The 144,179-nt window shown below is 44.3% G+C and overlaps 3 protein-coding genes across 6 annotated transcripts; 1 reads left to right on the forward strand and 2 right to left on the reverse strand.

Moving 5' to 3' along the window:
* Positions 1-2,589: 2,589 nt before the first annotated feature.
* Positions 2,590-19,734, reverse strand: SLBP (stem-loop binding protein). 2 transcript variants are annotated; one of them, XM_054031041.1, is made up of 8 exons: positions 19,510-19,734; positions 18,503-18,637; positions 13,954-14,058; positions 13,006-13,065; positions 12,587-12,718; positions 12,139-12,288; positions 4,320-4,404; positions 2,590-3,624 (listed from the first exon to the last, which is right to left on the reverse strand). In XM_054031041.1, the coding sequence occupies exons 1-8, from the start codon at positions 19,560-19,562 to the stop codon at positions 3,508-3,510; spliced, it is 837 nt and encodes a 278-aa protein (XP_053887016.1). In that variant the 5' UTR covers positions 19,563-19,734; the 3' UTR covers positions 2,590-3,507. The 2 variants fall into 2 exon arrangements, with proteins under 2 accessions (XP_053887016.1, XP_053887015.1); XM_054031040.1 differs by having other exon boundaries at positions 18,503-18,640.
* A 4,443-nt stretch (positions 19,735-24,177) lies between these two features.
* TMEM129 (transmembrane protein 129, E3 ubiquitin ligase) lies at positions 24,178-43,944 on the reverse strand. Its single transcript, XM_054029435.1, has 4 exons — positions 42,253-43,944; positions 38,624-39,098; positions 31,433-31,592; positions 24,178-29,873 (listed from the first exon to the last, which is right to left on the reverse strand). Exons 1-4 carry the CDS (start codon positions 42,455-42,457, stop codon positions 29,625-29,627), a joined length of 1,089 nt encoding a protein of 362 aa, XP_053885410.1. The 5' UTR covers positions 42,458-43,944; the 3' UTR covers positions 24,178-29,624.
* TACC3 (transforming acidic coiled-coil containing protein 3) lies at positions 42,337-68,164 on the forward strand. 3 transcript variants are annotated; one of them, XM_054029431.1, is made up of 17 exons: positions 42,359-42,421; positions 44,614-44,778; positions 47,702-47,864; positions 47,985-48,130; positions 51,777-52,856; positions 54,224-54,314; positions 54,870-55,065; positions 56,517-56,569; positions 56,921-57,057; positions 57,138-57,252; positions 58,222-58,377; positions 60,623-60,699; positions 60,779-60,822; positions 64,077-64,237; positions 65,892-65,998; positions 66,238-66,358; positions 67,983-68,164. In XM_054029431.1, the coding sequence occupies exons 3-17, from the start codon at positions 47,703-47,705 to the stop codon at positions 68,046-68,048; spliced, it is 2,712 nt and encodes a 903-aa protein (XP_053885406.1). In that variant the 5' UTR covers positions 42,359-42,421; positions 44,614-44,778; position 47,702; the 3' UTR covers positions 68,049-68,164. The 3 variants fall into 3 exon arrangements, with proteins under 3 accessions (XP_053885407.1, XP_053885406.1, XP_053885408.1); XM_054029433.1 differs by having other exon boundaries at positions 54,227-54,314; XM_054029432.1 differs by lacking the exon at positions 44,614-44,778 and having other exon boundaries at positions 42,337-42,421.
* The last annotated feature ends 76,015 nt before the right edge of the window (positions 68,165-144,179 follow it).

Here is a 144,179-nt window from a genome sequence, read left to right on the forward strand (position 1 = left end):
GAAGAAGGAGAATCTGGGGAACTAGACTGGTCAGCCTCACCTCAGTCCCTGGAAAAATCATGGCGCAAGTCCTCAAGGAATCCATTTTGAAACACCTGGAGGAGAGGAAAGTGATCAGGAACAGTCAACATGGATTCACCAAGGGCAAGTCATGCCTGACCAACCTGATTGCCTTCTATGATGAGATAACTGGCTCTGTGGATATGGGGAAAGCGGTGGAAGTGATATACCTTGACTTTAGCAAAGCTTTTGATACGGTCTCCCACAGTATTCTTGCCAGCAAGTTAAAAACGTATGGATTGGATGAATGGACTATAAGGAAAGCTGGCTAGATCATCGCGTAATGATCAACGGCTCAATGTCTAATTGGTAGCCGGTATCAAGCAGAGTGCCTCAGGGGGTCAGTCCTGGGGCTGGTTTTGTTCAACATCTTTAGTAATGATCTGGATGATGGGATGGATTGCACCCTCAGCAAGTTCACGGATGACACTAATCTGGGGAGAGAGGTAGATATGCTGGAGGGTAGGGATAGGGTCCAGAGTGACCTAGACAAATTGGAGGATTGGGCCAAAAGAAATCTGATGAGGTTCAACAAGAACAAGTGCAGAGTCCTGCACTTAGGATGGAAGAATCCCATGCACAGCTACAGGCTGGGGACCGACTGGCTAAGTGGCAGTTCTGCAGAAAAGGACCTGGGGATTACAATGGATGAGAAGCTGGATGGAGAGTCAACAGTGTGCCCTTGTTGCCAAGAAGACTAACGGCATATTGGGCTGCATTAGTAGGAGCATTGCCAGCAGATTGAGGGAAGTGATTATTCCCCTCTATTCCGCACTGGTGAGGCCACATCTGGAGAGAGCAACAAAAATGATTAGGGGGCTGGGGCACATAACTTATGAAGAGATGCAAAGGGAACTGGGCTTATTTAGTCTGCAGAGAAGAGTGAGGGGGGGGATTTGATAGCAGCCTTCAACTACCTGAAGAGGGATTCCAAAGAGGATGGAGCTCAGCTGTTCTCAGTGGTGGTAGATGACTGACCAAGGAGCAATGGTCTCAAGTTGCAGTGCAGGAGGTATAGGTTGGATATTAGGAAACACTATTTCACTAGCAGGGTGGTGAAGCACTGGAATGGGTTACCTAGGGAGGTGGTGGAATCTCCATCCTTCAATGCTTTTAAGGCCCGTTTGACAAAGCCCTGGCTGGGATCATTTGGTTGGGGTTAGTCCTGCTTTGAGCAGGGGGTTGGACTAGATGATCTTCTGAGGTCTCTTCCGACCGTAGTCTTTGATGATAAGTCCCAATGTCCAGCAGGTGCGAAAGGCAGCTGACAGTAAGCCTGGCCTGGACCCCTTTAGCTAGAACAAAACACTTGCTATTCCTTGTTCTAGTCTGTGACAAGGAGCTCTAGGTTTAGGAATCCCCACTTGTGAAAAGGACAGGAGTACTTGTGGCACCTTAGAGACTAACAAATTCATTAGAGCATAAGCTTTCGTGGGCTACAGCCCACTTCTTTGGCTGCCTATAGAATGGAACATATATTGAGGAGATATATATACACACACCTACAGAGAGCATGAACAGGTGGGAGTTGTCTTACCAACTCTGAGAGGCCAATTAAGTAAGAGAAAAAAAACTTCTATATGCATAGGACCGTTTACTGAGGTGAGCTGCTCTCTCAACACCTGGGAGATACAGGGCCAGTGGCGCGATCTGTGATGAATATACCAAGTCCAGAGGAAAATGTCCTGCCAGCCTGACCTGCAGACATAATGCACAGCTATGGCATTGTCTGTCAGTACTTGGATTGTGTATCCCTGGAGTAGAGGCAGTAATGCTTTGCATTCTAGGCAGATTGCTCTGAGTACCAAGGCATTTATATGCAGATGACCTTCTTGAGGGGAATATAGGCCATATTTTTGAAGGTGACCTAGATGAGCTCCCCCCAACCCTGAATCTATCACCAGTGTCTTATTCGGTAGAGTTGTAGAGAGAGGTACTCTATTGCACAACTGAAGTGGGTTTTTTCCACCAGTTTAATGAGGACTTCTCACAGGACCTTGACTTATGTCCATGAAGTGCCTCTCAGACCTGTTGGTCCATAGTAATCCCAGTAAGTGTTCCTGGGGAAAAAAAAAAAAAAAAAAGAGTTGGTTGCTAAAAGTGGGGGGTGGGGACAGGACACTGGTAGAAACTATCTGCCACGCTGTGGCATGAAACCTGCTACTGAGAGGAAGACATTGAGTGCACCATATCTGAGGAGACAGTGGGTTGCCTGCTTTTTCTTCAAAGACTCCAGTGACCTCTGTTGTTTACAACAGTATAGAGCAGAGACATTATCTGAAGGAGGGTCTTGTGGCACTTTTGCCACCTTTGTGGCACCAATATCATATACAACAGAGGGCAGAGATAGGGAAGAAACTCATGTCACATGCTCCGCTCTCTAGACCATCTCCTTTCCTAGCATATCTAGCGGTCATGCTATTCCTAGGCATAGTATGCGTCCAAGACTTCATTAGATTGTTACTTTGAAGAAAGCTCAATCTCATTCTTATTACTTCCATAAGGAAAACATTTTTCTTGTAAAATGACTTGTAAATATTTCATATTTAATGTATTTTTATTTTTAGCAACACTGTCCCATACAAAAGCAATAGAAACATTAACTGCTTTCAGTAGAATGTCTGTACAGAGTTATCATTTACAACAGTTTTACATTAAAAACAGTGAATACAAATCAAGCACTTTCCCTAGATATATTGTTTATTTTTCTCTAAGTGTTAGATAAGTTATGTCTATCCATGACTATTTACAGGTACCAAATTTAGGCTACAGCTTCTTAATGCATCACTGCCACACTTCAGTTTTATTTTGTTTTGTTTAATACTGAAACCCCATTTAACTTATATTATGTCCTTTCCCACCATTACAAAATAAGCTTTTGCAAATGAAAGGAATTTACTTTAAATGAATCAGACAAAAGGAAAACCTTGTAATGTGGTAAAAGCACTTACACAAATATCTTCGCCAATTAAGGGAAATCAAAAGGAAAGTTAGAGGTTGGGTGATTCTGGAAACAAGGACAGAGCCCTCCTTCTAGATCAGTAGTTCAAGTATCTAGTCCAGATCAATAATGAGCTAAAGAATGAATGACAGCCTGAAGTTTTACAGAACTAAGTTTGCTGGAGGGTAGCTGTGTTGCCTTTGGCTGTTTTTTCTATGACTAGTTCCATCTTCTGAATAATTATAAAAAGCAGTCTTGTAAAACCATCTGATATACATAAATTAGAAGTCAAACAGGAAGTCACACAACGTAAGTTCTATTCTTTACACAAATTTGGTCCAGAAAATACGTAGACAGACCACAAATTAGGGAACAGCCCTTTAACTTGCTTAAGCTTCTGCACTATTGACAGGCAGGGAACAACATCCAGTTTGAGAATATCAGGCTAACATGCCACGATTTTTTAAAAGAATGTTTCCCTTAAAACAGCCTGCACAGAGCACCATTTAGCTCACGGTACTGAAGTCTTTAAGTGGCTCATTCAAACATGCCTCCAAGTCAAATTCGCCTTCCACCTGATAGTCAACATGTCTAACCTTGGTGGGAGTGCCAGAAAAGGTATCCTAGAACAGAAAATTACATTAGTGATTAAGAAATTAAGGTCAGCGTGCACCTCATCTATTTAATATTTCATCTTCATATTCCAATATTTCTGTATTTCATTTAAACCGTCCTATTTTCACTAAAGTATCATATGTTATGTGTTAAAGGCAGATCCAAACCAAATTTCAATAACTTAGTATTAGTAAATGCTTGAACATACACCACCTTTTAAAAGATTGCCTTTGGGATGTTGCACCTATGTATATGGATCCATCTCAAGGGTCTACTAAAGCTCTATACAAACAATACTATATCAGACGAAGCAGAGACTTGGAAGCAAGACTGTACAGAACGCTAGACCTTCTTCTACTGCTGGTTTTTTGCTCAAGAGGTCACAACATTTTAGACTACTTAGGGGAACTGAAAAATACTATTTCTTTTACCTTTATTATAGTGAAAATATTTGTCATAAAAATATAAAGTGAGCACTGTACACTTTGTATTTTGTATTGTAATTGAAATCAATATTTGAAAATATAGAAAAACATCCAAAATATTTATAATACATTTCTATTGGTGTTCTATTACTGTTTAACAGGGTGATTAAAACGGATTAATCACGACTTTTTAATCTTGTGATTTAAATCATTTGACAGCCCTAATTATTAATTTGAACTATAGTTTAGTTGAATAATTATGGCAAAATATTACTTACATAATTGTCTTGAGAGCTGGCTTGAGATTCTGTAGAATTACTTCCTATGGATTCTGTCTCCATCTCACCAAGATCAACAGGAGTGCTATAAAATTAAAACAATTTAGAGATTTAGAGCACGTTAAAATCTTCCAATGATGCAGTCTACTAAACTATGGTATAGTTTAAGGAAGTGGTGCGATTCCAACAGCTGTGTCACTTAGGGAACTCCCTGCATGCAACACTCAGATGCAATAAAAAAATCCTGCATTGCTTGCAATGAACTTGGTGAATCACTTTAGGAATTCATAACCTTGTGTTCTCTTTTCAATTCAGATGTCAATTTTTTGTAAGTTTATCTATTTGAAATGACAACATGAATCTTACTAAAGAATGTCTCACTCACAAAAGTCACATTAAAGATAAGCAAAGCTCTTTTAATCTAAAAATCCACTTGCTGATGCTAGAAACAACCAGTGTGCTCACTTGGAGCAAGAGATCAAAGCAAGATTCTACCAATTAACATGGTGAGTTGCTGCTGTTCTTCTAGGAACCTGTATAACCTTGGCAGGGGTGTCAGGAAAGGTTTCACCCATTGGTGAGGGGATGACTATCAACTCTGAGGGTCTTCAATATGCAGGAATAGAAACTAGTGAGGAAGCTTGTAGCAAAAGAGGAGAGTTTTGCCAGCAGTTTGCAGCTGTCTCCCAATGAGCTGCAGCAAGCAAAACAAAACAAAAAAAAACCTGGTTCCCTCAGCACAGGGAGTTTGGTGAATGAAGAGATCTCTGCTCCCTTCCCTTCTAGTAGCAGTCCCCCCCCCCCCCCCCCCATTATCTTTAGACACTCCCCTATTTGTTCAGTAGGCAGCTTTTTAAATGTTCCCATTGTTGCGACAAACAGTAGGAAAGCTAGCTTTGACTTCCCACTGGCATTTTAACTAGTATCATCTAGTTCTGCTCAGAACTTGTTTAGATAGCATGGTAGTAAATTACTAGTCAGTGAACTTTTAGAGAAATGGATCTAGTGTAGACAAGGCCTTCAAAAGCAAAGCACAGGATGTTTTCCTCCCCCAACCCAGAAGCAGGTAACTTTGCCTCCGTGCCCCAGTTTCCCCTGGGGAATGAGGATAATGATACCAACCTCCTTTATAAAGGATTTTGAGATCAACTGGGGAAAAGTGTGATATAAGAGCTAGATATTACTAAAGCAGGGTGCCCCACCTGCCAGATTGGAGATGTTCTAATCTCCAAGCCACATTCTCTCGATATCTACCACACAATGAAGGCATGGGGTAGAAACTAATAATTTACTTAAAATCAAATTATGAATTTAAGTAAAAAGAGGCTTTGGGATTTTCTTGAAGCTCTGGTTCCCATTTCTGGAGAGACCATACTTTGGAAGTGTCAGATGTTTCCTGGGCTCAGATAAATCAGTTGCAGGGGTGGGTGTGGGGGCTAAAAATGATTATGCACTTAATCCTTAACTTCCTCCTGGGGTAGAAGAGATTCTCCCCCACACACATACACACCCCAGATGCATCCCCCTCAAACCTAGCACATGGTCCCAGCACCTGGTCCCAGCACCCCATTCTCCAGGGATTATATTAGCTGGTTGCAGAAGAAAATTATCAGTCTTACACTGTGTTCCTGTACCAAAGGCTCAGGATTCAAAGCCTACCAACTGTGCATGATAGGGTTGTTACAATCAAGCACTTTAGTCAGGAAATGCCATAATGTAAATTGCACAAGCATCCTTAATTCAGCCCCCTTGTGTATGCATTATACTATCTTTAATTACATGATCATATACTATTTCTTCCACAAGCTTCAGCCTCATACAGTGCACAGGATGGTGCTGAGGGAATGAATTAGGGTTGTGTAGTGAATGAGGCTGTCTGTAGGATCACTGCCTCATTCACTATAGAAGTAGGAACATATATAGAGGACAAGGCAGGGGACTGCAAGAAGGGACAAGGATGGCTTTGTGATTAAGGCAGGCAAATGGAATCACAGAACTGGAAGGGACCCTCAAGAGGTCATCTAGTCCAGTCCCCTGCACTCAAGGCAGGGCTAAGTATTATCTAGACCATCCCTGACAGATGTTTGTCCAACCTGCTCTTAAAAATCCCCAATGATGGAGATTCCTTAGGCAATTTATTACAGTGCTTAACTACTCTAATAGTTAGGAAGTTTTTCCTAATGTCCAACCTAAACTACCCTGGCTGCAATTTAAGCCCATTGCTTCTTGTCCTATCCTCAGAGGTTAAGAATAATATTTTTTCTCCGTCCTCCTTGTAACAACCTTTTATGTATTTGAAAACTTATGTTCCCTCTCAGTCTTCTCTTCTCCAGACTAAACAAGCCCAATTTTTTCCAATCCTCCCTCATAGGTCATGTTTTCTAGACCTTTAATAATTTTTGTTGCTCTTCTCTGGACTTTCTCCAATTTGTCCACATCTTTCCTGAAACGTGGCGACCAGAACTGACCAGAACACAATACTCCAGTTGAGGCCTAATCAGTGCAGAGTAGAGTGGAAGAATTACTTCTCATGTCTTGCTTACAATACACCTGCTAATACATCCAAGAATGTTTGCTTTTTTTTGCAACAACGTTACACTTGACTCATATTTAGCTTGTGGTCCGCTATGACCCCCAGATCCCTTGCCGCAGTACTCCTTCCTAGGCAGTCATTTCCCATTTTGTATGTGTGCAACTGATTGTTTCTTCCTAAGTGGAATACTTTGCATTTGTCCTTATTGAATTTCATCCTATTTACTTCAGACCATTTCTCCAGTTTGTGCAGATCATTTTGAATTTTAATCCTGTCCTCCAAAGCACTTGCAACCCCTTCCAGCTTGGGGAACAGAACCGGACCCAGAACCGATCCCTGCGGGACCCCACTCGTTATGCCCTTCCAGCATGACTGTGAACCGCTGATAACTACTTGCTGGGAACGATTTTCCAAACAGTTATGCACCCACCTTACAGTAGCGCCATCTAGGTTGTATTTCCCTAGTTTGTTTATGAGAAGGTCATGCGAGACAGTATCAAAAGCCATACTAGAGTAAAGATATACCACATCTACTGCTTCCCCCTATCCACAAGGCTTGCTACCCTGTCAAAGAAAGTTATCAGTTTGGTTTGACACAATTTGTTCTTGACAAATACATACTGACTGTTACTTAAGTATCACCTCATTATCTTTTAGGTGTTTGCAAATTGATTTCTTAATTATTTGCTCCATTATCTTTCTGGTTAAACAGAAGTTAAGCTGACTGGTCTGTAATTCCCCGGGTTGTCCTTATTTCCCTTTTTATAGATGGGCACTATATTTGCCCTTTTCCAGTTTTCTGGACTGTCTCCCATCTTCTATGACTTTTCAAAGATAATTGCTAATGGCTCATATCTCCTCAGTCAGCTCCTTGAGTATTCTAGGATGCATTTCATCAGGCCCTGGTGATTTGAAGACTTTTTGACTTGTTCTTTCCCTATTTTAGACTCTGATCCTACCTCATTTTCACTGGCATTCACTATGTTGGACGTCCTATCGCCACCAACCTTCTTGGTGAAAATCAAAACAAAGAAGTCAGTAATGACCTCTGCCATTTCCACATTTTCTGTTGTCGTCTTTCCTCCTTCATTGGGTAAGGGGCCTACACGGTCCTTGGTCTTCCTCTTGCTTCTAATGTATTTGTAGAATGTTTTCTTGTTACCTGTTATGTCCCGAGTTAGTTTGATCTCGTTTTGTGCCTGGGCTTTTCTAATTTTGTCCCTACGTACTTGTGTTATTTGTTTATATTCATCCTTTGTAATTTGACCGAGTTTCCACTTTTTGTAGTACTCTTTTTTGAGTTTTAGATCATTGAAGATCTCCTGGTTTAGCCAGGGTGGTCTCTTGCCATACTTCCTATTTTTCCTACGCAGTAGGATAGTTTGCTCTTGTGCCCTTAATAATGTCTCTTTGATGCTATGGGAGAGCTCAGTTCTATTCCCACCTCACCAAGTCTTCCTATGTGATGCCGAGCAAGTCACAAACCCAGATTTGGGGGAGTATTAATTGTTTTGGGACCCATAATTGAATTCCAGGGATTTTATTCATTTAAATTGTATTATCCCTCACACCGTACTTCAGGTTTTAACAGTCAACAATTATAATTTGAATTGTCAGAGTTGTTTGGATCAAAGACATCTTCCTGCATTCTTTGCTACTTCCACCAGCTTGAGCAAAGCAAGCAAACACTACTAATGATGGAAATAGCAAGTTCTAAAATATTTAGAAATATTGTTTAAGCCTCTAAAACAAAAGTTTATTAAACTGATATCCCATTAGTATAGTTTTGCACATTTGCAAAAGTCATTCACCTTTGTCCTAATCATTTTATGTACTGTGTCCAATCTCTACAACTCTTTATCTTACATACACTGATATTGTGGAGTTTAATTCCACAAAGTTATTAGATTGTAACGAGCCAGCTCAACACAGAAAAGCACAAATCTGTCCCAAATAGTGATTAACTTTAAGGTAACAACTTTGGAAGCTGCATTTCTACTTAAATTTATATCACATGGGGGCCATGTCCATTTTCTCTGTTTCAGAAAATTATCTTCTCACCAATGCCAATATCAGATAATTCCCCTTTCCGTTGTAAGGGGAAGTAGGCTGTTCCTGCCAAAAAGCTCTTAAGCAGCAAAACATGCAGAGCCAGGGAACATCATCACTGTTTCCACAACCCTGCAGTCACAGGATTTGGTACATCCTGGAGACTGAAAGGCAAAAACGTTGTATTAAGAGCTCGCTAATTTGGAAACATAACCTTTTTTTGGGGGGAGGTGGGGGGCAATGCCATGGCAAAACAGGGCAATAATGCCTAAATTGCTTCGTGTTATTCATACCAGTGATACTGACTTCAGTGGTTCAGGACCCAAATTAGGGATCAACATTACCCAATACAGCCAGTAGGGTGAATTCATTATTTATATTCTCTCTCTCTTTCTATACACACGCACACAGACACAGACACACACACACTCATATTTAAATGGAATGACGGGGAATATTTAGTTTTATTTATTTATTTTATTCTCACAGAAAAATGACTGACCAAGTATTATTTTATCAACTACTAGGGCTGTCAAAACGATCAAAAAAATGTGTTAATTGCAATTAAAAAGATCAATTAATTGCAGTTTTAATTCTAATTTAATTTAATTCTAATTTAATTCTAAAACAATAGAATACCAATTGAAATTTATTATAAATATTTTTGGATGTTTTCCTACATTTTCAAATATATTGATTTCAATCACAACACAGAATACAAAGTGTACAGTGCTCACTTTTTTATTACAAATATTTGCACTGTAAATAGTATTTTTCAATTCACCGCATACAAGTACTGTAGTACAATCTCTTTATCATGAAAGTGCAACTTACAAATGTAGATTTCTGTGTTGCATACCTGCACTTAAAAACAAAACAATGTAAAACTTTAGAGCCTACAAGTCCACTCAGTCCTATTTCTTGTTCAGCCAACCGCTAAGACAAACAAGTTTGTTTACATTTACGGGAGATAATGCTGCCCGCTTATTTACAATGTCACCTGAAAGTGAGAACAGGCATTGGCATGGCACTTTTGTAGCCAGCATTGCAAGGTATTTACGTGCCAGACGTGCTAAACATTCATATGCCCCTTCATGCTTCGGCCACCATTCCAGAGGACATGCTTCCATCCTGATGACACTCGTTAAAAAAATAAATGCATTAATTAAAATTTGTGACAACTCCTTGGGGGAGATTGTATGTCTCCTGCCCTGTGTTTTACCCACATTCTGCCATATATTTCATGTTATAGCAGTCTCAGATCATGACCCAGCACATGTTTGATTTAAGAACACTTTCACTGCAGATTTGACAAAACACAAAGAAAAGTACCAATGTGAGATTTCTAAAGATAGCTACAGCACTCAACCCACGGTTTAAGAATCTGAAGTGCCTTCCAAAATCTGAGAGGGATAAGATGTGGAACATGCTGTCAGAAGTCTTAAGAGAGCAACACTCAATGTGGAAACTGCAGAACCCGAACCAAGAGAAAGTCAACCTTCTGTTGGCGGCATCTAACACAAATGATGAAAATTAACGTGTGTCACGCTACACTGCTTTGGATCGTTATATAGCATAACTCGTCATCATCATGGATGTATGTCCTCTGGAATGCTGACCAAAGCATGAAGGGACATACGAATGTTTGCATATCTGGCACAAATACCTTGCAAAGCCATCTACCAAAGTGCCATGCCAATGCCTGTTCTCACTTTCAGGTGACATTGTAAATAAGAAGGGGACAGTATTATCTCCCGTAAATATAAGCAAACTTGTCTTAGCGATTGGCTGAATGGACTTGTACACTCTAAAGATTTACATTGCAGTCAAAAACAAAACATTTATGTAACAAAACAAAAAAATCTACATTCAGTACTTTGTATGTAGTGAATTAAAAAAACTCTTTTGCAGTGCAAATATTTGTAACAAAAAAGTGAGCACTGTACACTTTGTATTTTGTGTTGTAATAGAAATCAATATATTTAAAAATGTAAATTACCGTATATACTCATTCATAAGCCAAATATTTTTGGTAAAAAGGGACGCATCAAAGAGCGAGGGTCAGCTTATAAATGGATCTACCCCAAAATCTGATGATTTTAAACTCTATGGAATCATTGAATTGAATATCTAATACATAGTCGTTTTGTTTACCTGGAACGTTCACAGGCACGGAGCCCCTCAGCTCCCTGTGGCCGCGGTTCGACGTTCCCAGCCAGTGGGAGCAGCGGGAAGTGGCGCCACTTCCCGCAGCTCCCATTGGCTAGGAATGGCAAACTGTTGCCACTGGGAGCTGAGGGGCTCCGTGCCTGTGAACGTTCCAGGTAAACAAAACGTCCCAACTGGCCAGCAGCTTACCCTGATGGGCCGGGAGCCAAAGTTTTCCAACCCCTGAAATATAGGGTCGGCTTATGAAAGGGTCATGCAGTCTTTGCTATTTTTACCTATACATTTTGGGGGGTCGGCTTATAAACGAACGGGCTAATGAACGAGTATATATGGTACAATTAGTATGTATAACTGATTAAAACTGGTTAATTTTTTTTAGTTAATCATGTGAATTAACTGCGATTAACTGACTGGCCTATCAACTACAATTGGTTAATAACATAGTAAAAGCCTCCTGATTAATAATTAAAATCACATGTTTTAATACCATGTGCTGCAAAGAGCCACTCAAATGGAGGCTCCTGAGCTGCAAGTATCCCTGATTTATACCATTCTGAACATAAGATAGATCTAATAGCTTCTGCCAATTTTTGTTGTGCTAGAACAGTGCTTCAGATATGAAATAATGGTGACAGTGGGGCTTGTTTAATCTATTGACTAGAATGGGCTTTAGGTTCTGACAGGCAGAGCCTTCAAGCCCTTAGTAGTAGCTTCTTGGGTTTACGAAGATATAGCACTCAAATTTGGCAAAAGATGGACTTGGAACAGAAGTTTTCAGGCTATCCTTGGTGACAATACATGTGGAAGCCACAGGCTTGCCTAATATGGAGAGCCAGGTGAGCCTTACATATTCTGACTGAAGGTGGATTGAAGGTGAACTGAATTGGAACTTAGCTAAAACCAGAAAAGTGTTTATATGGTGTGAACATTTAATACTGCTTTAATCACTTTGAAAAGCTGTAGATGAATAAATTAAAATATTCAGTAGATGAGTCAGATGATAGCATAGTCATATTTTCTGAAGGAACTGTAATATATTAGAAGAAAAATTACTTGATCAATACATACATTGCTTGCAAGTCACTTCCTTCTTCAGTAGGAGGGTCCCAAGAATGCAAAGCAACCTTCCACAGTCTGATCTGCTGGTCCCAGGACCTACGGCTATACTTCTTAAATTTATTTGGAGTTCTAGGATGGACCCCTGGTACTCGATGACACCTATTTATTCAGAAAATTGTCATGAAAATTCCACTATAGCTTTTCAAATCATCTTTAAAGTGACTGAATTTGTCTAATACTGGAAGTCTATTAAATCCCATTCTCAGAATACTCTGAGTTGGTTTTAAACCCTGGCAGGTATTTAAGACAGTTAAGCTGCTTGATTATTGTGCTGCTCAGGTTTCTCCCTCCTCCACCCCAGGAAGTTTGGTTTATAAACAAATTTAATAAGTAATCAAATGTGAAGAACCAGACATGCACAATGGTTACATATTTATAATACACTAATGAAACCTACCTTGGAACTTCTTTAATGTATCTGTCATATGCAATTGTGTTTTTTCCATAATTTATCTGTTTTTGCCTTCTCATCAGAACCACTTCATCTGTCTCAAGTTCTACTGTTACAGTGGATTCTTTTGAATCAGAACTAAAGAAAAAATATAGAGATTTGAATTGCATTATATTCTTGTGAGCACCAGAACACACAAGCCCCCACAGCTACAGCAATCCTTAGACCTGCTGCACTAATTAGGTTTATTTCTGAAATGGCTGTTCAGGATTTTGTTGAATTAGCATGTTACAAGGTGAACTTGTTAAAACAAATTACTTCAAGTTGATTATTTAAAACAAGGAAATCCTGGACATACAAGGAGTTTAAAAGTAACTATTGCAGGATATTTTTCCATTGACCTCCAGAGATGAATTTACACTTACCTTCCAGAAGAGGACTTCCTTTCTCTTGCAAATTCATTTATCAAGAGCTTTCTTTTGTATCTAGAAAAGACAGTTTATTCAGTATAAATACTTGTTTAAAATATATAAAAAAATGTATGTTACTTTCATAAATTGTTTCCACTGCATAATTAATATAACGTCTATTAATATTCATCTTCACTGCAACATTGGCTGGCTGGCCTTGCCCACATGCTCAGGGTCTAACTGATCGCCATATTTGGGGTTGAGAAAGGAATTTTCACCAGGTCAGATGGGCAAAAAACCCGAGAGTCCCTGCCATTCTCTGCAGCATGGGGCACGGGTCATTTGCAGGTTTAAAGTAGTTTAAATGGTGGATCTCTGTAACTTGAAGTCTTTAAATCATAATTTGAGGATTTCAGTAACTCAACCAGAGGTTAGGGGTCTAATTCAGGAGTGGGTGGGTGAGGCTCTGTGGCCTTCAATGTGCAGGAGGTCAGACTAGAGGATGATGATGGGTTACTTCTGACCTTAATCATCTGTGAAGTTCAAAATCATAGGTGCACGGTAAGCATTTTTCCATCATGGAAATGGGTCCTTCATCTCTCTTTTGGAATCGGAAGATTCATCTTTCAAAACTCCACCTCAAGTCTTATCACAGTAATTACCATGCAAACAGATGAGTAGTGGATGGGATGACATTCAAAGAGAGTCAATCTCACAGCAAGACAATCCTGAATCTGCTAGACTGTTGGCAGTTCAGTGATGTTGGTCAACACCTTCCAAAGGACTACATCACATCACTTTTACAGTATTTTTAAGTCTAAGCTGGCCTGGGAACAGAAATCAGAACTTGTCCCTAAATATGACAGCCATAAGTGATATTTAGTTATTGTACTGCTAGAATATTGATGGTAAAAAAGCAGCTATGACTCTACAAGAACACCAATCATATATAACCTATGGTACCTTGCAATTTCTTTATTAACATTGGTCCTCATTTCATCTTCTTCAACTACAGATCCCCAGTCTGAACATCTTGAAAAGGGTCCAGGACCTTCTGGTGTTGTAAAACTGAAAAACAAAATCTGCATGAAAACTGGAATGTTATCCTAATTACCCCACCTAATTAATCTCTAATTTGATAGCTATTTAAAGTATTTTCAATAGAACTGCTTACTTAATGTATTCCTTATTGTATCCAATCGTATCTACATGCACTAATAAAGTTTACAAAGTTTCAGACTAGTTACCATTGTATAGTTTGTGACGCTGGTGACCAGGTTATGCTAGAGCATATTCAGGTCAATTCACTTGTGTACATCGAAGTAATGGTTGGATATATAAGCATGTATTCAGATTTTTAAACTTCATGAAAACTAGTGGAATGTTACTGGTACTGTTTTCATTTATCTATTCCTGTCATAATGTAGTAGCAAACATTTACATAGTAAATACCCTGACCACAAGATTTTCTTGATGGGTAATTTTAGTTAAATGCTAATGAAGGACTTAAGGACTTTAACAGAAAATGCTTATTTCAAAGTGAGTGGCCATTATGCATATGGTGGGAGGTCAAAAGTCTATGTGCATTCCTCACACATTGTCTAAAAGGGAAAAGCCCACATGGGTAGAAACAATCCGCTTGCTTTTGTGTAAAGGAGCTATAAATATGGATTCAAGAAATGATCCATCATCTCTGGACTGCCTGGATTCTAACAGGGCAGAATAATTGAACCAGAAGAGGGAGATCCCCAGAATTAATCTGTGTAGCCCTGAAAGGCTTTTGGGAAACTGGAAGTTTGTTACATCACTGTCACCATTGGAGTTACAAACTGTGATTTACCCATTATATTTTACCTGCTTTAACCTCTCAATAACTCTTTCTTCTTAGTTAATAAACCTATAGTTAGTTTACTATAGAACTGGCTGCCAGCATCGTCTTTGGTGTGAGAACTGGAGTATCAACAGATCTCGTGTAAGTGGGCTCTTGGGACTGGAAGAAACCTGATCTGGTGTGATTTTTGGTTTTAGTAACCTTTTAATCACAATGTTCAGTTTGTCCGGGTGGCAAGATAGACTGGAGAGGCTAAGACTGTGACTCCATGGTAAGACTGGTACAGTGATCCAGGTGTCCGCCCTGAGGAAGGCACTCGCTGTTGAGAGTCACTCCAGACAGTATAACACAGCTATGGGAGAATGATCTGTAGTCCGTTATGTTTTTTGCATCAACAAATTGCAAAGCTGGTAACAGGGCCATGCAAGCGTAATTTAAGGCAATGGGGATGCACAGGTGAGAGCATCTGTCCTGCCAACAGACAAGCCACAAACAAAGCTTGATTTTCAGCTGCTAAATTGAGTTTGCAGGATCACATGATAAGAAACGTCTTCCTCATAAACGGAGCACATTCTGAAGCCTTGAAACGGAAGTGGGACACAAACACTGAACTCAATGACAATTCACTTTTCAAAATACCACCACCATTTCAGTAGTATAGCTTCTCATTTATAATGCTGACCTCTGCAGTTAAACAAAAACTATAGATTGTAAGGTAGCAAAGGGAAAAAATAGCATGCTTTATAAATGCCATAACAACAGGGGTGGGCAGACTTTTTGACCCGAGGGCCACATCTGAGTATGAAAATTGTATGGTCGGCCATGAATGCTCATGAAATTGGGGGTTGGAGTGCAGGAGGGGGGTGCGGGCTTTGGCTGGGGATGCGGGTTCTGGGGATGAGGGTGCAGGAGGGAGCTCTGGGCTGGTACCAAGGGGTTCGGAGGGCAGGAGGGGGATCAGGGTTGGGGCGCAGGAGGGGGCCAGGCTCTGGGCAGTGCTTACCTCAAACAGTTCCCGGAAGCAGTGGCGTGTCCTCCCTCCGGCTCCTATGCAGAAGCATGGCCAGGTGGCTATCCACGCTGCCCTGTCTGCAGGCACTGCCCCTGCAGCTCCCAATGACCATGGTTGCTGGCCAATGGTAGCTGCAGGGACAGTGTGCAGAGTCCCCTAGCTGCCCCTACGTGTAGGAGGCGGCGTGGGGACATGCCACTGCTTCCTGGAGCTGCGTGAAGCGCTTGCATGCGCGGAGTGGAGCAAGCCCCTGACCCGGACCCCGCTCCCCTGCTGGACTGGGCAAAACCCCGGACCCCACTCCCCAGATGGAGCTCGAGGGCTGAATTAAAATGTCTGAAGGGTTGGATGCAGCCCCCGGGCCATAGTTTCCCCACCTCTGCACTACAAGCAGCAGATCTGACATTTTGCCTAACCTCTGTTAAGCATATTTCTGGATTTGTTTTTCAGTTACTGCAACTAAGAGGCTGAATAGTCTATCTTTCCTCTAATATGGTGTCCGACATTGTGCACAAGACTCCAGGAGTGGGATATGGTAAAAATCAGAGATGGGAAAAGTCCTTTTGGGCAATCTAGTTCATCACTCTGCTGATGCAAGACTACTTCTTAAGAGCACGAGTTCTCACTGTCGCCCCAGGGAGTGGGGAGTTCACAATTTTTTTTTTTTTTTTAAATTCACAGTAGGTCCAGGTTTAGTTAATGAGAAGAGACTGGGATCCACCTCCCGACCCTCATAACCCCACTGGGGTAGAGGACCCTCACACACCTGCTTGTGTCCCAAGCAATAGTGGCCACTACGCTGGCTATGGTGGGGTGTGTGGACCCACTCAATTCCTCACCAGACCTTACTGTAGTGTCTCCCTTGGCCTTGCGTGGGTCACTGTGGGGTGGGTTAGGTCAGGACTCTTAATGACCACCTTGTCAGTGCCACCACCCCCCTCCATCCCTGCCAGCCAGCAAGCTGCAGCAGCCTGGATGTTGGCCATTGGTGAAAGACCGCCTAGAATAGGACTAGTCTGCCACCTCCCTGACAGGGGACACCTCAGGCAAGAGGGCGGGAAGGGGTGGAGCGGGAGCAGGCCCTGTGGCAGAGCCAGGGATTGAGCAGTGAGCACCTCCTGGCATGTTGGAAAGTTGGCGTCTGTAGCTCCAGCCCCAGAGTCAGTGCCTATACAAGGAGCCACATATGGCTCCAGAGCCACAGGTTGGCCACCCTTGATCTAACCTGCTCTTAAAAATCTTCAACGATAGAGATTCCACAACCTCCCTAGGCAATTTATTCCAGTGCTTAACCATCCTGGCAGTTAGGAAGTTTTTTCTAATGTCCAACCTTAACTGCCCTTTTTGCAATTTAAGCCCATTGCTTCTTGTCCTATCCTCAGAGGTTAAGGAGAACAATTTTCCACCCTCCACAAGAGCATTCTTTAATTGACTGTGCTGATTCAACTACACAGATTACAAAAAAATAAAGAAAGGACAATGTAATTTAACTGTCACAGAAAGACAATATCAGCAAGGTGCATTTTCCCCACCTTTGTTTACTTAACACTTGCTTTTTCATGTAACCAAGCTCTAAAGCTGCCTCAGAACTCTCAGAACTACATCACAATATAAAACTTTGGATCTATGGCATTTCAGTATGTTGTCCCGTGCCCTGTCCAGACCAATCTTAAATATTTGAATCAATAAAGCCACAATCTCCCTTTTGATTATTGCAAAACCTAACATCTCTCACCATGAGAGCATGTTTTCCAATATTCAGCTCAAATTTACCTTTTCTAATTTTATCCCAATGTTCCTACTTACCAGACCTATTTTGCTGCTCAACTGACATTTCCCATCCTGGTGGATCAGGGAAAAAAGTAGCAGCATGAACAGAAAACAATGTATGACCTCAAGTTGATCCCCTGCACGTATTCTTCCAAAGCTAAAAGTAGCTCCTTGGAAAGCTATCCACACTGCTTCCCTGCTCCTGCAGTAGCCCTAAAGCAGCCAGTCCTGGGAACGGCTCCCATGAGCATTAACTCATGTCACTCCCCTAAGTCCCTCTTCTCTGCTCACTCATGTCAACCGTAAGGTCACATGATGCCCAGACTCACAAAGCTAAATTATCTGCAAGCTGAGCAGATTCAGGCCTTCCAGCGAGCACGGGTGCCATTAACAAAAAACAACAGGGCAGAAAAGGACAACCCGGCTATTTATTCATCACAGGAAGTAGCTTCAAGATAAAAAGGTAAGAAGTCACTAAGCAATGTTTTTCACTCCTTGGTTTTTACACCCTACTGGTACTTTAATCCCTGTCTCTCTTCCACCCCCAAGGTTACTAGATAGTGATATAATAATATATGGAGATATGCCTATCTCATAGAACTGGAAGGGACCTTGAAAGGTCAACAAGTCGAGTCCCCTGCCTTCACTAGCAGGACCAAGTACTGTCCCTGATAGTTCCCCCACCCTCCCGGATCCCTAAATGGTCCCCTCAATGATTAAACTCACAACCCTGGGTTTAGCAGGCCAATGCTCAAACCACTGAGCTATCCCTCCCCCTATATGTCACAGGAGGGTTGGAAAGTGAAAATATACTGGTCAGTTTCACGGTTTTTCATGCACAAGAAACCCAGGCCTCTTTCAGCTGCATACACTATGGACAAATCCTTTATTAAACATACCTATCCAACCTGTTGTCAGAAGAGCCATACTTGTTCTCATCATCAAAAATGGACGAATCTGAATCATTCTGTTTTCTGCGTTTCCCATCTGCTCCACGTTTCCTTCCTTGAGACCAACGAGCTGGGTGTTGTGGGCTGCTGGGAAATAAATCAGTCTTTACAAAATGAAACTTACATGCTGGCTTTGTAACCTTTTACAGCCACAATGCAACAACAATTGCAATAAGAAGCATACAGGCACCACTTTTACCTTGAAAGCAACACCCAGCAGTTCTCTTTTTGTCCCTGAAAGGCTTCTCAACCTGAATCTGCACAGAAAATGCTGTCTTCCTGGAAGGGATCTAAAAACTTGGGTGTTCTCTCTTTCCAGTCTGCATCCCCTCCCCCTTTTCCTGTACGGGGAGCCCCTGGCAAGACCATGTGTTTCTTTGCCCCCTGCACGACCCTTACTTCACCTCAAGCAAGCCCCAGGATACTCGCCCTGCCTCCGGGTGGTGCTTCTCTTCAGGAGACGTGGTGCTCCCCAGGCCCACTTTCACCAGCCCGGGGAAGTGCCCTGGTCCTGTGTGCCCTCAGCCGCCAGGCCTTGGGGGAGGATTCACACCAGGCCCCATCTGCAGGGCCGCCCAGAGGAGGGGGGGGGGGGGCAAGTAGGACAATTTGCCCCAGGCCCTGCAGGGGCCCCCACGAGAATATAGTATTCTATAGTATTGCAACTTTTTTTTATGGAAGGGGTCCCTGAAATTGCTTTGCCCCAGTCCCCCTGAATCCTCCGGGCCGCCCTGCCCGTCTATGGAGGAGCCCAGGGACTGCTCCGGAAAACAGAGGCGGCGGGCGGGCGAGCTCAGGGTCACGGGGCCGCGCTGCCCCAGGGCGGGAAGCTTCCCCGCCGCTCTGAGGAAAGACGGCTCCCTCTCCCCCACCGCACGCTGCTGCTGCTCCCGCCGCCCCCCAGCACCCCGCGGGCGGCGGCCGGACCGGAGACACCTGTCCCCGCCACCGCCCACCTGCTCTCGCTGCCGCAGCCGCCGCTGTGGGGGCTCCTCTGGCGGAAGGACATGGCGCGCGGGAGGCTCGGGCCCGCGGCTGGGTGGGAGCGGAGGGAGGCGGAACTGGTGCTACAGCCGGTGTGTGGCGATGCGCCCGGGGTCTATGTCGCAGCCTCCTCAAGTCACCCCGCTCGCGCCTCCCGCCGCCACGGACTGACCGGGAAGCTGCGCTCCCGCGCGACGCACGCGCCCCGCCCGCCTCGTATTACAGCGCATGCGCGGGCGGCCAGGGCCCGACCATCGAGAAGAGGGGTGTGAGCTTGTGAGGAGAAAGAACCTGCTGTTTCAAGCCGGGAGAGCCACCCACCCCTTCAGCCCGGGAAGTGATCCATCCCTATCAGCGCCTGAGGGGAAAATGGAGCACATGGCCTCGTACTGGGGGCCATGTTTCTCTCCCCCCCCCATGAGTGCCCCCGTGGGCTCGTCCTAGAGCTGGCACCGCGCGCCCTCTCCCGTCTTCCCCTCCGAAGGGCTCCGCCCCTAGGGGCGTGTTGGCGGGAGAATCTGAACCCGGCAGCGGGGAAGGGGTTGTATTGTTGCGGTCCATGGCTTGGCGGCTGTATATCACCCGCCCTGGATCGGGGTATATTGCGTCTCGGGGCGGCGTGGGGCAGCGGTATGGGCTCATGCTACAGCGTGTCCTTGCACCCTGAGCGCTCTTCCTGCCATCCATCTCCACCCTCTGACAAACAGGGGGTAGGGACACTATTCCTTACCCATCCTGGCTAATAGCCGTAAATGGACTTAACCTCCATGAATTTATCCAGTTCTCTTTTAAACCCTGTTATAGTCCTAGCCTTCACAACCTCCTCCGGCAAGGAGTTCCGCGAGTTGATTGTGCACTGCGTGAAGAAGAACTTCCTTTTGTTTTAAACCTGTTGCCCATTAATTTCATTTGGTGGCCCCTAGTTCTTATATTATGGGAACAAGCAAATAACTTTTCCTTATTCACTTTCTCCACATCACTCATGATTTTATATACCTCTATCATATCCCCCCTTAGTCTTCTCTTTTCCAAGCTGAAGAGTCCTAGCCTCTTTAATCTCTCCTCATATGGGACCCGTTCCAAACCCCTAATCATTTTAGTTGCCCTTCTCTGAACCTTTTCTAATGCCAGTATATCTTTTTTGAGATGAGGAGACCACATCTGTACTTAGTATTCAAGATGTGGGCGTACCATGGATTTATATAAGGGCAATAAGATATTCTCCGTCTTATTCTCTATCCCCTTTTTAATGATTCCTAACATCCTGTTTGCTTTTTTGACTGCCGCTGAGTGAATGTCTTCAGAGAACTATTCACGATGACTCCAAGATCTTTTTCCTGATTAGTTGTAGCTAAATTAGCCCTCATCATATTGTATGTATAGTTGGGGTTGCTTTTCCCAATGTGTTTTACTTTACATTTATCCACATTAAATGTCATTTGCCATTTTGTTGTACTGTCACTTAGTTTTGTGAGATCTTTTGAAGTTCTTCACAGTCTGCTTTGGTCTTAACTATCTTGAGGAGTTTAGTATCATCTGCAAACTTTACCACCTCACTTTTTACACCTTTCTCCAGATCATTTATGAATAAGTTGAATAGGATTGGTCCTAGGGCTGACCCTTGGGGAACACCACTAGTTACCCCTCTCCATTCTGAAAATTTACTATTTATTCCTATCCTTTGTTCCCTGTCTTTTAGCCAGTTGTATAACAGATACCATGTTGTGTTTTTGGCCTTTTTACTACTGGGAAAGTTAGGAGCTGGAATTTACCATTTTTGTAGTTCCGTCAGTGGTAAAAATAGCAGCAGTTTTAGGGGAAGGAGATTCTCTCTCAAAGAGCAAGAGAGCAAATATCTTTATTTTAAAAGATATTAAGTTAGACTTTTGGAATCTGGGCAGGAAAGGAGAGGTCTTCTGCAAACTTGGTCTGCAGGAAGTGATAGTGTGGGGAATGGAAAGGGAAGGTATTTCTTTCCTCATTTCCAAAGTCTTAACCACCTCCCATGTCCCTAAGCCCCCTCCCATACCTGCCCTGTCTCCCAAAGGCCAACACAGTAAATCTGTTTTTAAATAGCCCATATTTCACCTTGCCTCTATCACCCTGAGTCTCACTAAAACATATTTTATAACCCTCCCAGTTCTGCACTGGCCTATCACTTTCCCACCACCAATCTGGTGTTTTTCTAAGGGACCACGTAATAGCTGCCTTGTTCAGCAGTCACAAGAGCTCTTCCCCATAACCGTCATGGAACCTGGTGGGTTCAACAGCATTCTACTTCTTCCTCTGCTTAAACAGGTCTCACCTACAACATCCTGTCTGCTGTCTGAATAGTAAGGTGAGGAGAATTACCCTATGGTGTACTCTGAGATACATGTAGTATTTTCTTCTGCTTCTGTAGTGTTGGGAGTGGCCTACCTGGCGCTGTAATTGTGGTTAAAGATGGGCAACTACTAAAGCTGGATTTCCACCCTGGCCTATCAGTGGATAGCTCCTGAGAGCGTTGTCTAGTTAATACAACAAGGAGTCTTTGTGGCACTTTAGAGACTAACAAATTTATTTGGGCATAAGCTGTTGTGGGCTAAACCCCACTTCATCAGATGCATGAAGTGAAAAATACAGTAAGCAGTATATATATACAGCACATGAAAAGATGGGAGTTGCCTTACCAAGTGGGGGGTTGTGCTAACGAGGCCAATTCAATTAAGGTGGACATCAGCCATTTCCAACAGTTGACTAGAAGGTGTGAATATCAACAGAGGGAAAATTACTTTTTGTAGTGACCCATCCACTCCCAGTCTTTATTCAGGCCTAAGTTGATGGTGTCCAGTTTGCAAATTAATTCCAGTTCTGCAGTTTCTCATTGAAGTCTGTTTCTGAAGTTTTTTTGTTGAAGAATTGCCACTTTTAAGGCTGTTATTGAGTGTCCAGGGAGACTGAAGTGCTCTCCTACAGTTTTTTGAATGTTACAATTCTTGATGTCTGATTTGTGTCCATTTAGTCTTTTGCGTAGAGACTATCTGGTTTGGCTAAAGTACATGGCGGAGAGGCATTGCTGGCACATGATGGCATCACAGTGGTAGATGTGTAGGTGAATGAGGCCCTGATAGTGTAGTTAATGTGGTTAGGTCCTACGATGGTGTCCCTTGAATAGATATGCGGACAGAGTTGGCAGTGGGGTTTGTTGCAGGGATTGGTTCCTGGGTTAGTGTTATTGTTGTGTGGTGTGTAGTTGCTGGTGAGTATTTGCTTCAGGTTTGGGGGCTGTCTGTAAGCGAAGACTGGCCTGTCTCGCAAGGTCTGTGAGGGTGAAGGATCATTCTTCAGGATAGGTCTAGTTAGGACACATGGCCTCCTACTATCCTAACCTATTACAACCTTGATGATGCATTACAGCCCCCAACCTATTACAACACTATCCAATTTAATGGCCTCTGCTTGTCTCCCCTCCCTGGTTATTCAAATCATTTCTTGAGATATACATCTAGAAATTTCATTCCTTATTTCCCCTTCTTCTCTCCCCACTCCACCGTTCAGGTTATGGCGGGAAGACTTTATCAAAGGAGGACATTTTGCAGCACGTGCTGAAGGCTGTCAGGCTCAGAATTGGTCTAATCCAGAGGTACACCAGGATAACAATGCTCTTTGTGCATCTTAAATTCCCTTTATGCTGACTTACCATATATACTCGATCATAAGCCGGTTCCTTTATAAACCAACCCCCCCCAAGATGGATAAGTAAAAATGGAAAATTTTTATAACCTGTTCATAAGCCGACCCTATAATTCAGGGGTCAGCAAACTTTGGCTCCCGGGCCATCAGCATAAGCCGCTGGTGGTCCAAGATGGTTTGTTTACCTCGAGCGTCCGCAGGCACGGAGGTAAACCTAAGTAAACAAAGTGTCCTGGCACGTCAGCTGCTTACCCTGACGGGCCGGGACAGCAACTGGTGGGGAAATTTTTTTGGGGGGAGAAGCTGGGAGTTGGGGGAGTAACCCCTGTGACAACCCCCCACGTGACCCTAGCCCGGGACCCCCACACTCTCCCCATCCCATCTCTTCCCACCTTATCTGGGGAGGGCCAGGGAAGAATGTCTCTGACCTGGCTGGAGCTGCTCTGGCAGGCTGGGCAGCATGGCCGCAGCCTGCTCCGGTGGGCCAGACGAGGCGGCGCGGCCGCAGCATGTTCCAGCGGGCTGGGCCGGGTGGCACGGCCACAGCGTGCACCAGCTCCCGGGCGGCACGGCCACAGCCTGCTCTGGGGGCAGGGCTGAGTGGCATGGCTGCAGCTGGCCAACCCCGGAGCTGCAGCTGCTTTGGAGGCTTGGGGGAGAGCAGCGTGGCCAGAAGTGGAGAGATTCTGGACCCATCACTTCCCTTCTGTCTCTGCTGGCTGTGATGCCTCTCCTTGCTCCCTCTGTTGCGGGGGACGGTGTCCCACCTCTCCCTCTCTATACCTGTTCATAAGCCGACCCCCGTCCCTGGTGCTTCCCTTTTTTACTAAAAAAATTCAGCTTATGAACGAGTATATACGGTATCTTGGGCTAAGGATCTGGCCCATTATGTATGATTCAGTCTGACTTCCACATGTACCGTATTTAGCTGGTAAATATTAGTTGAAATTGAAAACCAGAAGCCTTACTCAAAATTAAATTCATTTTTAATTCAGCTCTTCAAACAGTATTTAAATCAAGCTACTTACATTCATTAAAACCGCTTCCTTAAAGGCTAATCAAGTAAACTATAAAAATTTAAAAGTAGATAAAGTACTTAACTAAAATAACTGCACTAAATCTTTGGGAGAACGTGTACTGTGTGAAAAGTATTTCCATAAACTAAACTGACATTCAACATGAACTCCGGAAATATCTCAAAATCAAATTCTCATCCATCCTGAGAAGTGGCACAGAGAAGAATCGCATGGAAAGTCATGAAACATCCTCAGATTTAACCTGAGGATGTACACAGCAGCAGTATACAGAGATTTAATACAATGAAAATACTCTAATCTGAAGTGACTGGGTTACAGATCTCTGCCTTTGGACCATATATTTTTGTCTCAAGTTAAACAGAACCTCATGATTACAATTTCATTCATAACACAGAATTGGTATAAGACAAAAAAATCATACTTGGCTGGACAAAATGCCATTTCTAGCACAGCACATTATGCTTGACAACAATAAATGGACACACTTCTGCCGTTAGTGGGAATATAAATGCCACAAGTCTCTAGACATTAAATATTTACACTATGGCAGTGGCACAAACTAGTGTAACTAATGCCTGAATTTTCAGAAATGCATGCCCAACGTTACTGTGCATGGAAACGGGGGATTTGTACTCAAATATACAGTACTGATATTGTGAACGCACAAGGGAATGTAGACGTGCACACACACTTTTAGGATTTCCACCTTAAATCCGTTTCCAGGAAATGATTATTCTATAAATAAATATTTGATTTTACAAAATGAGTTTGGCTATTTTTAAGGATGAACAGTAAAAAACTGTTCTAAATATTGCTTTTATGCTTAGGCATGTTAACAGGACAGGGTGGATGGAAAATACTTTTAAAGCGATTCTTCAGTGCAAGTTATTACTTTCCGTGGAAATGAGAAAAAGGACCTTATTTCTCCTTATACTCTTCAGGCCATTGACCTGATGAAGCCACAAAAATGAATGTCCATTTCTACACTATATTCACATAGTCACCATTAAAGTATGCAAGTCAATTAAAAAGTTAGGGGGGGTTGTGTAGTAAGAGGCCATTGGCCCATTTCTCATTTTCTACTAGCTCTAGTCTAACATATCCAATAAGATGCTTGCAGAACTTAGAAGCATGTTGGACTCATTCAAACAATCTAAACGTCAGAAGTTGTTTATTTTAAAGAATGTATGTCAATTAGTATTCATGACATTACAAAAACCATTTTATTTGGTAAATATTAGTGAGTCTTCTAAGACTGGGGTTCACACAACAAATTTTTTGATGGCCTCAGAGTGTGGCCACCAACTCTTGCTGGTGGCCAGTCTGACAAATTTTCGTAAAATACTTAATTAACTTTAGGAAAAATAAATAAATAAGCACATATGCATGTCCAAATCATTGTAATTTATTTATGGAGTCTCCGCCCCCGCCGACTCAATAATAAAAATAATGCACAGTTGTATTTTGGTGTCTCAGCCCCTGCTGCCACCCCCAGGCCCCACAGATCCCTCCCCAGGCTCTCAATCACCCCTGCCCCCCCATGGCCTCACACCTCAGGCTCATCCCACTCCATGCCTCTTGACCTCAGTGCCTGGTAAGGCCAGCCCTGCTGAAGCCCCATTGCCCTGGGCTGAAGCCCAGAGCTGGAGCCAAGGGAGGGTGGGAGCAGACCTGAAGCCTCACCAGCTGGGGCAGGGGTAAAGCCCAGAGCCCCGCAGCTGAAGAGTGGCAGGGGGAGGGGCTGAAGCATGGAGCCCACTGCTGGAGCCCCAGGGGGGGCTGAAGGCCACCTCTGGCTGAACCAGGGGAGGAGGCTGAAGCCTGCCTCTGGAGTCCTGCAGCTGAAGGGGGAAGGAGGAGGGCTGACGCCCTCTCCTGGAGCACCTGGACACTGCAGGGAGGGGTTTCTGTTTGATCCCTCCCCCATCTCTGCCCAGGGGGCTGTCATGGCCAAAGGAAAACACTCTGGTGACTGCATGTGGCCACAGTGGCCGCATTTGAAAAACACTGTACTTCTATAGATACAGCACTACCCTTAAAAGATGCAAGACTATTTTACATTTATGTGTATTAGTGCATTTGGTATACTACAATATTATAAAGTGTTACACTAAGCTCTATTCTTATGACACAAAGATCCTCTGAAATTAAAACTTCCAATCACCTCAAAGAGAAGCTTTTTATAGTTAAAAAAAATAAAGAAATATACAGTGAATCTACTGGGCAAACTGCTCAGATAGGAAAGCTCTTATTAAAAAGACATACTGACAATCATCTTATTTTTACTTTATTAAAAAATACTCTGCAATTCTATAGTGCTTTTCATCCAAGGATCTCAAATCCCTTATGAATTAAGCTTCATAACACCTCTCCAGTAGAAGATTATTATTCCAAATGGGAAAACAGACATAGAAATTGACTGTCAGTGGGAGAGCCAAGTTCAGACTCCCATTTCCCTGCTACACCTACTCCATCAAAGACCACACCTCCTTACAACTGTGTTGTGCAAACTTGATTGAAATAAATAATAAATTATCCTTATTTGCAAAAATTATTACAGAGGGGAAATGCACACACCTATCTGAGAGCAGAATTCAGCCCACTAAGACTGTGTAGTATGAATAATGTAGTCTGAAAGAATACTGTAAATGTCAGTTCAAAATAACCTCCCCCCAAACTACTGGAGAGTATTTTAAATTATTAGTTAGTGTTGTGATTATTTTTTTTTTCAGACTTAGCACAAGCCTGAAGCTAAGGAATTCAATTTGATTCTAGTCAAATAAAAAAAACTGATGTCAGTTAGCAATTTTTTATGAAAGAGATTCAGATCCACATGGCCAGCCTCCGTGTCAAGTTTCCATTCCATAAGATCTGAAACAGCTGAGATATGAAACCCAGGAAAATCATCCTTATTAATTAATATATAGTATAAATAGTAGCCAGTATTTCATAGTAAAGAGTGAATGCCTAACAGTTGTGATGCATGCTCGAGTATTTTCCCCAAATATAAATAGTCTGGCAGTTTATATATATATGAATATTAGAACAAAAAAAGAGGTCTCTATGTCATTTCTAAGTGCCCTTAAACCTGTCCACAATACAAGTTTTAACCATATTTGTAACCAGTTCTTGACATGTCTGGTTTGTGTCTACATATCACACAGGCTGTGGCTACACCAAAGTTTAAATGAAATCTCCCACTGTTGCAGCTCACTGCTTGTATTACTATGCTTGGCAGAACTGTTTTTTTTTTTTTTTTAATAATTTTGGCAGATAATACAGAGGTTTATTTTTAAGCATTTTTTTAGATTTTTATTTATTTAAATTTTCACCTTTGCAGGAAAGGGGGGGGAGGGGGAAGAAGAGGATGGTGGTAGTCCAGACAATAATTATTTAATGACAGTAGATGTTGAGATTCAAAAAGTTAAAGATACCTAAATGGCATCCGTGCTCCAACTCCACTAAAGCCAGCATTACAACATGCTATATACACATTGAGGTGGGACTCTAATAAGTTCTCAAGCAGCATTTTTCTCACTTTGCCTATCTATAAATTTCAGTTAGTATTGCTGGAAATATTTTGTCATCACTTTGTGCATGTATGGTGAAATCAACGTTTACTGACATTTACCAATAAAAATCTAATTCTTCAAAGCATAATTGTTACCAATGGTGAGAGCTCTAGTGTAGAGTGGCTGCTATCATGTTTTACAGTATGCCACCTACATCTGCTCAAAGTGGTCCTACATGACCTACAGTGATTCAAATGCTGGCAATCACTAGCACCTTGTCTACACTCCCACTGCTACTATCTACCCCTTGTGGAGCTGCATCAGTGGGAGGTTTTAAGGAAAGTGTCAGAGTAAACAAGGCCACACAGGTTTCAGAGTAGCAGCCGTGTTAGTCTGTATCCGCAAAAAGAACAGAACAGGAGTACTTGTGGCACCTTAGAGACTAACAAATTTATTAGAGCATAAGCTTTTGTGGACTAAAGCCCACTTCTTCGGATGCATACAGAGTGGAATAAAGGCGCTAGTACTAAGGTCTTGTCTGCACCAGGAAAATCTCTAGGCTTTCTGCATTGGTGCAGTTCCATTGTGGAAGCTGTAGTATAGGAAAGCACAGGCATTTTTACCACTGTGTTGTCTAATCCACACTCTGTCTATACTACAGCTTCAATCACTGCTACCAACAGCGCAAAACCTGCTGACAAAGGAGCCTGGTGGAGACACATGCTAAGAGGTATGCAAAATTCTCCTATTCATGTTAAAGCAGTGATAAATGTTTATTATCAGGCTTCAAAATAAAGCAAAAAAACAAACCAAAACCCATTTCACTAATAATGGTCATATCTGAAATAGCCAGCATGGCTACACGTTCTTATCCAGGCCTGACATCCCATTCATTTGGAAAAGCAGTTGCCTAGGAAAAAGCTACAGGTTTTGACACAGCCGAACGTTCTTTTGGATTACTCAGAAAATTGAGACGATCACTGCTCTCCTTCCAAATATGGATAAGTCATGCTTAACAGTAGCGTTAGCTAGAGAGTGTTGAGACTCCAAACAGGGAAAAAATAGCTTTAGCTACAAGATGCTCTAAACAGCACCAACAGCACTTCAGGTTAATGAACTGAATAAACGACCCTTTTTGAATGAGCTTCCTTGTATACTAAATATATCTGGAAACAAATTATTTTATATTCTTCTTTGCGCTAAGCATCCTGCAGAAGTTACAGAACTTTGGGAGCGTAATTTCCTAGATGTCTATAGTAGTTGACCTGTGGGCCTGTTTTGGTGGAAAGGAAAAACACAACACTGAGACATCTGTTTTGAGGAAAGCCCACAAAGATTAACATGGACTTTACAAATGGATTCAAGATGAAGAAAGGTAGGTTGCGATTTGAGCCGACTATCCTTAGCAATAGCAACTTGCTTAGTACATCTTATTATAAAGGAAAATTAGCCCTTAGCAAAAGAATCATTAAACACCAATGCTTAATTCTGTACCTAGAATAGCACTTAAAATATAGTTAGTTTACCAGGATTTCACCTCTGATATAAGGGAAGCAAACGGGGCACTATTATTGGTTTAAAGTGCATCCAAGAGTTTGGAAATGAAAAGCAAAAAACCCCACAAAACTCAACAATCTAAAATTTTAACTGTTATGTTAGTGAATAAAAACTGAGAACACATTTGTGGAGTGGGAAAAACTGAAAAGAATATGTTGGGTTGCCATTTTCAGGGCTTTGAAGAAGAAAACTCCAGAGCTTTTACCTTTTCAGAAGCAGAAGAGCAAGAAACAAATCTAATGGGGCTTGCATCCAACCCTGCTGTGAATACATTCAGATTTCAAAAGGTAAATTGTACCAAGATATTATTCATTGTATTATGCAAACATCCAAAATGCAAAACTTGGCTCGGCAGGTTGGACAAGGCACTTGGCTTGATAGCCAGGTCTCTGGGTGCTGCTGATCCTGCCGGCTGGCAAACCATTTCCCCATGCAAGTCAGGCACCACATAGGACGACAGTAGCATTGCTGGCATTCTCCTTCGTTTGGCTCTTGGCAATTTTTAACAAGCTTGATATTTGCATTCATCTGCATACACCCTATACATGGCTCGAGCTCCTAGAGAGAGAGAAAAAGGGTAAAGAAGCAACACAGTATAGCAAATTATTGCTTTTATTGCTCTTCAACAACATTTACGAAGCTACTTGAAATGTAGCGTTTGTTATGTATTCTTCTTCCCCCAAAAGGAAGGAAGATATATTGGGTGAATCCTGTCTCCAGTGAAGTTAATGGGTGTTTTTCAAGACAGCCAGGATTTCACCCACTGGGAGTTTTCCAGCAAATTTTGTATAACTGAAAAGGACAGACTATCTGGGCATTTATCCACAGTTAGTCATGTTGGGTGTGCACCTTCAGCCCCCAGGGGAAGGTGAAGGCTGGAAGAACAGTTATTAATAGTTTTATTAACAATAATAATTTGCATCGCCATTGGGCTTTCCAGCCCAGACCCTTAAAGCATTTACGTGGTCCAGCAGATAGGGCACTAAACTGGGAGGATTACACCTGAGTTCTATTCTCAGCTTTTTCAATCATTAGTGTGGCAAGCCACCTGGGCAAGTCACTTAACCACTCTGTGCCTGACTTTGCTCATCTGTAAAATGGCCTTTATCATATTTACCATACTTTGTACAGCCCTTTACTCTATAAATGAAAAGTGCCAAGTATTATTTATAATCAAATTAGTCTCATACTTCCCCTGCAAGATATTATCTTCATTTTACAGAGGGGGAAAACTCAGACACAGAGGGATCGAGTACCTTGCTCAGAGTCACTCAGAAAGTAAGTCTCAGAGCTAGGGAGATACCCTAGATCTCTCAATTCCCATTTCTGTGTTTTAACCCCCAAATCATAATCTCTCTTTTTCAATGTAGACCATTACTTATGGTATCAGTCAGTATCAAACCAAAACCCAGAAGCTCAAGTACTTTACACCTAAAGATAGCACAAGCTAAAAGGACTGAAATAAAGTGACTCTCTCTCAACCCAACAGCTGTACAGGTCTGAGCCTGAATGTTTGTTTCCATTGACACTTGGTCCTTATTATTACTGAAGAAAAGATTCAAAATGTTGTTTATAATGAAAATAAGGTCCAGATTAGGAATCATTAAAGGATAATAGCCCAGATCCATAAAGATGTTTAGGCACCTAATTTCCATTGATTTCAAAGGACATTGGGTATTTAAAAACCTTTAAGGATCTGGGCTCAGATCTAAAGTAACTTAGCTCTCCAGAAATACAAGATGTAAGGTGTGAGACTAGCTAAGGCAAATTGTCAAGGCAGGGTATGCCCATCAATTTCAGTTATTAATAGGAGTTGTGACTTCAGCTCTCTAGACAACATATGGAAATTTAACTCCATCATTTCCAAATTCCCCAGGTAAAACCCTAGCGTTGACATTAAATTAAAATAAAACTCCTTATTATGATATTTTCCGTCCTCCCCCAAACTTAATCAATCAATGGCTTCTCTTGGAGCAAACAGCAGAAAAACCAGCCAGGTTTACTTTACTAAATATTTACTGAACTGTAAGATAACCACTATGCAAACACAGTAATCATAGATTTGACTAAGCCAGAAACTACAATTATTATAATGTCAAGTGATTAGAATCTCCCACCTGATTGCTGGGAACAGGGTATGTCGGATTAATTTCCACCAGCGATGTAAAGGTTTCCAGAAACAAGTCACTGAGGCTCTGATGGATCACAACGTTAGCTGCATTACGGATTGGAGCATGAAGTTTCTCTCGTAGTTCCCCATACTCTGTGGAGTTCAACCTAAAGAAGAAAGGATGGAATAGAATGTCACCTCATCATCCATTTAAGTAAGAAGAGAACATTTATCTTGCTTGCTACTTTGAAGCATAACATCAAAGAAGTGAATAACTAGAAAAATTGTGTAGCTTGGTGCAATCTGGTATCTAGTCAGAATAAATAAACTTTGGGCTTTTTCTTTTTTAAATAGGTAGTAAAAGGAAAAACTGTATTTTCCTTTTCCACAGGTCAAGACAAACCCTGAAACCCTAAACTTGTTCACTCTTTTTTGAATTGTTGTGGTTGGTTCATGTGGGACCGTATTTTCAAAACTGGCTTCTCGTCTTGAGTGCCCAACTTGAGACACCTTTGGCTTGTTTCTTCCGAGATGCTGTGCACCAACACTCCCACTGATTTCAAATGGAGTTGCAGGTCTAGGACACCTTGGAAAATCATGGCCAAGTTCAGTCAAGTTGGGGGTTCCAAAAATTGGGACACCACAACCGTGAAGCCACTTCTGAAAATGTTGGTTTTAAGCATGCATGAAAGGGGCTAGTCTGACAATCCTGAAGGGTGAAGCCATCCCTTTAGCTACAGGACAGATATAACCTGGACAGTGCGTGCTTCTCACACTGGCCATCATCATGCCTCAACCAGACTGAGATGTACAGCTACTAGGGCTCAGAGTGTAGTTCGGACTTCATGCCCATTCAGTTCTTTGGCCTCTCTGCCAAGACTGCCAAAAGGGGCTATACAAGAGATAAATCAAAATATTACATAAAACCAAAATAAACCTTGTTCACCAGTAAGTGTAAATCAACTTACTGAGTCGCTGCAGAATTTACATATGTTACCTTGCCCAGTCCCTTCCTCGACCCATTTGCACTCACTCATTTACATCATGTCTAAATTCTAGTTTGTAAGCTCTCTGGGGCAGATATCAGTTTAGTTATTGCTCGTCAGGCACATATCACATAGCTAGGTGCAATACAAATAAATAAATTAGGGTTGTCGATTAATCGCAGTTAATTCACACGATTAACTCAAAAAAATAAATCGCGATTAATCGCAGTTTTAATCGCACTGTTAAACAATAGAATACCAATTGAAATTTATTAAATATTTTAGATGTTTTCATACATTTTCATATATATTGTATTCTGTGTTGATTAAAATCAACGTGTATATTATTTTAAAAATGATAATAGTATTTTTCAAGTCACCTCATACAAGTACTGTAGTGCAATCTGTCATGAAAGTGCAACTTACAAATGTAGATTTTTGTTACATAACTGCACTCGAAACCAAAAAACAATGTAAAACTTCAGAGCCTACAAATCCACTCAGTCCTACTTCTCGTTCAGCCAATTGCTAAGACAAACAAGTTTGTTTACATTTCCAGGAGATAATGCTGCTCTCTTATTTACAATGTCACCAGAAAGTGAGAGCAGGCATTTGCATGACACTTTTGTAGCCGGCATTGCAAGGTATTTACATGCCAGGTATGCTAAACATGCTCCTTCATACTTCGGCCACCGCTCCAGAGGACATGCTGCCATACTGATGACGCTCATTAAAAAAATAATGCGTTAATTAAATTTGTGACTGAACTCCTTGGGGGAGAATTGTATGTGACCTTCTCTGTTTTACCTGCATTCTGCCATATATTTCATGTTATAGCAGTCTTGGATGATGACCCAGCACATGTTGTTCATGTTAAGAACACTTTCACTGCAGATCTGACAAAATCAAAGAAGGTACCAATGTCAGATTTCTAAAAATAGCTACAGCACTCGACCCAAGGTTTAAGTATCTGAAGTGCCTTCCAAATTCTGAGAGGGACAAGGTTTGGCGCATGCTTTCAGAAGTCTTAAAAGAACACCACTCCGATGCGGAAACTATAGAACCTGAACTACCAAAAAAGAAAATCAACCTTCTGCTGGTGGCATCTGATTCAGATAACGAAAATGAATATGCACCAGGCCCCACTGCTCTGGATTGTTATCGAGCAGAACCCGTCATCAACATGGACCATGTCACCTGGACTGATGGTTGAAGCATGTGCATCTGGCACGTAAATATCTTGCAACACCGGCTACAAAAGTGCCATAAGAACACCTGTTCTCACTTTCAGGGGACATTGTAAACAAGAAACGGGCAGCATTATCTCCTGCAAATTTAAACAAACGTGTTTGTCTGAGTGATTGCCTGAACAAGAAGTAACTGAGTGACTTGCAAGCTCTAAAATGTTACGTTGTTTTATTTTTGAATGCTTTTTTTGTACATAATTCTACATTTGTAAGTTCAACTTTCATGATAAAGAGATTGCACTACAGTACTTGTATTGGGTGAATTGAAAAATACTATTTCTTTTGTTTTTTTACAGTGCAAATACTTGTAATCAAAAATAAATAAAGTGAGCACTGTACACTTTGTATTCTCTGTTGTAATTGAAACCAATATATTTGAAAATGTAGAAAACATCCAAAAATATTGAAATAAATAATATTCCATTATTGTTTAACAGTGTGATTAATCGCGATTCATTTTTTTAATCGCTTGACAGCCCTAAAATAAATAAATGAGTGTTAATTAGTGCCAACCATTGTACTGCTTTGTATGTAGAATTATGGGTAACACAACTGAGATTTCATGTTTCACATAGGCTATCCCTACATCCATTAGATCAGGGATTGGCAACCTTTCGCGGGCCGGGCTGGTTTGTTTACCTGCCGCGTCCACAGGTTCAGCTGATCGCGGCTCCCACTAGCCGCGGTTCGCCGTTCCAGGCCAATGGGGGCAGCGGGAAGCCGTGGCCAGCACATCCCTCCGCCCATGCCGCTTCCCGCCACCCCCATTGGCCTGGGACAGTGACCCGCGACCAGTGGGAGCCGCGATCGGCCGAACCTGTGGAAGCAGCAGGTAAACAAACCGGCCCGGCCCGCCAGGGTGCTTACCCTGGCGAGCCGCGTGCCAAAGGTTGCCAATCCCTGCATTAGATGGTAACAACTCTGTATCACTATTGTCCAGCAACATTGACCGTGTTCACATTAAGCTATTTTTGCACACCCTTGCTACCACCAGTTTAGCTCCAAAGGTGGTAGCCACAGTGGCAATGCTAGTTTAGATACGGCTCCTGGTGGCCCCTATTGTTTTAAGCACTGCTCAGCAGAGATCACCACAACATGGGGCTTAAAACCTGTGGTAGAGGGTAACTTGTCTATACTAGGGCTCTCATATGTGCTATCACTGGTGGAGCTAAACCTGCAGTAGCAAAAGTGAGAATCTGTAGCAAAAAATGTTCTAATATAGAGAAGGCCATAGAGGTAAAGGCTCTACATCCTATTGCTAATTCTCTGAGCTACCCATGTTCTTTAACTAAGATTTTCTTTTTTAAACCTGCTCTTCCCCCATTTTGAGGCACCACAGTGATACAGCAATTTTGCTTTAAACAATGATGGCACACAGGAAAAAATCAGGCTGTGAAAGGCAATTACTGATGGATCTTTCTAGGAAACGGATGCCTCTAACACAAAACCCCTACATTGGGATTGTAATTTCAGGAGCATGATGAAATCTTATTTGGACTGTGCAGTTTGCAGGGACACAACTAGCTCTTTGGTTCTGTCTCAGCCAGAACCAATAAAGAATACTCTTCCATTACTAGAAAGAAATCTTTCAAGGCTAAGGCTAAGCTGATTTAACAGATCAAACTCTTGTCTACAGAGATATAGTCTCTAGTACTCAGCTTTTCAGCCTTTAAAAGTTAAGCTTAAATACTGATCATATGTATCTGAAAACAACACATCTTGTTTTGACTACATCTTAACTTCAGTAGACTGAGAACCATTTTGATAGGTAATTTAACCTATGATAAAGTAAAATTAATCCTGCCTCAGCAGAGGGGGATGGACTAAAGGGCCTCCTGAGGTTGAGGTCCCTTCCAGCCCTACATTTCTATGCTATTTTAATGTAGGGCTGCAATCACACTGAATAATACTTCGTTAACGTTACAATATGTAGGAGTCTGCAAAAAATAAAAACGGAAAATGAACAGTTCATGAGGCCTGCACCTAGGAGATACTTTAAATGAGACATTCCTGGGATACCATACGTATTCGTAATGTGCTGGCTAGAACGTGTCACCACTGCCCTTGGCTGAATGGAATCACATCTGCTCAAGTGTTTGTGATGCTACCTTCTGGTGTCTGCAGACTACAGAGTGGATAAATGCCCTAACCCCCAATGTTTTCTGAAAGTTCAGGGGGAGAGAATCAGATACACCTGACTTGGGAGAAGGCTGAGAAGGGTTTAATGAGCAGAAATGGGCAGGGTGTGGGATTAACCGGAGCAGCAGAAGAGTAGAGTACTGGAGAGCGAACTAGTGGTGCGCAGAACCGCAGCTGCAGGCAGGTGCAAGAAGCCTTGCAGTGGTTGGAGAAGCACAAAAGGCAGGGTACCAGGAGCAGAAAGGGAAGCCCAAGTGTTGTTTAGCACTGCTGGCCAGCAGCAAGATGGTAGAAACTGGGGCTGGGCGTGAGGGTCAATGGAGAGATGTGTAAGAGAAACTGAAAAAAATCAATCAACTGTGTGAGAAAGGCATGATACAGCCCTTTGGAGAGCTGCTCCAGTGCACTGCTAAATGAAGAATTATAGCTAAAGGCAATGTTGCTGATAGCAAGTAGAGGTATTCCTTCAGTGCAAATGGTAGAGGCCTGTGTGTTCAGGGCAGAAGGTCCTAGGTTCTCATGTAGAACATATGTGATGTCTGGGGCCTTGTTCACACAAGTGAATTTTTACAAAAACTTTCCACTGTTGCCAGCAGTGGTGCAGCTCAGCCTGTGGGTATGCACCTATACTGCACACAGTGGGAAGGGGAAGTTTTGTCCTATGTCCTATTATGACTTAGTTATGTTACATCTACATTATACTATGGAGATTTGCTATTTTTGCATTTTCTTATTACAAGAACTTTCTGATTTTATAAAAACTATTCTTGGTGCTAGTTTATTTAGCCACAAAAGGAAAGCCCTGATATTTCTTTGGAAAAAATTACCAAGGTAAGTGTCTGATTCTTAACAGTGGATGTGACTTTGCTATTGCCTCATTAAAACACAATTGAAATAATCAGCTAATGAATAATCTTTGTGTCACCACCTTCAAAGCCCTATACACATTTGTCCCTTCCTACTTATACTCCTTTGTCAAGGATTGCATTGGGCTCCTCCCTTCCCCCCCACAATCGCCACAGTTCTGCAAATGTTCCAGCTTTGTCAGTTTTTCACACAATCACCCTTGTGCCTTCTTTCATGCTTCCTATGACCTCCCTGAGCTATCCTGCAAGGGTCCTGCCCGGTCCACTTTTAAATCTCTCTTAGACACACCTCTGTCATGCTGCAAGTCAAGCTGATTTGTATATAGGTTGTCCATTACTGTGGCCTTTTCCTTAAACTCTGTCTACTTAACTGTCCTTATACTAAGCTACTAGAAGTAGGGACCATCCTTTTTCAGGGTTTGAACAAGGCATAGCGGATGCCATTGTAAATAAACAACAACACATTGAAATTGATGGATTAGTATCTTAGATCAGGCCTGAATATATCTGCTATTCTAGTTTAGACTTCACAGCCCACTGACATTTACGATTTAGTCTGTCAGTCATATCCACAGTCTGTCCCACAGACTAGAAGCTTACAGATTCAGCTATGGACACTGTCAGCTACTTTTTCAAATATATAGTTTTGAATATCCTTTTAGAAGCATGAATAAAAACAAACAACAGGGCTTTGTTTGTTTACTCCTTTGTGAGACAGCATTACTAAGGATGTCAGCATCACTAAAAATAGCCTTTGTTAACTACATTTTGCTGCAGAACTATAGGTTCATCTAGCTACATAAACAGTGACTTGTAAAACAAAAACAGCAATAGAGAGGGACAGTGTAGAAAACAGAGAATCGGTATTTACAATCCAGAGGATATTCACTAAGAACATAAAAATGGCCATACTGGGTCAGACTAATAGTCCATCTAGCCCAGGATCCTGTCTTCCGACAGTGGCCAATGCTAGGTGCCCCAGAGGGAATGAACAGAACAGGTAGTCATCAAATGATCCATCGTCTGTCCCCCTTTCCCAACTTCTGGCAAACAGAAACTAGGGACACCATCCCTGCCCATCTTGACTAATAGCCATTGATAGACCTATCCTCCATTAACTTATCTAGTTCTTTTTTGAAACCTGTTAGTGTTTTGGCCTTCACAACATCTTCTGGCTAGGAGTTCCACAGGTTGACTGTGTTATGTGAAGAAATACTTCCTTTTGTTTTTTTTTAAACCTGCTGCCTATTGATTTCATTTGGTGACCTGCAGTTCTTGTGTTATGAGGAGTAAATAACACTTCCTTATTTACTTTCTCCATACCAGTCATGGTTTTATAGACCTCTATTACATCCCCACCCTTAGTCATCTCTTTTCCAAGCTGAAAGTTCCAGTCCTATTAATCTCTCCTTATATGGAATTTAAATTTAAAATTAAAATCAGGTGAAATTTGGGGCCAAAGCTACTTGTCCACTCTTTAAATTAGGTTTGCTTGCAATATGTCACTGTGATACCCTTACGAGATGTGGTTGTGTTATGTATGTTTCAAAGGAAGAAGGAAATCATGGATGAATCATGGCCAATTTTGCTAGAGTCACTGATTTTTATCACAATTTTGACAGAGAAGGTTTTCCCTTGTTCCCTCTTCTCCCCCAGAGCTCTTCTAGTGGCTTCCCTCTCTTTAACATGCTCTGGGAATGAGTGACTTGTTCCTCTGATTGGCCAATATGCCTTCATTGCCTTACAGAGTAGCAATCTCCCTGAACAACATTTTCCCCCTGCACGTTGAGGGTACTAGAGACAACTTTCTCTGTGGGCAGCAAAGGGGAGGTGTCAACACCCTAAAAGTTTTATATCTGCTGCTGCTGTGACAGATCCCGACACATGTGCTTCCCTAACCACCAACAAATAGCATATACTATGCGATACGGCATAACATTGCAAGGTTAATTTGTTTTACCGGATATCAAAAGCTTTCACATAGGGATTAATACTGGCAACACGGATGGTGAGGAACTGCACGGGCATGTTTGAATCAGGTGAGAGTTCGTGTTGTCTGGAATCTGTCACTGTCAGATGAATGTCCTGCTGTTGGGCAACATGTAAACTGTAGGTGGTCACTTTCATCACCCAAGTGTCTGTAACAATCACTCTTGCTCCTGGTGCTCCAGTAGCAAACTTGTCAATCCTCCTGAATTCTGTATTGATGGAAGAAGCCACTGCCCGCCAACCAGACTGTGGAAGAGCATGAAAGGCAAGTGTCCGAGCTAAAGGATGGTTATCCCAGCCGTTTTGTGACCAGTAATATGCCAGGAGGCCGGTGACTGTTGGAGCAAGAATAGCCAGCAAGAAGAAAATTTTCCAGCCTTCTGAGGCCTGGTAAAAATAGAAAAGCTGTTTCTCTGGTGCTGCAAAACACATGCCAACGTAATAACCTGCAAAGAAAGATATTTGCTTTCAGAAGACAATAGATATAACGAAGATAATATTTTTACTTCAAGGTCCAAGAGACACAGACAAGGTTTTCAGCTCGAGACCAAAAGACCAAAAACATCAAGACACTTGATCACGGCCTTGGATAGGCCAAAAGACTACTTACACTTGATCTTAGCTCACACACATTCACACCAATTGATCTAATAGTTCATCTGGCAGGCTTGCTCCACTCTGGGTGACTTGATTTTTTTTTTTTTTTTAGGGTGGTGACTTCAATTCCAACTTTCCTAGCCTGAGTCTTTAGAAGGCATTTATTTTTACCCAAATTATACAGTTAGTAAAGGGAGGTCATTGCAGTTTGCTAAGTAAATAAAACCATATCCCTATATAACATATAGTCAAACACAGCCAATTGAGAGTTACCAAGAATAAAAGTCAAGTGGTATGGTAATATGCAGGTCCCCAAGATGGACTTAACTCCATTATTTAAAATTTGACATTTGTTTTTAAACTTTATAATAAATGGATTCAGAACTTTGCCTGCACCACACTACCATCCTGAACTGCCTTTCTGTGCTTGCTTGCTTCCTTCTCTGGGGTTAGTTAATGCTGCCGGAGCAGGTCTTCTGATGACAACAACAGACGGAGAGAGTTTCTTGGCCAGTGGTGCTGAATGGTTCAGTTTCACAATTCACATGTAAATGTGATTTCATACCTGTGAGATACAAGATTTTTCCTCCCACAATGGATTACTTTGTTTAACACTACAGGTCAAGTATTATTTATGTTCACTTACACTGCCTTATTAGAGCGGTGCAGAGACACAGGGCACCATGGGTGGGGAGAATGCAAGACTGTCTTTATTTTCTGTTTACACAGAATTTTACCTCCCTTCAACATGCACCCTAGGGGCCACTTTCAATAGCGGCTCACATCTAACACCCCAAGCAGAACCTCGCTATTTGCACCATTTGCTGATTGTCAGATTCTGCAAATTATGAAGTAATCAGTCAGTTAAAAGGTCAAAAGATACTGCTATATCTCACAGTATTTTTTCACTGACATGTAGTTTCGTTTTATTTATAATATTCTGTAATATCTGAGTAAATATTCTATAAATTCATTATAAAACAATGAACTCTTAGTAATACCAGATCTCACTAGAGCATTCTGATATTAGATTTCCACTCAGGCAGGGCAAGACCATGGTTATTCTTGTGGAAATTAATGAGATTCTGATGCAGATGAAGGAACTGCCTTACCTCACAAGTACTTCAGATGTGTTCCTGGATTTGCTAAAGAGACAGAAGCATGTAAAGAGCCAAGCCCTCAACCTTCAAGATCTGGTTCTTGCCTTCCTTTAGCCCACACAGCCATACCCATGTCAAACTCAGTGCAGACAAGGCTACATTCAGTAAAGAAGTAGGGATGCAAATCACAGCAAGTGAAAGTGATGAGAAGGGGAAACCACACTGTCGGGAGACTGACTAAATGATGGCAGACCAGGGTCCAGGGCTTTCCACACACAAATAGTCACTGCTAACTGAAGATGCAATGGGACAGGCCGACAGCAGCGACTGTACAAATACCTATTTTAATTTGCTATCACCGTCTTCCTCCTTCTTACCACACAACCTAGCTATTATTACCCCACCCCTCCTTCACTGCAGCCCCCTGGCTATTTCCCTCCATCCCCTCCCCTCAAGCTATATTCCCCCTTCTCCACAGTCCCTTAGTTAATCTCATCCAACCTCCTAACTGTTCTCCTGCCTGGCCATCCTCCCACCCTTCCCTACAGCCCCCTTGCTATCCTCTCCCCACCCCTTTCCCCCTCCTCCCACTACTCTTCCCCACCCCTATAGCCCCCTAGCTACTCTCCCCCCCCCAGCCCTTCCCCCCAGCCCCCCCGCCCCGCTACTCTCCCCCCCAGCCCTTCCCCCCAGCCCCCCTCCCCGCTACTCTCCCCCCCAGCCCTTCCCCCCAGCCCCCCGCCCCGCTACTCTCCCCCCCCAGCCCTTCCCCCCAGCCCCCCTCCCCGCTACTCTCCCCCCCCCAGCCCTTCCCCCCAGCCCCCCTCCCCGCTACTCTCCCCCCCACAGCCCCCCTCCCCGCTACTCTCCCCCCCCCAGCCCTTCCCCACAGCCCCCCGCCCCGCTACTCTCCCCCCCAGCCCTTCCCCCCAGCCCCCCGCCCCGCTACTCTCCCCCCCCCAGCCCTTCCCCCCAGCCCCCCGCCCCGCTACTCTCCCCCCCCAGCCCTTCCCCCCAGCCCCCCCGCCCCGCTACTCTCCCCCCCCAGCCCTTCCCCCCAGCCCCCCCGCCCCGCTACTCTCCCCCCCCAGCCCTTCCCCCCAGCCCCCCCGCCCCGCTACTCTCCCCCCCCCAGCCCTTCCCCCAGCCCCCCCGCCCCGCTACTCTCCCCCCCCAGCCCTTCCCCCCAGCCCCCCCGCCCCGCTACTCTCCCCCCCCAGCCCTTCCCCCCAGCCCCCCCGCCCCGCTACTCTCCCCCCCCAGCCCTTCCCCCCAGCCCCCCCGCCCCGCTACTCTCCCCCCCAGCCCTTCCCCCCAGCCCCCCCGCCCCGCTACTCTCCCCCCCAGCCCTTCCCCACAGCCCCCCCGCCCCGCTACTCTCCCCCCCAGCCCTTCCCCACAGCCCCCCTCCCCGCTACTCTCCCCCCCAGCCCTTCCCCCCAGCCCCCCCGCCCCGCTACTCTCCCCCCCAGCCCTTCCCCCCAGCCCCCCCTCCCCGCTACTCTCCCCCCCAGCCCTTCCCCCCAGCCCCCCTCCCCGCTACTCTCCCCCCCAGCCCTTCCCCACAGCCCCCCCGCCCCGCTACTCTCCCCCCCCAGCCCTTCCCCACAGCCCCCCTCCCCGCTACTCTCCCCCACAGCCCTTCCCCACAGCCCCCCCGCCCCGCTACTCTCCCCCCCAGCCCTTCCCCACAGCCCCCCCGCCCCGCTACTCTCCCCCCCAGCCCTTCCCCACAGCCCCCCCGCCCCGCTACTCTCCCTCACCTCTACAGCCCCCGGCTAATCTCCCTCCCCGCAACTCTCCCCCTCCCCTCAGTCCTTCCCTAGAGCCCCCCCTCGCTACCCCTCTCAGCTGCTTCCCCCATCCCCAGCCCGCTCCCTCCGTGCCCCAGGCCCCGCCTCACCGAGCGGCAGCAGGCCGTGGGCCAGCATGGTGCCGGTGCTCCTCCGCAGGTGGTAGTGGACGAAGGCCGCGTCCTCGCTGCCCAGCCAGCCGGCCAGCAGGTTCTGCACGGTGAGCCCGGCCGAGCGGAACTCGTTGGGGGTGAACACGAAGCAGACGGCGAACACCAGGTAGGCCAGAGTGAAGGTGACGGCGGGGCTGTCCATGGCCCCGCGCCCGGCCCGGCCCGCTCCAGACGCGGCTCCGAGTCCGCCCGGCCCCGGCCCGGCCGCCGCGCAGTGCCCTGGGAGAGGAAGTTGTGCGGCGAGACAGAAGGCGGCGATCCCCGGCGTGGTCTCCGCCCAGCGGCCCACCAGCCCCCAGCAGAGCCGGCTCGGGACCGTCCCGGGGGCGGGGAAGCTACAGCGGGCTGCAAAGCCAGGAGAGGCCCCCGGGCCGTGAGCAGCCTTCCCGGCCCGCCGCGAACTCTAGCTCGGCTTTCGTGGACAAGTCTCCGGCTCCTAGCCCGTGTGACGCGAGCCTTGAACACGTAGCCAACTCCTGAGCGAGTTATCCAAAGTCCTCCCACAAGCACCGGGCTTCTGGGCTTCGAGGTCCAAAAACTTCATTGCAATCGGCGCCTTGATTTTTTAGGCAGAGCCGGGGCCATTTCACACAACGAGGCTGTCCTGCGTGCCCCTGTTGGTGTAATTCCCTACTAGCTCACTGCCTGTGGCTAAGTCAGTTCCTCCACTGAGAAGCCGGTGTAGCATGAGCTCTGGTCACAGGGGCTGTACAAGGGACTGACAGCAGGGGATCGATCCTGAAACTGATTCCTGTGGTCTTGGTCAAGTGACACAAACCAGTATTTTCCAACTTGCGCACTTAATGTTAGGCGACCAACTCTAGAGGTGCTGACCATTGCTAGCTCCCACTGACTTAAATGGGAGCTTTGAGTGCTCAGCACCTCTGAGAATTAGGCCACTTTTAATTTGAGTATTTTACTGGCTGAGCTAAAAATGGTAAGGGCTAATCTAAATTCTAAACCAGCTAACTATTAATGTGCATATAGTGTTCCTTGGAAGTCAGTGGAACTCCACACGGGTGTATGGCTTCTTCTGTAGAACTGGGGCCATGACTGAACAAACCTTCCTCTGGGCTTCGGTGTGTTTGTGTGTTGTCCGTCTGTTTAGATTGTGAGCAGGGAGGGACTGTCTCTTAATATATGTTTGTATATTGCCTAGCCAAGTGAGGCCAAGACCCTTTGGATACTACGGTAATACAATAATAACTCGTAATAACAACTGCAGGAAGAAGTCTTTTTTCTTCTACAGCACCAAGTGCACTGTCTGCACTTCATAATATTCATAATCATTAACACTTTCTGTGAAAAAGCAGACAAAAACTGAATAACTCCAGATGTATAACAGAAAGCATCACGCAGTGTTGTAACCTGCCATTAAATAAATAATAATAACACCCCCCGCCCCCATGGCTATCAAACCCCAGATACATTGTGGAGCCCTAAGTGAATATGTTTTTGCTGACAGAGACTTGGTCCTTTTTACATTTTGGCAACACTTGTCTTGAATGACTTTATTATGCCTCGAAAATATATTGAAATTAAACTGAATTTCAGAAATAAATAAGTTTTATTGGCTTGGTGCTTCATAAATACCAAAGGTCCTTATCCTGCAAAAGGGACCCACTTGTGCATACCCCTTGCTCAGACAAAGTCCTGTGCAAGTCCAGGGACTGAATCCTGACGTGAGGTCAATGCAGGTGTAGTGATCCACCTACCAACGACTTATTATGGCATTGGATCACTTATTATGGCATTTGTGCCCATATGAGCGTAAGAATCCTTGCAGCATTGGGACTTGAAATAGATAATTGCAATATTTATATTGCAGTAAGATTTTTAAATAATATGTGTGTAGGATTAAAGTAATTATTTACCCAGGTTACATTTTGTTGTAATAGAGACAGTTGTGGGGCTGTTTCAGTGACCTGTGCTCTTTATTAGTAAATATTACAGCCTGTTCCTTGTAGGAAACATTTATTTGAAGCAGAATATATTTAGGTCTCTCATTGGCTTTCCTGAGCTGACCAACATCAGCCCCTGATTCTGAGCCCCCTGAAGCCAGTGGGGAGAATTTGGTGCTTAGCTACCGGGAGCGAGATGAAAAAGTTCTCCTGTTACACCCTCATCCCTAGAAAACTACATTTCCCAGCATGCCTCACGCAGCACCGCTTAGTTCTTGAGAGACTTGGCTGGGGAGCTTTTATTAGGTGGGTGCCCCTCCCCCAACCCCCTCTTTGATTGGTCTGTTCATACCGAGGCCACCTCTGACTTGATAGATTTCTGGCCTGTCATTGGCAGAGTCGAGCTAACGTTGACATTTGAAATCCTGAAGCGGGTGCTGCGGCGAGTGGTGTCGGCTGGTTGCTTGCCGGTGAGGGGGAGCGGCGGCAGCGGCGTGAACAGGGGAGGCACCCGGGCAGCCGAGCGCACAGGCCAGGGCTCAGGCCTGGAACTCGCCGGCAGGTAGGAGCCTCTCCTCTCCCCCGCTGTGAGGAAGCCGGCGGGGTGGTGTGGGAGCCGGGAGGCGCTGAGGTGTCGGGTGGGCTCCCCGCTGAGGGAGCCTGGGGCGTGGTGCGGGGCTGGGGGGGGGATGTGCGGGGTGGGGGACTAATGGGGTTCCCTAGGCATGGTGGGTTTGGCTCCTGTCGCCCCCCCCCCCCCAGTCTGTCCTCCCTTCGCCGTTGTTTCAGCTCAGTGGTAACGTCTGTGGCTGCTCGGTGTGGGAGTCGCTGCTCCATTGTTGGCTCTGCTGGTAACCGAATGTCCTGGTGATGCACCAGAATAAAAGGCCATCTTTTGTTCCCGTGAGATGCGTGACGGGGACGTGGGGGACGGGAAGGGGGTTTAATCATCAGCTGACTTGGCAGTGGCATGACCGGGATCTCCTCCGCTCGCTGAGGAGGGTGTGTCACTCTAAGCCCGCGCCTTTGAGTTCTGTATTACCTTGGCAGACTTGCCTTTGGGGCTGGGACTTACTAAACATGATGACTTTTTGTGGTTGGGAAGTCTGAGTAAATCAGCCTGGCAATCATGTCTTCTAGTTATAAATAATTTTCGTTTATGTTTGCTGCTAACTTAAATGTGGTTTTTTTTTGGGGGGGGGGGGGGGGGGGTTACATTGATATTATCATCCCAATAATTGCTCTTACTGAGTGCTAAATATAAGAGCTAAATACTGCCAAAAAACTTAGTTTTTAAAAAATGTGGCATGTTTTACACATGTGTCCAAGGTATCTTTAAATATCAATGTTATTCTATGACTGATTCTCAACCTATTTACCGTTGTGGGCTACATCCAGCTCTCTGTGTATTATGTGGGCCACATCCACACAATATATACTACCTGTATGGCCCTGAGGATGTCATATGGGCTGTAGCTGTGTGCTGATTGGGCCCTAAGTGGTCTGTGGGTTGAGAACCACTGTTCTATGAAATGTACATAGACAACATGCACATGCCAGTATAGAACACTGGGCATGCAAAGCACTGAAGCTACCTGTTCTTCATGTCCTGTGTTCTGCTGAACAACTGAAGGCATTGTTCATAATGCTCCACAGAAGTCTCTTCTCTCTACGCTGAATAGTCAATGCAAACTTTTAAGTATGCACAACTGTATGAGTATTTGGGTACGCTGTTGCCATGATCTTAAAGTTTGACATATATGCCAAAATGTACTACTAAACAGTTTTAGCTGCACCTCTTCTAATTTCAGGTTTTGTGCATTCTGAGGCATTCACAGCACTTGGTCTGAGAAACTGGAGTTGACCTTTGTGTAATGGCCCATCCACTCCCAGTCTTTATTCAAGCCTAATTTAATAGTGTCCAATTTGCAAACTAATTCCAATTCAGGGAGATTGAATGTACTCTTGTACATTGGCCAAACCGGACAGTCTCTACGTAAAAGAATAAATGGACACAAATCAGACGTCCAGAATTATAACATTAAAAAACCAGTTGGAGAACACTTCAATCTCCCTGGCCACTTGATTACAGACCTAAAAGTTGCAATATTACAACAACAAAACTTCAAAAACAGACTCCAACGAGAGACTGCTGAATTGGAATTAATTTGCAAATTGGACACCATTAAATTAGGCTTGAACAAAGATGGAGAGTGGATGGGTCATTACACAAAATAAAACTATTTCTCCATGCTTATTCCCCTCCCCCCCCCCCCCCCCCCCCCCCCCAGTTCCTCATATCTCCTTGTCAATTTCTGGAAATGGGCTGTTTTCATTACCACTACAAGCAGTTTTTTTTTTTTCTCTCCTGCTGATAAAATCTCACCTTAACTGATCACTCTCCTTATAGTGTGTATAGTAACACCCATTGTTTCATGTTCTGTGTGTGTGTGTGTGTGTGTAATATATACCTACTGTATTTTCCACTACATGCATCGGATGAAGTAGGCTGTAGCCCACGAAAGCTTATGCTCAAATAAATTTGTTAGTCTCTAAGGTGCCACAAGAACTCCTGTTCTTTTTGCGGATACAGACTATCACGGCTGCTACTCTGAAACTAGCATTTATATAATAATTATTGAATACTTGCTTTCACTGTGCTCTAAACTTGTCTTTCTTTTGTCCTCGATATAAAATCCACTGAAAAGTAAGCATACTATAATTGTGCTCCCCATGATCACACATAAAACCAATCAGTCTACAAAGTCCAATGAGCTGTGTATAGGCTCCTTTATGTCAAAGGTGACATTGAATGGGAAAAATTATATTCCCTATAAAGCTCTTCTGGTTCTCATGCTAAAATATTATACACAGTATTTATGTAAATATGACCCTATGGTTCTATGTGCCTTATTGTGTCTGCTTGAACTGTTGAGTCACAATTTATATTTGAGGGGGATGAATAACTGACATCCTAAGAAAGTGGGAGGAAATGCATATTACACCTATATGCCTTCTGTACCATTTCAGAACATTAACTATTAAAAGCTCTGTTCAAATAAGGAGTTTGTAGAGCTTAATCATGATACATTATAAATAAAATGTAGAAATTTTGCAGGCATTCTGTTTCCCCTGCAAAAACTCTGGCTACGCCTAGCTTGAATGTCATGACAACTGCATGACTGCACATTCCTGTCAGGTTTGGGTGAAAGGGGGGGAGGGAAGAGAAGAGAACTGTAGTGACCAGGTTGTGTTTAAAAGGCAGAGTTGCTGATGTAATATTGTATGTATCTGCTTTTTCAATGTATTGTAGTATAACGTGCATAAGGATTTAGAATATTCGTAAAACTCGGTTCTGTGGCTGTTATAGTCTTTCTTAACCATCAGCCTGGCATGCTAGTGAAGTGTCCAGTTATCTGAAAGCACAGTTGTCTGACCACACCCTCTCATTCACGTGTGGGCATGTAAATGTGTTTATTTTCTAGAATGAGTCTGCAGATTTTAAATGGCGAAAACATCAGTGATGATCTAACAGCAGAAAGCTGTTCCTTCCTTTTCCCGTCACCAGAGTCCACAGGGAGACCTTCTATCCTTCGTCCATCACAAAAAGAAAATCTGCCACCAAAAAGTGTAGCAAAAGCTATGAAGGTATGTCTGCATTTATGTTAGCCTCTTCTCACTCTTAAGAGAACAAATCATGTATGTATTGTTGGGGGCTTAAAAATATTCAATCAGAAACTACTTTTTTTCCCCTCCCCCACCTCAAAGGTAACTTTTCAAACTCCTATGCGGGATCCTCAGACTCACAGAATCTTGAGTCCTAGTATGGAAAACAAACTTGAGACTACTTTCACACTAGATGATTGTACTGAAGTTCTAGGAGACCTTCATCTGTCTGAATCCAGCAATGCTGCGTGAGTAATCTACACTTGATCTTCTTGCAAATCATTAAGGCTATTAAGAGTGACTAGTTTGTGAATGCAATATATGTTGAGGATGACTATCCCTCATTATAAATTTGTCTGCATAATCCACTCTGACACTTTCATACTTGTCAGCAAGTTTAAATTGTACAAGAAAAGCAATCTAGTGCTGCAATTAAAAATGATACAGGGGAGCTACATAGCTGGAGCAAAAATACCCTAGTAATAAGCAGTACTACAATAGTAATTCCTGCGTTCTATTCCCAATGCTTTCACTGATACTGGTCAAAGGAGTCTGACTAGAGGCAGTGTTTGAGTTACACCTATAAAACGATGCTGTGAAGACAAGCCCTTAGACTACACCTTCGTAATAAATGTACATGACTAAGATGTCCCCCCACTCCCCAGTGGTACTCACTTGTAAGTAGGGCTGTCAATTAATTGCAGTTAACTCATGCAATTAACTCAAAAACACTAATCGCAGTTTTAATCACACTGTTAAACAATAGAATACCTATTGAAATTCATTAAATATTTTGATTTTTCTACATTTTCAAGTATATTGATTTCAATTACAACACAGAATATAAAGTGTACAGGGCTCGCTTTGTTTTTATTACAAATATTTGCACTGTAAAAATGATAAACAAAAGAAATCTAAAACTTTAGAGCCTACAAGTCCACTCAGTCCGACTTCCTGTTCAGCTAATCGCTCAGACAAACAAGTTTGTTTACATGTGCAGGAGGCAATGCTGCCTGTTTCTTGTTTACAATGTCACCTGAAAGTAAGAACAGACTTTCGCATGGCACTGTTGTAAATATCTTGCAATGCTGGCTATGTGCCAGACGCGCTAAAGATTCATATGTCCCTTCATGCTTCAGCCGCCATTCCAGAGGCCATGTGCCGAAGATGATGATGATGGGTTCGGCTCAATAACAATCCAAAGAAGTGCTGACCGACGCATGTTCATTTTCATCATCTGAGTCAGATGCCACTAGCAAAAGACTGACTTTCGATGGTTTGGGTTCTGTAATTTAAAAGAGTAACACTCTGCTGCGGAAGACTTCTGAAAGCATGTTTTACACCTCATCCCTCTCAGATTTTGGATGGCACTTCAGATTCTTAAAACCTTGAGTCGAGTGCTGTAGCTATTTTTAGAAATCTCACATTAGTACCTTCTTTGCTTTTTTGTCAAATCTGCAGTGAAAGTGTTCTTAAAACAAAGAACATGCTGAGTCATCATCAGAGACTGCTATAACATGAAATATATGTCAGAATGCGGGTAAAACAGAGCAGGAGACATACAATTCTCCCCCAAGGAGTTCAGTCACAAATTTAATGAATGCATTATTTTTTTAACAATCATTGAAGCATGTCCGCCAAAGTGGTGCCCAAAGCATAAAGGGGCATACGAATGTTTAGTATATCTGGCATATAAATACCTTGCAATGCTGGCTACAAAAGTGCCATACGAACGCCTGTTCTCACTTTCAGGTGACATTGTAAACCAGAAGCGGGCAGCATTATCTCCTGCAAATTGTAACCAAACTTGTTTTGTGTGAGCAATTGGCTGAAGTAGGACAGAGTGGACTTGTAGACTCTAAAGATTTACATTGTTTTATTTTTGAATGCAGTTATGTACAAAAAATAATTCTACATTTGTAAGTTGGACTTTCATGATAAAGAGAGTGCACTACAGTACTTGTATTAGGTGACTTGAAAAATACTATTCCTTTTTTTTTACAGTGCAATATTTAAAATAAAAATAATAAAGTGAGCACTGTACACTTCGTATTTATTCTGTGTTGTAATTGAAATCAATATACTTGAAAATGTGGAAAATATCCAAAAATATTTAAATAATGGTATTCTATTGTTTAACTGCGTGATTAATTTGTTTAATCACTTGAAAACCCTACTTGTATGGCGTTGTTTGTTTGTTTTTGTCCTGTGTCGTTTTCTCCCCCCTTCCTCCGCCCCAGAAAATCACTATCTCCAAGCTGGCTAAAAAAGAACTGGATAATCTTTGACTCGTGGTCAAATTCTGATCTCAAACCCAAGCAGCCCTTGAACTGAACAGTAGTATTTGGATCTAGATCTTTAGGCATGGTCACTAATTTCTTAGTTGTAATTCATATGCCAAACTTATTGCTCCTATATCTCTAAATGTCCGGGTCTGACCTGTAGGGATTAAGTGACTTTTACAATGGTAAAGTGGAACATTTTATTGATGGTGTTGTACAGTCATGATTCAGGCGGAAGTAACAGCATCTCAAGAGCTACTGCTTTTGTTGTGTCTCCTCTCTCCCTTTCCCCATATTACAATGAGAATGCTTGTGTTGCTGCACAGTCTAGTACTGTATTTGTGGTAAGGAGCATCCGGACTTTTAGGACTAGGAAGAAGAAAGTACAACAGACAGAAACTTTCAAAGAACGACACTGTGGTGCATAGTTCTCAGGCTCTTATTGGTTAAGTACTGAAAGAGGATGGGAGGGGTCTGATTACTTAAACAAGTCTCGCAGAGAAGAGACTCACAGGGTGGGGAGACCATAGTGAACCATATCCTTTCTTGCTTCCAACTTTATCAGGCTGGAACTTTAACTGGTTGGCTTTTAATTATGTTTTCCTGTATAGCTTTTCTGTGTGTGGCATTCATATAACTATTTTTGTACTCCTTTTTTTTTTTTTTTTTTTTTTTTTTTTGCAAAAGAGGCAAAACAATGAGAGGAAACACTTTTTCAGGAAGTAATGTCTTAATGCTTTATAGTCTGTACATGAGCTGCAAACTTGAGCTCAGGGGTGTCATGTTCCCATGTTATTAGAATGTGTCTGTAGTGATTATGCATAAATCTTTCTATAATCTATTCACTTACAGCAGTCAGTTATTTCTTCTGTTTTTCCCCCCCCTTGTGTTTTTTCCTTGCCCTTCTGTTTTTAGCATTCTGTTTTAGTCTTAGCATTCAACTTATGTATTCAGAGCAGTCTATGAAATATGTATGCCAGAATTCATAGATTGCAGGGGAGGGGAAGGAGTGCTCACTGATGAGGTTGGGGGCGGGGGGGGAAGAGTCAACACTGACCAGAGAAAGCAAAGGATGGAATGGTAGTAGTGAGTTGTGTTATAATTTGATATATTATGCTGATGGTCACCCGCCATTCTTACAAACCCTGTATGAATATCTACAGTAAATACAGATAATGGTACACATTCCTGGACTAAGTATTGTAGAAGTTTTCAGTATTACTGTGTACTGTGGTACATATTCAGCCTATCCAGAGTTATGTTCTGAATTTCAGCCTCTCTTGTAAAGCATTCCTGGGTGGGGTTGAGGAGAAAAGGAAGGGGACTCAGCAATGTGTTTTCTATATGAGCACAATGTGAAAGATCTTTAATCCCTGAACAGCAAGATACCAGGGTGGCTCTTTAGAAAGAGGCCGAATTCTCTTGCTTTTATGATGATCTCAACCCTCTCACATCCAACTCTTTTCGTGTAGCATAAAGCTTTGCAAATTCCAGCATATGAGTTTGAAAGTGGTGTGTGGGGTTTTTTTGTTTGTTTGTGGGTTTTTTTGTAATAATGGTGTCTTAGTGTTAAAATGGCTAATTATAAATTGACTTTATTTCTGTGTAACAGAAATCAACAAGCAATTGAATTTGAGATTAAAACTACTAGAGAAAATGCACAAATGCAGGAGGAAGCCAGTGTTGTTCCTTATCCAGATGATGAGATGCCAGTGAAAAGCTGTGGTACATACAGCATTGATTTTGATAACTTAAACAACATCAATCCATTCCAGAGTTCCTCTCAGATGCAGAATTCTCCTGAGAGCCTAAAAAAGTCTCCTATATTATCTAGCAACCTTGAAAAGACTTCTGAAAAAAATGATACAAATTCTCCGCCACTGGATGATACACTTCCTGTTATTTCCCCACTGACTGCTGCAGTGTCTGAAAGAACAAATCTAAATGCAGACATCCTTATTGGTGTGACAGAAGAGACAGTTTCCATGGATGTAGTGCTGTCAGGTAATGAATCCAAACCAATTCCTAATGACACTGAACAGGATATAAAGCCCACTTCTGGTGAAATCAGCAAAACCAATTCTTCCAACGGATCAACACAAACACAGAATTCTCCACCACCTGTGCAAGGGTCCTACAACTTTGATCCCAACAGCTCTGATGTAACCCACCCTTTCAAAACTAGGGATTCAAAGCTACAGAATTCCCCAGTAGCAGAAAGAACTTCAACAAAAGAGTCAAAACCTGAAGAAGAGGCTAGCTTCTCCAAGGCTGAACCTGTAAAACTAGAATTTGACTTCACCGATAACACAGCTAGTAAAAGGCCACCTCCTAGGAAACTAGGCAAAAGACCTGGAATTAAGCCTCCTTCCAAGAAAACTGCTATAGCTCTAGGGAAAACATTGGAGAACTCCGACGCAAAAAGCAAGAGTAAAACAGAAAATGAAATTCCTGTTTCCAATGCCTCTTATAACTTTGACTGGGACAAATTTGATGATCCAAACTTTAATCCATTTGGAGGAGGTTCCAAAGTTTCTAGCTCACCCAAATGCCCTAAACCCAACACCGAAAAAGCTAATCAGCAAGAGGAACAGGATAGCACCTTACCAAAAAGGGAATCTCTTCCAGCAGAGCAAATTAACAGAATTGTTGTTGCAGATGAGACTGCTGAAGAAATAGTGCCTGAAACTCAGTAAGTAAATCTTTATAATTGGACTTGTAGAACTGCCTCAAAGACCTTTCAGGACAAGATGATGCCAAAAACTCATGGGTGCAGAAATCTGTACAGTTCTGAGAAATCTGTGCTTGTGCCTGTGAACAGATTTTTTGTTTTGTGTTGAGACAGTCTAAAAATTAAAAATACCTCTGTCTTTCAGAAAGTGAAAGATAAAAGAGCATCAGAGCTGTGTGCCTGCTCTCCATTCACCATTGCTCCCGTTATGCCTTCAAAATAAATATTTAATGGGGAAACAGGGTAGATATACTGATCTGTCACACCCCTTCCACTGTAGATGTTCAAGCTTAGAGAGCTACCAGATAATGGCTGGTTCAGTAGCAGGGAGCGGAACAGATTGGACAATTGTCCTGTTTTACACTCTTAGCCTAAAATCAATTCCTCAGTGGGGCCAGAACTTCACCTCTGGTACCTACCCCTAATATTCTTAGGGAGTAGGACAAGAGCAAGCAAGGAATAAATGACACTCTTGTTCATCCTATTATTCTATAGTAGGGAGTTAACACTGCTTTCTGGTTGTGAACACAATCTGTAATATAAATGCTTCTCACAAAATCTGGAGCTGGAAGAAAAAGTAGTAATATCAAGGGACTGGAACTTTCCTCCTCTAGTTAATTTTAGGTGGTAGGGTATTGAGTTTTGAAGTTCAGTTTTAACCACTTACATGCCAAAGACTTTACTACAGAACATATTGGAAACAACTAGCTGTTTATCCAGGGTAGAATCTATTTCATTTGACAGGAATGAGTAATATGTGCTCACTATCCTGGTCACGCATACAGAGCCACCTATTATTGTTAAAATTAGGATAAATATTAAATTTACACTGCCATCAGCTAAAGTATTGGACTACTACAGTGAGGCTTTATGGAGTGTCTATAAAAACTTTGCTACTGATATTAGACCATGTTAAGGGAAGGGTGGGAAACCTATGAGTTCTGGGGTTTAACTCAAACAGAGCCCTTTTCACAGAAATGCTGCAGATTTTAGAAAAGTAGAAACTCTTTTTAAATCTAATCTCCCTGCTTTTTGTTAATGGAAAAGGCTGTTTGGCCATTCTGTGGCAGTCATGACTTTCTATACATCCATAATAGCATTCTAGTTTTCATGGGAGAGGTATGTAAATTCATTCTTACCTGCTGATTGTTTGTTTGTTAATGGAGAGTTTGTTGGCATTTAGAGACCATTATATGAGGGGTGGTGGGGTGGGGATAAGGCAAGCTGTCAAACAAACTTCCTATGCTTAAATGACTTTTAGCCAGGTCTAGGAACATATTTAGACCTTTGAACTGACTAGATTACTATGACTTTAACCGTTTGTTTAGTAGCTTCCCTGAAGAAAAACCAAGCAAAGATGAAGATAAATCTGTAGTTCAAGCAGAAATGGAAGAGGAATCTACAAGAGAACTAACTATGGTAATGTGTATCTATATTTAAGATATCCAGTTCTTGGTAAAACTGTGTTAAAGCAGTTTTCTATTTCTAATAAAGTTGCTGTTCTCCCCTTCTTGCATTCCCTTCAGCCTAAAGGTGTAACTCTTACAGATCCTCAGACTTCTACAGTGAAAACAAAATTGATTTTAAAAACCAATGAAAAGGGGTTGGGTCCTGTTTGTGCCAAATCCATAAACTCAGCCTGATATAACCAAGGGATCAAATCAGTATCATGGAAAATATCTATCTAAAATCTCTTGATTTAGTTGACAGCATAAAGTGCACAGGCTGAAAACTTAAATCAAGGGTGAGGAATCTGATAAAATGCAGCTCTGCCTGATGAGGATTAACACAATGTGTTGGGTTAACAAATTCCTGCTGCTGTTGAAATCTTCCCCATGGACTCTTTCGGCTAACACTCTTTTAACTGTTGTGTAACACACTGATTTAACCATCACTAATGTGTTTATAAATACACTATGCCAGTCATACTCCCAGTGTTCCATATTACAAACTAAGTGTATGTCTGCCTTCCAGGAGAAAAAAACAAGCTCCGATACCTCACCAGTTGATGCCCACAGTCAAGATAACTTGTCTTTAATTGGCAGTGGAACATCCCCTTTGGCTGACCAAGAACATGAAGCCAATTGCAAGAAAACTGAAATGGCAGTTCATATAAATGATCCAACAGTAGTCACTGAGTCTGAAGAGTACTTCAGACCCTCAACAGAAGGTAAGAGCAGTTGCTCTTAGCAAGGCGCTGCAACAGAACTGGACACACATGCTGTTAAAACAACAGCTTTGTATGCTGTTTTCCTCTACTTCCGTTTTAAGTTACAGGAACAAACCTCTCATTACCAATTCTAGTTCTTAATGTTTCATCCTGCCTATCTTTAAAGGGACAATCCTTAAATTCAGACAGGAAATTCTTCCTAAGATTACTGAAACTGATGGAAGTTTAAAGAAAAGATTTGTTACACTTAACAATCAAAAGCATTGTTTACGCTCTGTTTCCCTGTAATTGTTTCCTTTTGTGCACGTACCACCCAATAGCTATTTTAAAAGTTGGAGGGGGGGCGGGCGGGCGAAGAGGAGTCATTTTAAAGCCACCAAAATTAGCAGGGTTGTTGGAGCTGGTGGAATATCCAAAAATACATTTTTCTCCCCCTGCCCCCCCCCTTTCCTTTTCCTTCCCCCTTCAAAAACTGACTAGATTTCATGTTGACATTGTCCTGTTAAGCAATTGACACTAAATAACCAGGTGCCAAATCCAGTTGTAATCCAAACAATACCACTGCACCTGTTTAGTGACAATAATATGGTTTCTAATGGGTTTCACTTGGCAGGTTGTAATATTAGAAAAGCACTTTTTTGTTGAGAATTATTCTTTTCCGTTCATAAAAACACACATTACCAAAGTGCCAGCTATACAAAACACACACCTATTGAACAATCTTGACACTTACTTCATACAAACCCATAGGACCCACCCTGTCCTTGTTATGGTACAAATGGCCTTTCCTGCATTTTCATACCTTTAAATAGAGAAATCGCAGAATTACAACTTTATTAAAAAATAAACTTCTATAGTCTGCTGCATAACTCAAGATTGTGTATACTCAAAACTAGAGGGCTAGGTCTATCATTGCACATTAAGTTCACTTGTTCCCCTTTTTACAATCTATCACAAGCCTCTTAATAGGTTGGTGGATCATTTTAGAAAACCATGACCTATGGTAACAGTAGCTGTATGGGTAAATCTGTGCATAGATTGAACTGTCAACGATATACTAAAAGGAGAGAGTTCGTAGAAGAGCAGCGCATCCATTCTTGAGGACACCTCCATGTTTAAACTTTAAAGATGCGTACTAACTTGTCAATGACATCAAGACACTTAAATCATTGTGTTTAACTCTTCTCCCTTCCTCCCCTTCCCCCCCCCCCTCCCCAAATAACCTGAGTTTTAAGAGGAGAGGTGGGGTTGGTGTGTTAAATCCCAACTCTTTCCCTTCTAGGCTGAAGTTCAGGGTTCTTTTCTCCTGCTAACAACTTAATCTAACAGGGGTATGGGAGTTTCCCTTTGCTTTCCATCAGTTTCAGATCAATGACACTTTCCATCCTGCTCTATTAACAACTGTATGACAGCATTAAATCACTTTTATTAATAGATTTGTCCTTTTCCAGTTCTAGGAATGGGCATAGAAATAGACTACCTGGAACAATTTGGTACATCCTCAGTAAGTATCTAATATTTAAGCAGTTAAACTTGTTGGCTCAAGAGTAGGGATGGGGAGAGAGGCTTAGATCTTATTGTTCTCTCCACTAGGTTGCAGGTTCAAATGTGGCCCAGTTGGGAGTAGCAGTTAATGTCTATCTACTCATGAGATGGTACAATGGGTTGAGCTCAGTCTTTCACATGCTTCTGCCCATCCCCAAACTAACTGCTGTCCTTGGCAGTCTAGCCAAGGCTGAGGTTTGAATAATCCTATCTTCTGGAGAGAACACCCCACTTGGGAGTTTCAGGGTTGGCTATGCTACAAAGTAACACATCATTCAATGTGAGTAATATCTCACCTATCTCTCCCCAGTTTAAAGAGTCTGCTTTGAGGAAGCAATCATTGTATTTGAAGTTTGACCCTCTGCTGAGAGACAGCCCCAAAAAGCTGGCTCCTGGTACTACTGAAACAATAAGCACCTGTGTAATCAATGCACCATTTCAAAGTGGGTAGGTATAGATTTAATCCTAAATTATAGCCCACAAATTTTGGTTTTGAACACACTCTAATTTTAACTGTTTGTTTTTAGTCCTCTTTCTGACTTCAGTAGGCTGCCTTTGGAAACCCCAAAGCCTGCAATGAAATCTCTTCAAAATGAAGAAAAGCCTAAAGGACTGGATCTTCTGGGAACTTTCCCAGCTCCAGTAAGTAAATCATAAACATGTCAATTTTCATGTTAGTGGATTTTTGGATGAGTTCTTCTAGTGGGAAGAATAGACAACATTTATCAACTTCTTGCCTGCTTAGTGTTCCTGCACTGCTGTGGGTTAGTGTTGGTGTTACAATTGCCAGTACCCTCAAATAGGGCACATGCATTTAATGTTTGGCTTAAAATTACACTAAGATATTGTGTCCGAGTACAGCAATTCAGGATAAGGAGGAAATTTCAACACTAAGCACTGGCCCTCTTGGGTGGGGGGAAATCTCACTTGCTTACCATAACCTTAAGCTAAATTCTTACAAAACCTCGTATGACGAGAAACATTTTGTACATGATCCTTTAAACTAAACTTGATTTAAATGGTTCTCTGATGCCTAATAGCATTGATCATATCTCTGAAAATTGGCGCTATTAATGGCATGCAATGTTTCTGATGTTAAACACTAAAACAGACTTGCTCTTGGATAGTGGACTCCTAGACTGGTGTCATTACATGTTGCCTTTCAGTCCCTAGAGGCGTCTCAAATTCCCATTTCAGTCAAAGCATTCTTTTCTAATACAGCTGACCCCATGTAAGGTGAGAAATGGGTTTTCATTGCAGTTCCTCTGCTTCTTGAACAAGCAGCACTCTGTCTGTGCCAAATTCTACAATTAAACATAAAGTTTTAAACTTTACTGTCCTTGTATAACTCTTGATGTGGATGTGGATGTAGGTCTGTTTGCCCAGCAGTAATGCTTAACTTGCTGTGGGGCAGGGGAGCTGTTTCTGTATCTGCTGTTCATGAATAGGCAAATAGTGCAGTGTGCTGCATCTCAATACAGCTATAGTACTTTGACTAAGCAGTTTATGAGGATAGTTTTGGGCTTAAAATAATGTGAGATAATTTGAATAGATTGTAGTATAGCTGATGTAACCACTCAAACTTTTTTTTTCCCCTTCTTCTCCACAAAGGATACAGTTCCTCTAATTCCAGATATCTCAACCAGTAATGCTTCACCGCTCTCTCCTTTTGCTGTGCCAATCAACACTGCAGTTGACGCTATTATAGAAGTACTGAAATATAGCCAAAAAGATATGGATACAGCTGTTGAAACAGTTAAATTAGAGGTAAGAAGAAAGCTTTAAAAGCCTTTAGGAATGTGGCACTTACTTTTGAAAAGGCTTGTCATTATAACATTTCCTCTCTTTTTGAGTTACTCAGCACATATTGGGCATCTATTTCAAAAGTTGTTGTTCTCTCTTACCCTCCCCCCCCCTCTTTTCCTCTTTCTCCCCCCCCCCCCCCCCCAAGCTCCTTCAGGTTTTGAAGTACAGTGTCCCATTCCTAATGAGTTCCTGCTTGTTGCTTACATGGGTAGAATAGCCTGCACCAGCATCTTCAGAGTTGGAGATAGACTTGCCATACCCCATGTGTCCAATCTTCTAGACTTACTACCTTTTTAAGTAGGCTTCATCCAGGAGACTCTACTAACAAGAGACCTTTTGCCTTGTTTGGTGCCTTCAGAGAAATTTTAAACTCCCACATAAAGGGACTAATGTAATTTTCATTCCAAAACAAGTTTTGATAACCGTGAAGCAAGATGACAGTTGCCTAAGCAACTTGATCCTGGGCAAGCAGTGTGGAGGGGAAAAGAAACAGTCTGCCAGCTGTACTGAACTACAGGTGGTGGGGACCATATTTCAGAGGAGCAATCAGCCATGGTGAAAGATCCTTAAAGAGAGCCAGGTTATGGCAGATGAAGCCACAGGTTGGCTCCCCCCCCTTTTTTTTTTAATTGATTTTATTTATTTATTTTATTGAAGGGGGCAAGGAGTAATAATGCGACCACTGCTCTTCATGCTACAAAAGGTGCTTGTCATGAAACAGGGATTCAGTGCTAATTTATGAACAGTGTAGCCATCCCTAAATTACTGCACTTGCTCTTAAAATACTGAATAAACTGTAGAATTTAGTTTAAACATCCAACATAAAAGATACTTTTGTCAAAGAGTGCTCACTTCTTACATATCTCTTGTCCCAAATTATCTCTGCTTAGGCATTGTCTAGTTACATAAACTGGTGGAGGTGTGCTTTGTATATGGATAGCTTTTGTAAAGAGAAATTTCAGATTTAATAGTCGCTTTTCCTTGTCTTCATAGAATTTCTTCAGCAAAGGTTTTCAAATTGGCAAATCCCGTTGAGAACAATAGAACTAAGGGTATAAAATGTCCTTAGTAAAGATGGCCAGTACCTACAGTCCATCTGCACTTCTTTTTAGTGTTTCCACTCTTCTTCCAGATAGCATGGGGTGCACCATCTTTTCTTAGACAGTTTGTTCCCCAGTGGGAGGCAGAGGCCATATTTGCCAAGAGCAATATTTGTGACAAGAACAAAAAATGATAGATGCCTTGAAAAGACAGTTCTTGATGAGTTTCTCTGAAGGAGGAAGGGTGTGTGTGTGTGTGGTGGTTTTTGTGTTTTTTTTTTTTTTTTTTTTTTTTAAATGCCTTGTAGTGACAACATGAGGGGAAGAATCTTATCTTTACAAATCAGTTTCTTCTAATCTGGAGCCACAAACACTAATATAACTTCATGGTTATTGCATGGCTTCACTACAGGACAGAGTCATGTTTGTCTGGGGACCTTAACGGTGCATTTTATAACTTAAAAGAGAGCCAACCATTTTAAACTAAGACTGAATTTCCTGGGGTTATAATGCTTGCTACTAGGATAGTTCCTACATAGCTAATGTGTTGGGTTTGTTTTTGGTTTGGTTTTTCTCAACTGTAACTCCATCTTAATAATAACTTGTCTGAGAATGTAAGGTTATCCTTGTTCCCTCCAAATTTGTGTGAACACAACGATTGATTCAACCTGCAAATTGACACTGACCTGAATAGATTAAAAGAGTTGGTTGCATGCTGTGAGTCAATAGTGTAAAACCTCTAACAGTGAGGGAGTAAGATCCCCTAATTTGTGATATAGTGCAAGTCTACTTGGAAAAAACAAGTCTGTGATCCATGTATGAAGAAATAGTAAACTTAGTCTTGCTGTGTGGTGCAACAAACACCAGTGCTGTGTGTACAGGGATAGCATCAGAAGGTCACTTGTAATCTGCTTTAAAACAATTTTTTGTGTGAATCTTTTTGACTTAGAAATGTTGAAACTAGTGAGTACACTATATCACTCCGTGTACTGATCTGTCTCTGACTGTGACTTGTACTAGAGCTTTCTACCATAACTGACACTTACGAAATCGTGTCCATAGGGAAAATTTTACCGTCTGTCAATACCTCTTTAAGATACCCTTCAAGTTGTTCTGAATGTCAGTTTATCTCAATCCCTGTTAAATTTAGAATTTTTTTTTTTAAGGTTCAAGAAAAGCAGATGGAAGTTTTAGAATGGAAAAAGAAATATGACAGGCTTTATATGGAATACCTGGAAATGGGGTAAGTGCCTGCTAATTGTACAGCTTGACTTATTGCTTTTGATTGCTTTCTCTAATTTATATTCAATATTGTTTTTTAGAAAAATTGTTGCAGAGTTTGAAGGTACAATAACCCAAATGATGGGTAAGTATACTGAGTAAATGGAACACTACTTGAGATTGGCTTTTGCTTAGACCTGAAGGGCACGCTAAATGTATAGGTGTCTTTGACACAAGAATATCTAGTACTCTTCTGGCTAGTACTTTAGTCATGCTGTCAATACTGCATTACATGTTATACTTGTATCATACTGAATCCTTGGAACAGAGATCAGAGCTAGAAAAGTTGTGTTTATGGACAGATTTCTAAAGTAGAGTATGCACAGTCGTATTCACCTTAATTACACAACTTGCATGTTTGCTTGACTTGTACAGACACTTGCATGTAGCAAGGTAGGTGCCTGATTTGTACCTAACTGAGGCATGCACAGTAATGAACAGCTATGGGCCATATTGCGGCCAATTCAAGATAGTCCATTGGAAGCTACAAGTTCCAGTTTCTTACTAAGCAACGTCCACAGCTTGATACTAAACGAGAACAATAATCTGTTCCACTTCTGTAGATCACACACAGCCATGTCAGTGGAACCCTCTGGTGGACACTTCTTGTTTCAACTGTATATATGACTTCTAAACTGCAAAGGCATTGATTAACACATCAGCCAAAAGCTTGTATCTCAAGTCATAAGAACATGAGAATGGCCATACTGGGTTAGCCCAGTGGTCCATCTTACCCAGTTTCCTGTCTTCCGACAGTGGCCAGTGACAGATGCTTCAGAAGGAACAAACAGAACAGGGCAATCCATCAAGTGATCCAGTCCCAGCAACTGTCATTCAGGCCTAGGGACAACCAGAGCATGGTTGCATCCCTGACCATCTATTGATGTACCTATACTCCATGGAATTATCTAATTTATTTTTTTAATCCAGTTATGTTACAAAGGCCAAAACTATCCCCTGGCAATGAGTTCCACAGGCTGACTGTGTGCATTGTGTGAAGAAGTATTTGTTCATATTTGTCTTAAACCTGCTGTCTAGTTCATTGGGTGACCCTTGGTTCTTGTGTTACATGAAGTGGTAAATAACACTTCCTTATTCGCTTTCTCCACACCATTCAAGATTTTATAGACCTCTGTCATACCCCCTCCCCTCCTTGGTCATCTCTTTTTCTAAGAAGAATAGTCCCAGTCTTTTTAATCTCTCCTCACATGGAAGCTATTCCATACCCCTAATTTGTTGCCCTTTTCCATTTCTAATATCTTTTTTGAGCTGGAACAACAAGAATTGCACGCAGTATTCATGTTGTGGGTATACCATGGATTTATATAGTAGCATTATAATATTTTGTCATCTTATCGATCCATTTCTTAATGGTTCCTAACATTGTTGGCGCTTTTTTTTTTTTTTTTTTTTTTTTTACTGCCACTGCACATTGAGTGGATGTTTTCAGAGAACAATCCATAATGACCCCAAGATTTTTCTTGAGTCATAATGGCTAATTTAAACCTCCTCATTTTGTATGTATAGTTTTGGATTATATTTTCTAATGTGCAATACTTTTGCATTTATCAACACTGAATTTCATATGCCATTTGGTTTCCCAGTCACGCAGTTTTAAGAGATCTCTTTGTAACTCTTCAGTTAGCTTTGGATTTAACTATCATGAATAATTTTGAGTCTGGTGGCACCTTAAAGACTAACAGATTTATTTGGGCATAAGCTTTCGTGAGTAAAAACCTCACTTCTTCGGATGCATAGATGCATCCGAAGAAGTGAGGTTTTTACTCACGAAAGTTTATGCCCAAATAAATCTGTTAGTCTTTAAGGTGCCACCAGACTCCTTGTTGTTTTTGTAGATACAGACTAACACGGCTACCCCCTGATACATGAATAATTTTGTATCCTCTGCAAATTTTGCCACTTCACTGAGCCCTTTTTCCAGATTTATGAATATGTTGAACAGCACTGGTCCCAGAACAGATCCTTGGAACACTATTTACCTTTCTCCATTATGAAAATTGACCATTTATGTATCTACCCTTTTGTTTCCTGTCTTTTAACCATGAGAGGACCTGCCATCTTATCCCATGACTGCTTACTTTGCTTAAGAGCCTTTAGTGAGGGATGCTGTCAAAGGCTTTCTGAAAGTCCAAGTATACTATATTAACTGGATCACCCTTGTCAACATGCTTGTTGACGACGACTCCTCCTCCTCCCCGCTTCTCTTCCCCTCCCCCCCCCCCCCCCCCCCCGAATTCAAATAGATCGGTGAGGCATTATTTCCCTTTACAAAAGACATCTCGCCTCCTCCCCAACAAATTGTGTTCATCCATGTCTGATATTTCTGTTCTTTACTGTAGTTTCAACCAATTTGCTTGGTACTGAAGTTAAGTTTACTAGCCTATAATTGCCAGGATCAACTCTGGAGTCTTTTTAAAAAATTGGTGTCACGTTAACTATCCTCCAGTTATCTGGTACAAAAGTGACAGGTTTCATACCACAGTTAGTAGTTCTGCAATTTCATGAGTTCCTTCAAAACTGGTCCTGATCACACATTACTGTTTAATTTATCAAATTATTCCCAAACTACTTCTATTGACACTTCAATCTGAGACAGTTCCTCAGATTTGTCCCTTAAAAAGAATGGCTCAGGTGTGGAAATCGCCCTCACATCCTCTGCAGTGAAGACTACAGCAAAAAATTCATTTAGCTTCTCTGCAATGGCCTTGTCTTCCCTGAATGCTCCTTTTAGCACCTCAATTGTCCAGTGGTCTTACTGATTATTTGGCAGGCTTCCTGCTTCTGATGTACTTTTATTTATTTTTATTTTTGCTGTTAGTCTTTTGCTAGTTGCTCTTTTTGGCCTGCCTAATTATACTTGATTTACCAGAGTTTATGCTCCTTTCTATTTTCCTCAATAGGATTTGACTTCCAATTTTTAAAGGATACCTCTTCTTCTACTCTGTTTTAGCCTTGGTGGCTTTTTTTCCCCTATTACTATTTAATTTGGGGTATACATTTAGTCCTCATTTTAAGAGTAAGCATGCTAAATCTGTGCATAATTTAGATTAAATCCTTAATTAAGGAAGACCCATGTTTACAAGCATGACCGTTCTATGATGCTTGTCCTTTGGTCCTTTTAAAGAGAATTCTTCAGGAAAGATAATATGGCCAAGTGTGCTGATAAGAATTAAAGGTTTAGTAAGGAAGGTCTCATTATGCTACAGTAATGTCTGGTCCTATGTCTTTAGTAACTGGGACGAGGGGGTGCTTTGCTTTAAGAAAAACAAACACCCAGCCCTCTTGAGGTTTTGTTTTTGTTTTGTTTTTCATCTTTAGAGGATGCCCAAAAACAGAAGGAGCTTTCAAAAAAGGAAAACCAGAAGATGCTGGAGGAGAAACAGCAAGTTCTGTCAGATCTTAACTCCATGGAGAAGTCTTTCTCTGAACTCTTCAAACGATTTGAAAAACAGAAAGAGGTTTTAGAAGGCTATCGCAAAGTAAGATGATGGAATGACATTGGATATACTGCTTCCAAATCCCAAACAAGACTAAGGCCCTGTCGAGACTGGGGAAATAGCTGATCTTCTAAAACCTCTCTTTACACTAAGTGTAAGGTGGTCGCTGTCAAAATTAGACTCCCCCTAGAAATGTGCCTGGTTAACATCTCAAAGATGTTAGTACTTAGGGTAGACCAGGTTCAAGTCATGTTTTAAAATGCAGTAAGTATGGTTTTAAAAACAAAAAAAGGATAATTTTTTTTTTTTTTTAAACTGAAAGTACTCCACATCGTCCTGGCTGTCTTCATAGTTGCATCAAATTGTGACTAGTTTAGTGTCCTATCCTTTTCTATCACTAACAATTGAATGAGTGACTCTGGGGAGGAGATTAGATGTGTCCAAAGACAACCTGTCTCTGGATTATTCATAGGTTCCAAGGCCACAGGAGGTTAGACTAGGTGATCACATGAGCCAAGACCATTTCTAGTAGAAGGATCTGGTTCAGGAGAAGTCTGCCTATTACATTAGCCCTTGGAGACCCTAACTTTTATATCTGGACTCCCTTGCGCCAGAACTGTACAAACCAAGGCAGACCAGGCATTTGCTCTAAAGAGTCTCACTCAAACCCACTTGTTCTGTCCGATCTTAAAGGTAAACTAACAGGTTGAAGGATAAGTGGGAGGAAAGACAAAGGTAACAGATCACATGTGCACTGTCCAATCTATGGTACTAGTGACAGGTTGGATTCACTTGCCTCCTTATATAAAAAGGATGTGCAGGTGGCACTCCATACCTATGGTTTAGCATGTGTTATGTTGTCATGACCAGCTCCAGCATAAAGTTGCATTACAGTTTTTGTGAGTATGGAGTTTATATATACTTCTCTTCTCTATTTCCAGTTTTGTTAAATGGCTTTGCCTATCTCCCTTTAGTTTAAAGTTCAAAATCACATTTGTCACTGGGGTCTTGGTCAAGTTCTGGGACAGGGTGTCTTTCTCTCTTCCTCCCCGTCTTTTTATAGCGGTCTCTGCTATGCTTCCTCCAGCACACAGGGGTCACTGGAGGCCTGATGCCATATGGAGATCCCTTTGCTAAAATCCAGGTCTGGGGTGGCAGGGGAAACTTACTTGTCTTTTCTCCTCCCATCTCACTGCAGTGGCTTTTGTTGCACTGCATGGTTTCATACTTGGTATTAAATATTTAATACTTGATTCAGCTGAAGCAGGGTCCAAATCCTGAATTTTTCCCCATCATCTTCTACCTTTCCTGGAAGAGGGTGGATTTAGCTTTAGTTTGAGCCAGCATAGGGGGTATATTGATTGAACGAATAGAAGTGGCACAGAATGAAAAAAATTCAAGAACATTGTGGCTTTTGGTAAGAGACAAGAGAAAGCTGAAGATACAAACTAGAATGAATTTCTCCTTTGTTGGCATTTTGAAGATAAGTGAAAACAGAGGTAGGAGAGAACAAGTGGCTGTGTGTTGAGGAAAGATCTGACCTTCTCTACCCTTAACTGTTTGTGTTCTTGAACAGGTCTTTTTTTTAAACAAAACAACCCTGCAATAGTAGAGTCTTGTCTGCCTCTGGGGTAATGAGGTTAAATGCAAACAACCACCTTGACACTAACTGAACTCTCCCATTATATTGGGATAGAATGAAGAGGCTTTGAAGAAATGTGCTGAGGATTATCTTGCAAGGATTAAGAAGGAGGAGCAGAGATATCAAGCACTGAAGGCGCATGCTGAAGAAAAACTGCATCAGTGAGTACTTTCTCCTTCTTAGTCCCTGATGTTTACCTTTTATGTAGGGTGAATTCACAAGCAAAACTCCACTTGGCTTCAGTGGGGCCAGGATTTCACTTTAGTGTCTTAATATCAAAACCTCTCTTAAAAATATTGTAACCACTTCTAAAGTGGAAGAACCTAGCTTGACTTCAGACCTAACTTGCTAGCTGTTTTGAATTAAGTCAGATTTAAACATTAGCTCACTTTCATTCCAGAGCAAATGAAGAGATTGCCCAGGTACGAAGCAAAGCCAAGACGGAGTCTGTAGCACTGCAAGCTACTTTGCGTAAAGAACAAATGAGGGTACAGTCTCTAGAAAGAAGCCTTGAACAAAAGGTCAGTTTAAGTATCTGCTACTTGAGTGGGTTTTAAACTTGTAATAAGCGAAGTTCTAAACTAGCATCAGAACTGGTGTTCTCATGAGTACCACCGTGAAATAGCAAGGAGTCTGGTGGCACCTTAAAGACTAACCGCTACCGCCTAATACTGTGAAATAGGAGTCTTGATTTTATGTCTCAAATTTTGGTATGGCAGAACCCTTTGATACTGAGAAATGCAATCCATCTACCCTTGCAGAGGGATCTATTGTGAATAATGGGTTCATTTGCATAGATGAGCCTCAGAAGTGACTAACAATATATAGACTTCCAAGACTGGATACTAGCTGAACTGTTTTAAATGGTGCAACTAAAATACAGGTTCCGGTTGAAAGTGAACAGTACACCTTGTCCAGGGAATAAGGCTTAAATATGATGCATTGTATCCGTTCTAGATACATTTTTATATTAATAGCATTGACTATTGCAAGGGTTCTCAGACTTTTGTACTGGTGACCCCTTTCACACAGCAAGTCTCTGATTGCGACCTCCCCCGCTCCATACATTTAAAACACTTTTTTAAAATATATTTAACACCATTATAAATGCTGGAGGCAAAGCAGGGTTTGGGGTGGAGGCTGACAGCTCACGACCCCCCATGTAATAACCTCATGACCTCCTGAGGGGTCCCAACCCCCAGTTTGAGAACCCCTGGACTATCCTGTTCCAGTATGTAAACTTGTAGACCACTACCAACCAATAGACAGACAGTATTGTTGGCTGACATCTTTTCAATGGCCTGAATAGTCAAGTCAGAAAATCCAGTAATCTGCAAGTGCAGGGTTTCATAGTTGCATGTAAATTGTTATTGCATAGTCTAATGTCACAAATGGGCTTACCAAAGATCGGTGGCTCATTGTAAGTTCTTCAAATACTCATTCATGCAAAGCTTTTTCCCTGCTTTTGGTATGTCAGCAAAACCAGTGCTTGTCACTAGTATCCTGCTCCTATATTTAACTGATACTATAGTGCTGTTGAAAGGAAGAGTGGCAACTAATTCTGTGATGCTACTGACATTGGAGTGTCTTCCCCCTGTATCCAGCTGTCGTGGAGGGAAGTCCCACACCCAACCTACTTCCTCCAAATTTAACTTTTTAAAATTCTGTGTAGTGGGATAACACTTTCTACTTGTCGTCATAAGGATTAACTAGTGGCATCACAGAAGCATTTTTAAATACTCCTCGCTGGTTCTCAATTCTTTCATTCTCCTAAAGCATCACCTATGCTATAATAGTTCCATATTGAATTGCTTCAGCCATTTATGAAGTGGAAAAACAGGCACCAGTAGTAGGTATGTTGAAGGTTGTATCTTCTATTTAGTTTTAAAGAGAACTTACAAAAGTGTGCAACAGTCGAGACTACAGTCTAAATTTTAGACACTGCCTGGAAAGTTAAGGAAACAATGTCATGTTGCTGTCCCTTCAAAATCTAATCGAGATATGCCTCCTTAGGATGCCTTGTTCCAAGTCTTTACTGCATTTACGGAATTTGAGCATTTGTAATGGAACTCCTGTTCCACATGTGGAACATGTGTTGCAGTTTGTTCTTGATTCACTAATTTTTTTTTTTTGTCGTCTTAACAGGCAAAAGAAAATGATGAACTAACAAAAATCTGTGATGACTTGATTTTAAAGATGGAAAAAATCTAATATTTGGACTGTTGTACATATGTTCACTCTCAGATTCATTCTGTCCTTTTTTTCTTTGTGTGTTCAGTGACTTTTTAATTATGTATGTTGAAAGTAATAAAAAGTAATAGATTTCACTTGCACTTGTTCCTTCACATAATGTTGGCTGTGTATTGGCTATGAATGTGGAGTGTCTGCCTAACTTAGAAACTCACTAGAATGAGTAGGTTCACCACATCTATGAAAAGTCAATTGAATAAATGAGCAAGTGTAAGTTTCACTCACATTTTGTAAATAAATTTGGACACTCATGGCTCTTAATCCCTTAGCCATGGCAATCTCCTCAGGGGCTCTGGACTAAAGGTCTCAATGTCCCACTGGCTACACCAGCCCTCTGTTTGCCTTGCAGTTAACAAGATGTGCACCCCAAATACTCTTGAAGAATTCCCCTATGATATATAGCCCCTGTTACTGATTACTCACAGAAATACCAGCTACTTTGCCCCCCAAAGGAGCAGCATACACCAGTTTTACCTTAAATCACCAGTCCTGTCTTGTATCCGCATTTGTAATAAAACAAAAGGTTTATTTAAGAAAGAATCTAGATTTCTCTAGAAATCAGTGACAAAAAAATGATTACAATACAAAACAGTCATAAAACCCAAACTAGGAAAGTTAACTATTTTGTAAGTTCAGGCCCTATCTAAGTAGGCTTCCTCCACCATGTTCATCCTACAGAGCTGGCTAGTTTAACAGGAACCAGGATCTAGCTTTTTCATGGAAAAACAGCCCAGATCAACAAGATGCCTCCTGATTGGATCCAAAGTACCTTTTCTCTATCTCACGTTAGAGTATAACAGTTTCTTGCCTTTATTCATAGGGTCATCCCTTGTCTGTTTTAATGTTTCAATTGTTTTCAGTTGTTTTTTGAGGGTTTGTTGATGGGACAATGGTAGACAGTTGAGCATTGCATTACATCACTGGCTAACCAATGCCAACTCCCTCTCGTATAAATAGGCAATCACTAAGTAATTGATTACTCCTCTTAACCTTAAGGACATAAACTTCAATATAGTTACATTAGTCCTTAAATTGCCCCTTCCCATCATGCCAGGATAATTAACATTGAGAAGTTGCAAGCTTTCAATAGAGATCTTACACATGTCATTTTATGGACACTGAGCAATGTATTTGACATGAGTATGTCAGGTCTGAGGAAGAACAGGGGACCCTTGATCAAGGAGCTGTTGTGACACAACCTAAAATAAAGGCATTTGAGATTCAGTTCTTTAAAACCGCAGCTCCTGTTTTGAAATATGGCTCAAGGCCCTGCAGTGTTTCCTATTACAGTCAGCACTGGAGGGAGGAATTTTGCCACTCAGATGCAACTTTGTGTCCAACATGGAGCGTCACACTGCAGGGGCAAGCACTAATCAGTCCATGCTAAGGCAGCTTTGACCTCTCTCCCTCCCTATAGCCCTGTATTAATCTCTCCTTGTTCATACTGCTTTACTACCCATTTTGTTTTCCTTACTTAAATTTATTTAGTGTTCATGAAAGTGACACTCATATAAGGTAGTAAGTTATTCACAGAACAGGTACCTCACAGCAAAAATTTCCCATACTTTCCTCTGCCTGTTTCAACTTTAGCCAGCAGGGATGGCTGGAGGATATTGACTTTTGCTCTGATTTGCAATGGATTTAACCAGCTAGCCTTGTAGTGGAAAGTTCTCTGCTCTATCAGTGGTCTTAAGATATATCGCTCCCTGGGATTTTTCTTTGAATATTAATTATTTCCATTAAACATTTTTGGGGAACTAGTTACTGTGATGAATCTTCATGGATTTCATGATTTTTCCAAAAACAAGACTACAGTGCCACATATTTCCACAAGGTGTAGCTGCTGCCCTTTTAAACTGACTATATTTTATCTGTAATAATGTGAGGAAACTATACCTAGTCAGTTCTCTTTACATGTGCAATACATTGGATCTCCTCTGTTCTTCAGTCACTCATGAATTAAAGATTCATTGTTCTAATGAAGGTTTTTACATGATGGGCAAACAGCTGCAAAGGGAAATGTCTCTACTGATGATATATCTATTCAAGGCTCCCTCTGTTATGATTAGGGTTGAAAGATTTTTTTTATCAGAAACTGTCACTTTCACTGTACAGACACAAAGTGATGAAAAAATATTCCATTGATAATTATTGAAATTTACAGATATGCAGTGTAAGAAAAATGCTGCTTGAGAACTTAGTTTGATTTAAGAATATTTACTTTGTATGTTTTGATGTGTTAACAATTTATAGAGCACTCACTTTTTTGAATCTAAATATTTACTGAATTGTCTGCCCCCATAATTTCTCATAATGGACAATGTAAATTGCTAAAAATAAAGCTTAAAATTCATAATTTTGTGCAACAGAAAATTTAAATCAATAAACATTAACAATTGTGTAAAATAAACATGGATATGTCAATTATAAGAAAAATTGAATTCTGCTAAGCCCGGTTATGACAGAGAGTTTCCCAATAGCAAATGTTATAATATGCTTATGTATAGACTAGGAACTTAGAAAATGCCACTTTCGGGAAGTGATTGATGGGATAGTACAGTATGTACAGAGGAAGAAATAAAGCCTGAATGTTGCACTGTCCTAGCTTTCCCTTTTTGTTCTTGAACACCCTGGATAGTGGAAAATATAAGAAACCTTGGAGATATAGTCCAAAAGGTATGCGGAACATAACCTGTGCCCATGTCACTTTGCATTGTGATCCTGTCAACTCTTACAACTTACAGCATTGAGCTGTACCAATATTTAAATGGAGAACTCTAAGGATCCTGGCTACTAAAGGAAGTGGGGTTAGTGATTTGGCAGATGATACTTGACTGAGTTGTTAAACCCTGATTTTGACAGCTTGAGATCATTAAAGATGCCACAAAACTTAGCATTAGGAGCATTAAAGCTGGTGCTTGAACTAAATTTCAATTCAGGTAACTATATTCTGCCTACCAAAAATTCTCCCTGCAGTTGGGTTATGTGATCACATTCTAAACTTCAGTGTCTATTGCTAATTGCTGCGTGCTTCCATCTAAGTATCTGCCTTTTATTTGTGGGTGAAATGTATCTCCCTTGCGGGGTATGAGGCTTTATTTAATCTTTATAAAGTACTTTTTGATCTTTGTATGAAAGGTGCAATTGAAATGCAAGTATATTTATGCCTTTTTACTGAGCATTCTTTTTACTGCCTATGGATCCCCAAGTCCTGAGCATCCCCTTATGGCAGAATTTATGCTGTTGACTCTTTGGACTATGTATCGGGGCTTGGATATGCATTTAAAAACACTTGACTCTATTACATTGGTGGGATATGATTGTTTTCATGCCATTTAAGAGGATTTTTTTTTAACCAAGTGGAAATGTGGGCTCCTAACATGGACAGTGTACGGGTGCTATGGGCAAAGGACACAGGACCTGACTGCTATCACTTACACACCAGGAGAAAGCCAAGGGAATTACAGTGATATAAAACCCACCTGAGAGAAGAATCAGACTAAATATTTTTTGATCCCGATGCTGTAGACACTGGGGGCTACATCTTCAAAAATACTTACGTGCCTAAGTCCACCATTAGTGACTATTGCTATTCTCAAAACTGCTACTCAGCGGCCACTGGTCAGCATTTGCAAAGCCACCTAGGCTGATGCTGCCCCACAGCTAACATGCTGCTTAGAGCTGTATCTCAAATCCAAGTCCTGGAGGCCCCGAACTGGGACGCTCAAATTAGGCGTTCCCTCACTTATCTCATCAGCAGGGTCTGTGCAGCTGAGATTTCCTTGGCATGGAGGAATTTCAATACAGTTATAGCCGTGGGAAACTGAAGTATTGCAGTGCTGTATCAGACTGTGAATTCACATCCTTATATAAGGCTGCATTTTTTAACCTTGTACTCTATATCTAAGAAGTGGGTTTCATTTTTTATCCTGTTTGTTACCACATTGTAAACATCTAAATAAAATGGCTAAAAATGGATTTAAGTAGTACACTGGCTCAATTTTGCTGCCACCTTCAACTGCTGTTGGGACCCACAATCCAGAGCATTTTTAAAACAGGGAGGAAATTATTGTTATTTTTAATTGAAACACACTATTAAACTCTTTTTCTTAAATCCAATGACTTTGGCTACATTTGGCATTTACAATTTTTTAAAAAGCATTAACTGATAGCATGAGGAATCATTTAATTATTGTTGATAGGCCCAAGCTCTGCAAAATGGAGTAGTCACAATTTCCTGCTGCTCTCTAGTGGGCTTATTACAAATGGGCCAAATATTTTATCTCCCAAAATTAAGCGATACATTTCCATGCATCTTCCTTTCTAGCAGGGGTAGTTTGTGCCTACACAATGAATTGGAGTTGTACAGCTGATTAGTTGCGCCACTACATAAAATGCCAGCTAGATGTGCAAGTATTTAAGCTTCCCACCTACACTTCATTTGCAGAATCAAGATTGGGTCACTAGTGGCCTGTGTCGCCTCTCATTTAGATCAGTTTTACAATGGTGCAGCTCCACTCATTTCAACTGGGTTGTGGTGTAACTCCACTGATCTCACTGGGGCGACTGGATGCACATAAGAAGAGGATCAGCCCACAGTTGTTCAGCTAGCGTAAATTGGCATCACTCCATTGAAGTAATGGAAGCTGATTTATACCGGCTGAGGACTTATTTGTCCAAATAAATGCATATGACAGGTCTCAATGGCCCTGAGCACTTCTGACAGCTTATTGGGGAATAATCCACATTATGGGTTACTGAAAGAACAATGTATATCCCTGTGACATTGTGCAGTCTATATGGTTTTATAAAAACACGATAAGTGAATATAATGTAACTGGGATAGTTTTATAAAGATTTGATAATAAGTGAATATAATGCAACTGGGATATGCTTCGTGCAAAAGGTCTCTTGTAAGGTATCATTACAAAGCTCATAATCTACTGAATGTGATCATCCTATTTGTAGAAATGTACCACTCTTGTATCTAAAACTAGAAATATGAAATATAACTCTGAGCCTATTGTAATTATGCAAAGTGTGGGCCATTAATGGTGGTTTGGAATCTTGATGACTCCCATTAACCAGGACCATTGTCTGCAAATGGCTGTATTTTACCTGCGTGTCTTCCTGCATATGTGTGTGCTGGCAAGTGGGTAATGAAGACTTGCAGTGACCTGTGATCATGTCACCTGAAGTGGAATCTATCTTTAACCTGGTGCTTTTCCAGTGAGGGGGGTGGAAACCCAGAGGGACAAAGGGTTACTGCCTTATGCAAAAGATATATAAAGGGGTGGAAGAGAACAGAGGAGAGAGAGGAGCCATCATGAAGAATCCCCTAGCTATCACCTGAGCTGGAACAAGAGCTGTACCAGGGGAAAGAATTGTGCCCAGGCCTGGAAGGTGTCCAGTCTGAGAAAAACTTACTGAAGCATCTCTGAGGGTGAGATTATCTGTATTCAGTTTGATTAGACATAGATTTGCATGTTTTGTTTTATTTTGCTTGGTGACTTACTTTGTTCTGTCTGTTACTACTTGGAACCACTTAAATCCTACTGTCTGTATTTAATAAAATCACTTTTTACTTATTAAATAACTCAGAGTATGTATTAATACCTGGAGGAGCAAACAACTGTGCATATTTCTCTATCAGTGTTATAGAGGGTGAACAATTTATGAGTAAAATGGATTTATTTGGGTTTAGACCCCATTGGGAGTTGGGCATCTGAGGCCTTGGCTACACTTGGCAATTCACAGTGCTGCCACAGCAGCGCTGTAAAGCGTGAGTGTAGTTGCGCTGCAGGCGCTGATTACACTGGTGCTTTACAGCGCTGCACTCGCTGCACTCGGGGGGGGGTGTTTTTTCACACCCCTGAGCACAGCAAGTTGCAGCGCTGTACAGCACCATGTAGCCAAGGCCTGAGTGCTAAAGACAAGCACACTTCTGTGACGAACTGGGACTGTTCTTGCTGGGGTGTGTGAATGCTGACAGGGGAGTGTGACTAGGATGGTCTGCATCGGGGGATGGGAGTCTGCCCGAGGGAACATACCTGAGCTTGTAACATGAGAACCCAGAGGGGTTGGAGGCCAGGTGACTCCGGGGCCCGGGAAACTGAACAAAGGCTGTGGGAGGGGTCGCTGAAGGGAAAGTGCTGGAAGCAGGCTGGAGAGATGGCTGGGAGGCAGAGATGGCTCTGACCCCCCAAAGGGGGGTGGGCTGGGATGCCCTGGGACCCCAAGCTGGACCTAACTGAGGGGGGCCCTGTTGTCTGTGCCTGCAAGACCTGTCTTGGACTGTGTTCCTGTCATCCAAATAAACCTTCTGCTTTACTGGCTGGCTGAGAGTCATGGTGAATCGCAGGAAGCCGGGGGTGCAGGGCCCTGAGTCCCCCAATACTCCGTGACAACTTCTGTGAGCTGTTTTCAGGTAAACATGCAGCTTTGGGGCAAGTAATTCAGACCCTGGGTCTTTGTTGGAGCAGACAGGAGTGTCTGGCTCAATAAGACAGGGTGCTGGAGTCCTGAGCTGGCAGGGAAAACAGGAGCACAGGTAGTCTTGGTACATTAGGTGGCAGCTCCCAAGGGGGTTTCTGTGATCCAACCTGTCACAATCCCCAATTGGATTACTTTGCTTGTTAGGATTCAGGAAACAGCAATATCCATAGATGCCTGCACTCTCATTGAGTGGGCTCTGACAATCTGCGGCGGCAGAACCCCCACCAGGTCGTAACAGGTCCTTATGCACAAGGTGATCCAATTAGAAATCCTCTGCGAGGACACCAGGTGGCCGTTCATCCTATCCGCTGTAGCGATGAATGGTTGAGTCAATTTTCGGAAAGGTTTTGTATGTTCTAAGTAGAAAGCCAAGGCCAGGGAGTGAAGACGCCTGTCTTCACTGGTCTTGTGCGGTTTGGGACGGAACACCGGGAGGAAGATGTCCTGGTTCATATGGAAGGTGGAGAGCACCTTTGGCAGGAAGGCCAGGTGGGGCCGCAACTGAACCTTATCTTTGTAGAAGACCGTATACGACAGTTCTGAGGTCAAGGCTTTAATTTCCGAGATTTGTCTTGCCGACATCACCGCCACCAGGAACACGACTTTCCATGACAGATGGAAGCAGGAACCCAGCGGCTCAAAGGGCAAGCCAGTGAGCCTAGAGAGGACCAAGTTAACATCCCACTGCGGGACGAGTCTCTCCAGCCCTCTCAAGAATCTGACCATCGTGTCATGGAGAACACCGTCTGTCCTTGGATCAGCGAGTGAAAAGCAGAGATGGCCACTAGATGCACTCTAATGGAAGAGTGTGCCAGGCCCTGGTTCCTCAAATGGAGCAGGTAGTCCAGGACAGCCTGTATGGAAGAACGTAAGGGAAAGATGCCACACTCGGATGCCCAGCGGGAAAACCTCGTCCATTTGGCCAGGTAAGTCAGTCTAGTTGAGGCCTTCCTATTCCCCAGGAGGACCTGTTGGACTCCTTCTGAACAGGTCCGCTCCTCCGGGTTCAGCCACGCAGCATCCACGCCGAGAAGTGGCAGAACCTGAGGTTGGGGTGTAGGAGCCGTCCGTGGTCCTGTGACAGCAGGCTGCTGACAAGCTCATGAACGTGCCTAACCAATGTTGGCGAGGCCACACCAGGGCGATCATGACCACCTGCGCTCAATCTCTCTTGATCTTTGCCAGGACCCTGCCGATGAGTGGAATCGGAGGGAACGCATATATCAGGCTCCCTGACCACCACAGAAGGAAGGCATCAGAAAGGGAGTCCTTGCTCAGACCTTGTCGATAACAAAACCGGTGGCATTTTCTGTTCTGTCTGGTAGCGAACAGGTCCACTTGGGGAGTTCCCCACCTTTGGGAGATCATGCAGGCTACCTCTGGATGGAGCGACCACTCGTGGTTAGAGGAGAAGTCCCTGCTGAGCTGATCTGCCAGCGTATTTCTGACATCAGAAAGGTGACAAGTTTCAGGTGGATTTTGTAGCTGATGCAGAAGTCCCACAGACGGAGCGCCTCCTGACAGAGAGCCGAAAAGCAGGCTCCCCCTTGCCTGTTGATGTAGAACATCGAGGCTGGGTTGTCCATCAGGACTCGTACCACCTTGCCCAACAGGTGGGACAGGAAGGCTCCTCACACCAGTTGGACTGCTCGGAGGTCTTTGACTTTTATGTGCAATTTCGCCTACTCCGGGGACCACATCCCCTGTGTCTGGAGGTTGCAGAGATGTGTCCCCCAGCCGAGGTCCAAGGCATCTGACACCAACTCGATGGAGTGAGGGGGGTTGTTGAACAGAACCCCCTCCAGGACTGTCCTGCGGTCGATCCACCATTGCAGCGAGGTAAGTATCACCTGGGGAATGGCAACAATCTTTTCCAGGGGGTCTCTGGACTGGGAATAAACCCTCCCCAGCCCTTGTTGCAGGGGCTGCATCCGGAGCCTGGCATGGCGGACCATGTAAGTGCATGCTGCCATGTGGCCCAGCAGGCGCAGGCAGAACCTGGCTGTAGTCAGGGGGAATGCAGAGACTTCTGCGATGAGGTTCGTCAACATGTGGAACCTTCCCCTGGCCCTGCGGCTTCTGCAGTTTGAACTGCTTACACGCCGGGGCTGGGACGTAGAGGCCCAGGGATTTTAGGGCAGTGCGGGAGTCCTTGAGGCCATGCAATTTGCTGTCTGTTTGCCCTGCAAATAGGGCTCGGCCATCGAAGGGCGAGTCCTGCATTGACTGAGGAGCCTCAGTGGATAGCCCAGAGAGGAGCAGCCAAGAGGCTCACCACACGGGGATAGCTGAAGTCATGGTGCAGGCAGCAGCGTCCGCAGCGTCTGACCTCGCCTGGAGGACCACCCTGGCCATAGTCATGCCCTCATCGAGGATTGCTTGGAACTCCTTCTTGGAAACCTCGGGGAGCGACCCTTCGAACTTGGCCATGGCTTGCCACATATTGAAGTCATATCGGCCAAGGAGGGCTTGGTGGTTGGCCACTCTCAGCCGAAGGCTGGAAGACGAATAAACCTTACATCCAAAAAGATCCAGCCTCCTGGAGTCTTTATTTTTGGGGGTGGCCCCAGGTTGTCCCTACCTCTCCTGGAGGTTAACCACCTCAACCACAAGGGAAAAGACAGTTACATTTTCTTCAAGATATGTTGCTCATGTCCATTCCACGTGATTGCCACGTGCACCGGTGCCGGAAGTTTTTCCCCTAGCTATGCCTGGAGTGGCACCAGCATGGCATGGTATAAGGGGCACTGCATGCTCTCCCCATCCTCAGTTCCTTATTGCCAGACAACGCCAACAGAGGGGAAGGAGGATGGGATGTGGAATGGACATGAGCAACACATCTCGAAGAACACCAGAAAAGGTGTACGGAAAAGGTAACTGTCTTTTCTTCTTCGAGATGTGTTGCTCATGTGCATTCCACAATAGGTGATTCCAAATTATATCTGTTGGAGGTGGGTAGGAGTTCGCAAACTCTCGGGACGGAGAACCCGGCATCCTCCCTGGTTTGGGAGACGATCACATAATGCAAGGTGAACGTGTGAACCGAAGACCATGTGGCAGCCCTACAAATGGGGACATGGGCTAAAAAGGCGGCCGATGAGGCTTGCACCCTAGTCGAGTGTGCCCTCACAATCAGCGGCAGGGGGACTCCCGCCAGGTCGTAACAGGTATGAATACATGAGGTGATCCAGTTGGAGAGCCTCATGCGTTCGACCAAGCCGATGAACAGCTCCGAGGACTTCCTGAACGGTTTTGTACATTCCAGGTGAAAGGCCAGAGCCCGCCTCACATAGAGTCACAGACTTTAAGAAGGTCAGAAGGGACCATTATGATCATCTAGTCTGACCTCCTGCACAGCGCAGGCCACAGAATCTCACCCACCCACTCCTGTAATAAACCCCTAACCTACGTCTGAGCCATTGAAGTCCTCAAATCATGGTTTAAAGACTTCAAGGTGCAGAGAATCCTCCAGCAAGTGACCCATGCCCCACACTGCAGAGGAAGGTGAAAACCCCCCAGGGCCTCTGCCAATCTGCCCTGGAGGAAAATTCCTTCCCGACCCCAAATATGGCGATCAGCTAAATCCTGAGCACATGGGCAAGACTCACCAGCCAGACACCCAGGAAAGAATTCTCTGTAGTAACTCAGATCCCACCCCAGCTAACATCCCATCCCAGGGCATTGGGCATATTTACCGCTAATAGGCAAAGATCAATTAGTTGCCAAAATTAGGCTATCCCATCGTACCATCCCCTCCATAAACTTATCAAGCTTAGCCTACGTCCTCACTGCGGGGGGGTAGGGAGAGGGTGTCGATTTAAGATACGCAAATTCAGCTATGCGAATAGCGTAGCTGAATTCGACGTATCAGAGCCGACTTACCCCGCTGTGAGGACGGCGGCAAATCGACCTCCGCGGCTCCCCCATCAACAGCGCTTATTCCTACCTCCCCTGGTGGAGTACAAGCATCGATTCGGGGATCGAATGTCGCGTCCCGACGAGACGCGATAATTCGATCCTCAAGAGATCGATTTCTACCGGCCAATTCAGGCGGGTAGTGTAGACGTAGCCTTAGTCTTGAAGCCAGATATGTCTTTTGCCCCCACTGCTCCCCTTGGAAGGCTATTCCAGAACTTCACTCCTCTGATGGTTAGAAACCTTCATCTAATTTCAAGTCTAAACTTCCTGATGGCCAGTTTATATCCATTTGTTCTTGTACCCACATTGGTACTGAGCTTAAATAATTCCTCTCCCTCCCTGGTATTTATCCCTCTGATATATTTATAGAGGGCAATCATATCTCCCCTCAGCCTTCTTTTGGTTAGGCTAAACAAGCCAAGCTCTTTGAGTCTCCTTTCATAAGACAGGTTTTCCATTCCTCGGATCATCCTATTAGCCCTTCTCTGTACCTGTTCCAGTTTGAGTTCATCCTTCTTAAACATGGGAGACCAGAACTGCACACAGTATTCCAGATGAGGTCTCACCAGTGCCTTGTATAACGGTACTAACACCTCCTTATCTCTACTGGAAATACCTTGCTTGATGCATCCCAAGACCACATTAGCTTTTTTCATGACCATATCACATTGGCGGCTCATAGTCATCCTCTGATCAACCAATACTCCGAGGTCCTTCTCCTCCTCTGTTACTTCCAACTGATGAGTCCGAAGCTTATAACAAAAATTCTTGTTATTAATCCCTAAATGCATGATCTTGCACTTTTCACTATTAAATTTCATCTTATTACTATTACTCCAGTTTACAAGGTCATCCAGATCTTCCTGTATGATATCCCGGTCCTTCTCTGTATTGGCAATACCTCCCAGCTTTGTGTCATCCACAAACTTTATTAGCACACTTCCACTTTTTGTGCCAAGGTCAGTAATAAAAAGATTAAATAAGATTGGTCCCAAAACCGATCCCTGAGGAACTCCACTAGTAACCTCCCTCCAGCCTGACAGTCTGTTATCTTCTCAAAGAAGGCGATCAGGTTGGTTTGGCATGATCTACCTTTTGGAAAACCATGTTGTATTTTGTCCCAATTACCATTGACATCAGAACAGAAAAAGAGGTAAGTCCATCTCCAGTGAACATATTACTGAACGTATTCTTTAGAGGAAATGTGCCACTCATAGTTCCAAACCCTCATGGGTTTAATTAGGCCTAGTCAATGAAAATTTGCATTTTTTCTGTAGGCCTTATTTTTTTATTAAATTAATTAAGAGAGATATCCCATCTCCTAGAACTGGAAGGGACCTTGAAAGGTCATTGAATCCAGCCCCCTGCCTTCACTAGCAGGACCAAGTACTGATTTTGCCCCAGATCCCTAAGTGGCCCCCTCAAGGATTGAACTCACACCCCTAGGTTTAGCAGGCTAATGCTCAAACCACTGAGCTATCCCTCCCCCCCAAATGCATGACCTTGCACTTTTCACTATATATGCCATCTCTGGGCTATAGTTCCCCACTTAGACAAACATGAGCCGGGAAGCAAAATAAGCTAATGTGCACAGACCATTAAGATTTACAGAAATAGAAAAGAAAACATTTGAAATAAACTATTTTAAAGATTTCAATATGCATAAAGTTCCACCCACAACCCTTTCTTGACTCAAAATCCCCAACACCTCCCCCACCTTTTTTTTCGTTAACAAAACAGGACTGATTCTGTTTCTCAAAAGGTAAGGAACAAACTGTGGCCAGATAAATGTGCTGAAAAGTAGGGCAGAAAGCTCACACTTGGCAGCTGATGGTTTTACTTATAATTGTGTCTTCATGATTCAGCATTTCCATTTTAACTCAGGCCTGGTCTACACTACGGGTTTAGGTCGACTTTAGCAGCGTTAAACCGAATTAAGCCTGGACACGTCCACACAACGAGGCCCTTTCTTTCGAATTAAAGGGCCCTTTAAACCGGTTTCTTTACACCACCTCCGACGAGGGGATTAGCGATAAAACCGGCCTTTGCGGGTCGGAATTGGGGTAGTGTGGACGGAATTCGATGTTATTGGCCTCCGGGAGCTATCCCACAGTGCTTCATTGTGACCGCTCTGGACAGCGCTCTCAACTCAGATGCACTGACCAGGTAGACAGGAAAAGACCCGCGAAGGTTTGAATTTCATTTCCTGTTTGCCCAGCGTGGAGAGCACAGGTGACCACGCAGAGCTCATCAGCACAGGTAACCGTCATGGAGTCCTCCCAGGATCGCAAAAGAGCTCCAGCATGGACCGAACGGGAGGTACGAGATCTGCTCGCCATATGGGGAGATGAAGCAGTGATAGCTGAACTCCGTAGCAGTAAAAGAAATGGAAAAGTATTAGAAAAGATCTCCAAGGCCATGAAGGACCGAGGCCATAACAGGGACACACAGCAGTGCCGCGTGAAAATTAAGGAGCTAAGGCAAGCCTACCACAAAGCCAGAGAAGCAAACGGAAGGTCCGGGGCAGAGCCGCAAACTTGCCGCTACTACGCGGAGCTGCATGCGATCCTAGGGGGTGCAGCCACCACTACCCCAACCGTGTGCTATGACTCTCTCACTGGAGAAACACACAGGGAAGACGGTTCGGGGAACGAGGAAGATGACGATGGAGGTACTGTAGGTAGCTCACAGCAGCAAGGAAGCGGAGAAACCGGTTTCCCCAACAGCCAGGATATGTTTGTGACCCTGGACCTGGAACCAGTAACCCCCGAACTCACCCAAGACCCTCAGGGCACACAGGAGACCTCTGGTGAGTGTAACTTTGTAAATATTTGTAAACATTACAAAAAAAAAGCAAGCAAGTCTGTTAACGTGTATGGGGATGGAGCGGAAATCCTCCAGGGACATCTCCAGAAAGCTCTCCTGGTTGAAATGGGGTGATTTTATTAAGGGGGACATTCAGAGGCGCCCGTTCCTGCTCTTCTGACCAGAAATGTTCCCCGCTGTTAACCACGCGGTGGGGGGGAGGGGTCAAGTGATCATCCCAGAGAATCGTGTGTGTGTGTGTGGGGGGGGGTGGTTTACTTGTGTTTGTGCCGCATGTTAACCGGGAAACCGCAGCCCCCTCCTTTTACATTGAAACCCCATTTTAAATGGACAACCCAATTCATCCTTGATATGGGAAATGCGCTGCTGTTTGCAACCTTTCCCGCATGTTAAGAAGGTTAAAAAAGCCAAAACACTGTGGCCTACGATGGCTGCCTGCAAGCCGAAATATGCGACCTTGTAATGAAAGAGTGTACCCATTGTTCCCTAAAATGTGTCTTTTTTAACCACCTCTCCCTTCTCCTCCACCAGCTGCAAATGTTTCTCCTTCGCAGAGGCTCGTGAACATTAGAAAGAGAAAACGTAAGACGAGGGACGAGATGTTCACGGAGCTGCAGATGTCCGCCCAGGCTGATAGAGCACAGCAGAATGCGTGGAGGCAGTCAATGACGGAGATGAGAAAAGCCCAATATGAACGAGAGGAGAGGTGGCGGGCTGAATCGCGGGAAGAACAGAGCAAGTGGCGGGCTGAAGACGATAGGTGGCGTCAGCTTGCAGACAGACGGCAAGAGGCAATGCTCCGTCTGCTGGAGCATCAAAGTGATATGCTCGAGCGTATGGTTGAGTTGCAGGAAAGGCAGCAGGAGCAGAGACCGCCGCTACAGCCCCTGTGTAACCAACAGCCCTCCTCCCCAAGTTCCATAGCCTCCTCACCCAGACGCCCAAGAACACGGTGGGGGGGCCTCCGTCCACCCAGTCACTCCACCCCAGATGATCGCCAAAGCATCAGAAGGCTGGCCTTCAATAAGAGTTAAAGTTTTAAAATGCAGTGTGTCCTTTTCCATCCCTCCTCCCCCACCCATCCCAGGCTACCTTGGCAATTATCCCCCTACCTCTGTAAGGAACTAATAAAGAATGCATGAATGTGAAAAAACAATGACTTTATTGCCTCTGCAAGGGGGAGGGGAGGGTGGGGTGGGGTGGTTGGTTTACAGGGAAGTAGAGTGAACCGGGTCGGGGGGGGGGGTTGGAGGGTTCATCAAGGAGAAACAAACAGAAGTTTCACACAGTAGCCTGGCCAGTCACAAAACTCGTTTTCAAAGCTTCTCTGATGCGCACCGCGCCCTGCTGTGCTCCTCTAACCGCCCTGGTGTCTGGCTGCGCGTAATCAGCGGCCAGGCGAGTTGCCTCAACCTCCCACCCCGCCATAAAGGTCTCCCCCTTACTCTCACAGATATTGTGGAGCGCACAGCAAGCAGCAATAACAATAGGGATATTCTTTTCGCTGAGGTCTGAGCGAGTCAGTAAGCTGCGCCAGCGCGCTTTTAAACGTCCAAATGCACATTCCACCACCATTCGGCACTTGCTCAGCCTGTAGTTGAACAGGTCCTGACTCCTGTCCAGGCTGCCTGTGTACGGCTTCATGAGCCATGGCATTAAGGGGTAGGCTGGGTCCCCAAGGATCACGATAGGCATTTCAACATCCCCAATGGTCACTTTCTGGTCCGGGAAGAAAGTCCCTTCCTCCAGCTTTCGAAACAGAGCAGAGTTCCTGAAGACGCGAGCATCATGTACCTTTCCCGGCCATCCCACGTTGATGTTGGTGAAACGTCCCTTGTGATCCACCAGGGCTTGCAGCAGCATTGAAAAGTACCCCTTGCGGTTTACGTAGTCGGTGGCTTGGTGCTCCGGTGACAAGATAGGGATATGGGTTCCGTCTATGGCCCCGCCACAGTTTGGGAATCCCATTTCAGCAAAACCATCCACTATTGACTGCACGTTGCCCAGAGTCACTACCCTTGCTATCACCAGGTCTTTCATTGCCCTGGCAAATTGGATCACAGCAGCCCCCACCGTAGATTTGCCCACTCCAAATTGATTCCCGACTGACCGGTAGCTGTCTGGCGTTGCAAGCTTCCACAGGGCTATCGCCACTCGCTTCTCAACTGTGAGGGCTGCTCTCATCTTGGTATTCTGGCGCTTCAGGGCAGGGGAAAGCAAGTCACAAAGTTCCATGAAAGTGGCCTTACGCATGCGAAAGTTTCGCAGCCACTGGGAATCGTCCCATACCTGCAGCACGATGCGATCCCACCAGTCTGTGCTTGTTTCCCGGGCCCAGAATCGGCGTTCCACGGCATGAACCTGCCCCAGTGACACCATGATTTCCACATTGCTGGGGCCTGTGCCTTGTGAGAGGTCTATGGCCATGTCAATTTCCTCATCACTCTCGTCGCCGTGCTGCAATCGCCTCCTCGCCTGGTCCGGGTTTCGCCTTGGCATGTTCTGGCTCTGCATATACTCCAGGACAATGCGCGTGGTGTTCATAGTGCTCATAATTGCCGCGGTGATCTGAGCGGGCTCCATGATCCCAGTGCTAGCTATGGCGCCTGGTCAGAAAAAAGGCGCGAAAGTAGTATCTGATGGACCAGGAGAAGGAGGGCGGGAGGGAGGGAGGGAGGGCCAAGTGACGACATGGCGTACAGGTACAGGAACAGGGAGAAACACAAACAACTGTCACACAGAATGGTCCCCCCAAAGATTAAACTGGAAACCCTGGGCTTAGCAGGCCGTTGATTTCACGGAGGAAGGGGAAGCAAATGAACACAGAATAAATCTATTTTTTACATCTTAAGGTGGCAGCCGACGCTGCAGCATGAGTGACAGCCATACCAGTACGATGATGATGGGTACCAATCATAATATACCATCATCTGCCAAAAGGCAAGGGGCTGCTGCTGTGTAGCAATGCAGCCCCATGTCTGCCAGCCCCACGTCCGCCAGCACCCAGCATCGCCCTCGGCCTCTTCTGGGTGCTTAGCAGACAATATTGGGCAATTGGCAGAAAATAGTACATTATGACTGGTAACCGTCATCATCGAGACAGTAGCATGTCTGCCCAGGTGGCCATGATTGACAGCCACTCCAGTACGACGACGACGGGTACCAGTCATAATATACCATCGCCTGGAAGGGGCTGGTGCAATGCAGCCCTACGGCTGCCAGCCCCACGGCTATCACTCATGCTACACCGTCTACTGCCAAAAGGCAGTTAGCAGCTGCTGCTGTGTAGCAATGCAGTCCCACGTCTGCCGGCACCCAGAGGACATATGGTGACGGTGAGCTCAGCTGTGCTGAGCGGGCTCCATGTTGTCTGCACAGGGAACCCAGGTAACCCAGGTAAAAAGGCGCGAATCTATTGTCTGCCGTTGCTGTGACGGGGGAGGGAGGGGCCTGACGACATGTACCCAGAACCGCCCGCGACACTGTTTTGCATCATCCGGGCATTGGGATCTCAACCCAGAATTCAAAGAAAAGGCGTGAACCGCTTCGCGGCTCGAGCTGTGGCGCAAACGTAGTATCTGACGGCCTAGGGGAAGGAGGGAGGGGGGCCGAGTGACGACATGGCGTACAGGCACAGGGAATTAAAATAAAGAACGGTGGCTGTGCATCAGGGAGAGACACAAACAACTGTCACAGACTGGTCCCCCCCAAAGATTAAACTGAAAACCCTGGGTTTAGCAGGCCGTTGATTTGACGGAGGGAGGGGGAAGCAAATGAATACAGAGAAAATCTATTTTTTACATCTTAAGACGACGGTGCAGCGTGACTGATAGCCCTCGGCATCTTTCTGGGTGCTTGGCAGCAAATACGGGGCGGTGTATGACGATGGTCTTCAGGCCTATTGCACGAGCTGCTGCTCAGGGAAGACTCTGCTAATGTGCGATGACCCGACTTGTAATAGGCCGGCTAACAGTCATAATACACCATTTACTGCCAAAAGGCAAGCCCCACGGCTGCCAGCACCCAGATCGCCGATGAAGGCTACCAGTCTACTGCACCGTCTACCGCCAAAAGGCAGTTAGCAGCTGCTGCTGTGTAGCAATGCAGTCCCACGTCTGCCGGCACCCAGAGGATATATGGTGACGGTGAGCTCAGCTGTGCTGAGCGGGCTCCATGTTGTCTGCACAGGTAACCCAGGTAACCCAGATAAAAAGGCGCGAATCTATTGTCTGCCGTTGCTGTGACGGGGGAGGGAGGGGCCTGACGACATGTACCCAGAACCGCCCGCGACACTGTTTTGCATCATCCGGGCATTGGGATCTCAACCCAGAATTCCAAGGGGCGGCGGAGACTGCGGGAACTGTGGGATAGCTGTGGGATAGCTACCCATAGTGCAATGCTCCGGAAGTCGACGCTAGCCTCGTACTGTGGACGCGGTCTGCCGACTAGAGCACCTAGAGCATTTTATTGTGTGGACATACACAATCGGCTGTATACAACCGATTTCAATAAAACCGGCTTCTATAAATTCGAACTAATTTCGTAGTGTAGACATACCCTCATTGTCAGTAACAAAAGGGAGAGCTATGTTTGGGTTGTAAATCTGAGTCTAAAAATGGGACCAGGGCTCAGATCCTAGGCTCCATCCAGCACAGTTCAGGAGATGGAGATGCAAAGCTGGCTTTAAGACATTTTTGCCTCCTGTTCCCTCACCTTCTACTGCTAGTCCAGTTCTGAACTTTATTACATGGTCATGATCTTTTCTGGATAAGAAGGGTGTAGTCTGTAGAGGGGCAGTGTAGCCTACTGGGTAAGGATGGGACTGAGGAGACATGGATTTTGATCTGCTGTGTTATCTGCACTTCCTCTGTATGTCTTAGTTTCGCCATAGGTAGATTGGGAATAATGATACTTGCCTCTTCTGTGTAAAGATTTTTGAGGTGTGCGGACTTTAAAAGCTAGGAATTATTATTGATATTTTCCATGTTCTAGCTAGAGGCAGCATTTTAGCCAGCATTTTAAATCTTAGCTGCCCAGATGTCATGTTAGAGAATATGTCATTTTTATAAACTAATTAGCCATGAAACCTCACATCTGGTAGAAAAGGACTCACCAGTCTAGTTTCTATGGAAATGTATGTAAATAAATAAAATCGGTTCCAAAACTCTAGCCTCTGTGTCTCAATCAGCAGTTTCTTCTCAAACAATGGAACATATTGGATGGAAATGACGTAAATCAGAACCCCAAATCAGAAGTCTCCAGAACTTTGTAGACATTAGGATCTGACTGTACTTTTACTAGTCCCAGTACCATAATAATGTCATAATCAAGGTCCTGTGTCCTCTGCGATACTGTGGCTATGGAACTTGGTGCAAAATTCACCCTTTGATGCTGAATCTAAATTTGTATTAAAAAAAATTACATTTGTAGCCCTTATGTTTATGAATAAACCTTCCAGCGTAAACCTGGTTTAAACCAATACAGCACTGCTTTCAATCAGCCTGAAACAATAACTCAAAGGGAACGTTTGGTAAGGCAACTCCCATCTTTTCATGTACTATGTATATATACCTGGTACTGTATTTTCCACTCCCTGCATCTGATGAAGTGGGTTCTAGCCCATGAACGCTTATGCCCAAATAAATCTGTTTGTTTCTAAGGGAAGTGTAAACTGCCTTCATTCAGACCAAGATGTTATGTCTGAAACCTACTGATGGGAACTTAAATGTCAATGTTCGTTATTTCACAACTGACAATTTTCATAGATTTCAAGGCCAGAAGGGTCCCACCGTGGTCTGACTTCCTGTATAACACAGGCCATAGGACTTCCCCAAAATAATTCCCAGAGCATTTTAGCAAAGCTAAGCTGCTTATCATCATACAACTTCAATTTGCCTTTCATTCCCTTCCCAGGTTTCAAAGCCCCAAATGTTCTGTGCTTTGCAGACCTTCCCTCTGACTTCTGTAAAGCAGTTATAGTTATCAAAAATGGGATCAGATTTTGTAACCAGGTAGCTCCACTGGAAGTCAAAAGGCTATGCCAATTTACATCATCCCCGAGGATCTGGCCCAGGATCTTATTCTAATACAGCTATTGATTAATTTTGTTATCATAAAGACAAAATGGCTTAATCCAGATGACCTCAAAACATGGAGTTATCTGGTGGCTGCAACCAAAAGACAAAGAAAATAATTGAAAAGTGCTGAGAATCGCCAGGTGACATGCAGAGTGGTATTGATTTAAAATGAGCAAAATGTGCAACTTCCTCCTTAAAACCCAAAGTGAAAGCAGGTTCCCGTTTCCTGTAAATTAAGTGTTTTTGAAGAAACACGGACTGACAATTATTGTGAAGATTAGAAGTGCAATTTAGTAGGTCACTGCTAATATTTAGAACATACATTCTCTTGAGGATGTTTCATATATGCCTATTACACAGCACGCTGCAGCTGGTACTGTACAGTAAATTATTTAGCTTACACCGCCATTCCCATTCCTCAACCGTGATTTTTCAATGCTTTGACTTAATCCAAATGAACACTGAGTGTTATTAACCTCTCTCTGCTGCTTTATGTCCTGATGGTGACAATTATATAAGCAGGAACTAGGAGTCAGTTTGTCTGCTTGAAATCTGTAATTCATTCCTGCACGTTTTCATAAATCTCGCCTAGTTTATGGCTTGTCCTATTTGACACACTCCGGGAAAGTGCTTATGCATTCCATTTTGGCCAATTACATACTATGCAGAACAAAGCAGCGTCATAGGCAGCCCCTTGGTTGATGAGCCAGTGACAGATGATGGAGCAATGCATGTAACTGGTGATTAACTGGGACCAGGTGTTGTAACTGTAGCATGAAACGCACTTATTTACTTTTGAGAGGATTGTGCTCAACCAGGCTTCAGAAAAAAGATTAGTATGTATCTGTACTTGAAAATAAATATTGTTAATAGTGGACCAGATCCTGGAAGGTGCAGAATCCCCTCTGGAAGGTGCTGAGTTCCCACAACTCCCACTGAAGTCACTGGGAATGGGGGACACTCAGTACTCTAGAAGATCCAGCCCAAAATTTGTGTTTGAAGTGAATGAAAAATCCATATTAGAAGAAAAATGTAGTCACAGATGTTGAGGGGTGTGTGTATGTGTGAATCTGTGCCTACACACATACCCTTAACATCTTGCCAACTTTCTATGTAAAATCAATATAGGTATAGATGATATGCATGTATATATCTGTCTATCAATAGCCTTATTATTTAATATTTATCTATTCCTATTTATCCAGGAATTGGGACCCTGTGGGATTAGGTGCTCTACTAACATGGAGGTAGATATAGTTCCTATTGCCTTAGTGGTTTTCAAACTGTGGTCCATGGAGCACTTACTTGGGGGTCCATAAAGAGGTGGTAGGTTATATGGTGTTGGCTTCTTATTTCTAGCTGCTAAATCACCTTATAAGAAGTTCAAGATACTTTAAGGAGAAGATTTTCAGAGACACATATGAGAGCTAGGTACCCAACTTCCACTGGCGTCCAATGGGAATTGAACGCCTAACTATCCTTTGAAAATCTCCCCTAACAAATACTTTCTTAAAATAACTATGTGTTTTCCCTGTAAGCAACTGCTGTAGTTGCATCAGGGCTGTTATGTGACCGTGAATGAGAAGGGCAGGTGTCCATTAGCTAATCTCTGTCCAGACCACTATGAGGTAGTTCAGACTGTAAACAAGTTGGAGAACTCCAGCGTTAGCTAAATCTGAGTCCTAACCACCTGCCTGAAGTACTTGTGTGTGTGGATGCAAAGTGTTTTTCAATGAATTTGGACAAGTGGTGTAATAATTGGTGCCCACTTGGACTAACTTCTCTAAGTTAGTGCCCATAATTCAAGAAGATGTTAATAAATTGGAGAGGATTCAGAAAAGGGCCAAGAGAATGATTAAAAGATTAGAAAACATGCCTTATAATGGTAGACTCAAGAAGAAAAATCTATTTAGCTGAAGAAAGAGAAGGTTAAGGGGTGACTTTTACTGTCTGTAAGTACCTACATGGGGAACAAATATTTAATAATGGGATCTTCAGTCTAGCAGAGAAAAGTGTAACACAATCCAATGGCGGAAGTTGAAGGTAGACAAACCCAGTCTGGAAATAAGATGTACATTTTTAATGGTGTGAGTAATTAACAATTGGAACAATTTATCCAGGGTAGTAGTGGATTCTCCATCACTGACGATATTTAAATCCAGATTGGATGTTTTTCTAAAATATCTGCTTTAGGAATTATTTTGGGGAAGCTCTTTGGCCTGTGTTATACAGTAGGTCAGGCTTAATGATCACAATGGTCCCTTCTAGCCTTAGAATCCATGAAACTTCTTTCAATTAGATAAGGCCTCATTGTGTGCTTTAGGCAATCTTGCCCTTGTGTGAAACTACTGTCCATTCAATTAAAACCTGTGCTCACAGTTATATTTAGTTTCTTAACCTTGTAATGAAGATAGTTTACTGATACCTTATATCTTGGCAACAAAACAAGTAATTACTTCAGATTGCATCTTTCACATCAAGTGCTGTGATTCAAGCCCGATAAATATGGAGGAAGTTACAGATATATTTAGAGGTGAGTTTGTTAGTCTTAAAATGGAATAATTAGTGTGATCTGCAACTTGCTTTAGCTTTGACTGCTAACAAGAAAAAAATGAAGGCCCCTGGAAGGAGCATTAGATTGAGAATATAATGGGAAATAAACGGGCTGGCCAAACAAAGGTTTCTAGGACTTTGGCCAAGTACTCAATGGCATTTAGGTGCCTTACTTCAATGAAATCAATGGGACTTAGATGCCCAAGTACCATTGAGGATCTGGGCCTTTCTGCCTACTTAGGACTGACATAGATAAATGGCCTGGAGGGGCTGGTGTCAGCAGACTCAGCAATAGCACTGAAGTTTCAGCAATGAGCCCATCTCTGGGCCCAGGAAGGCATGTTGGAAGGGCCTCGAGTGTCCCCCCCTTGTGGACCATGGAAAAGTGAGGCAGGCATGCTAGCTGCTGCTCCCCGAGAGCTCAAGGAGAGTTGTTGGCAGCATTCTAGCTGGTGTCGCTCTGTGGAAAAGACCCACTTGTGCACAGTGCAGGACAAGTTAAAATGTTTGATGTGATCGACACGAGACAGACCGAACAGACCACAGATACACACTGACTTCCGTAGGGGGGCAGCCAAAGGTCATTCATTGACTTTGGTTGTGAAACTGTACAAGCTGTTGATTGCTTGCATCCTAGTGTGAAAGCCAAGAGGGAAGGACAGCACCAAGTGAGAGCCAATGTCACCACACTCTGAACAAGATGGGCCAACCATTGCTCTCACTTACTCAGGTGAAACCCTATTGAAGTCAGTCATAGCGGGGAACATGGCTCACTATTTTATTGTCCCACTGTATGTAACTTTGTTCCAAGCCATTCCCCTTTTCCCCAGGAGTAGCTTTTTACTAGATAATAGACCAAAGGAACACATTTCACTGGATTTTTTGCATGGAAGCTGGAGTCATATTGATGCACTAGGCCTTACTCCACTGGAGATTTGTCCCAGTTCCATCCAGTCATGATTGGCACAGGGACCGTTTACTTGGGGTTTAAGTGGGAGTAAGATGCACTGGTGTAAACACTTGATTTGCCTGTTAACAGTAGGGGGTCACACTCACGGCTGTCATTCGTTCTAATCCCTGAAAAGACAAAGCCATAGTCATGGTATGGAGAGAAAGGGAGGGGAGAGGACAGCTCACTTCTTGCTGCTTGAATACAGTATTCATCTGCTAGGAAAATATTACTTTTAATTATTATTATTAATTCCAAAGGAACCTTTAATCTCTTATAAAGAAAATGGGCCAGATCCTCTGATGCAGTAAATTGTGCGGCTACACTGAAATCAAAGAGCTGGCCTACGGAATGGCCAATAAACAGCTTCCCAGCCATTTCCTTCCTAAACAAAACAATGCAACAGGCCAACATAATTGCAAATTGTCTCTCTCCTTTATCTAGCTCTCCATAGCTTTTCAGACTGATCAATAATATACCACTCTTTACTGCCAGCTTTCCGCTTAAAGCAATGTAGGAATGATCTCTCTTGTACAAAATAGAGCGGAGGAAGTTGAACAAGACATTCCTTTGGATTAGATCTGATATATAGCCAGCCAGTAGAAAAGACTGAATGACAGTGCAAACCTAAGAGAGGTTCAGAGAGCTTTAATGATGTGATGAAGGTGATATACTTCCTTTAGATTAAATATTACCTGGGAGAGAATACACAAAAGGGCAGTGAAGGTTTTGTTTCAAAAGATCTACCAGAGAGAGGACTGGGCCCATAAACTGTTAAATTCATGGAGCAAGGTTCATTTCTTCCTCTCTATTCTGTGCCAAGCTCACAGATCCTGATCAAAGCATACTGAAGTCAATGGGAACCTTCTTATTGACTTCAGTGGGTTTTGGATTCAACCCACTGTTGGCAAAGAACAAATAATCAATACTAACAATAATGAAGTCAGTATATGTCTGCCTGTTAAAAAGACCAAGCTTCTGGGAATTGATCATACTCAGCAGTTCCCAGGAGGTGCATAGAACCTCAACTCCATCCCTAAATTAAACACAGGCAGACAATACACAGTATTGCTGATCAAAAACATTCAGAAGTTAAGAGCGAGGCCCCCAAAATCATGAGATTTTAAAAAACTAATACATTTTGAGTTCTTTTCATTTCCCCGTCTGGTTTTTGGACCTTTAGGATTTACATTTACAAGATTTTCTCTGAATCCAGGAGCACTAGAAACTTTTATTTTTCAAATGACAGACAAGATTATTTTTTAATCACATGACTCCATGGGCTGGGGCTTTATGCAAAACACAAACTATCACAAGAACTAGCAACACTGCAGAACCCAGTGTCCCTGTCCCAAGTCCTTCTGCCTCAGAAAGGCACCCCAGCCCTTCATAGACTATGTCTGCACTAGAAAATATTAGCAAAAAAACTCCCACTATGGCTACCAGCAGTCCACTTGCATTGTTGATAACTCCAGTGTAGGCAGGGTCGGCTCTGGCATTTTAATCACCATGACATTTAGATGCAGCCATGTCTAGGCTAGGGCTCACTGGTGGGAAGTTTTTGCTAAAGGCCCCTTGTGTAGATTACTGCCTTATGCTCTGTGTTGAAGCACAGAAAACCCTGCCTCTCCACCCCAGCATGAGTCATCAGAAATATCTCTGCATTGTTATGCACAATTCTAACACCTGACATTAGGGTGACTCAGGATAAGAGCCTTGAATTCTTATGCAGTGTCTTAGCACCTGTCATCCTAGTGCTCTGTGGTATAAAATGTGCAGCTGAGCAGAGTTGAAAATAAGTAGGTCCTTTCCACTGCTAATTTCTATTATTATTTAATGTATTTATGTCACTGCAGCACACATAGGAACCCCAGAGAAGGATCATTGTAGTAGGTGCTGAACAGGCATATAACAGAGAAGACATTCCATGCCATGGACAGCTCACCATCTACATGAGAGAGAGAATGCAAGAGATAGACAAACCAGATCAGGATGGACTGGGAGTCTAAGGTAACCATAAAATGAAGAAATTTTAGCAGGAAAGCAGAGGTCTCAACTACCCTCTTGCCTAACCAGTGCCAGAAATAGGTGAATTTTGACAGGGAGATTTTGTCATGCTAATGAGATTCTATAAAATGACATTGATCTTTAGTCAAACATTGGATGTTTGAAGACCCACACCTGGGTTCTAAAATGCTCTCTATCTGGCCGTAACTTGCTGAAAGACAGGGATCCAACAAATGGATTTTGTTTCCTTTTTAATCCTGAGAAATCTCTCCTGACCAACTGCTGAAGAAAAGTTTGGGTTGTTGGGTTGGTTTTTTTTGCAATGCAGAAAGGAAACAAGAAGCCTTTTCACCCCCTTTTTGCTGTCAAGTTTTTTCTGTTTGCAAAGAGGTTCTTTTCTCATGTGTATTGTGAGAGCCTACATACTAGAAAATGATCGATCCTGCACAGTAAACTGTAGGTGACCCGAAAAAGTATAAACTGTATTTTCTTGGCCATTCAAAAACATGCTACAAAATCTGTTTGTCTGTTTATTGTGACTTATTTTCATTTGCCAAGGAACAGCATGTACACTTTTGCTTTTTCAAAGGATATTCTGTATGCTATTGACAAGGTACAGCTTGGTTCCAAGGCACTGCCAAGTATCATTGGTCAACAGTGACAGAGATTTTCTCTCTTTCTTTCTTCCTTTCATTCTTCCGTTCCTTCTTTAATACTGACTACACAAGCTATGTGAATGCAACAGTAATAATGATAGCAGGACAGCCCTGGTGTGAAGACTAATGACACAGATACACTAGAGCTATAATTTGGGAATTTTCTTACTTGTTTATTTCTTATTGCTGTCTTTCCCTTGAGAGGTGTTTCCCACATATATTTGAATCGTGTTCTGGTAGAGCTGTTGACACTTGTTATTTACTTGTATAGCTAACATACTTGCTGTTGGGAGGAGTGCTATCATTTGGCTTATTTCTTAGCCCTGCATTGCGTGAAGCTGCCCTTCTGGGAACTCTGGGTGTGAAGTATATTTTTAAACCTTCCATTTAAACTACCTGATTTTTCAGGTCATTCTAGAAAGATGAATGATATCTGGGAGGAGGGAAATCCCATTCTTGTTATAATAGTGATGACTATCTCCATCACTTGTAGCTTTCCTGGGATGAGCTCAAGTTTAATGTTCTTCTCGCTAATTTATTCTAAGCAGTGGGACATCCTGGTGAGGATGGAGGCTGAGTTGCAATCGGAGGAGACGCACAATTGTTACCTGCCACCTGAGGCAGTGGTGTTTTGTGATCTCTCTGAATGGTCGTGGGTAGATTAGAAGAGAAAGGGAGAGAGAATTGAACCTTGTGGGACTCCTTATGGAAGGGATATGTCTGACAAGCAGGGGGTGTCCTTGTCCCCTTGGGCTCTTTCTGATAGGAATGAGGTTCCAGCATAGGACTGTCCCATGCACTCCCATGAGATGGTGAGTGTGGGCAACCAGCACTGTGTGATCTCTAGTGCTGAAGGCAGCAGTGGGCACTCTAGTCACCTAGCTTCTTCCATAATTCCCCGGGGAACCACAATGGGGCAGTGGAATTCAGTGCTTTCCATCAGCAGTTCGTGGCAATATTCTTCTAGTTCACCAGCCCCTGGCTCTTTCAGGGAGACTGTTTTCACTTCCAGGGTCTTCTGGAAGTTTTCATAGATTTCACCTATTTATCCATATATCCATCTAAGATTTTCACACTGCCACCCATTACCATAAGTATCTGAGCACCTTTCAGGTAAACTCCATAACAATAGCAAAATCCCTAGTGGGCTTCATTGAGTCTCTAGCTCTTCACGTTTTATGGAATCAGAGTCCTGGTTGGGGGAGGTTTTTTGGGAGGTCGGTTGAGTTTGGGAGGGATTAGAGAATAAAAGCAGTGCTGGAATTGTGAGTGTCACTCATGGCAGACAGGATGTCTCAAAGAGGAAGGTATTGCAACATTTTCTAAAGATGGTCAGACTCTGCATTCACCTGATTACCTCTGGAAGTTTGTTCCATAGCCAAATCTCCTCAACAGAGAATGCTTTATTCCCAGATCTCACATGCTTCAGTCCTGCTGTTTGTGATCTGCATTGTCACAGAGGCGTGCAGCTGTTATGATGAGTCATAGATTGAAATTTGGTCTTTGATGGGATCCATCACTTGCTTTGAGAATTAGGGCCAAGGCCATAAGTTGGTATTGGAAACTGACTGGGAGCCGGTGGAGAGACTTGAACATGGGCCTGATGTGCTTATGATGGTCTAAGCCACAGAGATAGGGGACAACAGCATTCTGTCGCAGTGACAGCCTGTGCATCGTCTTCACATGCAGCTTCAGATATAGTGAATAATGGTAATCCAGCCTGGAGGTGGCAAATGCATGGATCAGTGTGGCCAGGTCCTTGTCCACGCAGAAGAGACAAAGTTTCCCAGCAAGTTGGAGGTGAAAGAAGGCATTTTTGGAAACTGATGTTACTTGTTCATCCAAGCTTAGTGAGGGGTCAAACAGGACCCCAAGACTTCCCACCACTGTGATGAATGTGGGCTATATATCTTAAATGGAAGGTGGAGACAATGTCTTAGCCAGCTTTTCGAAGTGTTTCCTTTTCTAGCCAGCATCACCTCGGTCTTGCCCGGGTTCTGCCAGAGCCAGCTGCTCTTCATGCAAGAGATAATTTCCTGTAGGCATTCTACCACAGTCAATGGCCCCTATCTTGAAAACTTCTCCATGGTGATGCAGGGGTCATCTATCTGCAGGATTGGATCGATCCCTGTGGAACCCCATATGCGAGGGCCTATGGAGAGGAGAAGCAGTTACCCATCACCACTCCTCTGAGTTCTGCTGGGGAGGAACAATTTGAAAGCCAAAAGGGGACCATGATGGTCATTTAGTCTGGCTTCCTGCATAACACAGGCCAGAGAACCTCATCCAGTAATTTCTGAATCAAGAGCTTCTGAGGATGCTCTCGGTTGGCGGTGGTGAGGTAGATACCCTTAGTCTGTGTCCTGAGGAAGGGGAGATCTAAATGTGGAATGTTTTCAGTGTGACTGGTATCTAATCTTAGGCAGAAGATGAGGTCTTTTAATAGCCAGAGCTTATTTTAGCTATAAATAGTATCTAAGTTTGTAGAAAAAAACATGTATTATTTCAGAAACAGCCGATGATCAATATAGAAAAGAATAGATAGCAGTGCACGGCCCAGATTGTCAGCAGGTATAAATGGGCATAATTCCATTGAAACCAATGGACAATGCCAATTTACACCAGATGAAGATCTGACTCATGATGGCCTAAGGGGCAGAGTAAGGGCTGTTCATTCAATAGTAATGGTTTCATTTCTGGATTTTTGAGTGTTAAAGGGCCTGATGCAACCCAAGTATTCCTTACTAGTGTGAACAATCTAATAGAGATCAATGGGACCTCATGCATGAGTAAGGATTACCTGCATGAGCAAGGTTTTCAGGTTTTGGCCTTAATGTAGCAATGTTAGTTCCTGATTCAGTAAGGCCCTTAAGCACATTGAAGCCAAGTGTAAGCTTAGACTTGTATTTAAGTACCCTACTGAATTGGGCCCTTAATGTTTAATGTAATTTTTGTGTTTAATTTCTTTAGACAAATTAGAACAGTGCACTGAACAAACAGATATTATTGAGGAAGGCAAGAAGCTAGAGTCATGTTTGGCTTGTTAAATTTAATACAAAATACAAATATTGGCAGTCTCAAGCCACCTGAATCATATGCCTATGATTGTAATATGTTGATTCAGGAATGCCTATTAATACGGGGTAATACACTTGGGTGACTTTTGTAAACGGCAGACAGAGTGAATTCCAAAGTACTCCAGAGAAGCCCCTTAATAAAAAAACAACAAATAATTGTAAGTTGTTTTTCTATCCATTTGCTTCCAAGAAACTTTAAATAGGTCTTCTTTGCTTGTCCACACTGGAGCAATATAACCAGAGAGTTTGGCAGAAAACAACATACTGGCAGAAATCACCAATAAAAGCTCATGGAGTGAGTCAAAAAATACAAATAAAAAAGTCACACACTATCATTTTTTAACTTTGGACAAGTTGTGTTGAATCGTTCCAAGGGTTTGTGACCACTATGGGATCTGAAGGACATTTATCTTGTTTGAGTTGTTTTGCACTGTAAAAATAGATTTCCCACTGCTGGGGAAACCACTTCCTTTGTCACAAGTCTGTCTCACATCGAGTCTAGCCAGGAGACAAGGGAGACATATTGTCACAACAGGAACTAAACAAAAGCTAAATTCGATGAGACGCATAATATAGGGGTTCTGTAAAATAACAAAGCTAAATATGGCTGAAAATGTCTTCGCCTGGGATGCCTTAGATGTGCCAAAACAGGACATCCATTCACTGCTGAAGGGAAGTTCTTCCTACTCTCTCTATCTGAAAGTTCTTTTGGTAAGGGTGCAACATTTTCATTTCAGTTTTATCATTTCAATGTTGATATTATATTACAAATGTTTCAGTAAGGTTGTTTTGATGTTTCCAAAACTTGGAAATTATCCTTTTTGCAGTAAATTTCAAAATTTTGACTTTGTCTGCCGATTCTAGGCAAAAGGAAATTTCCAAATGTCAGCATTTCAAAAAACCCTACATCCAAGCACCCTTGAATTTTGGGGTGTTCTGAATCCAGATCCTGACTCAAATGTTGCCCTCTGAACATATCTTTAGCCACTGGGTTCTCAGCTGGGGGTCCACGGCCTGCTGAGGGGGCTGCAAGCAGGTTTCAGCCCTCGGTGGTGGGGCTTGGACTTTGGCTTCAGCCCTGCACAGCAGAGCTCAGGGAGGGAGGGAGCACAACCTCCACCCCCAGACTCACCTCAGTGGGCCACCCAGTCTATCGGTTGGGAGGGGGGCGGCACAAGCAAAAATTGCAGCGTTACTGTGGAAGCAAGATTTCCCCCTACCATTAGAAGGGGCTTCCTGACAGCCACTGACTCCACAAACAGGCCAGCAGCTAGCCAAGGAGACAGACCACTGCTCTGCCCTGCTACAGCCGCACATCAGGGAGCAGGGCCAAATGGAAGGCAGAAATCAGTGGGGGGGGGGGTTCATGACCCTGTTTCTTCCCCTCCTCCCATTGTGTTGCCTGTGGTTGGGGGTCAGTAGGTTTGTCTATTTAAGTTTAGGGGTCCCTAGGTAAAAAAGGGTTGAGAACCACTGTCTTTAAGAATCATCACCCTTTGTATGGTTGCCTGAACCCCAGAGGGCCAAAGAGCACTTTACAAAGCAGCTGGATCCCGCTCTCACAGATGTCAAAGGAAGTTGCTCTGTACCTCATAGGATCAAGGTCTTAGGGTCAGACTTTCAGCACCCAGCCCCTCTCGCTGAGAAACATGGGGGCTGCAGGGTGCTGAGCGCTTCTGAAAATCTACAGCCCTTTCATTTAGGTGGTGAAACGGGAGCTGAGCTCGTTTGTAAATCTGTCCCATGTGCGGGGCTGAATGGCAAAGGAAGCAGAATTAAGCCTGTGTTTGGAGCACCCCCTCCTCTTCCACTGTACCAGACAAGTGAATGGGCGTGCAGAATGCCTATGGGACTCACTAGTGGAAATACTAAGGTTTTTTTTTTTTTTTTTAGCTCCAGTGGTGAATGACATGGGGTCTTAACAGCAGGGTACTAGTCTCCACTCCCCAGGTATGTGCGTTGTTGATATTGTGACTGTGTCTGTCTTCTGCTTTGTAACACCTACTCTGCCTGTGCTTTGCGTGCTCTGTGGAGAGATGGTTTCAGATTCCTGGGGCCCAGCAACCCTCCGAAGCCCTCAATTCAAACTTTCAAAAAGTGACGATAACACCAAAATATCCCAGATGACAAGAGGAGCACTTTCATGGGCCCAGCCCCTCTCCCTGATGCACTTGCCCAGAGACATCTTTCACAGAAGCCGTTCCATTTTGCCTCCCCTTTAAGCTCACCAACATTGATCAAGCAAACTGGCAGGCTGGACCCCAGTGAGTGCCGCTTTGTTGTAACATAATATATGAATCCTGGCTGCGGGGATTGGGTTTAAGACTATGGTGGAACAAATGGTACATTCTTTCTCCTGGCCTTTCTCTGACCTGGCTGGCATATTGCCTGTTCTGTCACTCTTAATGACTTTCTTCTTCTTTCTTTCCCATCGTTTACTTGGTTTAACACCCAGCCTTTGAATCTGTTAGGTATGTGCAAAAAGAAGAACAGGAGTACTTGTGGCACCTTAGAGACTAACAAATTTATTAGAGCATAAGCTTTCGTGGACTACAGCCCACTTCTTCGGATGCATCAGAAGTGGGCTGTAGTCCACGAAAGCTTATGCTCTAATAAATTTGTTAGTCTCTAAGGTGCCACAAGTACTCCTGTTCTTCTTTTTGCGGATACAGACTAACACGGCTGTTACTCTGAAACTTGTTAGGTATGTGTGGACTTGATCTCATGCCCATTAAAGTCAATGATAAAACTCCCATTGACCTCAGTGCTGCAGGAGCAAACTCTATATAGGCATATTTCCACATACTGCATGGCTGCTACCGTGAAACTGAAAAGGCAAAGGGTCAGATCCTCAGTTGGTGTAAACTGAAGTGAATGTGACAGATCTGCAGCTGGCGTAAGTCAGTGTAACTCTATTGCAGTCAATGGAGTTACATTGAATTGCACCAGCTGACGATCTGGCCCAAGATTCCTGTTGAGATAAAGCCTAGCAGATAACTCTCCAGACGAGAGGAGCATTTGAAGGGCTATCAGAAATTTCATTTCCAAAGGTTTTCTCTGAGTAACCACCTGCTCTCCTTGCTTTTGTGTTAAACTGGTGGACTAGCGCAGGACCAAAGTTGGAACTTCCATTCTACTTTCATTCCAAATCAGAACAAAATGTCAGCATTTCCTGTGAAATGAAAAACTCAGAAAAATATAGTTTTGACAAGGTCAAAGAGCTTCGTTTAGACTCATATAACATAGTCAAACTCAAACACTTAATCCTTAATGAAATGAAACACTCCGTTAAATTTTTCATGAAAAATTTCCATTAAGTTGATGTTTTCCTGTGAAGCATTTTGATTTTGTCCAATCAGCATTTTCCAGTGGAAAACTATTTTTAACCAGCTCAATTATAGATACATAATTTGGTATGTTTTTTTCCCAGGCAAGTTGCCACACTGAGCTTTTCTTACTGAAATATTTTTAATCTGGTTAAAAATGCTAAAGCAACTTCACAAAGTGAGTGTAAGTACACTACATCTTACTAAACATTAAGAGTTGCTGTAAATCAAACTGCGTTCGTTTGCTTGAAGTTCAGTCACCCTGTTCTAATACCATTCAGCACCTATTGTCTATAGCTCTCAGAGCACTTTATAATGGTAGCTAAGTGGTTTTATGGCCAATTGATAGATGGGGAAATTGATTTGAGTTGTAGCCACTTATTGCTATGTGAATTTTGACAAGACACATAGATCAACATTTTCAATCTTTGATGTATAAGTTTGACACCTTGATTCTTATTTAGGCACCTAATTAGCTGAAAACAATTATGAGCCAAATCATCTAGGAGGAAAAATGTAATCAGAAAAATGTGACTGATAATTGGGAATTGCTTAGGACTACTTTATTAGTTGTCCCCAAAAGCCACAGTCCTAACAATCAAGGAAGAGAAGCAAAGGAACACAAGGAGAAATCTATGGCCAGCAGAATTAAGGACAATAAGGAGTTTTTAAAAAGCATATTAGAAACAATAAGAATCCTACCAATAGTATTGGTTCATTACTAGATGGAAATGTTAGCATTATCGATAATAATGCAGGAAAGGCAGAAGCGTTCAGTAAATATTTCTGCTCCATATTAGGAAAAAAAAGATGATGTCGTTATATGATGATGATGATGATAACACTCTTTCCATTCCACTACTATTTTGGTAGGGTATTAAACAGCAGCTATTAAAATTAGACATTTTAAAATCAGCTGGTCCAGATAATTGCATCCAAGAGTTTTTGAAGAGCTGGCTGAGGAGCTTGCTGGACCATTAATGTTGAATTTCAATAAGTCTTGGAATACTGGAGAAGCTCCTGAAGACTGAAAGAAAGCTAATGTTGTGACAATATTTAACAAGGGTAAACAGGTGACCTGGGTAATTATCGATCCCAAGCAACATAATGGAGTGGCTGATATGGGACTCGATAAATAAAGAATTAAAGGAGAGTAATATAATTAATGCCAATCAACATGGGTTTATGGAAAATAGATCTCATCAAAATAAATTGATATATTTTTTTAATGAAATTACAAGTTTGGTTGATAACGATAATAGTGTTCATGTAATATACTTAAACTTCAGTAAGGTGTTTGACTTGGTACTGCATGACATTCTGATTAAAAACTAGAATAGAAAATTAACATGGCACACATTAAATGGATTAAAAACTGGATAACTGATAGGTCTCAACATTTAACTGTAAACAGGGAATCATCATCAAGCAAGTTTGTTTCCAGTGGGGTCCTGCAGGGATCAGTTCTTGGCTATACACTATTTAACATTTTTATCAATGACCTGAAAGAAAATATAAAATCATCACTATTAAAGTTTGCAGATGACACAAAGACAGGGGGAGTAGTAAATAATCAAGAGGACAGGTCACTGATACAGAGTGATGTGGACCATTCGGTAAGGAGAGTGTAAGCAAACACTAAGTGTTTTAATACAGCTAAATGTAAACATATAGATCTGGGAACAAAGAATGTAGAATGCTTACAAGATGGGGGACTGTATCCTGGGCAGCAGTGGAATTTTTAACAGCGAAGGTAATTAACCATTGGAACCATTTACCGAGGGTTGTGGTGGATTCTCCATTGCTGACAATTTTTAAATCAAGATTGGATGTTTTTCTAAAAGATCTGCTCTAGGAATTATTTTGGTGACGTTCTATTCAGAGGACCAGTCCCATGCATGGGTGGGCAGTGTGGGGGCTCGGAGGACCAGCCCCCCACATAGGCGGGCAGCATGCGGGCTTGGACCAGCCCTGCGTGTGGGGGTGAGAGAGGTTGTGGGGGGGAGCAGTGGGTGGGAGGAGGGGCTTGGGCTGGCCCCAGGCACCAGTGAGGAGGGGGACCTCAGGCTGGCCCGCCGTGGGCAGGAGGCAGGGAGAGCTTGGGCCGGTCCTGCCCAGGGTGGGATAGGAAGGATTGGGAGGGCAGGGGATGAGAAGGTTATTACAAGAGCTCTCCAATTCCTGAGCTGCTCCCCTTCATTCTCTGGTTGCACCATTCCAAAACATAAAGGCAATTTCTTAGTGAGCAGCCAGTATTGATCCATGGGCCAGCTTGGGACCTGCTCCATCTCTGTGTATTTTTATTGACTTGGGTGGGATATGGATCAGACTATTAGTCACCGGAGTGGCTGAAGGAAACAAATCAATGTAATAGAAATCACCCTGGTTCTGAAGGTGCCTTTGATTTAAAGCCGCAAGGAGAGGGCAGAATGGGCTTGCGATTAAGATACTGCGATGAGACTTAATGTATGTGGACTCAGTTCCTAGCTCTGCCACTGACTTCCTGTGTGAGCATACACAAGTCATTTAATCTCTCTGCGCCTCAGTTCCCCATCTGTAAAATGGGGTTAATAATACGGGGTACTGGGAGAGTAAATTAATTAATGTTTGTGGGGTGCTCAAAGACAACAGTGATGGGCGGCCATAGAAGTATATAGATAAAAACGAACCTGGTTTTAAATCAAAGAAATACACAACATCCAGGGAAATCCCTCCTAGGAGCATAGGACTGGCAGGGACCTTCTGGGTCATCGAGTCCAGTCTCCTGTTATCACAGGCAACTGTGTCATATAATCCTGCTCATAAATGTATCAGGCTCCAGCCCAATGAAAGAGTTCCTTTGAAGGTTTACTTCAATAACCAGATATGTTTGCTTTAAGGAGAAGGCGATAACAAGCTTAGTGTCTTTGAGGAATCCAGTATCATCAACCCCAAGAGTTTAAACATCTATTCTGTTTTCCATGAGTTCTTCACCATAGTATCTGAGCCCCTTCTAGTAGGGCATTAAGCAGTGTGACTAACATCTGTCACATGTAGTTCATTCTGTCTCTCATCGTCTCCTCAGGGGGAGAATTGTGTGTGCAGTGTTTTGTTTTGGTGGAGGTTTTTTTTTTTTTTTAAATGTACACCATAAATCAGGCCCCAAAAATCATAAGGTGGGCTTAAAAGTTGTAAGTTTTTTTTTAAAAAGAGTGAATGCGGTGTTCTTTTTGTCTTCTAGTTTCTGAACCTTTGTGTTCCACCATGAAACTAGTTAGTCTTGAAACTCACTTTTTCTTTTCAATGAAAGCTGAGATTGTCGCCTAATCAGCTGACTCCAGGAGCTGGGGTTTTCAGGAAAAAACACAAGACTCACAATAAAAGCATAAGAGCTGGCAGCACTGAGGATCAGCCGGGGGATTTACACTTCAGCCCATGATTTGAACACAAATGTCCAGAGGTAAGAAGACTCTCACCTGGCAGCCTCCTTGCAACAAAACAGATTGATGTAGCTTGAAGGGATGCTTACTCTGCAGACAGATCCCATTAAGTGAATGACAGAAAAAAACAAAATCCCACCCTCCCAAAACTAGCACTGAAATGTCTCAGCAGAATAAATACAACAACTACATAAACCCAACTGTTTACTTTTGTTGCACTCACTCGCTATTTACTGCACACACACACAGTTAAATCACAGGCCTTTCAGTCAGGGAGCTGACTGTGTGCTCATGGGCATATTTGTATCCCCAGCAGTCCTTAAATTGTTGAGACGGGCAGAAGTCAGTGGGCTGAAGTGTGGGAAAGAGTTTGGACTATAACAGACCAAGACAATATTCTTCTTAGTTTCTCAGCAGCTGATTAGGTGTTAAGCACCGGAATGAACCTGCTCATACTGCACTGAGCAGAAACATATCTAAGCCTGCTAATGGTTAAGTGAGATGTAACCCTTCCGCCAGATGGTGTTGGCAGCAGCCAGGGCGGGTTCAAATAGCTAGGGGGTTCCTCTGAAAACTAACAAACACACCGGCTCAACCGTCCACCCGGAATTACTGGGGTCACTAAACACCTTCTCTGGGTGCCCTTAACAAGCAAAATTTCCCCACTGTCCAGCGCTATGAAACAGAGAAAACTTTATGACAGGAAAAGAGAACGCAGCATCAACTAGGGAAAACACAGCAACAATATATACATGAATGATAAAATAACTCCCCACAGTAACTTTAGCAGTAGTGCCCTGCCCTGCCCTGCCCTCCCTCACTGTGAACATCAAATAGGCAAATGTCCTTTTGCCACCTCTCTTCCCCCTTTGTCATCTGCTAAATCCCACTCACAGTTTCCTGAGGTGCACTCGGGCCAGCCTGTTTTGAGTCTCTTGGGAAGTCCTGTATCAGGGGGTAGCCGTGTTAGTCTGTATCTACAAAAACAACAAGGAGTCTGGTGGCACCTTAAAGACTAACAGATTTATTTGGGCTTATGCCCAAATAAATCTGTTAGTCTTTAAGGTGCCACCAGACTCCTTGTTGTTTTTGGGAAGTCCTGTCCTGAGACTCTACCAAGTTGGAGTGATTTCAGCTTTGAGTGACTGGATAGAAGAAGCCTAAGCAGGGTTCACTCAGCTCTGCTTCAACAAAGAGCCCTATGTTTCTCCCTAGTGAGGAGGCACCTTCCTCTCCTATAATACAAAGCAGGAGTTGGGGAATCACTAGTCTTTAGGACTCTCAAGCAGAGTCCTTACCACAAGGGATTCACTCCTTGCCACAAACTAGGGAGCCCTTTTCCCCTCTGCTTTTTCACGGCCAAATGAATTCTGAGTTTGTGACCATTTATGGTGTGGCTCCCAAAGTGTCCCTGGAGGAATTCTGGGTAGAAAGCTTATACAAATGAGACTCTTTCAGTAGCCGTACTTCCCCCTATTCACCAACAGATGGGGGCAGAGAGCTTTTTTCCTTTCTGGAGCTTCAGGCCACAGGGCTTAACAGATACAAATAATCAAACCCAGGTATACTGCACCTTTCAAGGCAGGCTGATTGGGGATTTCCCCCTGCCGAGAGTTCTCAGCAACTGACTGAAATATTACACACAAAAAATGATGTTAAAGGAACATTACTGAGGTTGAAAAGTCAAGCACTTAAAAGTTATGAATTGCCAGAGTTAAGGTTGCCCATGAAACCTTACTTCAGTCCCCTGATGTATATGCACTGTGATACGGTCTTTGATTATATGCTCACACACTATTTTTTTGCATAGAACCCTTGCCTTATTCAGTGCACAGCATGGACAGTGCTCACTTAATGAGCATCTATTCAATATTTATTTTCTCCTCATTGTTTAATGCGTGGCCATAGGCCCTATTTACTGCACCCTAATCAAAACCCTGCTCTGAAGACAGAATTATTAATTTCCTCGTGGGCTTTGCCATAGCATTCATCACTATAGTACACAACAACCAGTAAGGGGAGAGAGTTAAATTATCCCCTAGTTACAGATAGGGATCTAAGGAACACAGAGATTAAGGGAAATTATCTACTGTTTTTGGGTAGAGAATTTGATAGGCCTAAAACCTGAATTTTTAAATTACTTAGCATTACATAAAACCTAAACTATTCAAGGCACAGCTCCTGTTGACTTCACTAACAGCTGTGAATGCTCAGTACTTCTGCAAATACAACCTCAGACTCCCAAATCAGGCACTCAGAAAATTAGGAATACACAGTTAGTTATCACCTTTCAAAAGTTTGGTTTCAGTGACTTGTCCAGCATCACACAGGAACTCAGCAGTAGAGGTAGGAATAGAATTCAACTCTCCAGGGCAGCACTCAACATGCCTTAGCCATCCTCTCTCTTTCTGCAATCTCCTGCCTCGTTCACTAAGCACCTTCCATCCCACCCTGTGTGTCCCCCATTGTGTACTCCATGAGGTGAGGGCAGCCTTGCCTCCTGCTTCTCTAGCTTTCCTCAAGCAGGTCCTGCAGGAGGATGTTCTCTGCCCGTCTCTCACCTGTGGCCCTCCGGAACTGATCACCGGCCCCTGCCCTCCAAACCTCCCCAACTGCCCACAACACACAACCTATGTTGGCTGAACACCATCCAGCTGGTCTGCCTCTGAACCGCACCCAGAAAACATCTGTATATGCTGGTGCTTCATGACATCCACTTCCTCACCTTAGTGTCCTGCCCCGAAACCAAGTGGCAGGATCTGCTGCCATCTCAGGAGGCTCAGGAATCCTGATGGGCCAGCCTGTACTCCACTCTGGTTCCATGGCCTGCTGGGGACATCAGCTGGTGGCTCCTTCATGGAGACATGAGCATGGGCACGTACTTGCCATGGTTCACGAACTCCCCCAACACCTTCTCCTTTCTGCTGTGAGAGGGAGAGTCTGGCAAACATCTACATTGGATGTGTCAGGTTGCAGCCCCCTGAGTACAGTCACTGAGGTTCAGACTGCACTTTTCCCCACCTCCAAACCCTAGCACACGCCATCCATGGACTTCCTCATCAACCTCCTCCTGGAGCTGGCCAAGACAGTCATCCATCATACCAGGAGGAAGAAGCTGGACAGAGAGTGGTCTGTGACAGTGGGGCCTACTTCCAATCCCTTGTCCAATCACACCTCCAGGCAGTCCTCCTCTGGGCAGTTTCTACTGACTCCCTAGAAGCCTTTGAGGGGTAGTGGGCACTGTCTGGAGTATTTACTTGTGGCTTGGGTTCACTGGCCTTTAGCTTTGGGTGGGCTTATACCTGACATCTCCTGGCAACCACAGTAGGTACACACCTTCCATCTCATCCTGCACATCCCCCATCATGTGCTCCAGCCCCTTTTCTGTCTCTTCCAGAACCTCCTGCTGAGGTCCTGATTGCACTTTCCCTTGCACCTCTGGGTTTTTGCACACCCCATTTGTGGCCCCACAAGTCATGACACCTTCTCATCTACCTCCTCTTGGCTCTGTCCAGAGTGGCCTTCCACCAGACCAGGAGGAGGACGCTTGATTGGGGGTGATGGTGGAGGGGTGGTGCTCTGTGAATATGGGGATTGTTTACGATCCTTTATTGCTTCAAGTCTCCAGTCACAGTTCCTCTGGATGGCATCCACTGGCTCCTTGGACTCCTTTGAGGAGCAGTGGGCATTGTCCAGGGTTCTTTGCTTGGTGTCCCCCCTTCCATCCCTGTTTACTCATTTTTTATCTTCCAAATTTAGTTGCAGTCTGGCTTTGTGGTTCCTCCCCGTATAAGGTGGAGGCTTACCCTAAGCTCACCCATCCCAATACCTGCAATAGTTACCTACCATCCAACTTCTGCCACAAAGGAGGCAGGGGTCCTACAGACAAGAGCCTTCTTCACTACACAATCCTGATACATCCCCAGAACAGATTCATCCTGTGCACTAAATACACCCTGCACACCGCAACTCCTAGTCAAGTTTTCCTTCCCCACTTTCCCCCCAACCACCTCCTGTCTCAATCTCTCTCCCTTGCCCCTCCATATTCCTTGTCCCCAATCAAATTCCCACCAACATTGCATGTTGTTCCCCCCACATTTGAATCAGGCAGCTTCCTCCTCCATGCTGTCCGGGTCCAGCAGAGAGACACTGAGAACACAGGAGGGACAGGCTCTCTCTTCCCTCAGTTCAGGTGCCAGGACCAGGGCCGGCTCCAGGCACCAGCCTGGCAAGCAGGTGCTTGGGGCGGCCGCTCCGGAGAGGGGCGGCATGTCCAGCTATTCGGTGGCAATTCGGCGGACGGTCCCTCACTCACGCTCGGAGCGAAGGACCTCCCGCCGAATTGCCGCCACAGATCGCGATCGCAGCTTTTTTTTTTTTTTTTGGTTGCTTGGGGCGGTCAAAACCCTGGAGACGGCCCTGGCCAGGACCCAGTATGACCAGCAGCAGCCCAGAGCTTCAACTGCAGGGAAAGCCCTGATCAGCCGCAGGCTGAAGCATGCTCAGTGTGAACAGATTCTTTGGAGAATGTAGCTGCCAAACTCTAGCAAGTTTCTACTGAGCACATGCAAACTGCCATTTTTCAAAGGCTTATAACTTGGCCAAACTTGGGTGGATTTTCATGGGGATGGAAAAGGGCACAAAGACCACCCCCCTGCCAAATGTTATGTCCCTTCCCCAAAATATGGTGGTGCTAGTGCTGCTCAAAGAAAAGGTCACCAGAATTTTTAACATGGGAAAATCAATATATTTTTCATCAGTCTCATTCTCAAAATCAACTGGACTGTTTTGGTTGACATTTTCAAAAAACAAAACAACAGCAACAACCCTCCCTGCCCCCAAACAAAAACAACAACAACCAAAAAACACAGCAAAAAACTAAACACAAAAAACAACAACAACAACAAAACAGAATCAGCCTGAGGCAGATACTTGGCATGAAAAATTTCAGGCCAAATGGTTATAGTTTGGCAAAGTTATAACCAACTGAAAGTAGATTCTTATCATGGGAAGTGCTGGGCAACCTTAAGGATAGACGGTGCTACCAGCCCTGCCTCTAATAGATGGCATGAGCCAGGCCCTCAGCTGGTGTAAACTGGCATAGCTCCATTGAAGTCAATGAAGCTGATGAGCAGAGGATTTCTTGCATAAACTTTCTTTAAACTGATTTTGTGTTTTATAGGGATATTTTCACAGGATTTTTAAAATGTATATAGTAACTGTTTGTCCCCTCTTCACTCTACTGAGGAACCTGGCCCTACTCGATGGGTTGGCAAAACTGCCCCCTACAAGCCCATTGGAAAAATGTATCATCTTGATAATTGTGGACACATCTTGCCTTTTGAGGATTACACCCATGACTTGCAAGCAGTCCTACCAACAACACCTTGTCTTCAGACTGGGTTTTAGTGCCTGACTCCATCAGCTCAGAGTACAGCAAATCTTTGTCAATTCCCCAACCATCCAAAAGCCAACAGCTCTGACTGAGAAGCTAGTTAGAGCCGAAAGCAAAGATAAATAACTCCCATGGTGTCATCAGACTTCAGGTCCCTTGAGCAAGAATTGCTAACACTGGAGACAATGGGGCACACTGCCCACTCCATCCCTTGCATCCTGCATTGGGGAGAATTATTCCATTACATGAACCACTGGGAACAGCACATAATACTGGTTGAAGATAAAAATATTATACAGTGATTTGATAATCTCATTTCCATCATGTCTTAGATGCCCCAAGGACAGAACTTCCCCTATGTCCATCCAGCATCTTTCATTGGTACTGTAAGGTACTGTAAGATTTCTTTAGCTGTTCTCCAGAATGCCAATGTAATGCTCACTTTATAGATGGATATGTCAAATATTGTAATAATCAAGTGACTTATTTTTTACATATTGAGATAAGTGACCCATAGTAATAAGTCTCCTACCCCCTTACTGATAAGTACAAGTGGACACATTTGCCTATATGGGCCCAAAACAAAAGGGATCTTGTGCAGTATGTACAATACTTTTCTTTTGTTCTGTATTGTGATCTGACAGTGAGTGCGTAGGTAAGAAAAATGCTGTGGGCCAGATTCTGATCCCATTTGCAACACTATACATTTGGAGCACTTCCACTGACTTCAGTGCAGTTCCTCCAGGTTTGCATGGGTATAAATGAGATCAGACTCTTGCCCTAAACTTTCAGGCCCAGACCTTGCGAGCTGTTCCATGCTGATCAACTCCTGCAATCTTGACTTCGATGGACTACGCTGGCATAAGGATCTACCTGGCTGCATCATTTTGCAGCACTGGATCCTTAGTGTATATCACTGTACAGTGATCAATTCAATGATCATATAACAAAGTATTGAAGTTATGGGCCAGCTCCTCAGCTGGTGTAAACGGACACTGATGAAGGCTATAAAGCTCTGCTGATTTATACCATCTAAGGATCTGGCCCTAAATATTTTTCTAACAGGAAAAAAAACAAAGCCAGGTTTTCAAATGGTCCAACTTTGCATTACCGGATTGCACAACGGAAGAGCAGTAAACATTTAAAAACAACTATACTGATTTTTGTAATGGGAAATATATTTTTGATGTAAAAACATTGGCAAAGCAACAGACTGCAGCTCTGCAGGCTGATTTCACAACTTTTAAGCCATTTTTTCCTGATGGAAATGAATGGCTTAAAAGTAATGGTGCAGCTGATTCAAGCCCACAAGCGTATATCCTATTCTTATTGCTCACTGTTGTTACAGCTCCCCTTTTAAGAGAGAAGCTTAGCACTCCATTTAACAGCCCTTTACATGCCAACAGAGCATAAATTAAATGAACTGGGGAGGTATGTGTGTGCATGCGCAGTCTCTGAGCCTTTTAGTCAGAAGTAGAGCAGGGATTTTGCTCCATGTTACCTCTTCGGTCTCTGCTCTTTTGAGCAATCTGGACCTTACCACCATGAAATCAACCCTAAGCTTGATCCATGACTCAAGATGGAAGCTCTTGCATTTATTCTGGCTTCCTTTAGTCACGCCACAGAAAGAAGAGAAAATAAGAAAAGGTGGAAGAAATAAGCCAAGTTGTTTCTTAGGCTGGGCTACACTAGGAATTTACATCGATATAGCTATGTCTCGTCAGGAGTGTGGAAAATCTATCACCTCTCAGGGAGGTGGATTGCCTATGCCAACGGGAGAATCCCTCCCATCAGTGTAGATAGTATAAAGTAGCGCAATTGCAGTGGTGCACTGTGCCGTGGTAGCATTTTAAGTGCAGACAAGCCCTTTGAGAAACAAGGGAGGTGAACTCTGCAGATGCACCTCTGAACTCTGGGTCTGCACCGACCAAGGACAGCAACTGTGAGTGGGGTGCAGAGAAGGGTCGGGCACGTGAAAGGGACTTTTGCTGGATTTAAGAACCTGAGGGGAAAAGGAAACTGCCCAACCTACTTGGGGGTGGGTCTTTTACTCATGGTTTATGTTTATGAACCCTGTTTGTGGTGTTTCCCCAAATTAACACCCAGTTACTTCCCTCCTTTTATTAAAAGTTTATTTTCTACACTCAGACTCTCTGCTTGCAAGTGGGGAAGTATTGCCTCTCAGAGGTGCTCAGGAGTGGTGTGTAAATTTCCCAGGTTACTGGGTGGGGGGCTCGAGCTGGTTCTGTGTTGTATCAATGGAAAGGAACCCCTAGATATTGGATCCAGCCCTGATTGCTGCTGGCTCCACCTGGCAGAAGGGTTACACATAAAACCCAGGGCCAGATTCTTAGTGGCTTTGTACCAGTGTTGATCTGGAGTAAACTCAATGAGTTACTCTGGATTTTCTTTGGGGCAACTGAGCTCAGAATGTGGTGCACAAGCTAAAATTTAAGATAATCAAAGGTGGCAAAGTAGAGGCTTGTGGTTATCCTTGGAGCTATAACGGGATATAATGGAATGAAACTAAAATAAAGGCAAATGTAAATTGATTATCTGGAATATATTTGCGAACAATTTATTAGACTGTGGAATATTTTCCAAAGGGACATGGCAGCTTCTCTATTGCTGGAGACATTTCAAACTGTTCAAGATCTCATGTAATGCACACTCAAGAAGGTTCCTTCCATGTGAGATGGGACCACAGGAGATTAAAGAGGTCTTTCCCCTCCCTGTCTAGATTCCAGGAATGCTGGAGCTACCAATAACCACTATAAATGTGAAATAGCTACTGGTGGATAAGTAATAATGCGAGAAGGCAGATTGGGCACTTCTAGTTATGCTTTCTTAAATAACAAGGGGACATTTGATGAAAATGAAAGGCAACACATTTAAAACAAAGGGGAAAGATTTTTTTTAAAGCCACAATGCACAAGTAGCCTGTGGATCTCATCATGACAATACATCTTGAAGGCCAAGAGCATAGCCAAATTCAGAAAATGGACAAGGAGAAGATCCAGAGACACAACTGTAGGGATGAAAAGACCCACCTTCACAAAAATCCAACCAAACAAAAAAACCAAACCGCTCTCCCCCCAAAATAAAAACAAGCACCCTCAAGAGTTTGTAAGAGATATAACCCTCATGCTTCAGTACCTAAGCCAATCTGTAACTAAAGAGACAGGTTCTCAGATAGGCAGGTTATCCTATCACTGGTTACTCAGGGTTCTTGCACCTTTCTCTGAAACATCATATACTGGGTATTGTTGGCGAAAGGACACTGGGTGAGATGGATCCTGGGTCTGCTCCAATATGGCAAGTCTTATGTTTCTAATTATCTTTATTGGATATACCCAACTAATTCATTGGATCAAGACAGTGGGTTAGGATATGGACACAGGGTCAGGTTTGATCAGTTATGCTGGTGTAAATGTGGAGTAGCTATTGACTTCAGTGCATTTACAATGGCATAACTGAGATAAGAATCTAGCCCTGTGTGTATTAAGAGTGGGTGGGAAGAAGGTGTTTCAGTTCATGCAGATCTCGATAAGTGACCTGAAAGGAGAGGGGAGGGGGGGGAGATAAACCACATAATGAAACCCTCCCTGTATTCTCTTTCAAATAAATACATACAGCCAAACACATCTATGCAACCAGTCAATCGGGGAAATGCCAGGCAACGTTACCAACACATTTTATAGCACCCACATCCTTCCTGTTCTGCTTCAGCTTTGTAAGGAATGTAAAAAACTGGCCCATGTGTTAAGCAAACAGTATTTTCCTCCTTTAAAATCAGGACTGCATTACACAGGAATCTCTTGTAACAAGACAGGCATTCAAGGGAAGTGTCTTCTACACAGTATATTCTTTGTGACAACATAAGTGTCTCAGATGGAGAGGGGATGGATTGATTGGCTTCTAGAATGAAAATGATAAGCTCTCCTGGACAGCTTTGACATACACTGCCACTTTGCAAGGGGAGCTGTCATCGGAGACAAATGGGTCTATTTCACATCAGGCTACTCCTTGCAGTAAGCACTTCAAGTTGTTTGATTCTGATCATGGCTTTTCCTTTAACCTTCCTCTTCTCTTGTGAAAGTACCGCTCTAATGCACGTTGTTTAGAGATTTGTTTTAAGCCACATCCTGCAGAATATCCCTCTCCTGTTGGATGAGGCGCATTGTACACAAAGCACATGGTGTAATGAAACCACCGGGCCTCAACAAGCTTAACGGCAAACTGGGGATAAGACTACCCATCTGCCTCACTGAGCTGTTGAAGATGATGGGCCTGATACTCCATTACTCTGTATCATACTCTGCACACAGTCCCAGTCATTGCAATGGGACTATTCAGAGAGCAAGGTACTACTCCATGTGAGTCTGTGCAGCACAGTCCAGCTCACAGTCATTTACACTAGTGTCAAGTGGGTGTAAACTGGCACTGGTTCTTAGGGCTCTGGAGATTCAGGTTCAGCTCCTAGCTTAGCCACCAACTTCCCGTGGGACCTTGGGCAAATCTTTTAATCTGCCCTGGGTCCACCTGTTGAATGGGGACCCTTGGATGGGCAGTATTGCGAGACTAAAATCTGTTAATCTGTTAATCACCGTGGGGGGAGGAGGGTCACATGCATATCTAGACAGACGGGGGGAATAGGGCGACCAGACGTCCCGATTTTATCGGGACTGTCCCGATATTTCCTTGTTTGTCCCGCGTCCCGACCAATGTTAGGTCGGGACTCTGGACAAACAAGCAAATACTCCGGAGCCCGGAAGTGCATCGGCAGCCCAGCCCCTGCAGGACCTGAGCGGGATGGGGGGGCTGGGGCCTGCTGCCCCCACTCCGGGGCCGCCGCGCGATAGCACCAGCTGGGCAGCAGCCCAGTCGCGACTGGCCAGGGGCAGGGCGCAGCATGCGCGCTGCTGGGTCTCCGCAGCAGGCCCTGGCTTGGGGGTTTCGGGCCCGGGCGCCAGAGCCGCAGCCGCCGAGCGTGGCCATCGGCCACTTCCTCCCCCTGCGGCAGTGGGAGCTGCAGCAGCGGCTGCTCCCGAGTCCCGCTGCCCAGGGGGGAGAACAGCCGCCGCCTGGCCCCGTGGGCCGCCCCCCTCCTCGCCCTACCACCCAACTGAGTCCTGCCTGCACTCGGGGCCAGGCCAGACTCTCACTCACCCCGGCCCCGTGCTTCCCCTGCGTCTCCCGGGCCTCCCTCCAGCGCTTGTGGAGGAAGGGTGTGTGTGTGTGTTGTTTTTTTTTTTTTTTTTGCTCTGCCCCCTCCCGCCACGCCGCCCCCCGCGTCCCGATATTTGACTTGGGTGATCTGGTCACCCTAGGGGGGAATCCTGGCCTCATTGAAGTCAAAGGGAGTTTGGCATTGACGTCAGTTAGGACAGGATTTCACTCTCACTTTGCACTGGTATAAATGATTGCGCAAGGTGCAGGGTAATGGGGAGTCAGGCCTGAGAAGTATAGAGTATTATAAAGATGCCAAGAATTAAAAATGGGGATCCCCCAAGCCCAACGAGCATTCCAGGCGGGTAACAGAATAGCTAGGCCTCGGGGTCCTGTTTCTTCATAGCTGAGCATGGCTAATGTGATTAATAACCTGCTCCACTATTGATGTAACTGCACGCATCTCATGGGGTGAGTGTGTTACTGTAGAATTTATAGTTATGAGCATTTTTAATGAAAAAAGATTTAATTCCACACAGGGCTATAAATAAAGGAGTCAAAATGCCATAAGAAAAAAACCAGGGCCTGATCCTCCCCTCACCAACTTCTCCTCCCCACTGGGCCTGCCACTCACTCTCCAGCCCCCGACACTGGTGTAAAGCCCCCTAGCCCAGCCTGACTCTCTCCTAGGGTTGCCACCTGTCCAGGTTTTCCCATCCTCATTCTTTTTTTGAGATCGCTGTCCTGGATGAAATGATTTGCATGTCCCAGTGTTTTGTAACTCAGAGGGGGCAAGCCTCCCTCTGACAGCAATGTAACCCCCCTCCCCATTGGGCCTGACCATCCCCGTCCTCCCGACACCACTGTAACCTTCCCCCTGCCCTGACCTTTCCCTCCCCCCAACATTGGTGTAACCCCACCCCCACTGGGCCTCACCATTCCTTCATCAACATGGGTGCAACCCCCTTTTCCCTGGTCCCTCCTCTTCCCTCACTAACATCCATGTCTCCGCCACATGGGCCCCTGCCCCACTCCGTTCCTTCACTAGTTCTGTGCCCCTACACAGTAGGGTTGCCAGCTTTCGACTTGCACAAAACAACACCCTTGCCCCACTCCTCTGAGGCCCCGCCCCTTCTCTGAGGCCCTGCCCCCACTCACTCCACCCCACCCCCCCGTCACTCCCTCTTCCTATCCTAACTCACTCGTTCATTTTCACCGGGCTGGCTCAGGGGGTTGAGGTGCGGGAAGGGGTGAGGGCTCCGGCTGGGGGTGCGGGCTCCGGTGTGGGGCTGGGGATGAGCAGTTTGGGGTGCAGGAGGGAGCTCTGAGCTGGGCAGTGGGTTGGGATGCTGGAGGGGGTGAGGGCTCAGCCTGGAGGTGCAGGCTCTGGGTTGGGGCCAGGGATGAGGGGTTTGGGATGAAGAAGGCAGCTCTGGGCTGGGACTGAGGGGTTCAGAGGATGGACAGGGGATCAGGATTGGGGCAGAGGGTTGGGGGACAGAGGGGTGTGAGAGCTCCAGCTGGGGGTGCAGACTCTGGGGTGGGGGTGGGGATGAGGGTGTTGAGGTGCAGGAAGGTGATCCGGGCTGGGGCCGAGGGGTATGGTGGGTGGGAGGGGGATCAGGGCTGGGGCAGGGGGTTGGGGCATGGGAGGGGATCAGGGGTGCAGGCTCCGGGCAGCGCTTACCTCAAGCAGCTCCCGGAAGCAGCGGCATATCCCCCACTCCAGCTCCTACACGGAGGCACGGCCAGATGGCTCTGCGTGCTGCCCCGTCTGCAGGCGCCGCCTCCGCAGCTCCCATTGGCCATTGTTCTCGGCCACTGGGAGCTACAGAGCTGGCGCTTGGGGCAGAGGCAGCGTGCAGAGCCTCCTGGCTGCCCCTATGCATAGAAGCCAGATAGGGGACATGCTGTTGCTTCCGGGAGCCATGCAGAGCCAGGGCAGGTTGGGAGCCTGCCTTAGCCCCACTGCGCCACCGACTGGACTTTTAACAGCCCGGTCAGTGGTGCTGACCGGAGCCGCCAGGGCCCCTTAAACTGGACACCTGGCAACCCTACTACACAGGTGGAGCTCCCTCCTGGGGATCTTTGGCTGGATCAAGGCCCATTATGCACTGCATAAGCTGGGCGAAGGGCCCTTAGCAGCCTGGAGAATCCAGCCCAAAGTGGGTGCACAATGTTATCTTATACTCACTTGGCCAGATTTTGGGGTGCAGCTAAGCTGCCCTCAGTGCAGGATCAAGGTGGGTACTGAGGCACAGGCTCACCTCAGAAGCCATCATAAACCCCTGGACTTCCCTGGGGTTGTGGGGAGGGGGAATGATGCAATTCAGGTGGATCGTCTTCCTTCTGTCTCATCTGTCCTGCCACTTTTCCTGGATCTGTAGGGTTTTCATCCCTTCTGCTCATGGACGCAGAGGGGACAGTTTGTCCCCCTAACGCTTCATGCTCCTTCATCTCTGCCCAACAGGCTCCTGGGCTGACATCACATAATTTCATCAATTCCCACTGCTCACACTCCCCCTTCCCACCCCATGCGGGAAAATTTATCTTGAGCATTTTGCATAGGAAGGACCAGAAATTCCCTACTCTGTGATGCCATCAAATTCTTAAACAGAAGCTCTGGTGTCACTGGGATTTTTTTTTAATCTCTGCTTGCAGCAGTTAAGGCATGTCTGGAGGTCAGCACTTCCGTGTTCATATGTGTTCAACTCTCTGCTAGCCAGCCTGGGGCTGGATGTGCTCACAGGGGCAGAACTGTCAACACATAAGATGACACCAGACAAAACCAGAAATCCAAGCACGTCTGTCTGCCAGTGTTGTGTATTTCCATGTACAAAGACAATCATATGCTCACTCTGAAGTATTTTCAGTTGCGATCCAGGGAAAGAACAAAAATAAAGTCTCCACGAGAAAGCACAAGAGGATCTATCTCCTCTGAAACATGCTGCATTCACTCTGTCTCTTAAAATGGCAGCTGCCCATGTAGAGGCAAGTACTGCAGTAGGCAGAAACAAAATCAGAGCAGTAACGCTATCCATGCACCACAAGCTGAAGCTCTGTGAGGTAGATGTTTTCTTTTCCGGTTTTTGCCCTGCTAGATTATGCCAGTCTCTGCACACAGACATTCCAATATCAATTACTTCCCAGTTTCATGGTGCACAGTCAAGAAGAAATGGGAACAGAAATGTATTTTTTTGCCTCCATTATTTTAAAGCCATACTTACAGATACAGGGCCAGATTCTGATCTCAGTTACTCCATTGTAAATTCAAAATAAGTCCAGTGACGACAGTGGTGTTCCTCTGGATTTACATCAGGACATGCAAGATCAGAATCCAGCCCTTACGTTTTTTTCTTATTTCTTACTTAAATTCCAAAGCTGTTGAAATGAGTATAGATTGGAAAAGAAGACTGGGTGATCTTTCAAACAACAGTGACTTTTTCCAAGTTGGTTTAAATTAGGCTGTAGAAATTTATAATTAAAAAGGAAAGTGCAAATTTTAGTCTGTTTTGGATTCAGCTGCAATTAACATCTTTATTACTATGCTGATTTATTCCTGTACAGTCCCCCATTACTAAAAGAGAGAGACGAAGTGAAGAAGATAAAAGAGAGTCCTGGTATTTCAAAAAGAACAGGAGTACTTGTGGCACCTTAGAGACTAACAAAGTACTCCTGTTCTTTTTGCGGATACAGACTAACACGGCTGCTACTCTGAAACCTGGTATTTCAATATTTCCTAGGAAATCTTTGCTCTTTTCTTCTAAAAATACTGCTATTGCTTTTCAGTTAATGGGCCAGAGTCTACTGCCAGTTATGCCAGTGGAACGGAGAACACGATGTATCCTATTGCAAAGAGCATGTTTCAGCAAAGGAGCTCAAAGCACTTTCCCAGCACTAATTATTATCAATCATTTATATTTATCAGGGATCAGGGCCCCATTGTGTTAGGAATTGTACAGACGTAGTGAAAAAACAACCCATGTCCCCAAAAGCTTACAGTCTTACCAATGGCCTACTTCTCCTCTCATTTATACCAGCATGACTCCATTGCCTTTGATGGAGTTATTGCTGCTTTACATTGCTTAAAGCAGGAGGAAAATCAGGCAGAAAGGCATATTCTGCCCTTAGCTGCTCATGCACCCATTGATTGCAGTGGAAATTACGCATCAGTATCTGAGTTCAGAATTTGGCCTTGATTAATTAAAACCTCACACTGCTTCTATTAGGTGGGTAAGTAGCTCTTTGGGGCAGAGGCTGTCTTGGTTCTGTTTTGTACAGTGCTGTGCACAATGGGGTCCTAGTCTGTGATCAGGGCACTTAGGTGTGACCCCAATACTACTAATATAGTAGTGTCTCCATATGGAGACCGATGGATGATCTGAAGTAAAGAGGGGATAAGTGAGTTGCCCAAGGCCACACAGTAAGTCACAGGCAGAACCAGAAGGTAAATCCAGGAGTTCTGACCTCAACTCCCTGGTCTGACCATTGTTCTGTGAGTGTTTTTAATTTTATTTATTTAGATTTAGATACATAAGACACCTATATAATGCTCTCGGCAGCCACCATGTAATTAGTAACCCAATACTGTCCCGTTGCAAGGCTCACCATCCCAGAGGCCCCCCCTTCCCCCCAGCAAGAGTCATCATTGCAGCACTTCCACCTCCTTTTCCCCACAACAATGTTCAGCCACTCCCACCATGGAGGTGACTTGGCCCCCCAGACAGGCCTTTTTAAAGCCTTCCAAGGTAACAAGAGTCCTTTAGTCCAAGTCCAAAAACAGTATCAAAACCAAGAGTCTTCAGCCCCACTGGGCTGAGCCTTCAGCCCCTTCCTTACAGGTGGGCTCCCAGTGGCAATAACCCGTCTCACTGTCTCTAGCCCCTTGCTCCTGGGTGCCAATCAACCAAATCATGTCCTCTCTCCTACCAAAGCTCTCTGACAGGCCATAGCCCTCAGCCACTTGCTAGCTCAAACCCAGCTGCTTGCCCTACATTACAGCAACCTATCTTATCTCTTCCCCAGCCAGCCCTCAATGGCTGGGCTTTCCTCTTCTTAAGTCTGACACCCTGTGCAGCTGTAGTAGGGCAGGGCTAACTGAACATGGTGATTGGTCCCAGGCCTCCTGGCACTTAGAGGGACAGGCTGCCCTGTTACAAATCCCAACAGTATTGAAACAATCATTTCAAACAGGAACTCCTCTAGAATTAAATGTTCTGTCCGAGTTAGAAACCAACAAGCGTGCTGTTTTTTTGTAGTACATTGCATCTACCTGTCTAGTCTATTCACTGCCTCCCACATACAATTTCAGAGCTCTCATTAGGTGGTTAGTGAAAGCGATTTAGTGTCATTTCCTTGAGAAGGAAATAACTCCCTCCACTGTGGTATCTGAGCACGCTGAGCAGTGGCTGGTTCTTGAATTGCAGGTGGGTCAGCCTGTCTGTTGTCAGTTTCACTGGCTTAGCTGGTCAATAGCTCCTTCAATGCCAAGTGTCTGTCAGGGATGCTTTGAAAAACTGGGACAAACACTGTTTTTTGTTAAAACTGATTGCACTTTAGGACAGGACCTGGGTTCCCTTCCTGGCTCTGCCACTGACCTGCTGTGCAACCTTCATCAAGTCACTTCATCACCATGCATCTGTGTCTTCTTCCATCCTTTGTGCGTCTCCTACTATTTGCAGATACATAGTGACTAGCACAGCACTACTGTACTCTAATGAGTTTTAGCCTAATGTTTCTGGACAATCAGTGCTATTCTTTGGGCTAGATTCTCCAGTTACTTGTCCAACTCATTTTTAAATGAATCAAATTTCCAGCTTTTCCTCTCGAAGCTGCATTACACTGAGTCTCCACATTTCTGGGATACCAAAACCGCCAGCTTTGGATGCATGAGGAATGCACCGTCGGGCCCTTTCAAATCAGCCTGACACCAACACTATGATAAACTTAAGGCTAATCTTGAAAAGTCACTTTTTATACAAACACAAACACTCACATAGAGTAGCATGAGCAGGGAAACAGCACTGGGTGCTTTACTGAAAATGAGCTGCTCTGAAAGGGAAATAATGGGCATTAATGAAGTTGGTACTAAAATATTTACCCTGCTTTCCAAGTGGAGCTCCCTTAGCTTGAGCTAAGAGGTTATTCAATGTTGTCAAGAGCTGATGTCATAGAAAGGTTGCTTGCTACAGTAAGGTTAAATACACTTGACAGAGAGAAGAATGAGGAGTACTTGTGGCACCTTAGAGACTAACAAATTTATTTGAGCATAAGCTTTCGTGGGCTAAAACCCACTTCATCGGATACATGCTTCTTGTCAACTGTTGGAAATGGGACATCCTGATTATCACTACAAAAGGTTTTTTCTCCTGCTGATAATAGCCCACCTTAACTGATTACTCTCATTATAGTTGGTATGGCAACACCCATTTTTTCATGTCCTCTGTGTGTATATGTATCTTCCTAATGTATTTTCCACTGCATGTATCTGATGAAGTGGGTTTTAGCCTACAAAAGCTTATGCTCAAATAAATTTGTTAGTCTCTAAGGGCTGGTCCACACTGGGGCGGGGGATCGATCTAGGAAATGCAACTTCAGCTACGAGAATAGCGTAGCTGAAATCGACGTTTCCTAGATAGAACTCAGTTTACTTACTACGGGTCCATGTGGTGCAGGCAAGCTCCCCCGTTGACAGCACTTCCTCCTCTTGGCGAGCAGGAGTTCCGCAGTCGACGGGGGAGCGCTTCTGGGATTGATTTATCGTGTCCAGATGAGACGCGATAACTTGATCCCAGAAGATCAATCTCTACCCGCCGAATCGGGTGGGTAGTGGGGACCTAGCCTAAGGTGCCACAAGTACTCATTGTTCTTGCTGATACAGACTAACATGGCTACGACTCTGAAACTTGACAGAGAGAGGACTCTGCTACAAAAGAGAAAGGCAAAGTGTTATATTATGAACTTAACTGCTGTTAACAGTGAAGATGAAAAACATTACTTTTCAGAGAGGCAGTGAGACCTAGTGGCTGGGCTAGTAGACTGCGAGTTAAGAGATCTGGGTTCCGTTCCAGCATAGAATCACAGAATCATAGAATATCAGAGTTGGAAGGGACCTCAAGAGGTCATCTAGTCCAACCCCCTGCTCAAAGCAGGACCAATTCCCAGCTAAATCATCCCAGCCAGGGCTTTGTCAAGCCGGGCCTTAAAAACCTCCAAGGAAGGAGACTCCACCACCTCCCTAGGTAACGCATTCCAGTGTTTCACCACCCTCCTAGTGAAATAGTTTTTCCTGATATCCAACCTGGACCTCCCCCACCACAACTTGAGACCATTGCTCCTTGTTCTGTCATCTGCCACCACTGAGAACAGCCGAGCTCCATCCTCTTTGGAACCCCCCTTCAGGTAGTTGAAGGCTGCTATCAAATCCCCCCTCATTCTTCTCTTCTGGAGACTAAACAATCCCAGTTCTCTCAGCCTCTCCTCATAAGTCATGTGCTCCAGACCCCTAATCATTTTTGTTGCCCTCCGCTGGACTCTTTCCAATTTTTCCACATCCTTCTTGTAGTGTGGGGCCCAAAACTGGACACAGTATTCCAGATGAGGCCTCACCAATGTCGAATAAAGGGGAACAATCACGTTCCTCGATCTGCTGGCAATGCCCCTACTTATACAGCCCAAAATGCCGTTAGCCTTCTTGGCAACAAGAGCACACTGTTGACTCATATCCAGCTTCTCGTCCACTGTGACCCCTAGGTCCTTTTCAGCAGAACTGCTACCTAGCCATTCGGTCCCTAGTCTGTAGCAGTGCATGGGATTCTTCCGTCCTAAGTGCAGGACTCTGCACTTGTCCTTGTTGAACCTCATCAGGTTTTTTTCTGCCCAATCCTCTAATTTGTCTAGGTCCCTCTGTATCCGATCCCTACCCTCTAGTGTATCTACCACGCCTCCTAGTTTAGTGTCATCTGCAAACTTGCTGAGAGTGCAGTCCACACCATCCTCCAGATCATTAATAAAGATATTAAACAAAACCGGCCCCAGGACCGACCCTTGGGGCACTCCACTTGAAACCGGCTGCCAACTAGACATGGAGCCATTGATCACTACCCGTTGAGCCCGACGATCTAGCCAGCTTTCTATCCACCTTACAGTCCATTCATCCAGCCCATACTTCTTTAACTTGGTGGCAAGAATACTGTGGGAGACAGTATCAAAAGCTTTGCTAAAGTCAAGAAATAACACATCCACTGCTTTCCCCTCATCCACAGAGCCAGTTATCTCATCATAGAAGGCAATTAGGTTAGTCAGGCACGACTTCCCCTTCGTGAATCCATGCTGACTGTTCCTGATCACTTTCCTTTCCTCTAAATGTTTCATAATTGATTCCTTGAGGACCTGCTCCATAATTTTTCCAGGGACTGAGGTGAGGCTGACTGGCCTGTAGTTCCCCGGATCCTCCTTCTTCCCTTTTTTAAAGATGGGCACTACATTAGCCTTTTTCCAGTCATCTGGGACCTCCCCCGATCGTCATGAGTTTTCAAAAATAATGGCTAATGGCTCTGCAATCTCACCCGCCAACTCCTTTAGCATCTACCCCTAGCTTGTTGGGTGACCTTGTGCAAGACCCTTCATTCTTCTCTGCTTCAGTTTCCACATTCATAAAATGAAGATAATGCTATTTACCTCCTTTTAAAAGTGCTTGGAGATCTACAGATACACAGCGCTGTATCAGAGTGTATAATTTGTTTAGCTTTGAGCCACAGCCACTCATTGATCCCTCTTGCTTTGAATCATACAACATTGGTAAAATCATAGGCCAGACTTTCACTTTTTCAAATTGTTTTTACGAACACAGAAGGTGCTATGCAGACTGACACATTTTTTTAAACATCTAAATTGATTTGTGTAACGTTTTCACAGTTGTAGCTGCATGAGGAGGAATTTTCACAAGCAGAATGGAACTGCAAATATAATAATAGACTCGAGGGGGCACTGTTGTTAAAGAGAAAGCAAACATCAGCGTGATCTCTGCTGAGAAGAGGAGACCAATAAAAACAGTATTAATTTACAAAATCACAGCAGATACAGAGGACTGGGAAAACGAGGGCCTCTTGGAGATTTTAGAACACCTTGAAAGGTAAACCTAAGCATCTGCTGATAGCTCTGCCACGCTGTATTCTGATGTAGGCAAGGTGTTGGGAACCTGTATTTTTCATGTTGTATTTCAGATTGCAGAACTCAGAGGTTCCTATGGCGTCCCAGCAAACAAAACAGACCATGAAACATGAAGAAATCACATAATTAGTTCATGTTTGTATAGGGCTTTGAGCAGGCAAATTTCCAGGTAGGTGCTAAGTGCTACGGACATTTATGGGATATGATGCAGAACTGTTATATAATGCTGGGTTTGGGGGGTTGGATCTGGCGCATAGAGGTGCATTCATGAGGTGTGCTCAGAAAATGATTATTCTTGTGTTTGTTTTCTATTGTGCCTTTTCTTTTTAAAGAAAGGGGTGATCACAATTTATTATTATTGTTCCTTGAGCACCCAGCGAGTGCTGGGCGATGTACAATGCAGAGAAGCAAGCTCCTGCTGAATGAGATTGTTGCCTGCACAGAACGATGACACACTGGGAGACTTGAGGAACATAAGAACTGCCGTGATGGAGCAGACCAGTCCTCCGTCTAGTCCAGCATCGTTTTTTGGACAGTGACCAGCACCAGATGGAAAGTCCAGACTATCCCCAGGGAAATTTCCTCTTCATCCCCAGTCATTAGAAGTTGGTTTAAACCCTGAAGCATGAGGGTTTAGATCCCTTCCAAAACTCTTAGTCTTTGTTCATTTAGTACAGGGAGCTCTTCCCTGCGGCCCGCCAAGCTCCCCGCACTCCCCCCCCCCAAGTTACTTCTTGTCGCTGCCAAACTCCCCTCACCGCCCCCCCCCCGAGTTATTTTATGTGGCAGCTAAGCTCCCCGGGCGCTGCTCCCCAATGTTTGGGGCTGGGTCTCTCCCCCGACCCCGCATGCCACACCAACGCACCTCCCCCGAGTGTCCCCCGGCCTCACTTGCTGCCCCCTCACCACCTGCTGGCTCCCCTCCTCTCTGCCTGCTTCTGGCATCACCTGCTGCCGCAGGGTCCTAGTGCCCCCCACCACTAGGGCCAGGACAGGCTGCCCTTCTGCCCTAGTCCTGAGCCTCTCCAATGCCCCAAACCTCTCATCCCCAGCCCCACAGCCCTCACCCCTGCACCCACTCCTATCCCCAAACTCCATCCCAGAGCCTGCAGTCCCACCCCCTGCCCCAGCCTGGAGCCTGCACCGAGCACCCAAACTCCATCCCAGAGTCTGCACCCAGAGCCCCTCCTCCCATCCAAACTCCATCCCAGAGCCTTAGGCAGGTGGGGACGGAGTTTGGGGGGGGGGGCAAGTTCTGGGCACCATCAAAATTTCTACAGACCTGCCACTCTTGGACGAAGCAGAGCAGGGGTGGAGTGGTGGTGCAGCCCAGTGCAGCGGGGGGGTGGGCGGGGCTTTACTGAGTGTATATATTTTATTAAAACCGCTTGGAGGAGGAGGAGGAGAAGAGACGGGGCAGGGGTGGGGCCTCATGGAAGATGTGGAGTGGGGGCGGGGCCAGGGGCAGCGAGGGGGAGTATCAGTGATGCGGCCCTCGGGCCAATGCACTAGTCCTCATGTGGCCCTCATGGTCATTTGAGTTTGAGACCCCCTGATTTAGTATTTACTATTATAATTCCAGATATTCTTGTTATCCATATAACACCCTGTTCCTTACTGATTCCTGCTAAACTTGTGACCTCAATGCTATCTTGTGGCAATGAGTTCCATAGGAAAACTGTGCAGTGTGTGTGTGTAAAAACTTCCTTCTATTGGTTTTGCATGTGCCACCTTTCAGTTCTGTTGACTAACATCTTAGCAGATTCTGTTTTAAAAGAAGAATATCTAAGCTGAGGATGCAGGGACATGGGCATCATCAGCACCGTATCCAGAATGCAAACAGATATACACTAGAGAGGTTATTGGCATCTATAAATCCTGTCTGCCACAGCATCTGCCAAACTTTTTGGAGACCAGCCTTCTGAGCTTGTAGTCTGCTCTGCATACAATGTCTGCGTTTGTGCTATTGTGACAACATTTTGGGAAGGATTTGATTGGTTCATCTGTGTCACATGGTGGATGAGCATGAGCACTAGGTAATGCGGACATTCCTGGGATTCATCTTCATCAGTCTCTTAAGTAAATTAAGAAAATCTGCCCCTACTTGAGAAATCTCCTAGACTTTACTCTGTAGTTGTAAAGCCTTTTGTTTTTTTCCACCCCACTCCTGGCCCAGTTTACATCAGGAGAACGCTGCTGAAATTCAGCGTCTGTTTCCAAAAAAATGAAGGCACAAAAGAGCCATTAAAGACATCGAACATGCAAATAATTGAATGTTTTCATATGCAGAAGAATGGCTGCTTTTAATAACTCATCACGGAGCACGAAGGCATTAGAGGTTATGGAATGAGAGCCTCCCAACAACATCAATAAAGGGAAAAGATCCAAGAAGTAAGTTAAACAGTGCTGCTGCAGCAAAGCTAACTTGAATATAGCCTTTCATTCAGCCTTCCCCACGCCGTTTCAACTTCATTTTACGTTTTTTGACCAATGATGGCATTTGTATTTTTTGGCTTCTTTTCAAGAGTTTATATTTTTGTTTTATAATTTCCTTAAATAGCTAATTTCCTACATGAGTTGACGGCCACTTGGATCTGCCGGAAAGTTAGTTGTAATGCTGCTGTACCTGGCCTCGATTCCTTTTTTCTTTTCCAGCACCATTATAGAGAGAGAATGGTGAAACCCACCCAGGGGCACATTCTGTGTAGATACGCAACATCTCAGCTTTATGGGAAATGCCAGAAGACAGATCACATAGCAAAGGGGGTAGACTCAAGGTGCTTGAGAATTGCCAGACCTCTATTCTATTCTATTCTATTCTATTCTACTCTATTCTATTCTAATACAATGCCCATCACCATGGTATCTGAGCTCAGTATACCTGAAAGTATGGAAGAGGTCAAGGCAGCTCTAAGCCACCTTTCCTCCTCCCCCAATTCTGTAGGTGGCCCATATCCTGCTCCAACTTCTGCCAACTAGTAATGATCCTGTAAGGAAAGTAATGCCAGTGCATTCCTCCATCTAACCCTCAAAACACCCTCTCCTGCCGCTGACACACTTCTCCATCAGGAAGCCAGGAGGCAGAGTTGGCAATGCTGGTTTTATAGCAGCAAATAATATCCCATGCTGGGGAAACCCCTATCAGCTCCTTAAGTGCAGATTTAAGATCATTTGACTGCAGTGCAAAGAGGCTGTAATATAGGGCAGGATCTGGCCCCAGTTATGTAAATTGTCCTTTATTTAAATTTCCTTAAAATAAGTGGCTGATAAATGATTCCCAGTCACATTTTGGTCATATTTTACTAGAACTAGTAAAAAAACAGGCATGTGCCTAGTATCTTGCAGAATTGGGGCCTGCGTGTTGTCGTTGCTCTTGGCACCGTACAAAACGAAGAGGAAGGTAAAGTCCCTGGCCCATGGACTGTGCAGTATAAATGGACAGAAAAGACAATGAAGACACTTACCAAACAGAATTCATTCTAGCATAGAATCAGAGCATTTCTAATCTAGGGGTCCAGGCCTGCAAGTTTATCCACATGAGCTGTCCTGCTAATGTACAGAGCCCATTAATGGTCTGATCCTGCTGCCACTGTGTTAAGACTCCCATTGACTCCAGTAGCGCACAATCAGGCACTTAGACCATGCAACATCAAGTTCACAGGTAAAATCTGATCTGCAGCTGGCATGAGTTAGCATAGCTCCTTTGGTATCAATGGAGCTATCCCAATGGACATCCTCTGAGAACTTGGCAATACAAGCCTAATTCTAAATGTCTTATCCAGTCTTTACTCAGGCAAATCTGCCATTGATTGGGCCCCAAGAATTTACTGCAGAACTAGAGAAAAAATAGCTTTCAAATGACATATGGCATTTCCGTATGCAGTGTTGTTGTAGCCGTGTTGGTACCCAGATATTAGAGCCTAGAGTTTATTACTAGGCAGGATCTGAGTCCTTTATGTGTCAGTAAATCCACAGGATTACGACACTTGCTTATTTCCAGCCAAGTCCTTTCTCAGGGTGAGCCCCTCTCCCCAAATCATCCTATCCAGGAGTTGGAAAAGCCTATGGGGCTTGGCCACATGTGCGTCCCTGCTCTCTGCCTCCTCTCTCATCTTCTCGGGCCTGCTCCATCTTCACCCTCTCCTCCAGTGCAAACCTTGGACCCACAGAGAGGCCTCCCAGGAGATGATGCGGTGGGGGGCAGCTACAGCCACAGTCCCACACAGTGGGGAGAAGGATCAATGCCTGGAGGACCCCCCCCACCACCACATACAGTTCTGTGTTGGGGAGATTGGGCCTGTGTCCTTACTCTAACAACTCATTCAATGCCATTTTGGCCTAAGTAAAGGCTTAAGGATTTAGCCCTTGTTATCAATGGCTGGATTTCACCTCCTCCCTTTCTATACAATGTGGCAGTTGTACCCTGGCTCACTAGGCACTAGGCAGGGATGTTAGAAGAGCTGCATGTGGTCTGGGCCAGTGTAGATCCAAGATTGCTCCTGGAGGACTTGAGGTTTGAAGGTAATGGGGCGGGATTTAGCTTGCGGGTGATTTCATTTTCCCAATACCCAAGATGTCTAAAAGAGCGGCAATGAAATCTTTGGTTGGCTATGAAATATTTGGTTGGCAATGAAATCTTTGTGACAGTCACAGGTCTGTAGCATCTGCACCAGAACTCAAAGCAAACAAATGGCTGTAGAAAACAAAACAATATGGAAGATAATAATGGACGTGGAAAATTGCCTGCAGTTGTCCACGGCCTAAAAATTACTACTGGCCAGTGACTGAAAAACTGAAGATGAGAAAATCTGTTGGATTAAGTATGAACCTGCTCAGCCACTGTGGCTCTTGGAAACTGTCCCTGGGATAGAACCTTGAAAGTTTTACCTTTCACTTAAAGGACAATTTGCCTCTGAGAAGTGACTCGCTGCGCTAGCAGCATGGGGTACCAGGCTGATTGTGCCACCATGATTTCATGGCACATCTGCTCATTAAGGACCTGCTCGTTCTCGTGTCCTTACTCACACTCCATGATAGTTCCACTGGCTTCAAAATATATAGGGCCATATTCTCAGTTGGTGTAAATCAGAGCTGGTTGATGGAAGTCAATGATACTACACTGACTTACACCAGCTTATGGTCTGGTCCACTGGGCCAGACACTGATTTCATTGACATCAGAATAGAGCTGGAACCATTCCACAGGCTCAAATTGATGTAAATGAGCTCAGAGCTGGGCCCATTTTTTATGTAGCGATCATATAAAAGAACAAGATGGAATTTAGCTGGAAAAAAGTATTGGAGACCTGATGCCCGACAACAGTAATTCTGACTGGGGATTCAACACTTATCCTGTGTGACTGAGCAGTAGCCATTGCCAGGTCTATATTCAATAACGGTTGAAGAACAGGGCGAGGCTTATGGCTCCATGAATAGCTGAAAGGAGTTGATTTGCTGAGGGGCAAAGCTATTAGCCACAGCTGGTCACTTATCCCAAGAGAATTAATCCCTGCACCTGGGCTGTCATTGCTATTATAAGATGATGACAAGGAAGGAAAAATATAGACACACTGGGCCAAATTCATCCACGATGTAATTCCACTGAAGTTGGAGAGCAATAAGGAGGTGCACATAATTTGTTGGGCAACCCTGGTTTAGGACTAGACTGTGGGCCAGATCTTCAGCTGATGTAAACCGGCATAACTCCCTTTAGGCACAGCTCTGAGCACACCGTAGTTCATAAATTGCTCCAAATCGAGAGTAGCACCAGCTTCTTTTTACAGTAGGGTTGTGGGGGCAGGGCAGCAGAGGTAATTTTCTGGTGCTCTACACCTGCACCAAATTAAACAGTCTCCTTATCCTTTGCCCCCTCTGCAATGGCCAGTGACAAAGCTGCGTGTGTGTGTGACCCCATTCCCCACCCTTCCTCACCTACTCCCTGTCTATCTGCTTTGCAGAGGGAGTAAGCAGGTGTGTAGCCCTAATTACTGATGTACAATTGGATCCAGAATCCGAGTGATGCAGGAGGGGTTCTTACTGCCTCTTATTGCATATGATTCAAACCACCATTATAACTGGGTGGGAATTTTCCATCCAAGGGGCATTTCCCTCCAGAGAAAAATGCAGTTTTTTCACAAAATTGAAAATTTTCATGGGCAATTTTTGTTTTTGCCAATTTAAAAAAAAAATTCTGTCAGGAAAATGGAAATGAAATATTTCTGTTCAGTTTGGGTCGATGTTACTCTATTATCCACCTGAACTGCTGCTGTACCCCAGACCCCCATTCTCTTCTATGGGGCAGGCCACTGGTTGGACTATATCTCCCATGATGCCATGCAGTCTTCTCTCTGGATGAACCACTGTGGTACATCAACACAGTCCCATGACGGTGATGGGAAAATGTAGTCCAGCCAAGGAGCCAATCCCATAGAGGAGTATGGGGACATGAAGCACCCCAGCTACAAACTCCCATGATGCACCACGGCAATGCAGGCAGCCACAGTTCAAAGCTGAAATGAGTTGAAAGAAAACATTTGAATGTTTTTAATCAAAATTTGAATCAGAATCTTCCGTTTGGTGAAAAGTTTTGGTATTTTGACATTTCATCCCCATTTGGAACGGAAACAAATGTAGAAAGACCAGAACTTCTCCTGGGACGGAAATTCCAATCTAATCACAATCTATTTTAATTTCTGCACTAAATGAAAGTCAATAGGAAATGCTTTGTGAATGATTTTTTGTTGTTGTTGAAAACTCCCTCCAGCAGAACTTTCTGCTTTTGCCAGCGTGTAAGTGATTGGTTTGAAAAGTCTACTGCCTTCTAGTATCATCATACACAAACAGGCCTTGATATGCCTGCCTGGGGGGGAGATAGATGGGCATGGAAAAAGTGATTTTCGCAATAACTGTCTAAGAGGTGTGAACAGAACCTTCTGCTTGCTGGGCAACAGGCAGCATCGGAGGACTTCATGGCAGAGAAGCTAAGCATGAACATCACTCCACACTGATTGTTGCTGTAGGTGCTGGCAGCTGTGCACCAATGGTATGCTGTGAGGAGGAAACAAGGTATGCATTTTTTATTCATTTAATTTTCCTGGCATAAGTAAAATGTGCTCTTTTGTTGGAAACTTTTTTAGTTTATTTTTAATCACTGTGTGATTCTCCAGGAAACATTCAGATTTAAACCTTGTACGAGGGTAGAATTCATATTCAATTACATTTCAGCCAGGGCTTCATTTTACCCGGTAAGGTATGTATCAATACTGGCACCTTTTTGTTGGCAGTACCATTGGACTCTAAGCAGATCTGGACCCTTCCCTTCTGTGTCCTGAGTCTCAGTCCGATCTGCTAAGACTTGTGAAGGCTGGTACCTCTTTTGGTCTCCCGCTTAGAAGAGTTTAATACCAAACCGGTACTGTACAAAGGTATTATGTTCACAGCAGACACACACACTGAAGTTAGATAAACACAAATACTCTTTCTGGAAGGTTGCAACATAAGGTAACACTACTTTATTTATTAAAATTCAAGATGACAACACCCCATAGGAAAAAACAGAGGCAGACAAAGCAGACTGCTCTCTAAGGCAGCAAGACACAACTCATCTCACCTTGTTTTAGGTTGGTTCTTTCCAGACTGACTCTGATTGCACACCTCCCTACAGAGCCTCATAGCCTGCAAGCAGGACCAGGAACTGTCCCCTCTTCCCTTGCCCCTGACCATTCTTAAAGTGATAGCTTGCAATTCTACCTCAATACCCCATAAAAGGAATGCAGTACGCTCCTGTTTATCTCAATGTGCTGGGGGACATACAAAATTTTCCAATAACTGGGTGTTTGGACAAACAGAAGTTCTATTTTGAGCTGCAGCTTCACATGGGGGACACATTGTGGATTCGGATAACTAGGATTTTCAGATAAAGGGAGTTCACATAACTGGAATTATACCATATATGCTTTTTAGAATTAGTTCATATATATCCTGAGATTTCCAATTTGAGGCCCAGCTTCTAAACTTCACTCTGCCCCTTAAATTAAATATTTTGTGGAACCCCCGACTTTCAGTATCAAAGCACAAACCACCATCAATTGAGCAAAAGGAGTAACTCAGGAGGGAAGACAAGCTGTCTACAGTAGTAGGTTACTATCCTCTAAATGGACCACTTCCTAGAGAGGAACAAGTCTCACATTTTACAAATTTGTTACATGTGTTCTTGGCAATGAAAATGTTATAACTCTTCGCAGAGGCTTAGAGCAATAGCTATAGTTATATAGCCTAGTGTGCAATGTAGTGTTCCCAATGGAAATACAAAGGAAGAAGACTTTTGGGGTGTTTGTAATTAGCTTATTGTTTAACTGTGGATTTTTCAAAGTACTCATTAATCCACATGTTTACTCAGATTGTCTTGAAAGTTACTGTGCTGCATGGTCATCTGGGGTGGGGTTTGTGGGTCAAATTTGAGGTAGTTTGATCAAGGGGGTTCCAGAGATACAGCCACCCTAAAAATCATGGACATCAAAATTTATAACTATTTTTGCACATACCTAAATCTCAAACTTGGCTCTGATCCTCCCCAAACAGATATCACCTGCTTGGGACTGATCTTAGCTAGTGTACACAATGGAGAAGTGATATCTGAAAAGTGATTCAGGGTAAAAGCTGGCTCTACAGTGTGACTTGAACCAAGTCGACAAGCAGCCAGAGAAAGTCATTTGCACAAGAGCAGCAGGACTGGGACTCTGCTGAAAGCCAGAGTGTGTGCAGGTCAGAGGAAGTGGATTGCTCATGGTGACACATTGTGGTCACTGAACTCAAGTGGCACCCATGCCTCCTGCCTTCACTCTCTCCAGAAAGTTCAGCTTACCAGTGGCGATGGAATTGCTCCCCTGTTCAGAGAAGCAGCCTCCTTAAACTAAGGCCTCGTCTACACTACAAAATTAAGTCGATCTATGTTAGGTTGACGTACAGCCCACACAGTAATTACTGCTTTTTTCATGAACTTACTACCCTCCTTCTGCTAGTGGTGCGCGTCTTCACCAGGAGCACTTGCACTGACTTAAGTGTGCCAGTTCAGACTGTCAGCTCAGGGCAGCAGGGCTCCAGATCTGAGCTAGCCATGTGCTTAGACTGGTGAATTCCAGCTCCCTCTTCCCAGACAGGTTTGTATGTAGAGTCCATTCAAAGTCAAAGTAGAAAACCCTTGTCCTGCAGGGAAGAGACATTCAGCACTGATGGTCCTTGATGCCTCTCTCCTTGTTAGCCCTCCTTGAGGTGTCCCACTCTAGCATTAGCATAGTGTCTAGAACAAACCGCCCTTGTCAAGATTATACTGTTTTCACCACTAACTGGATATCTTTGCACAAGATGGAGAGTACAATGCAAAATGAATTTTGCACTGGAGGTTACAATAACAAAATGGTGTTATCAAAACAACATGGTATTCACAATTAGACCCAGACATACCCCGAAGATGTCTCAGAAGGAAGATGAAAGACTCTAGGAAGCAGCAGTATTAGGATAATGTAATCATGCCACATGATTCTCATCCATCTCCTGAACTATGGGACTGAGTGTGATCAAAGAAAAGCAAGTAGCTGTGACTCTCATTAATGTCACCATGGTCAGAAGGGATGCTGAGCACCAGGAAACATACCCATCATAGATAACTGTAGTTTAAGGACTGCTGTGAGTTTGATATTGACTAATGCAGCTCCAGGATACTGTCAGTCAAAACAGCAATCTGTTTATCATGAAAAATAATCAAAAAACAATTATCTTCTTTCTTTCTACAATATTTCATCTACTCTATGCAAATCAAATTCTCAAATCTATCAATTTCACCCCCTCAGATTCCGTAGTTCTTTGGACAAAGGGGTCCAAAGGAAATGTCAGGCAGCAGAAAAAATTTAGTCACATGTGGCTTGAAATTAAAGGGCGTTAGGCACCTAATAAGATTTTAGAAAGTGCCTGGGCACCTATCTGCATGTTTATGTGCCTAAATATCTTTAAAAATATGACCACAACTCTTGTCATAGCACACCTCAAATGATAGTTCCCCCCACAACTTCTATAGAAAAATCAAGCGGTGCATAAACTACCATAAACATTTTAAAATGATACACTAACCCAAAAGACTGAATGTTTGTAGACCTTTTTCACCCCTATTAACATGGAAATCATGTTGTTACTTAGATTTTAAGGGCTCTACCACACCACTATAATATTGCTGGGTCACAATGGGAACAAGGGTAGAGTTAATAGTGGGAGTTGGGGTCATTTAGTCACAGGGTTTGTCAGATATGGTCCCTTTCTCCAATAAAGATCTGATTTTAATAGACAAAGGGCTCCAAAATCCACCTGCCTAGGGATATTCCAGCCCTACTGGGGGCATGGAAAGGCCGGAGGAAGGCAGAAGGGGCAGCTGAGTGGCAGTAAAGTGTTCCCAGGATGCCTCCTTGTGCATCCCTATAGGTGTTCCTAACAATCCGCCCTCCCCCCTCCCCCAGCCAACACTTTCTCAAAAACACAGGGAAATTCACCATCCAAAACTTCGTTAACACAGAGTTCAGGTTAACTGGCAGTGCCTCATATCCTTCCTGAATGCACCTCTTCTTAAACCTCTGAAAACCTGGACATTCAGAATTAGGGTCAGCCTTGACTCTGTGTTAACATTTTCAGGCAGTGAATATCTACAAGTGCATGGACTTCAGCAAAACAGGGCTGACCTGTGTAAGCTAAACAAAACTAAAGGCTAAATTACGTTGGGTGCTAGAGGAGGACAGATTTCCTGAGACAGGCCATGTGGTCCTGCACACAGGACCCTAGACTGGGACTGAGGTGGGCCGTGGTGTCTGAGGAAAATATTCTTTGGGGGCGCTGTGTGAAAGTGTGAGGCGCTCCTCTCTGGGGGGGGGGAGGGGATTGCTGTCTCTAGCCTGGCCTGATGCAGAGGCGAGGCCACGTGTGTGTATTGGAGAGCGAGCCCACCCCACACCCACGCTACAGCAGTGGCTCCTGCCCCGTGGGGCGGTGCCTGGCTCCTCACTTTGGCCTGTTGGCTTTTGCTGTGGCAGGCTCTTTGCACTCAGGAGGGCTAGCCATGAAGACAAGGAGGGGAAAAGGAGAGGAGAGGGGAAAAGGTCACCAGCCCTGCCTAACACTTCAAAGTGAAGATGGGAAGCTGATGCTGGAGGTTGCCACGGGTGTTGTGGTGGGATCCTGGGTAAGCCATAGGGGTCTATGGAAATAGCACAAGGGAGAGGGGGTTGGTGCAGCCAAGAGTTGGGTGCATTTGGGCTGATCTGTAGGGCAGACGGACTTGGGCACCAGAGGCAGCAGAAGGGCCCTGGAGAAAGTAAGGGGTGGAGTGGCGTGGGGACAGGGATGAAGAAGGAGGTTTGGGGATGGTGGGGATTGGGGGAGCAGGGGCGGGTTTAAGAGTTGGGTTTATTGGGGAATGAGGCAGCAATGCAAGAAGGTTTAGGGGTGAGGAGTGAAGGCCTTTGGGGAGTGGAGGGAGGATTCGGGGGAGGGGTTTGGATGGTTGTTTTATGAGGACATTTATTTGGGGGGCTGTGCAACGGGGGTGGGTTTATTTACGGAGCTGGTGTGGTGGAGAGGTGGGAGGCTGTGGCAGGAGGTTTTGTGGAGTTTGGGTTTATTTGGGAGGTTGGAGGGTTTATTTGGGGATGTGGTAGCAGGGGGTTGGATGGGCTTAAGCAGGGGCTAGAGAGCTGGGTGGGGCTGTGGGAACTGGGTGGTTGTTGAGGGAGGGGCAGAGGGCCTAGGACTGGCATGGTGGTGCCAGTAGCCACAGCTGGCTGTGGCTGGCTCCCTCCTCCACAGCCCCTTCCCTTCTCTCCTCTCTCCCTCACTGGCACCAGCCCCAGTTTGGCTCACTCACTGGATAGACTCACTCACTGGATAGACTCGCCGCTGCCCCAGGGATGGGGCTGGCCACGCTCCAGATGGGCTCTGCCAGCAGGACTTCTGCTGGTGTCCCATGTCACCGCCCACTGGGCTCCAGGGACTCACCCTGCCTGTCTTGCTGCTGAGAGGATGTGCACACAGACAGCAGGGTGGCTCACATTTGGGGGTCTGAGACTCCACTAGCTCTAGCTTCACCCCCCACCTGTTGTTGTATTTGCTTATTTAGACTGGAAATTTTTCAGAGCAGGGGCCATCTGTTAGTATGCGTATGTAGTAGCAGGGGCACCAGAATGGGGAGGAGGCCAGGGGGGAGAGGGCCATTGCCCCATCACTTTTTACCAGCTGTAAGGGTGAGTGATGGGGGATGTGGCGGAGAGGAGCGAGCAGGGGGCAGGGCCTCAGGGGAGAGACAGTGCGGGAGTTCAGGGGTAATGGGTGGCGTGAGGGTGGGGCTTTGGGGGAAGGGGCGGCACGAGGGGGTGAGGCCATGGTTTGGGTGCTGGTTGTTCCCCAACTTTGAGGGAAGTCCTGCGGCTCCTGTGTAGTAGTGCCTACCCCAAGAGGGTCCTGATCTCAGGTGGGTTTTCTGGGTTCTACTGTAATACAAATGATACTCATTTTAATGCTAAGTAATGGTCCAGGGATTAGAAACACATCCCATTATAGTAGGGATAGTTGGAGATGAACACTCATGGAGATAAAATATCAGATGCATCACATGTTGGAAAGGTTTCTCGAGACACCTGGAAAACTATTTTAAATGTACCTGCCGGATACAAAAATAGGAAGTAGTTTAAGCACCAGAACAATACACGCACACACACTCCAACAGTAGCAGGAATGAAAGAGCAATCTTTAAGCCAGGTGGAAGTTGTAAAATTTTGGCATGCAATAGGTCTGGTATGCCAACTATGAAAAGCACCTCAGCAAATGCAAAGAGTTCCACTGGGGGGAATGATATTGCCAAGGCAGCCTTGGGAATGTACTTAAATAGATTAATACAAGGAGACTTGCCAGAAACAGTAAAAGAAAACAAGTATTAACAGTATTAGCTGTCTGCAAGATTTTCCTAGGGAAATAATAGTTTAGCTCATTGGCGGTAGATGAACAGACAGTCTCATGTTCACTCATGACTATCACATGGATCAGTGCAGAATGCCAGAGTTAAAGATGCAAGGATCCTTGTTCTACCAGTAAAGCCATGAGTGAGGGAGATGAAAGAGCAAATTGGAGAGTGTTATTGACCAGAAACAAACCCCCACTGGTAAAGAGTCTGGGCCTGATTTCCCCCTACCTGGCACTGGCCATTGTCGGAAGACAGGATACGGGGCAAGATGGACCTTTGGTCTGACCCAGCATGGCCGCTCTTATGTTCTTAGTACCTTATTATTAATTAGTTGTCTCATTGTAGTGCCTAGGAGACCTGCCAGGTGCTGTACAAAGACAAAACAAAAAGATAGCCCCTGCCTTTGTAGTTACTTAGGCCTGCACAAAGTAGGTGCATTCTGACCTGATAGTGTTTTACACCCACAAGAATCAGGCCCTCTGTTCCTTTCCCAAAGCCTGCAAATGCTTCCAACCAGGCACAGGGCTTGTCTACTTTTACTGGTGCAGCTGCATCACTGTTTCACATAGTGAAAACACTACTTACATGAGCTTCTCCTGTCAGCATAGGTACCCCACCTCCCCAAGAGGTGGTAGCTATGTTTTTTATGTATATATGGAGATATACCTATCTGCTAGAACTGGAAGGGACCTTGAAAGGTCATACAGTCCAGCCCCCTGCCTTCACTAGCAGGACCAAGTACTGATTTTGCCCCAGATTCCTAAGTGGCCCCCTCAAGGATTGAACTCACAACCCTGGGTCTAGCAGGCCAATGCTCAAACCACTGAGCTATCCCTCCCCCCACTAAGAAGCCCTCCTGTCGATATAGCGCTGTCTACTCAAGGGGTTAGGTCAGTATTTTCCACACCTCTGAGCAACGTAGTTATACCGACATAAGGCTGTAGCATACAGGGCCGGTGCTACCATTAAGGCGAACTAGGCGGTTGCCTAGGGCGCCAAAAAGCGGTGCCCCCAATTTTTTTTTACAGTGTTCCTCCCCGAGCGTGCGGTTGCCGCTCCACTTCTCCCGCCTCCCAGGCTCGCAGCGCCAATCAGCTGTTTGGCGCCACAAGCCTGGGAGGGGAAGAGAATTAGATCGGGAGCGGCGTGCTCGGGGAGGAGGAGGAGCAGAGGTGAGCTGGGGTAGGAAGCTGTTGCACGGCTCCCGGGGGGGGGTAGCTGCCACAGGGGGGGGTGCCTCAGGGTGGGGGGGGGCAGGGAGCTGCCGCAGGACTGGGGGGGGGGCGCAAGGTGGAAGTTTCGCCTAGAGCGCGAAACTTCCTTGCACCAGCCCTGTTAACATAGACCAAGCCACAACCCATTTTCACTGGGAATTGGGACTCCTCATGTTAGTAACACTGTGCTCGGGATCGGGCTCTGAGAGGATTATCCCTCAGTTTTTCCTCTGCCTGTACACATGAAGCACACGTGTCAAAGCTCCATCTATGTGATTAAATAGAAACCCAGCAGGTTGTCTGGAGATTTATTTTCCTTTTTTCTGTCCAAACATGCCTAGTTGCGCTGGTGATAGGTGCTATATAAACAGATTAAAAAGTAAATAAGATGGCTTGGGGGAAGTCAGGCTGATATAGAAGACTAAAATGCAAGTTTTGTTGTGCAAAAATACATACTTTTAACTGGTCTGCTCCCTCCAGAAGAGTTTAAGAGTTTGCTCCATGAGGTTCTGAACTGCCCTTGGGTTTGGGATTCAGGACACGGACTATTCCTACAAGTCATCCCTCTAGTCTGTTCCACAGGAATCTGCTCCGTACTAATGGATACAGCAGTTTGCTCTCACCATCCCCATGCCCATGGAGCACCCAGGAATAGACTGTCCCTGCATAGCGTACTCCAGTACTTTCCCCCTCCCCCTGGTGTGACAGGGTATTCTAGCTTCTGCCACTCAGGCCTCGGGATGCCAGTTGTGCTGGTGATTTTTGTGCAGTAGACACCTAGTGTCAATGAGTGGCCTCATCCCAAGCACCCCCTCAGGGCTGCCTCTCACCTCACTTTCCACTGTTGGTTCCTCATATAGACTCTGCATAGGCTTCTTTTGTCCCATAACCCCCCTTCTCCCAGGGTCTAGTTCATTGACATAAAACCAGGGCCGGCACAACCCATTAGGCAACCTAGGCGGTCGCCTAGGGCACTACAATTTGGAGGGCAGTGACCGCGGCGGTATTTCGGCAGCGGGACCTTCCACCGCCTCTGTGGGGGGCGGCATTTCGGGGCGGGACCTTCTGCCGCTTAGGGCGGCAGAAAAACTGGCGGCGCTCCTGCATAAAACAGAAAACAAAGCTCAATCCTGGGGCTTCTCTTCTCCCCCCAAGCCTGCTCTCAGCCTGCTCTGGCTGGAGTCTTTCCTTTCTTCTGGGGAGTCTGCTCTCTCTCCATCCAAACAGCTCAAAATACAGCCTCCTAGGGCCACGTATTTACTTCTTATCAGGGCTCCTCCCAGGCCTTTTCTGCTTGTAGTTTCAGTCTCAAGACCTTGGAGCCCACTCATTCCTAGCAGCCTCTGATCCCCCTAGGCACTCCCCCTGCAGCTTCCTCCTGTTCCTTATCATGGAACCAGGGAACCCTGTTCAGGTGTGTCTCCTTAGTGATCAGGGTTGGCTGGTCTCACCCCTTAAGGGGCAATCCACCCTGTTACACCTACCAACTGGGACATGGATGCTTATTTATTATTTAAATTGCAATAGCCTGTAGGAGCCGCAGTCGTGGCCCAGGACCCCATTGTGCTAGGTGCTGTACAAAGACCGAACAAAAAAACGGCCTCTGCCCCAAAGAGATTAAAGTCTAACTAATTGCAGGACACTGAACAGTAATGAGCTAGACCTATGCTGGATGAACCAACTACCTAGAGGTGAATGGCCCTCTCTGTTTTGCACAGATTTATTTTTCCACTTGCCCACTGTTACTGCTATTGTTGGGATCGAGATCATGGATAGAGTGGCAGGTGTTTGCATAGTTACGTGCCTCTGCGGTGCAGATCCTTTATGTACAAGAAAGCATAACTGATAGGCAAAGAACTCAGCCGGGCACCTTTTAATCAGAGCTCCAGATCTACCGCTGTGCGTGAAATGTACTTGCTCAGTGCATTTGCCGTCTCCTCCTTCGCACTGGGCTCTCGCCGGCTACGCTGTCACACCTGAGAGCTGAAATCTGTTTGCGATTAAGGAGAAAATGAAAAGCAGATTGCAGAGTCCAAAGGTGCCGCTTGCTCTATCTAACCATGCTGCCCAGGGAGATTTATTGCAGCATAACTGAGCAGGGAGTGCAGAGCCACGCTGTCCTGAAATGTAGTATGCTCATATATCAGCAACAGAATCCCATGGGGATGCCGAGTGAAGTCACGGTGCTAGGGAAAGGGAACATTTCTGATATTCTCTCTACACAACCTCGGTTCCTTAAAGCCCATCAAATCAGCAGTCATTTTCATTGCTACCGAACTAGGACCCAATTCAGCAGGAGACTTAAGCCTAACTTTATGCATTGAAGTCCACGAGGCTACCCACATGCTTCCAATTAGCCACAGGCTTAATTCCCTTGTTGAATTTGGGTCCATAGTCAGCCTCTTGTGGCTCTTCTGGGGCACTTCGACCCTCGCAACGTCCCCATGAGTTCAATAGGAGCAGGCCCAGGCCTTCTATCCTGTGGTGAGAGTGCATCACATCAGCTGGTTTTCTTCGCACAGACAACACACTGGTGAAATGTAAGAGTTTGAAGGGGAGCTAGGACTGGACGGGTGCCTCTGCATGTGTTTGCAATGGAGGGAGAGCATCTTACGGAAAGCCCCAAAGACATTGACAGGAGCCTCTCCACTTCCAATCATATAACCGAGGTCATGGCATTACCTGGGTGACCTATTGTGCAAAATACCGCGCTATCTTCCTCCCGCGATTACTGATTTTCTGGTCCCTTTAAAACCCAATGGATTGTTCCACTTGTGAAGCTTTGTCTTTGCTAGGTTGGAGGGAATGTGGTCTAGTCAACTGAGCGTGGGCATGTGAGCTGGGGCTCCTCAGATCTAACCCCACCGACTCGCCCGGGTGCCTCTTGGCTTCTGTGTGTCAGGCCTTGTCTACTCTTGGGAGCAGCTCAGAGTCAGCGGGTGTTGTAGCTGTACTGGGGCTGACCTCTTCGTGCAGATGAGGGCAAACCAGGGTTTGCTCTAACTGGGATTCACTGGTGCATGCTGAGTTGGAGCTATTCCTGAGCATCGAGAAGACCTCAGTGTCCCAGATGTTAAAATTGGGATGATACTTACCTCTCCTGCGGGGATGTTCTGAGGATTAATTAGCTAATATCCATGCAGCACTTTGAAGATGTAAAGCCCTATGTAAGTGTTAAACATTATTTATTGGAAAGGATTCATTCTTTCAATCCCATTCTTATACTAAGAATATTTAGCAGTTATATAGACAATGCTTCATCAAAGTGCTGTACAAGCACTAGCTAATCTGGGGGAGAAACCAGAATCTATTTATCTTATTAATATGTATGTCTAAATATCTACTAGCTAGGCAGAGGAAGAATGGCTAGTCCCCTGTGCCTGTCACAACAGGCAGCATTTGCTAGCACATGACTCCAAGTTATGACCCAGGAGAGATGGTAGTAAACAGCACTCCTCATGAAAAGAACGTAACTTATCTGGGTCTCAGTGGAATGGTTGCATTTTTCAGGTTCTGGTATCTCAAAGAGCTGAAAATCAACCCTGGAGAATCCAGTAAGAAGGAGCATGAGTAATGGCAGGTAACATGGGAGGAGGAAATCAGGAGGAAGATGGAATCCGAGGAGCAAATAGCCACAGATATATAAAAACCAATGAGTAACTGTCCAAGTATATTTGAAGCAGGAAGTCTGTCAGAACCGGTGTGTTCACTGGGATAAAGGGGGCAGGTAAGGAGGATAAGGACATTGCAGAGAAGCTAATGATTTCTTTCAGCTCTCTCCTCAGACCGTGTTGGGGAGATGGCTACTCTTTTCAGGTAAAAAGATGAGGTGCTGTCTGAGATTGAGGTGTCAGAAGAAGAGAGGATGGAACAAACGGATAAAATAAAAGCAACAAGTCACTGGGGCCAGATAGTATTCGCCCTAGAGTACAGACAGCACTTAAGAATGAAGTGGCAAAGTGGTTAATAAAAATATCCACTCTCTCATTGACATCAGTTACTCTGCCAGAGGATTGAAGGGTAGCATATGCTGCTTTTAAAATCAGCAGTAGGGTGATCTGGGGAATGACAGACCGGTAAGACCTACTTTGGTACCAGGTGCATTGGTTGCAATCAGCCTTACAGTACTAGTCGGAGCCACAGCCTTCCCTTTCTCCTCCAAACGCTTCCTCCTCTGATTTAGTTGTGCCTGGAGATCAAGCCATTACTTGCATTATACACAGCCTCAGAAATTCACTTTTGAGACAGAAGACTTCAAAACAAGAGCCAAGCAAATTTGCACCATCTCACTGGTGCAGTCTCTTGACCTGGGGGAAGTTCATAGCTGTTTCTAGTCTCATCGCATTCCTAAAGCAGCCAATGTCTACAGCTTTAGTGATTATACGAAGGATCAAATATAAGAGGTGAGGCGATTTGCATTGAGGAAGTGAAGTGAACCCTTGGCTTGACTCTCTTGTTAGGCATCTATTGCCAGAACAGATGAATAATGTTATTGCATGAATTACAAATACAGCAAATCCTTGAAACAACATGTCCGTTTCTATTGATTTGTTTAACATCGTCTCAACTGCTGACAGCCGGGTACAACAAGACTATGTGTTTTTCTTAATGGACGAATGCTGAATACATGTGTAGCTCTAAGCCAGTTAAAAATGGTTACAAAACCTTCCCTGACATGCAGTAACTTGCATTGAAGCAGCACAATCTTAGTTCTTGTCTCAATTAAAATAAACTGGCTGTCATGGTGATACAGGATGTCTCTTTTTTTTGTCTAAGCATATTATACTCCAGTGTTTTTACGGATTGACTGAAGTGCATAGCCTAGACGCTCCTACAATGAGGATCAGACAGGCACTTCGTTCGAGTCAGTGGATGAAGTGGTAAGAAATTATTAAGAGGATTAGCTGCTGCTCCAAATATGTCTGCCAGAGCGGCCAAAGGATTGCTAGATTCTGAAATAATGTGCATGAGTACATTTGCTTTCTTTTGTATTGTCTCACTAAGATTTCATAAGTCAAGGATTCAAAGTTCACACTGGAGTTAAACTAGTGCAGTATCAAAAGGGTACATTTCCTTGCCAGCCCCTCATAGGAAAATAGAAGAATGCACACTATTAAAACGTCACTAACACCTACGAACAATGGGCAAATTCTGACCCTAAATTTGAAATGGTCAAGCCAGAAATTAGCGCATAATTGTAGCGGGGAATAACTAAACTGATCTGATATTCCCTCCATTACCCCAAGCTTTCACCCACTTGCTTAAGACCCAATTTCAATCTTTTTGGAGGTTCTGACATATCTGTAGAAAGTTTTCTTGGCCAGATCTGAAAAGGTTCCAAAGCCCATGAAAAAGGCTGTTCTCAGCACAGGGATGGGCCTCGAGTCTCTTTAGGGTATGTCTACACAGCAATTTAACACCTGTGGCTGGCCCGTGTCAGCTGACTTGGGCTTGCGGGGCTGGGGCTGTAAAACTGCAGCGTAGACTTTCATGCTTGGGCTGGAGCCTGGGCTCTGGGACTGTGCCCCCTCGCAGGGTCCCACAGCTCCATCTCCATACCAAGCCAAGCCCTGCAGCCCGAGCTCCACGAGCCTGAGTCAGCTTTTAACTGCTCTGTAGACATCCCCTACGAAAGCAGGATCCCAAGCAATTTCCAGCCCCAGTTTTGCACTCAAGATGTTTGAATAATTTGGGGGAGCAGAATTTAGAACCCACACGCTACCCGACTTGTAGTGTATTGATATATTGACTATGGGTAAAATCCTCATTCCATTGACATCAACGGGAGTTTTGCCATTGACTTCAGTGGGGCCAGGATTTAACTCTCCATCTCTGTGCTACGTTGTGTGTGTTTTACAGAAGGTCTCGAAAACGTAGTGGTCAGAGCAGTGCAAGGGGGGTTTCCATCAGTCAGAAATTCCCCCACCAGATTCGTGATGTACTAGCTTGGGTGTAACTGCTCTGCAGGGAAACAACAGAGCGGCTCATTCACATTATTACTGACTTAAACTGCCGTGGCAATGGCAGAGTGCTAGGGACTTTTCCATCTCGGCCTCTGCCCTGGCGAGCCTACAGTTCAGAAGGACAGAGACAGTTGAATGGTGAGGGGGCAAGGGATACAATAGTCAAGCATCTTCGATTAGTTACAAATAGAGCTAGTTGAAAAATTGTGGCCGGTATGTTCTTTTTGTAAAAAACAAAAACACCACTGAAATCAAACCTTTGTGCAGGAACATATCCCGTTCGATTCCTTTTCATTTGAAAACAATTGAAACAAAGTGCTTTAATAATGTTAAAATGTTCCCTTTTGATCTTTTCAGAATGGGACGTTTCGATTTTTCATTTCGAAATGGCTTGTCATTTCAAAAGGTTATTGGATCTTACATGATAAATGATGAGACTTTTTAAAAAGCCAGAATCGTAATGAATCAGCTATTTTCCCCAAAACTATTGTTTTGCCGGCTGTATCTCATTTTGATGTTTCGTTCCCATTTGGAACAAAACCAAATTCCAAAATCACCGAATAGCCTGCAAAATGGAAATTCCCGTTCCCGCACAGCTCCATCTGACGTATGCTTTGTTTGTAAACTTAAACAGGTTGGTCTGGATTCCTCACTGCATTACTTTGGTTTTATGCTAGTGTCACTCCTTTGGACCAGATTCTCAGCTGCTGTAAATGGCCACATCCGTAGACTTTAGTGGAGCTAAGTTGGTTTACTCCATCTGAGAAACTGGCTCATTGTCTTCAGTGTCATACTGGAGCAAGGCAGTGGTGAGTCACCAGTCTTCCTCCACCATTCCCTTTTCTTTCCCCCCATCCATCCCATCTTCATCAGCAAGCCCCAGC

The sequence above is a fragment of the Malaclemys terrapin genome, chromosome 5 (assembly GCF_027887155.1).
Source record: "Malaclemys terrapin pileata isolate rMalTer1 chromosome 5, rMalTer1.hap1, whole genome shotgun sequence".
In the NCBI taxonomy this organism is placed as follows: Eukaryota; Metazoa; Chordata; order Testudines; family Emydidae; genus Malaclemys; species Malaclemys terrapin.

Excerpts from the sequence above, each read along its gene's own strand:
- SLBP (XM_054031040.1), bottom strand. The coding sequence starts at position 19,562 with ATGTCCTTCCGCCAGAGGAGCCCCCACAGCGGCGGCTGCGGCAGCGAG. Across the intron at positions 18,641-19,509 it reads GGCTGCGGCAGCGAGAGCAG|CAGCCCACAACACCCAGCTC; the intron begins GTGGGCGGTGGC and ends TTTATTTCCCAG. Across the intron at positions 13,066-13,953 it reads GTTAATAAAGAAATTGCAAG|ATACAAAAGAAAGCTCTTGA; the intron begins GTACCATAGGTT and ends TGTCTTTTCTAG.
- TMEM129 (XM_054029435.1), bottom strand. The coding sequence starts at position 42,457 with ATGGACAGCCCCGCCGTCACCTTCACTCTGGCCTACCTGGTGTTCGCC. Across the intron at positions 39,099-42,252 it reads CCACGGCCTGCTGCCGCTCG|GTTATTACGTTGGCATGTGT; the intron begins GTGAGGCGGGGC and ends CTTTCTTTGCAG. Across the intron at positions 29,874-31,432 it reads ACCCTGTTCCCAGCAATCAG|GAGCTCGAGCCATGTATAGG; the intron begins GTGGGAGATTCT and ends CTCTCTCTCTAG.
- TACC3 (XM_054029432.1), top strand. The coding sequence starts at position 47,703 with ATGAGTCTGCAGATTTTAAATGGCGAAAACATCAGTGATGATCTAACA. Across the intron at positions 55,066-56,516 it reads CTTCAGACCCTCAACAGAAG|TTCTAGGAATGGGCATAGAA; the intron begins GTAAGAGCAGTT and ends GTCCTTTTCCAG. Across the intron at positions 58,378-60,622 it reads TTGAAACAGTTAAATTAGAG|GTTCAAGAAAAGCAGATGGA; the intron begins GTAAGAAGAAAG and ends TTTTTTTTTAAG.